This window comes from Leopardus geoffroyi, chromosome C1, assembly GCF_018350155.1.
Source record: "Leopardus geoffroyi isolate Oge1 chromosome C1, O.geoffroyi_Oge1_pat1.0, whole genome shotgun sequence".
Taxonomy (NCBI): domain Eukaryota; kingdom Metazoa; phylum Chordata; class Mammalia; order Carnivora; family Felidae; genus Leopardus; species Leopardus geoffroyi.
In genome coordinates, this window is record NC_059328.1 from 84669024 (window position 1) to 84813202 (window position 144179).

Below are 144179 nucleotides of genomic sequence, written 5' to 3' on the forward strand. Positions count from 1 at the left end.
AATTTAGCAGCTTAAAAATAGCAACAAATATTATCTCACAGTTTTTGTGAGTCAGAAATTCAGAAGCAGCTTAGCTGAATGGTTTTGGCTCAGTGGTGTCATAAAAGGTTGCAGTCATGATGTTAGTTGGGGATGCAGTCTTTGGAAGTCTTGACTGGGCCTCCCTAGGGGATCCACTTCCCAGATGGCTCATTCACTAGCTATTGGCAGGAGGCCTCCGCTATTTCCATGTGGCCCTATTCATAGGACTGCTGGAGTGGCCTTGTGACATATTTGAAACTGGATACCACTCCAGTCTTGAGATGCCTTGTTATTGTTAAAAAAAACCTTTGTAGCTTTAGAATATAATCAGAGAAAGGAAGGACAAATTCAGAGATAGAAATTTGAATGGCTTGACAATGACTCAATAATCCTAAATTTGGCCAATAAATCATTGTGTTTGTCTAAACTCACATGGAATAATCTGAACAAAGTTATTCAGAGAAGGTAATAGGGGGTCTCAGAGTCTGAAATCAAAACCAGTTCTAGAATAAACTTCTATGTTATAGAAGTGAGTCTTATTAGCTGTCATAATTGGTGAAATAGATGCATGGTACTAGGAAATTTGAGCTAGCTAAAGCTTATACTTGGTCCCAAAAAGATTCATAGGAGACTCAGTTTTAGCTTAAAGAATTATCCTAAAGCCAGCTGACTTCTAGATATAATATAATCTACTACTCATCTACTTGGGGAACCAAGAATGATCCAAAATGTTATAGTGATACCAATATGCATGAATTCCTAGAAACCCAAGTGAAAAAAACCCAAGGGAACCAAATAATAACCTGAGTCATTTACTTAAGATAGTTACCTAAATAATATATAAGGAAATTCCCAAGTGTATTATGATTCCTTACTTAAAGACAGAAAAATTAACAGACAATAAAACCTGTGTAGAAGAGTATAACTCACAATGAGATTCTGAGTTCAAAACTAATATCTACATTGGTAAATCATATGAAAGATTAATGATGAATTAATAATTTAACATTATAAATATGTTTAACCACCAGGATAATGCCCCCCCCCACAAATAAGCAGTTTACAGACAGATACCATATGTTTTCACTCTTATGTGGATCCTAAGAAACTTAACAGAAACCCATGGGGGAGGGGAAGGAAAAAAAAAAAAGAGGTTAGAGTGGGAGAGAGCCAAAGCATAAGAGACTCTTAAAAACTGAGAACAAACTGAGGGTTGATGGGGGTGGGAAGGAGGGGAGGGTGGGTGATGGGTATTGAGGAGGACACCTTTTGGGATGAGCACTGGGTATTGTATGGAAACCAATTTGACAATAAATTTCATATATTGAAAAAAAAAACAAAGCAACATAATTTATTAGCAAACAGGCATACTACTCAGCTAAAGAACCAATAAGGAGAGGACACAACCAACCATCTTTTGACTCAATGATCTGTTTGCTGTTGGGATACAGAGAACTGTCACTGGGGGTCAACAACCTTAGATACAAAATAGGGTTAATTTTTCCAGAAGACGGGGATGGCATCAAAGACTTAGCAATCTACTGGGCTGATAGAATTCCAGCACATCTCCTCCTACATGCTACCCTATGAGTGCAATTTACGAGCTCACAACACAGAGAAGAATCCCTAGGGAACCCCAGAAGATAACAAACCTCTGTCCACTTGATAGCTCTTGTGTAAACAGACTTCAGAAAACAGCAAAAGGACTTCACTTGGGAGCCAACACAAAATAAGAGGTTGTCAGAGAGATGCACCCTAATGCCTCTCCTCTTTAAAACAGTCTCTGGATGTCTATGACCTGGGGGAAATTCTCACAATGTAAGCTAAGTTTTAAAAAATCAGGACACAAAACTACTTACAGAGAATGATGCCCTATGTTCCATTAAAAAATGTTATCTGTTGCTATATTTAGCTATAGAGCCAGTCATATAGATATATTAGCAAAAAAAAAAAAAAAAAGAGGAATTGGACACTCAAAAAACAAAAAACAAAAAACAAAAAAACAAATAAGCAGCTTACAATGTAAGAAACTTAGAAGCATGAAAAAAAAAATTACCATTTCTCAAAAAAGCCACTCACATTAAGTATAATGGGATTGTACATCTTTTTTTGCACAAAACCCAGACAAAACAACATGTTAATATTTGTAAAATATACATTGACTTAGTTAAAAACTAAATGAAAAATAAAATACATGTAATAAAGTTTACAATTTCTCCCTGAAGACTACCTAAGGAATCACATAAACATTTAATTATGTTTTCTGCACCAACTGAAAAATACTATACTTTATGTCTTAAATTGCTGCTTTTTTCACCTTTTCAAAAATGCTTACCATGTAACTGAGGATATATTTATAATATCTGTTGAGGCAAAAATTGCACTGGACAAAGTTAAACAGTCAAAGAAGATTTTATTTGAGGCTATTGCAATAAAGGAGAGAGGCCAGAACTCAGTTTGGACTCAATCAATCCCACTAAAACAAAGAGCTGGAGAGTTTTCAAGAACTGGGAGGGGTAATGGCCATCTGTGTCTTCTAATTAACTTTACCTAAAGGACAAGCAAACCTTTTCTGTTCTTTGTAACAGGAGGTAGTTTTACAATTTTACAATTTGAAGCAATATGCTGACTGAAGTTGGGCTTCTACCCTCTTGAAGCAGTAGGAGATAGGGGCACTACCTCCCTTGATAATTAATTTCAAAGCAACAATATCCATGTCCTTGAGAAAGACAGTCTTGGGAATAAAACTGGCAAAAGCTTTTAAAAATTTGCATCTCAAAGGAGCAGAGAAAAAATTTATAAGTGTTCTAAAGTAATTTAGTAAAGCTCTTTAAAAAAGAAAGGTCAAGTCAGGAAGAAACTAGTCTAAATTTTAGTCAAGCTGTGGGGAAGGTTAAGGCTGTCTTGATCATACTGAATCTATATCTATACATGTGTATTTGAGCTAATCTGTTGGCCTTTCACAAATGGTAGATTCTACTTCTGCCCTAGAATTCCAGTCTTTTTTCTTTATTCCAACTAAGAGTTCAACTGAGTCAGTTGTAGGGATAAGGATCAAGTACCACACATGGAAGCTCTGGATAGGGTAAGCATCCTGACATTCATCAGAATAATCCAATAGGTGAGGGCCCCTTCTGTTCTAAGAACTTATAAAAAGGCACACCCCACCTCAATAATCTGATACAGTAATTACAGCCCTCACAGGCAAGACTGTCTTCCATAAATATAATTAAAATTCTTCATTTCCTACTTTAATGTTCCCTGGCCTGCCCTTAGAGATCTTCCCTTTAATATCCTCTGTGCTTCTATTCTTTGTCTAGCTGAAACATGAATTTCCCCAATGTATTCAATTTTGAGGGTTAAATTATCCCAGCCTTATCCATGACTATCCCTTGGTTGAATCATGTTAGTGCCATCATAAGCTGTTAGAAATACTTGAAAACCAAAGAAATCCAATTTCTAATCCTGGGTCCCTCACTCTTTTTCTGGCTAGAAAGTCTTAGACACAATTTGAGAGTCTCACCTTCCTCATTGTAAAATAGAGTCAATAAAACTTATTTTGAAAGAAAAGGATTAAATGAGACAATGGGTTGAGCACACAGATTTCTAATAAATGGTAGTGCCTTTCACCTTCCTTCTTTTCTTAATGGCCTATTCGTTTTTCACCAAGCACACTGGCCACTCATTCCTCTATACTGAGAACAGAGAAAATACAATTCATCAATGCGTATAGTTTTTGAGTTACCATATCACTGATGGTGATGAGCTTCACATTAAAATTATAGGATGTATCGTGAAGTATTGGAAATATTGATCCATCCTTTAATTTATTAGAGTAATGGAGCAATAATGCCAGAAACCAAATTAAGAGTTGGTATGATTGAGAGACGCTGCTGAGGACCAATCAGACCAGGACTGAAAACTGTCCTTTGTGTTTAACAGCAAGGACAAAACTGTCCTTTGTCATTGGTGATTTGACCTTGTTAAAGAGTTAAGTGGAGAGGAGAAGCAAAGATGGCAGAACAGCATGGAAGTTTTTTGTGTGTCTTGCGCCCATGAAATACAGCCAGACCAACACTAAACCATCCTACACACCTAGAAAACTGACTGGAGGATTAACACAAGAGTTGTTATGATTGATTTTAAAGGGGCATTAGAAAAAAAACATTTTTCATTTAATCTCTCTTAAAAACCAGTTAAATCAATTTCCTTAAGTTCATGGAAGCCAAAGGGCTTGCAGATTCATTTCCACTCTCTGATTAAGAAAAATGTTATATATAAATGTGAGGATATTTCTTTTCGTACAAGAATGTGGAAGAAGAAACTAGCTGATCTGCTATATTACATGCAGTAAAGACATCAGTTTTAAAAGTCCCAAGTGATCATTCAACTCTTTCCTAAATCTAAAACAAAAATAAAACAAATTCTCTCCTAAAAATTGAATGATTTCTGTCCTCAAAAAACACATGAGAATTTTTCAGTCAACTATTTAGTATTATATTAGCACCAGGTCAAAACACATAGCTGAGTAAAATTCAAATAAGCCTGGAGTAATTGAAGTTTATTCTTTTTCTTTCTCTGTCTTTCCTGGAAAGCCAGACGATAGAGGAGTATACTCATTCATTATGTCCATAATAGAACACATTGCCAAGTGCTCTAATAAGCTGATTTAATTCATCTTAATGAATTAATTATCTTAAAAATTCCCATCTCACTTTTTTGATATTCAGAGTCATGTCCTCCTTATAATGTAGGGTTAAGCTAGGGATGTTTCTGGCACATTTCTTCTGTCAACAGGGCATTTATTGGGCATCTACCTGTGCAGAGCAGTGCCTCAGGCACTTGAATGGTCAATGTGAGAGATGGATATGGAAAACTTGGACGCATTATTAGGACACTTAAAATCTATCTGATGATAAAAAATATACAGAGAGACCTAGAATAGCAGGCATCTTTCACATTTCATTTCTTGTCTAAAATTCCCAGATTATCGCTTCATTCCTTGATAATTAATTATTACTTTTTATTAGGTAGGTCAGTCAAATACAGAAAATGACTAAGGATGTGTATGAAAGTTATGAATTGCTAAAACTACTCTTCAATGACACAAGAAGTCAAGGGTACATTGATTAAAAGGCACAGTTGGTGTCTAGGAGAGAGAAGATCTGGAAAGGGAGCAAATGCAAATAAATTTCTGATGAACTTTATAAATGAATAAGAAGAAAGTGGTTCCCAGTGAGGAAATAATGTAAAGAACATAATTACATTTTCTAATGCCTAAACCTAAAATAGTTTGGAAATGTAATATTGTCTCTTAAGACTTGGTAATTAAATACCTGCTCACTGCTTGAAGCTTTTGCTAAATGAACTTGACACATGATAGCACAAAGTAGTTAAAGCCCTAACCAGTTTTACACTAACATATATTTGTTTCATACTATGAAATTCAAACCAATCCCGAGTGTAGACCTTCATAATGGCTGTCCCCTTAACCGCAGCTTTTCCCATTCAGTTGGGCTTTGCACATTGCAATTTACATTGTCATTCCAACACAGCTGTCATTCACCTTCGTTTGATCTGTAGGAAATCAAGAACCAATAGTGGTGATAGCTAAACAAAGTAAAGCAGAGTTTGATATGGGGGTGATGTTACTTGATCTTGTCTTATGATACACACACCTGCTATTATCACTTGGTCTGGGTTAAATGCTTTTAATGAGCAACCGATCCAGTACTGTAGTGTTGTATAACAGAGAAAGTTAGGATGGAGACAAGGCTGTTACCTACCCTCATCTCAAATGACAGCTAGATTTATTCTCACAAACTCACTGAAAAAAAAAAAAAAAAGAATCTGCTCCAGTAAGTGGTGATTTAAAAGCCTATGGCCTAGGATTCAGCTGTTTGATTAAATTGAGTTTAAAAAGAACTAGTTAGAAGAAGTATCACTTTTTGAAAAAAAAATCAAACTTCTTATAAAAACAGTTTCAGGTAGGATTCAAAACTAGTGTTTTTTTGAAATAAAAATCATATTAACTCACAATGCACATCCGTCAAAGTTTAAGTTATTAGAAAGAACCCTTCCCAAAGACCTAGGTTTATCTCCATAAAAATCTCTCTCTCTCTCTCCCTCTCTCTTTCACACACACACACACACACACACACACACACACACACACACACACACCACTATTAACAAAATCTCTTTGAGCACAGCTAGGCCTCAGCATCAGACACTGCATAAGATGCTGAAAGCCGTGTTGAAGAGATGTAGGCAGCTAAGAGCAAGAGGCCTCCCCACATCCTACCCCAGGACCCAGCTTGGTTCTTCCCATGGCTAGAGTGGGAATATGGTGTTGCCTAGACCCCTCCACCTTACCCCAGTGAGGCACGTGGGCCCTTCTGAATTCTGAGGCTCAGCATGATCCCCAAGAACCCTGCAATACATGGGGCTTCCTTTGAGAATTCCAAGTTGCCAGTTCTAATATAAGAATACACATTAAAAATAAGAAAAAAATAATTCTTCCTGTTGAGAACAGTGATGTGGGGGGGGGGGGCAGATTTCTATACCCTCAGTTTCCTTAGAGCATTTACCTTAGGAAGCTTATAATTGTGTTTTCTCATCTCTTTGAAATGTACAGAAATCCTTCTGAAGACTAGATAGGCCTCTTGCCAGCTTTATAACCCAGGATCATCTTTCTCAAGGACCTGGGAGGCATCCCTGAGATGTTAACATCAAGGGAGGTAGTACCTCTGTCTCCCAGTTTCTGTGGGGCAGTAGGAGTCTAACTGTAGCAGTGCCTTGCTCCAAGTTGCAAAACAAAACTACCTACAATCAGAGAACATAAAAAAGTTTGTTTTTCCTCTGGATAAAGCCAATTAGCTAACAAAGATGTTTGCCCCAATTTCCAGGAGAATTTAGGATGAACTACATGTGGCAAACAGTGATGTCAAGTCCTCTTGAGTACTGGTCATTGTTTAGCTTGAAAACATGTACCCACTGGGTTATATCTGCTTGGCTATATGAAAGGGGGAGATTTCTTTCTGTCTTTGCATGCTCTTAACATTTGCCTGTGACTGCACATCACATTCTGATTTAATGCTTATTCAAGAGAAAAGTGTTTTCTTTCTCTACTACCTTCAGGGAAAGGATTTCTGGGTTGGGAGAAGATTTTGTTTTTGATTATATTTCCCTAACACAGGTAGAGTCCAACTGACCACCTAGGGAGCCCAAGTTTCAGCGGGGATCCATTAGCCATGATTATAGAACTAAGATATTTATTTATTCCTGTCCTGAACCCACCCCACTCTTTCCCGGCCTCAGGGTGGGGGAGATTTGGAGTAGTTCCTTTTGTCCTAAAGATGTACGAATAGTCAGTGGCTTCCTTGTTGCCTTTAGACAATAGCTGTGTTAGTCTCTTTAACGTCAGCTTTTGCAGACTCATTTATGAACAAAAAAAAATATATTGTTTTTGAACTAAGACGTTGCTATTGTTAAAATTTTTGTGAAAATAGAATTTTTGTTCTTGGTAAATCATAGTACCTCAGATTTTAAAACAAAACAAGTCTAATAACAACTACCACCACAAACAGTTTTAGATCTATTTCTCCAATCAAATGTAGAGATGAATTTTCTTTCTTCTTCTTTTTTTTGTAATTGCAGTAAAAAAATCTCATGATATGAGATCTACTTTCAACAAATTTTAAGTATGCAAGGAAGTATTGTGCACATATTGTTATTCAGCAGATCTCTAGAACATTTTCATTCTACATAACTGAAACTCTATACTCCTTGAACAGTGACTCCCCATTTATCCCTTCCCCAGCCCCTGGTGACCACCATTCTACTCTGCTTTTATGACTATGATTACTTTAGATACCTCATGTAAGTGGAATAAGGCAGTATTTATCTTTCTATGACTAGCTCATTTCACTTAGCATTATGTCCTCAAGATTGATTAGATGACAGGATTTCCCTCTCTTTTAAGGCTGAATAATATTCCATGCTATTTGTATACCATATTTTCTTTAGCCAGTCATCCATCAATGGCTATTTCAGATTTTTTTGCACTTCTTGGCTATTAAGAACTATGCTGATGGGGCACCTGGGTGGCTCACTCGGGTAAGTGTCTGACTTCGGCTCAGGTCATGATCTCACAGTTCATGGATTCAAGCCCTGTGTCAGGTTCTGTGCTGACAGCTCAGAGCCTAGAGCCTGCTTCAGATTCTGTGTCTACCCCTCTCTCTCCCTTCCCCCACTCATGCTCTGTCTCTCCATCTCTCAAAAATAAATAAACATTAAAAAAAATTAAAAAAAGAACAATGCTGCAATGTACATGGGAGTGCAAATATCTCTTTGAGATCTTGTTTTCAATTCTGTTGGATAAGTACTCACAAGTAGGATTGCTGGATCATATGGCATTTTCATTTCTATTTTGTTGAGGAACCTCCAGACTGTTTTCCATAGTGGCTGCATCATTTTACATTTCTACCAACAGTGCATAAGGGTTCCAATTTTCCACATCCCTCCCAACACTTGTTATTTTCTGTAATGTTGATAATGCCCATCCTAAACAGGTAAGAAGCAATATCTTATTGTGGTTTAATGTGCATTTCCCTGATGATTAATGCTGTTGAGCATCTTTTCATGTGGTTATTTGTATGTCTTCTTTGACAAATGTCTATTCAGGTTCTTTGCCTATTTCCTTAAATTGAGTTATTTATTTATTTGTTTGCTTCTGAGTTATAGGTGTCCCTTATATATTTTGAATGCTAGCCTCTTATCAAATATATGATATACAGATATCTTTTTTCCCATTCCATAGGTTGTCTTTTCAGTCTGTGGTTTCTCTGCTATGCAGAAGATTTTCGGTTTGATGTAGTGCTACTTGTTTATTTTTGCTTTTATTACCTGTGCTTTAGGTGTCATATCCAAGAAATCATTGTCAAGACAAACGTCCTCAAACATTTCTCCTATGTCTTCTTCTAGGAGTTTTAGAACATCAGGTCTTACTTCTAAGTTTTTAATTCATTTTGAATCGATTTTTTTTATATACCTTAACGTAAGGATCTAGTCAAGGTTTATCCCTAAGATGCAAGGATGGTTCCAAAGTTTTTAATTCATTTTGAGATGATTTTTTTATATACTGTGACATAAGGATCCAATCAAGGTTTATCCCTAGGATGCAAGGATGGTTCCATGTGTGCAAATCAATCAATATGACATGCCACATTAGCAGAATATAGGATAAAAATCACATTATCATTTCAAGAGATGCAGGAAAAGTATTTGACAAAATTCAACACTCTTTTATGATAGAAACACTCAACAAAGTAGGAATAGAAAGAAATTACCTCGACATAATAAGGATCATAAATGAAAAACTCACAGCTAACATCACACTCAATGGAGAAAAACTGAGGCCTTTCCAAGGTATGAATACCCACTCTTGACATTTCTATTCAACATGGTATTCTGCTAGCTAGAGCAATTAGGCAAGATAAAGACATAAAAAGAATCCAAATAAGAAAAGAAGTAGGGATGCCTAGGTGGCTCAGTCTGTTAAGTGTCCAACTCTTGATTTCAGCTCAGGTCAAGATGTTGAAGTTTGTAAGCTCCAGCCCTGTATTAAGCTCTGTGCTGACTGTGGAGCCTGCTTGGGATTCTCTTTCTCCCTCTCTCTTTGCCCCTTTCCCACTCATGTGCTCTCTCTCTCAGAATAAATAAATTTTGAAAGAATACAAAAAAAGAAAATTAGAAGTGAAATTATCTGTTTGCAGATGACATTACATGTGGAAAACCTTACAGATGCCACACACACACACACACACACACACACACACACACACACCTCTTGGAACTAATGAATGAAATCAGTGAAGTAGCAAGATAAAAACCAACATACAAAAAATCAGTTGTGTTTACATATTTTAACAACTATCCTAAGAGGAAATTTTTAAAAATGAATCATCAAGAATAATAAAATACATGCAAATAAACTTTATCAAGGAGAAATAAGACATAGTACAATGAAAACTACAAAATGTTTCTGAAAGAAATTAAGGACACAAATCAATAGAAATAAATGTTCTCCCTTTTGAGTGATGCATGTTGGTATGCTACATGCTCATTAACCCCACTGCAAACACATCCTTAGCTTGTTCTGACCAGAGTCATTTACATGTTAATGGAATCACTTTGCAATTGACATTGGATAAAAGAACAACCTCTGGATGGATGCAGTAGGTTAGGTGAGTGGGCTTGAAGAGAACCTAAAAGGCACAGTGGAGAAGAGTAATAAAGAAGGGACTCGGAAACAGAGAATCCGGGGAAGGTATTGAATCTTAGGAAAAAATAGAATTAATAAAGTAATACGCCTGCAGAAAAGTAAGATTTTCAGAACAGCCTGAAACAAGGATTCAAAGATAAAAATAGCCAATTAGAGGTGTCAGGGATAGATTATGAGATTTACCAATTACTTGAATGAGGAGTTATCACAGTAACCAATTTAGAAATGGTCCTGGATGGGAGAAGTAGCAGTGATAGGCATTACCTATAAAAGTAAAGCCCAGGAGCACCTGGGTAGCTCTTGATTTCACTTTAGGTCATGATCTCAGGGTTCATGAGTTCTAGCCCTGCATTAGACTCTGTGGGGAGCCCACTGGGGAATCTCTCTCTCCCTGTGCCCATCCTCCCCACTTACACACTCTCTCTCTTTTTCTCAAAATAAATAAATAAATATTTTTTAAAAAGGGTCAAGCCCAAGAAAAGAAAATCAACCTTACATAATAACATTAACTCTGATAATACCATGGATCTAAATTGCCTGCTTCCATGTAGTTTGCACACAAAGAAACTCTACTCGATTGCAAAGTAATTACTATGCACTGTACAATTAACTGGATTGTGCTGACTTCAAAAAGCCATTCAAGAGGAAAGCTGGGGCCCGGTTCCTCAGATCTGTAGAAGCTAGGTGTTCTTAGCCCTTTGAATGATACTTTTAAAGGAAACCAGCAGCAAAGACAGATGCTCTCTGTTAAAGAAAAGTGTTTTCTGACACTTCTTTATCTATTATGCCATATTTGTATCCACAGTGTCCATGGTCTTAAACACAGATTTGATTGTTAACCACAGAACTCAGTGTGTCAGGAAGAGAGCATGAAAGTCAACCTCTCTTATTGCCATGTCTGATAAGGAAGGGACACTGTGTGAGGAAAGGTAACATAAGGAGACCACACCTCCAGTCAGAAACATGGTCTGTCCTTCTCCTACACCTCGCAGAACCCCTCAGTAGGAAAACAAAATGGATTCTCTTTAACTGCTCTTTCCAGCATGCTCAGAGCCAAGGAAGATAATGGAGGCATTACTTACAAAAACAGTATCACATACGTGCTTCTCAAAATTGGAGGTTAGTCTGACTTAGGAAACTATGAAGGTAAATACTGAATAATCAAACCAACATTTGTTGTTTGTTTGTGGAAAACTGAAGTCTATTCAAGAAAGGATTTTTTATCTCCCAAAGAATCACTGATATGCAACTGAATTTCTTAAGATATGTGTTTGTTATCAATATTGTCTGACTTCCTAATTCCTAAGAAAGGCCCTAGAGAAAACACAAACTGCCCTACTTGAAACTCTCCAACTGTGCTTTATTCATTGTTCTAGCTACTTTACTATTTTCAAAGTTCCAATTACAGTGACTTATGTTCTAAGGAGAGAGCTTTTGCAGTTAGCAACTCTTTAAAAAATGCAAGTGATGCTAAGAAAACAGGTACCTTATTTGACATGTGGGTTTTATAACTCTGACGGCATTTTTTAAAATATCATGTCCATTGGTTCACAGAGAATGGATCCTAAAGAAGCAGCTTACAGAACTCAATCAAGGAGTGTGTAATGGTGATAATTTGTCTGTGCTGGTACCATGGACCTCTCTAGAAAGAACTACCATCATTTTTAGTCGTGAGAAAAGATACTGATGTCCTTGACTAGGACATTTAAATAATAGTTTCATTCTGCAGTTGAAAAGTATCTTGTCCTCAAATATTTTCCCATATTATCTCATTTGACTCTCAAACCAACTTTTTAAGACAGATGAGTAATTGTGACCTCTATTTTATAGATAATAACTGAAATTGATTTTATGCTGCACTTTCTAGTTTATAAAGTGTTTTAGTGTCTCCTTCACAATGCCATCTGAGGTAGGCACTATACTTTTTATTTTCTCAGGCTTAGGTTTTATTTTCTCAGGTTCAGACACTAGGGCTCAAAAAGATTGCTCACAGAACAAGTCACCTGGTGTTTGTCCTCAACACTGCTCCTACAGGGGCACCATCATCTCCTCTGGGAATTCTTTGAAAGATGACAGACATGCTCATCAACAATAGTTTACATGACTTCAAACCTATTGGAACTCTTAAGCAAACATTATCAGAAACTCCATGCATTATCTCAGTAATCCATGGCAAGATTGATGAACCATTCCAAGTATAAATATATAAATGCCAAACTTGTATGATGTCAGTCCTAGGCAGAATTCTTCTTGGTATCCAACTATGGCTTCTCCAATCTTGATGCTCATAAATATATGAATAGTACAAAAAAAAAACCCTATCCTTCCAGCAACCTCTAGAGAAAGACCTATCAATAATAAAGTCCAAGATTGGCCTAGGATCATAGTTTACATATATTTAAGGCAAAATATATTATTTTAGGAGCGGATGATATTTGTTCCCTATAGAAGGTGGTGGTTTATCAGTTGATGGTCATGCTGTAGGTGTATGTTCTGAATTCACCTAGCAGATGTTAATACTTGCCCTACTCATCCCTCAGCCAACAAATATTTGTTAAATTTCTACTATTTACCAGTTGCAACACCAAGCACATAAAAGATTTAAGCATTAATAGGACAGAATCCTTGAATTGTTAAGAGGACCAAGACAGCATATGTTTGAAAAACATTTAGCATTCCTTAAACACTTATTAAGTAACGATTAAACATGACCCCTGCCTTCACAGAATTTATAATCCCTTGGGGTATCTGGGTGGCTCAGTTGGTTAAGCGTCTGACTTTGGCTCAGGTCATGATCTCACGGCTTGTGAGTTCAAGTCCTGCACTGGCCTCTGCACTAACAACTTGGAGCCCGGAGCCTGCTTCAGATTCTGTGTCTCCCTCTCTGTCTGCCCTTCCCCCGCTCATGCTCTGTCTCTCTCTCTCAAAAATGAATAAACATTAAAAAAAATTTTTTTAAGTAAATAAAAAAGATTTTATAATCCCTAAATAAATAAGATGGTACTATTATTAGTAGTAGCAATTCTTATTATTATATTATCATTTATTGCTAAGTCATATATGTGACAATAAATTAATTTAGAAACTAATATTTATATATATTTTTTATGTTTATTTATTTTTGACAGAGAGACAGAGCATGAGTGCGGAAAGGGCAGAGAGAGAGAGGGAGACACAGAATCCGAAGCAGGCTCCAGGCTCTGAGGGGTCAGCACAGAGCCCAACACGGGGCTGGAACTCACAGATCGCGAGATCACGACCTAAGCCAAAGTCGGACGCTCAACCCACTGAGCCACCCAGGCGCCCCTAGATACTAATATTTAAAATTTTTTTTTTCAACGTTTATTTATTTTTGGGACAGAGAGAGACAGAGCATGAACGGGGGAGGGGCAGAGAGAGAGGGAGACACAGAATCGGAAATAGGCTCCAGGCTCTGAGCCATCAGCCCAGAGCCCGACGCGGGGCTCAAACTCACAGACCGCAAGATCGTGACCTGGCTGAAGTCGGACGCTTAACCGACTGCGCCACCCAGGCGCCCCTAGATACTAATATTTAGATTAATACTCCTTTTCATCAGTATTTTTTTTTTAAAATAGTAAGGAAGTAACTAATTAATGTCACCCATAAGATTTAATTCAATCTTTTCAAAGCACCAACCAATGCCCTGAATCTGTATCCAAAGGTACTGACTTTTTTTTTTTTATTCAAAAGGAGGTATTTTGCTGTGGATCCTTGGATTAAATTCAATCTTTTCATTGCTATTTTCATAATGTATTGTATTAAAACTTGAAAATACATTTATTTAATCTCTTGGCTATTGTTTATCAGCAAAAGACTTTTTCCTTGCTATTGACATTATTTGCTTTGGCAAGCATGCGTGTGAGAGCACTGAGTGAAGAATAATGACACCAAGAGTAGGGACATGGGTGAGATGTAGGAGTTAAAGTTCACTCTTGGTTAGGAAATGCGCTTGTGCCCAAAAGCAGGTGTAAGGATTAAAGCTGATGGTAAATGCACAAGTGAGTAGGAAATAAGCATAAGGGAAAACAGCTAAGAAGAGATGAGAAATAGAGCAGCTATGTCTCCCCCAGTACAACACCACACCCAGAAAAATCGAAACATTCAATCAACTGATTATCATGAGACTGGTTTTATAGGTGACCCTTGACCACCACATCCCACACAGACCTAGTCTTCGGATCAACCAGTTATGTGGGTGGGTGCCAACTTTAAAGCTATGCATGATCTCTGTGTTTCTAGCTGAGTTGTGTAAGAGCTTGAGGTCAGTGTGTGGGCAGGGTATGGTCCACATGGGGACAGAGGAATGGAAAAGGAACCTGCTTTCCTTTATTTGTTGACGGGGGCTATAGTCACTGTTAGATGAGGCCAATGTACTTTTTAGGTGCCCCCAAATTAATTACAAACTTTCTTCACTTAGTGAAGGAGAAACAGGGGGATCATTTTTTAGTCATACTCTATACCACATACATATGCACATACACACACTTTGACCTGACTGGAGGAGATACACACACACACTTTGGCCTTACTGGAGGAGATCTCCCCTCTTCCCTGGCTGTTGTTTCCTAATTGACAACCCAGACAAGACTGCTCCTTCACTTAAGCGCTCTGAGCTTTATCCCTCCTGCCCTGCTCTCACACTTACATCTCATTTATGTCTTTCCCATTTGGAATTGCATCCTGAATATGCATTTAACTCAGTCTGACCTTGTTTGACATTTATATCAATTCTGACTTTCTGTTAGATGTCCTGAATTTCCTCTGACTTCTTGACCATCTTTGCTACTAATAAATAACTTCTTCTCCCCAAAACGTACACACACACACACACACACACTCACAATATCCACATAGACACACCCAATACATAGACCAAGGGAGTCTCAAATTTTTGAATTCTGAGTTTGTTTTTGTGCCATTAATGTCCTCCTTGCCATCTTGATCTGAATGTGACCCATTTGAAGTGCTAGCCAATTTTACAGCTCCGTTGAGTCACATTTTAAGCCTCATTACAGGGCCTAAAATGATTTGCATCGCCTCCCACTCCGAAATACAAGCTTTTTAAAAATAAAGTCTCACTATAAATAGAACTGCTCTGAAATTACATGTGGCACATAATTAAGTGGTGCACATTTAAGCACTCAGCTGTTTCATAATTCTCCAGGACCTGATGGCACTGCATTAGAATCCAGAAAATACACTGCCCTTCTTTTGGGCACTGTCAAACCAGAGAGCGAGGTAACCACAGATTTAGTTCATCAGGACGTGGTGTGAATTAGTAACATTTGAAAGCAGGGGGCCCCACACCAAATGCGCTCCTTTTTCCACCTCAGAAGCATGGAGACATCAATACCCAGAATCTTGGCTGCCCAGTTGCCCCTCCTGATGCACAGGGCCTGACCTTTCCTCCTGCTGCCAAGGTAGCCTATGCACCTGCTGATAAGCATCAGAAAAATTTACAGCTCACATGGGAAGTGGAGTTTCTCCCTAGACAGAAAATCTACTGAAACACACATGGGTTTTTCTGTCCTTGGCAAGCTTGAAGGGCACGGACTATAGAAGAGCAAGTAACAGATAGAAGGAAAAGATGTCTAAAGCCTCTTACCTATGACTGGATCTGCAGCTCTCCTTGCGTCTGCAGAGTGCCAGCCAAAGTTACATTAGTAGGCTGCTAGTGTGATACCATCAATATTTAAAGGGGGGAAGGGGATGGGAAGGGGGGAGGGAGGCTTGAGAAGTTATCTTTGTTTCTGAAAGAGGCCAGAGAGTATCTTCTTTCCTTCTCTAATGACTAAGAGCTTCTGAGCCTTGGGACTGAATGTCAAGTCCTAAAGCAAGCCTTCCCAGGCAAGTATAGGAATGCAGAAAGGAAGAAGAAAGAGTGGGGCAAGGAATAAAGGAAAAGAGATGAAAAAGAGAACAGAGCAAGAAGAGACAGGGAAGCAGAGGAGATGGGCCTGTGGCAAGAAAAGCGAATAAAGCAAAGGAAAGGAGAAAGTGCAGAATTGATGATAAAATGGAAAAGCAGAACAGAAAAGAAAATGGAACTAATGTGAGCCAAATCCAGTACTTGTTCAGTTGTCCTGGAGGAAGACTTTCCCACCTTCCCAAACAAGGGATGGGGTGGGGGATCCAGACATGAATGATCATTTACCGTTGTGAACACTGCTGAGTGGTAGGGCCTCATGGGAGGTTCCCTGACCTGTTCTGATCAAGGAATGGAATTAAGGAAATAATATTTTCATGCTGAAGGGAAATTTAGAGGCCACTTAACTCAATCTTCTATTTAATGTAAGATTTCTCTACAAATTTTCAGATAAGCAGTTTCATCCTCCTCTTCTGTATCTCTTAACGAGAGAGGGTCACTCCTAGAAAAGTTGTTCATGTCTATTTCAGTTAATGCTCCGATTTAGAAAGTTCTTCCCTCTTTTGAACAGAAAACTGTTTCCTTGGAGGCTTCCAATGGTCTTATTTCTACAGACACAAAGAGAAAGAATTGAAAAGAAACAAATAGGAGGATGAGAGAGGAGGAAGGAGGGAAAAGAACAGTGCAAGATCGCATGGTAACTAAAAAGAATGCATAAAGAAAAAATGAATGAATAATAAAAACGTATAGAAATTGTGACATTGAAGGAAAAGGAAAATTGGAAACAAAAGGAAGATATAAGAAGATCCTTATCGTAGAAGAGAGAAAGAAACAGAGACAGATGTGTTGTCATCTAATTAATTTTATTTTAATATTTCTCTGATGACTTTTGTGTCTTCTCCAAAGTGGAACTTTATTGTTCTGGAGAATAATGGTAGTAGCTTAATTGTCTTTTTGTGTTGTAATTCTGAAAGTGTTAGTTTTCTCTAATTTTCCAAACACAGCCATAATCTCTACAATCCAGCTTTTGATTTAAGAATGATGAAGCTAAATTTGTGATTCTTCTGTCTAACATGGTCATTACATGGTTGGAGATACAGTAATTGCTTTTTGTTTTTCAAGTGTTTGATTTCTGTACTATAAATAAGCTGAATGTTCTAGTTGTTCATAAACAACTTCCATCTGGGGTTCAAAATTATAATGGTTTTGGCCTGATATGTATTTATGTATTGCCAAGATCTGAAATCTATTAAAAAGAAAGGTTTTATATACTATTGACTTGTGCCTAGCCACATGTTCCTGAATTTCCAAATATGCCATTTTTTCATATTTTCAGAGAAAATATATACATTATAGGAACAATATTTTATTAGGGCACCTGGGTGGCTCAGTCAGTTGAACATCCAACTCTTGATTTCGGCTCAGGGCATGATCTTGTGGTCATGAGGTTGAGCCCTGTGTAGGGCTCCAGATTAAATGTGAAGCCTACTTATTCTCTCTCTCTCTCTCTCTCTCTCTCCCCCTCCCTCCCTCCCTCTGCCCTTCCCCCCTGCTCGTGCTTGCTCTCTCTCACTGACTCTCAAAAAAAAAAAGAAACAATATTTATTTTTTAATTCACTCCTTAGACCGCAAAAAGGAAGCCATAAGTATATATTATTACTGCGGAGGAAATTTCACATATATTAAAAGAATTATGAAGACAATGACTGCATTTAGAGGATTATTGCCCACTTGTGGGGTCAAAATAAGTTTGGTTTCCTATCTATTTGTCAGAAATCTTTGAACTAAAGAAACACTGAGAGACTAATACCGCCAATGAAAAAACAGAATGTTTTCAAAATCATGTTATTCAAAATAAATGTGTTGCTTTGAAAGTCTTCTAAATTTTATATAAAATCCTCTCTAATAGGCTTGAATAGACTCTTCAATGTGAAAATTATACAGAAAGTTCCATGTGATTGTATCACTTAGATGTTAATTGAGAAAATGCCTCCCGGTGGTCTTTAACACTTACGCATTTTTCACCATTAGTTTTAAATTTTCTACTTCTTTATGAATAATAGCAACATATTGAGAAATGCCCCCCAAAATTGCTTTCTTCTCCAGTGTTCTGAGGACAGATTTGAAATCCAGAAGGGCAAAACCTTTTTTCACCAAATCAATATAAAAAGCAATGAAATGTTCTTGTCTCAAGAGATGTAACTAACTTACATGAATGCGAAAGGTAAATGAGTATTGTTGTCAGATAAAGAGTTGTTCATACACTGTGATGCTTTTTGAGACAGTTCCTAAGATCTTATCCATTGTAGTTGCTGAAATTTTTCATGTTAAAGAATACCTATACTACTGAAAACTACCATTCTCGATAACAAGATGTGAAAGTAAGCAAAGTCATATTCTCCCACCCCAGGATTCAGTCTCTTTGCCCCTTTCTATGTTTCTGATACCCAAATTGGAGGTCTTATTTATGAAGTGGAGGAAGATTAGTACAGGAACTAAATTAATCCATATCAACATGGATGTTCTGGGAACTTTTTCTTCTTCTCATATATTCTTTTCTCTGAGAGTATGGTTGAGTAACATATAGGGAAAGATCTATCTTTATCTTATTCAATTTTTTTACCTCTGACACTTTTTCCAAATTTTACAAAATTTTTTTTGTTGCTTTAGCTTTATGGCCCTCATATACCTACCCTGTGACCTTAGCCAGGGTTCTAGTCTTCAAAGGAGACCTTGCTGGAGCCTGGAGCCTACTTCGGATTCTGTGTGTCTCTCCCTCTGGCCCTACCCTGCTTGTACTCTGTTGTTCTCTCTAAAAAATAAACATTAAAAAAATTTTTTTAACATTCTCCTTCATTCATTTAATCGTTAGTTCCACAAACATTTATTGATATCCTACTGTGATATCCTACTGTGAGTTGGGCACTATAGTTGACATTAGGAATAAAAGATTTCAAAGGACTCAGAAGAGAGGTGGAGAATTGAATAGATGTGGTAGAGATGATGGTTAGGCTGAGTCTTACAAGGTGATTGAGAAAGACATCATATTTCTACATTGCTTTTGTAGGAATGAAAATATCAAATGGCCGGCACCTGGTGACCAGAGATTCTGAGGCACCTAGACCACAATTGGAATTTGGGCCTGGAAGAGGAAGGGACTAGACACCAAAATCGGGACAAAATCCCTGAAAGTGTGGGTGCTGCTAATTTGTTCAGCAAAAGTCTTTTTTCAGTGAAAGCCATAACTGGGAGTGAAGTATTCAAAAAATGAAAACTTACCAGACTTTGTTTGGAAATATGCAAAGCCTTCCTCTATCAGATGGGCTGGTCTTTTGCTACCCACTCCCAGCTGCTGTTGCTTGATCCCTAACAGCCTTGACATAAGCAGAGCTCCAACCTACCAGTTCAATTGAAGACTGAAATGTCCTTCTTTAATCCTGGGTTTCTTCCAACCATCCAGGGGTTTGTCCCAGGGAGTAGCACCTCACAAGGACTTTGCCCACATGCTGCCTATCATTTAGCGAGTGGGCAGAATGGGGAAGAAGACCCTCTTGGTGTGTCCCAGGTGCCAGATGTCAGATGCCCTGAAGGAGATCTTGTGAAGTGGTAGCTCTTCATCCCAATCCCAATGATGGAGCAATAGGGTTGCATCCAGCAAAGAAGCAAATGATCTTTTAAAAATGGCTGGATGGGGGCTCCTGGGTGGCTCAGTCGCTTAATTAACCAACTCTTGATTTCAGCACAGGTCATGATCCCATGGTTCATGAGATGGAACCCCATGTCAGGCTCTGAGCTGACAGGGCAGAGCCTGCTTGGGATTCTCTCTCTCCCTCTCTCTCTGCCCCTCCCCTGCTCTCTCTCTCTCTCTCTCAAAATAAATAATAAAAACATTTTAAAAATAAACAGATAAGTAGAAAAATAAATGAAGATCAAGTTTATAACATCTAGTTATAAAATTAATTTCTAAACATATAGATATAAAAGTTATAATATTTATGGTCATGGGGAAATGCCCATACTATATATTAGTTAATGGAGAGAAGAGCCTATAAAGTAATATGTAAACAATCTTTTCGGGGGGAAATGTACCTGTAGTTTGAATGTGTACATATATGTGATACTAGGAGGACTCATCAAAATGTTTAAAGTGATGATCTTTTGGCAATAGGAGTAAAGGTACTTTGTGATTTTCTGTATTTTCAAGTGGTTTTTGTTGTTGCACTGAGCATTTTATGTCAAAATGTTACATATACAAATAATTCAATAAAATTAAACAATTCAGATTGGAATCATGAGCAGGAGAAGTATGTATCTTCATTTTGGTGATGGTTACAGAAAAGTGGTCACCTGACATCTTTAGAGTCATAATTTCATTTGGAATTGAAACTTTTTTAACATTAAGATATAAAATACATGTGGAAACAGCATGTTTGCCTTCATCAGGTGAGAAGAAAAGTATTTCTAAAATTTTTTGGACAAAATGAAATTATATCTTGTTCAGTCTGGTGTCCTTTGCTAATAGGTATTGTAATACAACAAAAATATGAATATGTATTATCTTCTGATTTTCTCATTCTCTAATGTGCCATCAAGCACATTTTGTGGACCTCTCTGGCTTTTCTTTTTTCAGAACACCAGATGGACATGGATCACACAGTGTGCTATGAAACGTTTACTCCTCCTACTCAAGATTTGTGCAGACAGATTCTACTCCATAATTTCCCTTCAACTGCATAATGTCCAATGCCATTATGGATTTAACCCACTTCCAGGAAATATCATGGTGGGTAACTTTTATCACAATGGAAACTAAGCTACCAACATTGAATCAGTGTTCTCAGAATGCCAGTTTGGGTCAGTTTGGACACTTCTTGTATTTTCTACGATTAAGAATCAAATGAAATAAATGATCATCATTTTGTGAAACTTAATTTGACTTGAAAACAAGGAGAGGTTAACAGGTTTCTTGCTCCAGGTACACTTGTTGAATCTTATTAGTGTATGCTGTTGGTATAAATACTCACACTGCACCAGAGGTTCTATTCAAAGTTATATTTTTCTGCAGCTCCCTTGGATGTTGTTAAAATTCCACTTTGTTTATATGGTACCTTCTGTCATATTTTTAATGCAAAATCATACATGAAATAATAATAAATTACTTTACTTTGTATTTTATTCATTCGCAAAGAATGCATTGTTCTTTGAAACCAGGTTTGAAAGGAATGTAGTATGTATCATCTTTTCCTAGGAAAGTGTAAAATTTTAATCTCGGTGTTAGATCTCAGCTATGGTTGATGCAAAATACTCTAATCATCCTTCCCTTCAACATTAAAAACAACAGCTACAAATGCAGGTAATAATTTAAAGAGTGGAACCATTATTATGTTTCTACTACAAATGTTACCTGAGTGATTATTGATGCTTTTTATGAACCATGTTGTAAGCACTTTTGCATACCTGGAATTATCATCTTTAAGTCTTCACATATCATATGTAATCCATGTGGCCTTTATATGCAATGTGAGCTGATCTGTGAGACATCAGGAAAACAGCTTCCTGATAAACTAATTACTCAACCCTTGGGGAAGAGAAGTTTTGGAGCAGCTTATAGTGGGCGCATTCTCAGAAGCTCAGCCCAGTGATAGAAATAAAAGAAAAAAAAATATCAAGTTTAGTTTTTAGGCAAAATGCCTCTGGCAACCTGTAGAATACAGGGTAGTACCCTCAGTGCTTCCAGATTGCTTGTTAGAGAGCTGGTATTACCAGGAGTCATCCAGGGAAGGACAATTGTGTTACAGTGTAAAGCACACATTTATGAAAGGCCAGTGATGGAGTCTCCTGAGTGTACACACACAGGAAATGAGTTAAGCTCAATCACATGCAACTTCCTGGAGGGGAATCTCAAGAAAAACGGCAACTTCAGTGAAATTTATTAGTGTGGACAGTCTTTTCAGAATGTCAACTTGAGGTCCTAAAAACCTAAGAAAGTCGAGTGACTCCCTAGGTTAAGATTTAACTGTAACTTATTGACTGAGTTTTACGTACTTTATTTATTTTTATTGACTGCATTATAGCCATCCCATGGGTCTCAAATCTGTTTTGACCTTGCCACCCTCAAGTGGCCATGATAACTGATAGAAGGAACCAGTCTGTGATGAATGAAAGAACTTCCTATCTGTAAAGATTCTTGAAATAAGCAAGAAACAAAGAACAGATCCATGGAGGAATACTGTGAAAAAAGAGCTTCTTTTAGAGGGTCTATCTCATATAATAACCCACAAATTGTGACACTTAATTGACTGTGTTACACAACAGAAAGTTTTTATATTCTTATGTGCATATATGTGTTTACACATATATTTTTTGTACATGTTTTATATATATATATGTTTTATATGATGTATATATGTTACATACATATATCATGTTGAACACAATATATGTATAACAGAATACATTGTCACAATTTATTTGTGGGTTATTATTTGAGACATGCCCTCTGAAAAATGCTCTTTTTTCACAATATTCCTCTATGGATCTGTTCTCTACTTTGTATATGTATCCCCTCCCTGCCCCCTCCCCACCACACACATATACAGCATTGCCATGTAACCCTTTAATTTCACTATTAATGCTGAGTCTTTTTTTGTTAATCACGACTTTTGGAGCAGGAAGGGACTCCTGGGGATAATGTGATCCAGTCCTCTTATTTTCAGATGCAGAAGTTGAGAACTGGAAATGTTAATGATTTGCCACAGCACACAACCAGTTAATGGCAGAGTCTGGTCTAGAAATCACAGAGCTTGACTCCTAGACAGAGAGCTGGTAGGTAAGTTCTACCCTGCCTGCAAGTGAAACACTCCTGGATCACCAAGTTATCATTTCTTAAGCTATTACTTTAAGTCATTAAGGCTCTTTATTCCTCAGCTTCCGAGAAGCAATTTCAGGAGCGGTGCCCTAACAGGCTTTAAGAGTTAGTGGTGCTTCCCAAAGTACCCCTTTTGGTCCCCGAGGGAAGTTTATCAGCAAGGATGCTCTAGTTCATTGTGTTCAGAGCAACACAAAATACCATATATCTTGAAAATAAGAAAATCATCCTACAAATGAAAGCTTCTGAAAAAAAATAAAAAACCTAAAACACAAACAGATGGTTGGTATATGTTAAAAACACAAAGAATGACAACCTGTTTTCTTTGTGGAATTATTAAAAAGCAATCCAACACTATAATCCTTTCTTCTCTTAGAGAGTATCTAAAGTTGTTGATGAGGGAAATGTCGCAGAAGTTCAAATGTTTGTAGGTTTCAGGAAAACATTGCATGGTCTTTTGTGATATGATGGAGAAAAATAAAAACAAGTAATAGTGGAGTTGTATGGAGATGTAGTTGATGAAATAATGCTAACCAAGTAAGTAGATCTACGTCACTTAAGGAAATCACTCATATCCACCAAGACTCTCTTTTTGGTCCAGGCTTGAACATGTGAAGACACTGTCAGACACTATGATTATTTTTACTCTTGTTCCAAAAAGAAATTTGACACAGCCTGTAATGATACCTATACTAAAACATGAAATCATTATTTAGAGCAAGAAAAGAGAATTGAGACAAAGTGAGAAAATTTAAGCCAGGAATGAAGTTAGTACTCAAAACACGTGCCACTATTGCCATTCATCCCCCACAGAGCACTGGAAATTTCACTTCATCTCCTTCAATTTCGTGATTAGGAGAGAGAGTTTTAGAGTCAGCCAAAAAGACTCAGTTTCCTCCTCTCTGCAAAGGGGATAGTGATAGCACCTACCTCAGAGGGCAAGATGAAGATTAAATTAAATAATACTTTCAAGAGATTTAACAGAGTTGTAGGTACAGAGTATGAGTTCAGTTAGTATCTGTTCTATCAATAACTCATTTACAACATTTATTGTATTTGTTTTAATTCTATCTTTCATGTCTGTTTTAGTACTTGACTCATAGAAGATGCTCCCTAAATGTGCACTGAAAGAAAGAAATCTGCAGATTCCATAATGGTTTCAGGAATAGCCAGTTTAGAAGATGATAGATCAATATCCATACACTTTTAAATATATGGCAAATATGGGCTTAACTGAAAAAAACAAAATGGAATCAGAAAACTTGTAAATCCATTTTTATAAATTAAAAACTCTATTTCAAAAGTGCAGGATGTAAGATAGCTTGAGAGCAATTCACATGAAAAACAAGGTTTAAATAGACATCAAGCCAATACACGCTGACAGTGTTAAACTGCTAAAAATGCAGTGGATTATTAATAATAACAGTACCTATTGTGATACATATATTAGGTCATTCAATCTTTAGGACGACAAAGATATATTGACAGTTTGTAGAGTAAGAGTGGATTAGAAAAGATCATTTGCTTTTTTTTTTTTTAAGGACGCAAAGCAAATATGTGGCTGAGCTGTCTTTCAAATTCTGAAGCTAACACCCACTAACTTAATCATGTACTATATCTGCTTTTGCTTGTGATGTGGTATTTGGACCAAGGTGAGAAAGGCTGATTGCTTGCTATAATGGAAGGTGCCATCTAAAAAAATATTAACATACTGAATGATCCCAGAGAAAGGGTTACATCACATGAGGACATTTAATGGGATGAAGAAAGTTAGCACTTAGAAGAGAAAATTTCAAATTGATCTACTCTAGCTGCCATCAACTATTGAAGATCTATCATTTAGGAAGCACTTTCAAATACCTGGTCCACCTCCCCACTTGATGGGGAGAAATTCAGTTCAATACAAGGGAGGTATTATTAAAATTAGGTACATCCAACAATGGGCAACATTTCTTCATAAAAAAATACATTTCTCATTATTGGAAATGTTTCTCCCCTGGGGACTTTATTTTTATGTAATATATAAAAAGCTATTTCCTACCAGAAAATGTTGCTTGCTTTACAACATTAAGGTTTTTTTTTTTTTTTTCTTGCTACCAGGTTTTACATGTGTTGTCCTCTCACATATCACTTTATGGAAAATACTTGAAAGCCAACCTTGGCTACAAATGCTTGATCCTGTTAAAACTTCAGATTTCTCTTATTCATAGCTCCCTGGTCCTTTCTATTTCCTGGTTCCATCCTATCTTTTGGTGAACAGTTCAGGCTTACTTTCTCTGATTTATGTTTTCAGTTCCCCAGTCACTCTAGCTCCAACTCACAATTATTTATTTAATATCAGCAAATCCCTTGCCTACAGGTAAAAGGCAAGCAATTTACTTAGGCACTTAGTCCCCTATTGTTCCACGAGATTCCCAAGAGCAGATTAGGCTTCCATTAACTTATCTCCAGAGCCCAATGGAAATTCATAGATGACACAGAACCTGGACACCGAGGGTCAAACAACTGTCAACTTATAAGTCTGAGATGGATAAATCTTTCTGGTAGCAGGTTAAAACAAAAAAACAAAACAAAACAAAAAGCTGTTTAACAAAACAGGATTGAAGTAGCAAGTAAACCAAGCGATTTATGTCATATTAAAGTGACCTTTTTTTGTTTAAAGGCCATATTCTCATCTCTGCTTCTGCTCAGGCAAATAGTTTGAATTTCCATTGGACAACCTGACTCCCCTGTTGCCTTCAGAGGAATGAATGAATAATCTACTCCAATAGTAGAAATTAATACCATAAATCAGCAAGACCATATTCCAGTCAGACCATACAAACATAAGCACTTATGTGAGAAGCCACAACTGATTTAGCTTTATAACATTTGTTTTCCATTGTTATCACCAGGAAATGCATTTGTAATGACTTATTTCAATTATTGACCAAAGAGAAGCTTTAGTCTCTAGGCCCCAAGGGTCACACAGCAGAAGGCAGTAAGGCATGGTTCTTATTTAATGTCTGACTCAATCTAAGCGTATCTGCCAGGAGAATTTTAAGAACCACACCTTCTAATCAGGTAGGATTTAGAATTAACCTAAGTACTAAACTTTGTTTGGTTTTACCTGAAATAGTTATTACTGACTTTGGACAAGTCAGCTAGACTTTCTGGAGCCTTTCTTCAAATGCACAATAGACATCATTGAAGCTCATAGACTTCCAGGGATAACTAAATGATATGACAGCCAATAAAAAGCACTTTAAACAAATGTAAAGGGTTAATCAAATACCAGACATTATATCTATTTGAATGTTTCTGTACATCTTTAAGTTAAACTATTTTCCCCTAAATAGACCCTCTTCTTGAATGTCCTCATTTTCGGTCTAAGGGCTTAGATTAAAGGAAGTCTAAATATTACCATGGGTCCCTGCAAGTTTGCTAATTTCCTTCTGTTTTTTAATTATTTCTTTGCTTTATACTTAGTCACAAAATTCTATGAATTGCTTACTTTGATCCATATTTTAGATTATTCTCCTGATCAGTTGTCTTTCATTTCTATACCTCAGATCCAGGTATCTGGTTCCCCTGCTGTCAGGCTCTCTCTTTTTCATCATGAACATAACAGGGGTTCCAAATTAACCTATCTAAACAATATTTTTTTCTTGTCATTATTGTACTACCCTCTCTTGTTCTGGGCTCCTGTTCATTTTTAGATAAAGTTCACATTCCTCAGACAAGCAAGAAGCCTTGTGCTGATGGACCCATTGAATCTATTTTACCTTTTCTGTAACTATTATTTCATGAACTCCAAAATATTTATCAAATACCTATTATAGGTAAGTTTTTGCTCTGTCTAAACATGTCCCATCAGTACCCACCAATGAATGCATGCTCTTTTCCTTCTTGTGTGTTGCTTTTTCAGAAATAAAGCTCTCCACCAACCCATTCTCTACTAATAACTATTGAGCCCAACTCAATTCCTATTTCCTTCATTAAACCTCCATAAGGCCACATAGGTCTACTTAAGGTCACATAAGTCTATATGGACTTAATATACATTCTATTCTTGTAAAATTTACATTTATATTTTTGACTAGTCTATCATACACTTGCTTGTAATCTTTTTTTATTGTTAATTGATCTCCAGTAAGCTGTAAGAAAAGCATAGACTCTGAAATGAGTAAATTCTTGGGTAGAACCCAAACTCTAACTTTGATTTGCTAAGGAGATGGTCACGGACCAAATTCAACTTCTCTGAGCTTAAATTTCTCCACATGTAAAATGGGAATATTATTCATACCTCATTGCTTTTAGAAAATAAATAGTGTCTATGAAATTCTTGTCCCACAGGATATCTATAATAAAAATTAGTTAACTCTGTCTCCCTTTTTCAAATATTTTATGAATATCTTTTGAATCATCAGCTGAATTGTTAAATATGTAGGTATACATGTAGCATCTTCTTCTTTCATTGTATAATCTTTATTAGTGAATGAATGGCAAAGGTAGTAATAGCAATCATGACAATAATAATAACAGCTATCTCTGATACCCTTTGTTGCATAACAAACACCCCCAAATTTAAAGGCTTAAAACAAACATTGATTGGGAACTACTAACAGAATGGAAGTAACAACATTTCCCTGGTGAAACAACCATAACTAGGGAAAATTATATTTTAAAACTCATTTAAAATTTCTAGAAACTGTCCTTAGGGAAGAATCAAGATGGTGGGCTGAAAACTTGCACTTGATTCTTCCTGTTGACAGGATTCCATTGAGATTGCAAAGGCTAAATAAGAAAATAATTCTATATTGGTGTTTAAAGAAGGTGCTAAAAGTTGGTAACAATTTTTCTAATGTCTGGAAATATTAAAGCAAATATGATTATATTTTTAGATTTATTTATTTTGAGAGTTAGAGAGAGAGAGCACAGGTACAAGTCAAGGAGGGGCAGAGAGGGGGAGAGACAGAGAATCCCAAGCAGGCTCTGCACTGGCAGCATGGAGCCCAATGTGGGGCTTGAACTCACAAACCATGAGATCATGATTTGAGCTGAAACCAAGAGTTGGACACTCAACCAACTAAGCCATGCAGGTGCCCCCAAACATGATTGTATTAAGAGAGAAAGTAGGACAGAGGAAACTGCAATGGCAACTGTCTCCAGGAGAAAGCTGAAGCACGAGTAAGAGTCATTATTTCCACCAGAATCCCAGAGTCACAGATCAAGGGGCACTGGGACAGAGAGCAGAAATGCAGAAATGGGCTAATGCAGGTAGCTCTTCCATCAAAATAGTCAGGGAAGACTTGCCACAAATTGGCTATGCCCGCTCCAGTTGAACCAGTGCTCTTCTGTAAATAAAGAGCAAAGGGCTATAGATTTAGCCCCAATAGAATCTCAAAAACTGAGACAATACTTCAGTTAGGAAACAGGAAAAGCAAAGATTTAAAAATGAAGTAAAGGGGAGGTACCTGAATGTTCTGAATTACTCTGAGTGAAGTCCTCTTTACTTTGGCTATTGTTGGAAAGCCTGGCCTCCTTACCTGTTTCCAGTTCCAACAATCTGTATTCCTTTCTGCCTCCAAAATCTTCTCTCTTATCAGAACTCTGAGTAAGCCCTCTCATTTAAGGAAAACGACATTTGAGTATTTGAGTATCTGGACCAAATCAACAGACCTCCTTATTACCAAGGAAGAAACATTTGAAAAAAATCTATAGATGAAAGAAAAAGATAAAGATAAACAGAAAAATTGACCTTAGAAGTAGCAGATTATGCAAGGTAAAAAAAGAATATATATTATATATAAAGATCTTCAGAAAAAAGTGAGGATATAGCATTCACAAAATAAAAAGGGGCATTGATGGTAAATGGGAAATTTGAGAAAAACAATTAACTGCTTAGGAACTAAAAATGTCATTGATGAAATTTAAAAAACTCAATAGAACTGTTAAATTATAAAAAAAAAACGACATGGCTGATGGCTAAGTTAGGATTGTGAGTATTAATACAGTTAAGGAACTCTCCCAGAATATTGAGCAAACACTGAAATATAAAACATGGGAGAAAAAGATTCAGGTCACCTTCTGTGTAATAGGAATTTCATAAAAAGAATAAAAACAAGAGAACGAAAGACATCATCAAACAGCCTGTAGAAGTAAAAGTGCCCAGATTTGAAAGCTTTTTTTTTCAGATGGAAAGAGTTGGGGAGATGAAAAGATATATTATATATATCATATATATATATATATATGATATATATATATAATATATTATTAATATATTATTGTGAGAAAGGGAGCCAAGATGGCCAAACAGCATGGAAGTTTTTTGTGTGTCTCGCGTCCATGAAATGCAGCCAGACCAACACTAAACCATCCTACACACCTAGAAAACTGATTGGAGGATTAACACAACAATCTGCACAACCTGAACCACAGAATTCAGCAGGTACGTGGCGTGGAGAGGTGAACTTGGGTAGAGAGAAGCCGGTGGCAGGCAGGGGGCCGCCTTTGCAGGTGGAGAGAGGACGGAGACTACAGCAGGGGAGAATACAGGAAAAGCACCTTTCCCCAAAAGCAGCTGAAGAGAAGGTGGAAAATTGGAAACAGCCGCAGGGACTAAACTACAAAGGGAGAAAGGAGAGGGTTTATATTCCAATAAGACTGTAAACAAGGGGAGCACAAAGGCTGCAACTCTGCAGCTCCATACCTGGTGGTGCTCTGGTGGGAAGGGCGAATCCCTAGGAACAGAGTGGGGTCCGGGAGGTTCTCAGGCCACACAGGGAAAAGCGGTTCCACTGCCGGAAGGACATTTGGTAGAGACTGTCGAAGCCACCTGGTCCCAGCAGACCCCAGAAAACAGCCACATTCGCTGGTGCTGGAACAAGGTCCTTAAGGGTGAAGCCTGGTGCCCGATGCGTGTTGTGATTTTCCATAGTCCCTGAAATACTGCTGCTACACTATCTCGCGAACTTTTTCTGGGGCGGGCTGGCACCTGGCCACAGTCTCGGGGTACCAGCAGCAGCAGGGTCCAGCAAGCGTTCCTGGGTGCAGCTGACATTCGGCCATTGCTCGGTGAGACCCTCCCACAGAGGGGCGGAACGGGTCAAAGCCGCAATCCTTCCGAAGTAAGGGGCCGGGGAAAACGGCCGCATCTGAGACAAAACTTGGGAGAGAGGTACTGCCTGGGGCTTGGTCACGGACAGTGAAGAAGCAGGAAGTGGACGAAAGCTGAAGACACAGACTGGGTGTGTGATTGCTGATAGGGGAGAACAGAATTCTGATATTAGAGACCTGGTACCTGAGTGACGCCATTTTCACCACTACCGCGCATGCGCACGCACCTACGAGCGCCGCAACACTCCACCCCCAGTAGGCTAGCAGCGCCATCTAGTGGAGAACAGAGACGTTACACTGAGTCCCGCTCAACTGGGCCAACTTTGCTCTTCAAAAACACAAATCTCACCGCCGGCTTAGTTTATGGACTATAAAGCGCTACATAGACTGACTTCTAGGGGAAAACGAAGTAATTTCAGTCCTACTTCAATCTGTTAGCAGGTCCACATATTCAATTTTCTTTCTATTTTTTTTTCTCGTTTACACTACTTTTATTTTTCTTGAACACAGAAAGAGAAAAATTCATTTTTATTTTCAATTTTTATTAAAAATATTTTTCTTTAAATTGTTTTACTGTATTTTTTACTTTTGTGTAAATTTTTTCAAATTCTATCTTACTTCCATCATTTTATTTTAGTCTACTTCAGTGTATTCACCTTTTCAAATTTTCAAACAATTTCCTTATTTTCTTTCTTCTTATTCTTTTTTCTCTTTTTCATTTCTTTTTCTTGAATGCAGAAAGGGGAAAACTTCATTTTTACTTTCGATTTCTATTAAAAATATTTTCCTTTAATTTTTTTACCACATTTTTTGCTTTTATGAAAATTTTTTCAAATTCTATTTTACTTCCATCATTTTATTTTAGTCTACTATAATGTATTCACTTTCAAATTTTCAAACGATTTCTTTTTTCTCTTTTTTCTCTATTTCATTTCTTTTATTTTTCTTGAATACAGAAAGAGAAAAAATTCATTTTTATTTTTAACTTTTATTAAAAATATTTTTCTTTAATTTTTTCTACTATATTCTTTACTTTTGTGTAATTTTATCAAATTCTATTTTACTCCCATCATCTCATTTTAGTCTACTTCAGTGTATTCAGTTTTTCAAATTCTCAAATGATTTCCCTTTTTTTTCCCACTTTTTTTTCTCTAATCTGTCAAACCACTTTCAACACCCAGACCAAAACACACCTAGGATCTAGCATCATTTATTAGATTTGTGTGTGTGTTTAATTTTTTAATTTTAGTATTTTTTTAATATTTTTTTAATTTTAATTTTTCTACCTCATTGATTCCTTTTCTCCCTTCAAAATGACAAAACGAAGGAATTTGCCCCAAAAGAAAGAGCACAAAGAAATGACAGCCAGGGATTTAACCATCACAGATACAAGCAAGATGTCTGAACCAGAATTTAGAATCACAATAATAAGAATACTAGCTGGAGTTGAAAATAGATTAGAATCCCTTTCTGCAGAGATAAAAGAAGTAAAAAATAGCCAGAATGAAATTAAAAATGCTATAACTGAGCTGCAATCATGGATGGATGCAGCGGTGGCAAGGATGGAGTAGGCAGAACAGAGAATCAGCAATATAGAGGACAAACTTATAGAGAATAACGAAGCAGAAAAAAAAGAGGGAGATTAAGGCAAAAGAGCGCAATTTAAGAATTAGAGAAATCAATGACTCATTAGAAAGGAACAACATCAGAATCCTAGAGGTCCCAGAAGAGGAAGAGACAGAAATAAGGGTAGAAGGGTTATGTGAGCAAGTCATAGTGGAAAACTTCCTAACCTGGGGAAAGACACAGACATCAAAATACAGGAAGCACAGAGGACCCCCATTTGATTAAAAAAAACACCTGACTATCAACAAGGAGTATCATAGTCAAATTCACAAAATACTCAGGCAAGGAGAGAATCATGAAAGCAGCAAGGGAAAAAAAGTCCCTAAGCTACAAGGGAAGGTTTGCAGCAGACCTATACACAGAAACTTGGTGGGCCAGAAAGGAGTGGCAGGATATATCCAATGTACTGAATCAGAAAAATATGCAGCCAGGAATTCTTTAGCCAGCAAGGCTGTCATTCAAAACAGAAGGAGAGATAAAAAGTTTCCCAGATAAACAAAAATTAAAGGAGTTTGTGACCACTAAACCAGCCCTGCAAGAAATTTTAAGGGGGACTCTCTGAGGGGAGAAAAGATGAAAAGCAGCAAAGATTAGAAAGGACCAGAGAACACCACCAGAAACTCCAAACCTACAAACATCATAATGGCAATAAATTAATATCTTTCAGTACTCACTCTAAACATGAATGGACTCAATGCTCCAATCAAAAGACATATGGTAACAGAATGGATAAAAACACAAGATCCATATATATGCTGTTTATAAGAGACACACTTTGGACCTAAATACACCTTCTTATTGAAAATAAGGGGATGGAGAACCATCTATCGTGCTAATGGTCAACAAAAGAAAGCCAGAGTAGCCGTACTTATATCAGACAATCTAGACTTTAAAAGAAAGACTGTATCAAGAGATGCAGAAGGGCATTATATCATAATTAAGGGGTCTATAGACCAAGAAGACCTACCAATTGTAAACATTTATGTACCAAATGTAGGAACACTCAAATATATATATCAATTAATCACAAACATAAGGAAACTCATCAATAGTAATATCATAATAGTAGGAGACTTCAACACCCCACTCACAGCAATGGACAGGTCATCTAATCAAAAAATCAACAAGGAAACAATGGCTTTGAATGACACACTGGACCAGATAGACTTAACAGATATTCAGAACATTTCATCCTAAAGCAGTGGAATATATATTCTTCTCCGGTGCACATGGAACATTCTCCATAATAGACTATATACTGGGACACAAATCAGCCCTAAGTAAGTACAAAAATATTGAGATCATACTGTGCATATTTTCAGACCACAACACTATGAAACTCGAAATCAACCATAAGAAAAACTTTGGAAAGGTAACAAATACTTGGAGACTGAAGAACATCCTACTAAAGGATGAATAGGCTAACCAAGCAGTTAAAGTGGAAATTTAAAAGTATATGGAAGGCAATGAAAATGATAACACCACAACCCAAAACCTCTGGGACACAGCAAAGGCGGTCATAAGAGGAAAGTATATAGCAACCCAGGCCTTCCTAAAGAAGCAAGAAAGATCTCAGATACACAACCTAACCTTACGCCTTAAGGATCTGGAAAAAGAACAGCAAATAAAACGCAAACCAGCAGAAGACGGGAAATAATAAAGATTAGAGCAGAAATTAATGCTATTGAAACCAAAAAAAAAAAAAAAAAAAACAAAACAAAAAAACAAACCAAAACAGTAGAACAGATCAATGAAACCAGGAGCTGGTTCTTTGACAGAATTAACAAAATTGGTAAACCATTAGAAAGTTTGATCAAAAAGAAAAAGGAAAGGACCCAAATAAGTAAAATCAAGAATGAAAGAGGAGAGATCACAACCAACATAGCAGAAATAAAAACAATAATAAGAGAATATTATGAGCAATTATATGCCAATAAAATGGGCAATCTGGAAGAAATGGACAAATTCCTAGAAACATATACACTACCAAAACTGAAACAGGAAGAAATAGAAAATTTGAACAGACCCATTACCAGTAATCAAATTAGTAATCAAAAATCTGCCAAAAAACAAGAGTCCAGGGCCAGATGGCTATACAGGGGAATTCTACCAAACATTTAAGGAAGAGTTAACACCTATTCTCTTGAAACTGTTCCAAAAAATAGAAATGGAAGGGAAACTTCCAAATTCTTTCTATGAAGCCCACATATCCTTGATTCCAAAACCAGACAGAGACCCCACTAAAAAGGAGAACTATAGACCAATTTCCCTGAAGAACATGGATGCAAAATCCTCAACAAGATATTAGCCAACCGGATCCAACAATACATTAAAAAAATTATTCACCACGGCCAAGTGGGATTTATACCTGGGATGCAGGGCTGGTTCAATATCTGCAAAACAATTAACATGATTCATCACATCAATAAAAGAAAGGACAAGAACCATATGATCCTCTCAATAGATGCAGAGAAAGCATTTGACAAAATACAGCATCCTTTCTTGATAAAAATCCTCAAGAAACTAGGGGTAGAAGGAGCATACCTCGAGATAATAAAAGCCACATATGAACGACCCAATGCTAATATCATCCTCAATGGGGAAAAACTGAGAGCTTTCCCCAAAGGTCAGGAACAAGACAGGGATGTCCACTCTCGCCACTGTTATTCAACATCGTATTGGAAGTCTTAGCCTCTGCAATCAGACAACACAAAGAAATAAAAGGCATCCAAATAGGCCAGAGGAGGTCAAACTTTCACTCTTTGCAGATGACATGATACTGTATATGGAAAATCCTAAAGATTCCACCAAAAAACTTCTAGAATTGATTCATGAATTCAGCAAAGTTGCAGTATATAAAATCAATGCATAGAAATTGGTTGCATTCCTATACACCTACAATGAAGCAGCAGAAAGAGAAAGCAAGGAATCGATCCCATTTACAGTTGCACCAAAAACCATGAGATACCTAAGAATAAATCTAACCAAAGAGATGAAAAATCTATACATTGAAAACTATAGAAAGCTTAAGAAAGAAACTGAAGAAGACACCAAAAAATGGAAAAAGATTCCATGCTCCTGGATAGGAAGAACAAATATTGTTAAAATGTCGATACTACCCAAAGCAATCTACACATTCAATGCAATCCCAATCAAAGTAACTTCTTCACAGAGCTAGAACAAATAAGCCTAAAATTTGTATGGAACAAGAAAAGACCCCAAATAGTCAAAGCAACTTGAAAAAGAAAACCAAAGCAGGAGGCATCACAATCCCAGACTTTAAGCTATACTACAAAGCTTTAATCATCAAGACAGTATGGTACCAGCACAAGAACAGACACTCAGATCAATGGAACAGACTAGGGAACCCAGAAACGGACCCACAAACGTATGGCCAACTAATCTTTGACAAAGCAGGAAAGAATATCCAATGGAATAAAGACAGTCTCTTCAGCAAGTGGTGCTGGGAAAACTGGACAGAGACATGCAGAAAAATGAACCTGGACCACTTTCTTACACCATACACAAAAATAAACTCAAAATGGATGAAAGACCTAAATGTAAGATAGGAAGCCATCAAAATCCTCGAGGAGAAAGCAGGCAAAAACCTCTTTGATCTTGGCCACAGCAATTTCTTACTCAACACGTCTCCAGAGGCAAGGCAAACAAAAGCGAAAATGAACTACTGGGACCTCATCAAAATAAAAATTTTCTGCACAGCGAAGGAAACAATCAGCAAAACTAAAAGGTAACTGAAAGAACGGGAGAAGATATTTGCAAATGACATATCAGATAAAGGGTTAGTATCCAAAATCTATAAAGAACTCATCAAACTCAACACCCAAAATACAAAGAATCCAGTGAAGAAATAGGCAAAAGACATGAATAGACACTTCTCCAAAGAAGACATCCAGATAGCCAACTGACACATGAAAAAATGCTCAACATCACTCATCATCAGGGAAATACAAATCAAAACCACAATGAGATACCACCTTACACCTGTCAGAATGGCTAACATTAACAACTCAAGCAACAACAGATATTGGCGAGGATGCAGAGAAAGAGGATCTCTTTTGCATTGTTGGTGGGTATGCAAGCTGGTGCAGCCACTCTGGAAAACAGCATGGAGATTACTCAAAAAACTAAAAATAGAACTACCCTATGACCCAGCAATTGCACTACTAGGCATTTATCCACAGGATACAGGTGTGTTGTTTCAAAGAGATACATGCACCCCCATGTTTATAGCAGCACAATCAATAATAGCCAAAGTATGGAAAGAGCCCAAATGTCCATCGATGGCTGAATGGATAAAGAAGATGTGGTACATATATATAATGGAGCATTACTTGGCAATCAAAAAGAGTGAAATCTTGCCATTTGCAACTATGTGGATGGAACTGGAGGGTATTATGCTAAGCAAAATTAGTCAGAGAAAGACAAAAATCATATGACTTCACTCCTATGAGGACTTTAAGAGACAAAATAGATGAACATAATGGAAGGGAAACAAAAATAATATAAAAACAGGGAGGGGTACAAAACATAAGAGACTCTTAAATATGGAGAACAAACTGCGGGTTACAGGAGGGATTCTGGGAGGGGGGTGGGCTAAATGGGTAAGGGGCACTAAGGAATCTACTCCTGAAATCGTTGTTGTACTATATGCTAACTAATTTGGATGTAAATTTTAAAAGAAATAAAAAATAAAACAAGTTAACATAAAAAAATACCATGGCTGGGGCGCCTGGGTGGCGCAGTCGGTTAAGCGTCCGACTTCAGCCAGGTCACGATCTCGCGCTCCGTGAGTTCGAGCCCCGCGTCAGGCTCTGGGCTGATGGCTTGGAGCCTGGAGCCTGTTTCCAATTCTGTGTCTCCCTCTCTCTCTGCACCTCCCCCGTTCATGCTCTGTCTCTCTCTGTCCCAAAAATAAATAAACGTTGAAAAAAAAATTAAAAAAAAAATACCATGGCATATAACAGGTGCTCAATAAATATTTTTCTGACCTAAAAAAAACCATACTGTTGCAAAAATTGAAAATGCTAAGGAAAATATTACCTATATTAGTCAGCTCAGACAGTCATAACAAAATACCTCAGACTGAGTGGCTTAAACAAAGGACATTTATTTTCTCATAGGTCAGGAATCTAGAAATTCAAGATCAAGGTGCCATCAGTTTTGATTTCTGGTGAAGTCTCTCTTCCTGGCTTGTACACACCATCTTCTCTCTGTGTCCTCACATAGCCTGTTCTCTGAGTGTACAAGAAGGAGAGATCTGTGGTGTCTGTCACTCTTCTTATAAAGATATCAGTCATATGAGATTAGGGTTCCAACCTTATGACTTACTTTTACCTTAATTATCTCCCTAAAGTTCCTATCTCCCAATACAGTCACACTGAGCTTTAGAGGTTCAACATATGAATATTGGAGGGATGTGACCCTGTTCACAACATCAACAAAAGAACCAGAACTATCATTGGTCATAAGCAACACTGCATGGAGCAGTGATTCCAAAGTTCCAATAAAACACCATTTCCACACTTCCAAAGGAAAATGATTTTAAAACAATATACATTGAATTATAAATCAAATATTTTAAAAAATTCATTGAAAAAGTTTACACAGAAGGTTTATCTCAGAACTCGTTTTGGGAAAAAAAATTACTTTGGGATATATTCCAGCAAAATAAGAACTATATTTAAGAAAATGCAGGATGTGTGCTATAAGAAACAATGTAATTAACTAAAAACGTGAGGAAAAGAAATTCCAGAAATGGTTCCGAATCCAGTCTAGAAATTAGCTTAAATTCAAAGAGAAAGTCAGAAAACCCTCAAAATGACTTAAAGAAAAAAGTGGATTTGAATAGCAAATTGTACGTTCAATTAAGAATCTGAAAGTATCTTAATGATAGGACAAAGGTGTATTTTTATTTAACATACTAAATAAATCTTGTCAGCTAATAAAATATGAAATTTAAAAAAATGCTGAGAAATATGACAACTGTTAAATAACTATTATTCAAAAACATAAACCAAAATAAAGATTTTGAACAAAATTTTGAATAAATAAATAATAGGGAGTGAGAAAAGATAATTCATATGAAATTGTTCTTCAGAATATTCTCCTTTGATTAGCAAAAATAAAATGGTATAACATAATGTTTTCTTCTTTATAAACACAATCATATTATTGATTCTTCAGTGAATAATTATTTATGTGGTGAGAATATTTAACAGTCTGTTTATTGCATCTCAACTTTTAGAATTAACCAATGAGCAAGTATTAACATTTCAATGTGGCAGAATAAAATATAAAAGTAGTGGCAGAATAAAATTTAAAAGCAAATATAGGGGCGCCTGGGTGGCTTGATCGGTTGGGCGTCCGACTTCAGCTCGGGTCATGATCTCACGGTCCGTGGGTTCGAGCCCCGCGTCGGGCTTTGTGCTGACAGCTCAGAGCCTGGAGCCTGTGTCCGATTCTGTGTCTCCCTCTCTCTCTGCCCTCCCCTGTTCATGCTCTGTCTCTCTCTGTCTCAAAAATAAATAAACGTTAAAAAAAATTTTTTTAAAGCAAATATAAATATCTGTCTATATAATCTATATCTTAACAAAGAATCCATCTGTATCCTTCTGGAGGAAGGCATCAGGAATTTATTAGAATGGATCAGCTTCAGGGGCACCTGGGTGGCGCAGTCGGTTAAGCGTCCGACTTCAGCCAGGTCACGATCTCGCGGTCTGTGAGTTCGAGCCGTGCATTGGGCTCTGGGCTGATGGCTCAGAGCCTGGAGCCTGTTTCCGATTCTGTGTCTCCCTCTCTCTCTGCCCCTCCCCTGTTCATGTTCTGTCTCTCTCTGTCCCAAAAAAATAAATAAACGTTGAAAAAAAAAAAAAAAGAATGGATCAGCTTCAACCCTCATAAACCCACTTCCTAAATACAAAAATTCTGTGTCCTTCTGGGAAAATGGAATGGATTTCAGAAAATCTAATTGGGTGAAAAATTAATAAGGTTAGTTCCAAAGGCATGCTACAATTATTATGAAAATTCACTCACTGTTTTATTCCCCACATAATATGTTGCACTGCCATGTTTTCCACCATAGGGAGATGATTGCTCAATCATTCTTATCCCTGATTCTATCCTTGTAGTTTTGAGGTTGTGCCTCCCAATAATTTCCTGTATCTGATTCCTCCTGAGAGTCATTTGCTTTCCAACACGTTGCCTTGTTTCTCTTAGGTTATGTCACACTTGGCTTTAGCCATCCTTTCTGATTTATTAATGAATATAATCTCCTCTTTTTTGAAATGTCATCTTTGGGAGCTATTTGATTTGGGTTTATCTTCTTTTCTCTTTCATTACTTATAACTTTGTCACTTCCAAAATTCTAACCTGGCCATTAAAATTTTTAACCCTTTCAGAAAGGAAACTACTTTATTGTTCGTTTATTCACCCACTTCCATCCTTGCTTTAATTTCAAATTTGCACTTTTTTTTCCCCAAAGCAATCTGGTTTCCCCTGGAAAATCTAAGCAAACTTGATTCCTAGAGACACTGTCCAAATTACAGCCTGTTTATATTCCTTTTCAGTCTATCAGGTATTATAATAATTGTATCGACTTCATTCTGTCTCTGAATCTAAAAAATATCTCTTTGGTCCCCCTTTTATGATGTTGTTAAATCCTGTTGTGATAGAACCCAAATTCTACAGACTGAATTGTGTCTCCCCAAAATTTACATATTGAAGCCCTAACTCATAATGTGACTATTTTGGAATAGGAAGTAATTTGGGTTTTGTGGGTTTTTTTAAGTTAATTTATTTATTTTGAGAGAGAGAGAGAGAACAGGGGAGGGACAGAGAGAGAGGAAAAGAGAGAATCCCAAGCAGGCTCCTCACTGTCAGCAAGAGCCCCATGCAGGGCTCAAACTTACAAGCCCTGAGGTCATGACCTGAGCCAAAATCAAGACTCAGCCACTTAACCAACTGAGCCATCCAGGTGACCAAGGAAGTAATTTGGAATGAGGAAGTAATTAAGGTTAAATGAAGTCATAAGGCAAGTTCCTGATCTTATGGGATTAGTGCCTTATAAGAAGAGACATCAGAGAGTTCTCTCTCTCTTTCTCTCTCTCTCTCTTTGTCTCTCTCTCTCTCCCTCCCCCTCTCTCTCCACCATGAGAGGGCACAGAAATAGGTAGCCTGTCCATATCTCAAACAGAGGGCTCTCACCAGATTTGAGTCTGCTGGACATTAATCTTGGACTTCTAAACTTCTGAACTATGAGAAAATTAATTTCTTCTGTTTAAACCAGCCAATCTATTTTATTTTGCTATTGCAGCCCAAGCTTACTAAAACATTAAACTTTGGGTCCCTGATATACAAAACATAAATGGAACATATGAACTTAAAAACCAACCCATAGCCAGCACGAGCCCACTACTGATGAAGTTAAAAGACTGAGAACAAGACCTTAAGGGTTTAGCCCTTCTGCAAAAAGGGTCCCTTCTTGGCCCTGAATGAAGTTCAAAACAGGGTAAAAAAGAATAGAATTTGGGTTTGCAATCCAAGTTGCAACTACTTATGCCTGGCCTTCCACATTTAAGTTAGAATCTCATGCAGTAGGGCTCTGAGAGCTATGTGACTCTTATCTGTCTTTATATTATAAAGTTTTGGCCTGAAGTTCTAGATAAGAATCAAATAAAGAGAGCAAATTTGATTCCACCTACCGGTACCAAAAAGATAATTAAAAAGCCCTTCATAATGATATAATTCCTGATGTTCAAACCCATCTCCACTGACCTTGCCTGCTATGCTCATTGTATAATTTTTGGTACAATAGAATGAATGGACTGTACTTGCTGAGATCCACTGGGTTTTGGCTTGTTAAAGCCAAAAGCTTGTTACAGCCACTGCCCTACAGACTCCAGTCACCACAGTGACTTTAGGAGGCTGGATAATTTCATATGGTATTTGTTCATCCAAAATTGTGAGCACATCAAACTTTCTAAGAACCATGTACTGTGTTTTCAATCTACTAGATAATCAAACCCCTCCTTATTCCTATAATTAATTCTAAAGAAATAATTGCAATAATAGTGTTTATGATAAAGAACATTTGATAACTCAAATATCTAACAAAGTATAAAGAGTATATATACTAATATGTTAATAATTGTAATATAGTGCACTGTTCTGTCTTTTCCTAGATTTGTTAAATTTTACGTACTAAAGGGGCGCCTGGGTGGCGCAGTCGGTTAAGCGTCCGACTTCAGCCAGGTCACGATCTCGCGGTCCGTGAGTTCGAGCCCCGCGTCAGGCTCTGGGCTGAGGGCTCAGAGCCTGGAGCCTGTTTCCGATTCTGTGTCTCCCTCTCTCTCTGCCCCTCCCCCGTTCATGCTCTCTCTCTGTCCCAAAAATAAATAAACGTTGAAAAAAAAAAATAAAAAAATAAAAAAATAAATTTTACGTACTAAATACTTATTAATTGAGCATATGTTTTTTGAATAAAGAATATAAGATGCCTAGAAAAGGAGCCATTAAAATTTTTGGTGCATTTTTTTTTTTTTTTTTGCCTCATACCTCTTGTTGCCAAAACTGAATTCAAACACTCTACTTCCAATGGTTTTAACAAACAACTTGAAAAGCTCTTTAGTTGGCCTTGGGAAAACAATGGACCGTCTGTGTCTGGCCAGATGTATGGTTTTACAATTACAATGTCATCTTCTTTTAAAAGAATGGCTACTTAACTCAGATGAAAGGCCATTCACAAGCATGCTTTGAATAAGTGGACACAACTGTTTTGAAGCTGTTTTGGCCATTGATGCTTAATTATATTCTGTCACATGTTTTAGACTCAGAAATATGCGGACCAAAAAAAAAAAAAAAAAGGAAATAAGGCTTAACTAAATTTTAAATTTATTGAGTAACTTATCAATGATTTATCTAAGACCGAGGAATGACCGAGGATGACTAATAGTCTATGCATGTCCTCAAGTAACCTTCGACCTAATGAGAAGTCCCAATATGCATATAAACAATTATACCACAGGTGCTAGAATGGATCATGAAAATAAATACCAAGTGCTACGGGGAAGAGAAGTGAGAGAGTGACAAATTGTAAATGTAGGACAAATTGTGTATGGCTTTTTCTGTCTTTGTTGTGTCATTGCATAATAATGCATGGGCAGAGAGCCGTCTTGCTGCACACTTCTGGTCAGGACATAGAATACACTATGAATAGTGTTCCCTGCGGTTATGCAGCATGGAAGCCCTACAAAAGGAAAACATTAGTGCCTTCAGAGGTTTACAAAGACCCGCAGGTGGTGGCTCTGAATACACCACTTCCTAGCCCTATCAGTTAGCAGTGCTTTGGGTTGCAAAAACTTAAGTTTATGATTTATGAAACAAAAACATCATTATCTCAGATTCCAAAAACTGAAGACATTCTCCATTTCTTCTTGAGAAACCTATTATCAGTGCTCTGATTCTTCTTTGTGTACAGATGATCTGCTTTCTCATCCTGAGAGCTAAAGACGCGGAGGGAGAAAACACGCAGGTAATTTAGAGAAGAAGAACAGGCCAGGTAGAGAGGGAATTGGCAAGTGCAAAGTGCTCTGGCTTCCTCTCAGCATACAAACTAACCTGGGCCACTGGGTGTCTTCCTGTAAACTGCCTACTCAAATGTACTTTCTCAATTCACCTTCCCTGGTACCCATATGTAAACGACTCTTCATTCAGCCCCGCCTTTCTTCTAGCATCTCTTTACTTTTTACTCCATCACCTTCAATACATGCTATATTTATTTTCGTATTTGCCCTTATCCCTCCATTAGAATGTAGCTTCTTGAAGGGCAAGGACTTAGTCTTTTTGTTTACAGCTGTATTTCCTATGCCTAGTCTGTTCTTGCTTGTGATAGATGTTCAGTAAATATTTGCTCAATGAATGAAGGAAGGGAGGGCTAGTATAAGTGCATGGCTACTATACTACTGTCATTGTGCAGGAGCTGTCTGATTCTCTCCCATAATAAGGTAATCAAATCCAGGAAAAAACTGCAGTCCTCAGCATGCACTTTTATCTAGGCTTTTTCAACTTCCTCTGTTTCTGCTCACAGTATTTTACTTTGGGGAATTGGTTTCCTAGGACGCAGTGCACCATTGCCAATCTCTCCCTGTTGCATTTTGGGAGTTGTAGTCTCTTAAGGAATATAAGAATATGGGGACAGTTATATAAAACGTAGCAATTCCAAAGAAATGGTATAGCCTCTCAGTTTCCTGGTTTGTAAAAACAAGACAAAACAAAACAAAACAAAAACTATTGCTTTAGCCAGGAGCCATGCAATTAAAGAAGAATTTAGTTTCTTTCCATCTTTCAAATGGGAAGAATTACTTGATTTCCTGAGACAAAGCAATACAGTGTAAGTAAAGTACTGATAACTTTTCTCCGTTAATGGTAATTTCACCCTGGTTCTAATGAAAACTTTCTAACATTTCCAATGTTATGTGTTTTCATGATTTCACCATTTATTTTTTGGTTCTCACAGGTATGTTTTCTTAAAAATATGCTAAGCTATGTTATAAGTCATTACCCAGATGCTTTTCTAGCCCTCATGTTAGAAATTATAAAGTAGAGGCTAGTAAACATGTCAGAGATGCTAAAGAAAAAAAATCCTGCATCCAGTTCCTAGATTGAATTGGGTAACATTTAATTTTTCTTCCAATTTTATATCCTGTTGGCAGTAAATACATCTGATATTGATTCAAAGAAAGCATATTTTACAAATATAAAAACTTTGTCTTACATTTATTTCTTGCTTAGAGTTCACAAATTGCCTGCACACTTGACAGAAACTGCTAATTGCTTACCCAAATATCAGAATTGTGATTTTGTTGGGAAATGCAATGTGCCCACCTTAAAAACTACATTACCCAGCCCCCCACACAGTTAGAGCTTTTGCCCTCCTTTTGGATAGAGAAGCCATGCTGGTTATGGCTGGGCTGTCCCTTGTATAAGAAGAACATGAGGCCTCTGGAGACCTGCTTGCTCTTCTGCCATGTCTGAGCTGTCCTGGACAAATGAAAGCCACTGATTTCTCCTGCAATTCATAGACTGAGAAACGGCAGTTTTGTGCCTTCCCCGATACACAAGTTTACCCTTGTGCCTCAGTAACATGAGGGATTGGCAATTTCTGGGTGACTGTATGAGACTGTCAGACTCATTTCTTTAGACCCATCTTATGCACACTTTTACTGCTCCTGGGTTGACTATTGAAATGCTGAAATGTTAATACCCCTCTGAGCTTTGCAGGTAAAGTGTGCTCCCAGATTGCCAACCCATGTGAGTTTTTATTAACCTATAACCTCATAAGTGTCAGTCTAGGTGCAAGGGGTCAGAGCTCAGCCTCTTCATTGAGATCCACCAATAAATAAGCTCACTTTGCTCCATTTCTAATTTTTTTTCTTTCTCCAACACCATAGAATCTTTCTCTGGGCTTGGTAGGAGTGCCAAGCAGGATAGAGAAGTCAGGGGAAATGAGACACTTTTTCTTACTCATTCTAAATTTCTTTTCTATACCAGGAACCTCCTTTTTGTTTCACTGCAATATATTATATCTGTTCTCCAAATAAGTTAGGATATAATAGATTAGCTATTCTGAATAAAAGAATGGGTCATGAGATTATATAAACTACTGGAAATGAAAAAATGCACTAGAATATCAAAAGCCTATCTTATTCCACGTGTATTAGTCAGAGTTCTTAGGTGCAAGCAACAGAGACCCTTCCTAGCTAATTTAAGCAGAAAGGAACTTATTTAAAAAGCTGCAAGCAGACTTGGGAAAGAAGAAAGATTTTGTATACAGAATCCCAGGCAAAATCATTCCAACTGAAATAGCTTTTGCTGTAAAATGAATCATTCCAAAATTTAGTGGCAACCATTTGTTTTGCTTACAATTTTGCGGTTTGACAACTTGAATTGGGTTCTCTCGTGGGTCTGTGATCAGATAGATGCCAATGACCTGGGTGGCTCTGTGTCTGTTTGGCTAGGGACTGACTGACTGACACAAGAGGTCTATGTGATTCTCATCAACCAGTACATTAAGCCAGGCTCATCTACATAGCTGCTCAACATGGTTCCAGAGAATGAGAAGTGTACCATTCTTTCAACCTTACAAAAGACAGATATAATTTTCACCCAACTTGACTCGTAACGTATCAGCTCCCATGATACAATCTAGAATTTAATATGATGAATCTAAACAGTTGGCTTCAATTAGTTAGGATCATTTTAACTTCATGGGGTGATGTGCTGTTCAAATTCATAACTGTAAATGTAATCACTTTTAACCATTAAAAACTATTAATCCATTTGTGTGTAATAATTCTCATGTCCATTTCTCTGTTCATTTGTTTTATATTTTAAATACTCTGAGTGGCATTGAAAATTGATTTGGCACAAACATATAAGTTTTTACTTGAAGTTAATGGGCAAACTCTAAAAATAAATAATTTCTAATTTTATAGAATTCCTTTTACTGTACTATATTATTTAAAATTCACTTGATAAGGACACCTGGGTGGCTCAGTTAGTTAAGCCTCTGACTCTTGATTTCGGCTCAGGTCATGATCTCAAGGTTTGTGAGCTCGAGCCCCGCATCATGTTCTGTGCTGACAGTGCAGAGCCTGCTTGGGATCCTCTCTCTACCTCTCTCTCTCTGCCCCTCCCCTGTTGTCTCACTCTCCCTCTCTCAAAATAAATAAACTAAAAAAATTTTTTTAAATAAAAAATAAAATTGTTTTGATAGACAAAGTGCTTCTAATTAAATGAATAAGGTATAGTTTGGTAATTTGCTATGTCTTGATAATTATATTTTGATAAACTCATAAGAAATTGAGAAAACAAGTAACTCTAATGTCTAGTTAACAAATAATTTTCAAGATAGGCAAAATTCTTTTCATATAAATTGTAGAATCAAATTGTCAAGTTCCTTTAAGAAATACTTTGCAATTGTTATTGGGACTGCCTTAAGTTTATAAGCAGCTTCAGAGAGAAGTGACAATTTTGTAATATTGAGTGTCCTGCTCCATAAACATTGCATAGCTCTCCATTTATTTAGGACTTTAATTTCTCTCATTAAAGCATTTTAGCTTTTAATGTAGAGATCTTGAAAAACTCTAGCTTAATTCCTATAAAAACTTGATAACTTTTTATTCCATTGTAAATTAATACAGCTACGTCAGTTTCTTTGGGCAAGTTTTTATATGGTGTTCTCTTTCTTGTCTTTACCTTTTCAAATTTTCAAAATCTTCTGTAAATAGGACATAATTAATTTTTAAATCTGATGTACCAGTCCTCATATTTAAAATAAATAACAGTCAACTTGAAGGCCTTCAATTATGTATAAATAATTATGTAGTATATACATTATACATTGTATGTTATGTACTTTTATCTTCAATTTTCATATGTTGTTTTTATTTGTTCTACCTCGTATACTTTTCTTCACCTGATACATTGTTCTTTCCTCTTTTTACCCTCCTTCAATACAATGAAAGAATGTTAGAACATGAGAGACATATTTGATGCTTTCTTGACTTTCATGCTATTTTAATCATGTTTCTTTTTCCATCCTTATACTTTCATAAGGGTCTAATCTGCTGTTAAACCTATCTGTATAATTTTTCAATTATATAACTTTCAGATAGTTCCTCTTCAAATCTGCACACTTAAAACCCTTGAAGAAAATTTAAGTTTGACTTTTATCTCCATAAGCAGAATAAGTGTCTTTACCCAAGGATGTGTCTGAGAAATCCAATATTTGGAGTTTTTTGGGGTCTATCTATTGCTTCTGATGATTCTGGCTCATGCAAACTTATTATATGTATTGACATTTCAAATTATTTGATGGTCAATTTTATTGGAAAAAAAACATCTTTTAGACAAAGTTTGCCACTTTGTGTGATATCATCTTCTTCAGAAAGGATTTTATCCCCTTCTTCAATTACCTATGGACACTTGAAATACAGGATCAATGTTTGAGGAATCTCTATGCTGTCTCTGGGGTCCCTAGAGCAATCTTTACATCCTGCTTCCAGAATTCAGCTCTCTGAGGTGTTTGCTCATAACAGGGATAGGTTACTGCCAACTTTGGCAGTTGCTGAGCTCAGGCTCAGTTTCCCATCTTTGAAAATCTGCCCCAAATCACAGCTTGCCTCCCAGATGTGTTATTGGGTGTTCCCACCCAGTCACCCTAGTCCTCTTCACTGAAGGCTGAGTTGCCTCCTCTCCGTGAGCCCCCAGTGTCAACAACTCTAGTTCACCTTTCTGTGGCGTTCACCCTCACTAGTCCAAGATTGGTCATTTTTCATTAACTTCTTGCATGTTCAATGCTATTAGGAGGATATTTTCTGTATTTTGTCTAGCTCTTTTGCTTATTCTCAGCAAGTGTTAGTCAAGTCACCTAAGTAACCATTACCAAAACCATCTTTTTTTCACTTATATTATAAATGAATGACGGTAGATATCAAATCACAATGGCATTTAGATTCCACTGGACACATGTTCTAACAGATTTATCTAATACTATCAATATTTACAATATGCCAAAGTTTTATCATTTGTACTAATTTAAAAATACCTTAAATTTTAAGATACTAATATAGAATGGACAACGAAAAGCATTTTTTCATATTATTTTAAGAAGCATGTGAGAAAAAATCGTGTAGACTAGTGTCTGTTTTCTAAGTATTTGATTTCACATAACTTCCCTTAATATAGTGTAAACTTGTTTAGAACAAAACTGTGCTCATTTATCTCTATGCCTTCAGTACCTGGCACAGTACCATATATAGAATAGCCCTTCAATAAGTATTTCTTGAATTGTTACATTTAAATTTTTTCCCAAATTTTAAAATTGAGTTGTGTATGATGTCAATGAGCAGCTGATCAGCAATAGAAAACAACATTATTTTCATTAAGTCTAGTAATTTTCCTTTCTAATCAATACAACAGTTGGTTTCAGTATTCAAATGGCATTAAGACCAAGGTTCCATCTGCTTTTTCTGAAATATTGGTTAATTTACTCTAATTTGCATGCCATTTTAAATAACCTTGAAAGAACTCAGCACAGATTGAACAAATTAAAGATATTTGTATAATGTGGCTTTTGCCATTTTATGACATTTGAAGGTTTAAAATTTCCTCTGAATAGTATTTACAAAGGCAAATGGATGTCTAAAATTTAAATATTACATTAAAATTCTCTCTACTGTATTTTATGGTATATTAAGGAATATTTTTATTTTCTGTCAAATCTTCTGTGAAAAATAAACTATACATCGTTCTGTCTGCATTATTCCTGTGTATATGAAGTCATGTCACAAATTCACTGTGCTCTGTGAATTCACATCCACAGATATGACATTAGAGAGTCAAGACTAGATATTTCAGTGGGATAGAGGATTGTTTAAGAACTCTGCCATGAGAGCAATTGGTGAGAAATGGTATATGCCGGAAAATGTCACTGTTTATTCTGGAGACAGTAAGATCAACCACGTGGGTTCAGAGTAAAGTCAAACTAAAATTTAGAATTAGTGGGAATTAGGATAGATGGGGTGAAGGGAAATTCTGAAAGCTGTTGAATATCAGGGGTCAGCCCTGCATTCCATTAAGAATCCAAGAGAATATTTTACATTTTGTGAGCTACATAGTCTTGTGTCACAGCTATTCGACTCTGCCACTGCAATATCAAAACAGGCATAGACAACACAGAAAGCTGTGTGTGGTTGTGTTTCAGTAACACTATTTATATTATTTTTTTTTAAGTTTATTTATTTATTTATTTAGAGACAGCATGAGTTGGGGAGGGGCAGAGAGACAAGGAGAGAGAATCCCAAGCAGGCTCCACACTGTCAGCACAGAGCCTGATACGGACCTCCAACCCACGAATCAAGTAACACTATTTACAAAACCAGGCTGTATTTGGCCTGTGAGATGGTGGCTCACCAACTCCTGCTGAAGAGGGTTCCAGGACCCCAGGAGCTAACTTGTTGTTTGAAGGAACAATGCTGGAAGACAGAGAACCAAAAGCCTTACCTTTCTCTGTGGCATCCTGGCTCCGTTTGCTGCCAGATCTTGGTCCTCCACAATCCCATGCAAGTTAGCCCCAGGCCTATGAGATTCTCATGGTGACTTGGAATCCTGCACAGTCTGCAGCATTGCCCACTTGGAGACCAAGCAAGAGTTTTCTCATTTCACAATCCTACACACATCCACTGTTCTCAAAGCACAGCACCATGCCAGGGCCAAGTCCAGAGGGACTTCCAAACTTAGTTACACATCCCTCCAGAACTAGCTCTTCCTTAACAATTCTTGGGTCCTATCATTCTAGATTCGGGTCATGAAACCAGAAATACTTTTCCTTCTGGTGAGTTCCTCTTGAGAGTCTTTATGTCTCCTCCTGCCAGAAGATCTCTTGTTTAGGGACACCATAGGTCACCTTGAGAGTTGCCCTTAATTTTGATTTTTTTCACCCTTAATTGTTAAATTGGGGTCGGAGTCTGGGTCTTTTCTTCCACAAAGACCCTAGCTTTTTATAAAACTGATTCATCTGTCAACATATCAAAGAAAACAGAAAAGTAGTCCCCTGGCAACAAAAGTATGATACCCTTCTCTAAGAATAGTGAGTCCTATTCAATTTACATTTCCCTATGCCAACCCTTTTCAAAGCAGAGATCTGCTCCAAGGTGACTTCTTTCTTCTCCTATAGAATAAATATACAGTTTCGCTTTACAAAAGGAAAATTTAGCCCTGTTTAAAAGAAGCTCTTATTCAGGTGTGAGATCATTTTCTTGGGATGCAAAAAGCTTTTCCTGGAAGAGCTAGACTTTCTAAATTGAATGGAAGCTAAGTTATCTAAAATGCAAATTAGACCAATACCGCATATCTCGATTCTTTTAAATTGTCAGTACCCCATACTTCATTCTATCATTATCTCACGTGTGCTGGTCCATCACATGATCTGAAGTTCACGAATCAATATTTGTCAATCCCAGTTAACCCCAGTGAGTCGTGTACATAGACAAGATGTGGATAGTTGCAAGTAGTGAAGCTCCACAATCACTGTATATGAGGGGTTCATGGACACCTTTGTCATCACTTCTTCCTGAAAATTGTGGGTGGCAGCAAATTATGCAGTGGTAAACAACTTGTGTTGAGGTTTAATTTGTAGTATATTAGGATACATTTCAGGATGATGGCATGGTAGGATTATGGCTGGAAATCAGTTAGACACTGAGTAGTAACACCTCATACTTTATTCCCAGAGAAATGCTCTTACAATATCATTAGTATCAATCTTACAGAGTGTGTATTACACAGAAACTTTGGGTTATAAGTGACAGGAACTCAAAGAAAAGCAACAGGCACAAGTGGCTTGGAAAGGAGGTGATTATCAACTCACATAGCTGAATCTCAGAGAAGCTTGTGTTGCAGCTGTCTTTGTGGCCATTGAATTCAAGAACTCAAAACTCTCAGGAATCTGTATCTTTTGTATCTTCTTCTCCCTTCATGTCAACTTTATTCTCTTCTACTACTAGGAGACTTTCTTCATTTGGCAGAAGGAACGGGACCATGGGCAGCTTGGGACTTACACTGTCACAGCCTTGCTACCAAAAAGGGGTGAAAGGGAACATTTCCCTCTGACTCTAGTTAGAAAGCCCCTGGGAGGGTACTCCGATAGGCTCCTGTTGGTTTTATGACCATCTCTGGGCAAATATCCACTGGCAGACCATAGGGTATCATACATGATATGACTCACTTCAGTCATGTGCTCACTCCATAACCAATATGTGGTGAATTCTGTGGCAGTAAATGCCTCCATGCCTCAGGACAACATATTGGCTTGTATTTGGAGAAGAGGTCCTACCTCAGAGGAAGGGATGGATGTAAACCAAAGAACCAGATGTTTCCAATGCCTGAGATCTACAAAAGACAATTGATGAAATAATAGTTTACTCAATTACAAATCAATAACTTATATAATTCAATCTAAAGGGTGAACCAATGAATCTAAGGATTCTAGAGTTTATGAGAACCATCTCCGCATTTGCAAAGATCTGTCACTTGTGATTCCATACCTGTGTGAAATCAACTTTGCATTAATTTTGTACACCAGAACAAAGTCCAGAATTAATATACCTATTTTCCAATTACTAATGAACAAATTTTTATCAAAGATGTAATTAACTAAAGGGGTAAAAATTATTTTAAGTATATAATTTTCATGTAGTTTATATATTACTTTGAAATTAAACTGTAATTCTATTTGTTTTAGTTTAAAGTTATGCAACATCTTAATTTTAAGAACTCTATTGCTTTCGCTCTTTTCATAAGTGTTCGAGAGCACACTGTAAGGATAAAAGGGGTGTGAGTGGCAGCAAAAGTTAAGAACCACTGCTTTACATCATCTTACATTGGTTCCCATGTCTTTTAATAATTTTTTCTAAAATCTTTTGAACTCCTGTCCTAATTTTTCTTATAGTTGTTTATAAAACATAAGTGTGGTGACTGTAGTTAATAATACTGGATGGAATATTTGAAATATTGCATATTTGAAAGTTGCTAAGGAGTAGATTTTAAGATTCTTCATCAAGAAAAAAATTAATTATGTATAGGGATGGATGTTAATTAGAATTATTGCAGTGATTGCTTTGGAACGCATATGAATATTGAATCATTACATTGTATACCTGAAACTAATCTAATGTTATATGTCAATTACACCTCAATAAAAAAAACCATAATGATTATATCATGACATTCAAATTAAGAGGGAACAGAGAAAACTTTTAGTTTCTTATGACAAATAAAATGAAATTCCCAGTCCACAGAGCAGTTGAATAGCCAAGGAAACCAAGATAGATGGAAAGATACATTCAAGAGGCACTTAAGTGCACAGGTGCTCAGAGAAAAAAAAGACCACTAACATTTGGATTCTAGAAAATTTTTGGAGCTGCTAAAGCCTAGAGACAGGGCTAGAAAACTTCACAGGGAAAGTGAGTCTTCAGTAGAATTTAGGAGAATTTCAGATGCAGTATTTACAAGAGCGCATGGTTGGCTACACACTGGGAAGAAATCAGAGGATGCAGATCTGCTTGATTGGAGCACATTTCTCCGTAGCTCCAGAGGGAGGCTCAAAATTCTCATGTTGGACTAATTATTATAAAAAATTTATGCAATCAAAGGGTAATTACAGAAGGATTGAGAAAACAGGAGTCATTCTGGACTAATTAAAATAGATTCTTATTTGTGTGTCAGACACTTTTCACACTTCTTGTGAAAATTGCCAATGTGCTGAAAGTGTTGAGAGAGAAGAGAAAGGAGAGAGAATGTGTGCTTATCCCAGCAGGATCATAAATCATAAAAGCCTAAATTAATGAAAGCACTTACTCAGAATCTTTATTGTTCCAGGGTTATACCAATCACTGTAGGGGAGAATAAAAATTATGGAATTCACTTATTCAAAAAGTATTCACTAAAGTCTTGAAATGTGCAAAACACTATACCAAGGATTGTATGTTGGGTCTACACAGGGGACAGTGGAGGCTTAGACAGAAAGATTGGTGGAGGCCAGACCAAAAAAGCCCTTAAATGCCAGCCAAGTGACTGGAGAACATTGGAGCGTTTTTAAGCAAATAAGTGACATGATCAAAATTGTACTTTGGGAGAAATAAAATTAAAATCAAAATTAAAGAGTTGATCATAGGGGCTCCTGGGTGGCTTAGCCAGTTAAGCATCCAACTCTTGGTTTCAGTTCAGATCATGATCTCATGGATCGTGGGTTCAAGTCTGGTATTGGGCTCAATGCTGACAGTGCAAAGCCTGCTTGGGATTCACCCTCTCACTCTCCCTCGGCACCCTCCCTGCTTGCTCTCTATCTCTATCTCTCTCTCAAAATAAATAAATAAATATTTTATTAATTTAAAAAAATGAATAGTTGATTATAAAATGAAGATACAAAGCCAAGGAAATTGACCCAGAAGCTATTATAACATCATAGAAATAATTCTTCATTAGGAATTGAACAAAATAGTGAGAGCAGAAATGTAATGGAGAGGATGGATAGAAGAAATATGACATATGTCATTCCCCCAATTCACTCCTACAGGTGGGAATACAATATTATATTAAAATATATCAAATAAAATAATCAAGGTCATAATCAAGTGCTACATTGTGCAGTACAAAATAAGGTCCACTGTTGTTCAGACAGAGGTCTAGAAAAGCATGTGAGATGTATGTGTATTCCAGGAGATGGGAACAGCATGTGAGAGGGTTCAGAGGCAGAGTGAACATGGTCCAAGTATGGCTCAAACAAGTTCATCAGAAGAGAGGACACAGTCTGCAGAGGGGGAAATGAGGCTGTTCAACAAAGATAAAGAGTGTCTGGTAGATCATTTATTTAGAGGGGGTGTTGTATGGCAAAAAGAGCTTGGGGGACACAGCAAACTTTTGCAGGAAACCAGGCATTAATTGATGCCAATGGAAATAGGGAAGACACAAATATGAAAAAACAAATTTTCACTGGAAATTCAAAAGGATTTGGAGACTAAATGTAAGGGATGAAAGGCATGAATAAATCCAAGATGATGGCAAGATTTTTATATTGAGTTGTTGGCTCTATCTTATACTTTAATTAGTTGTTGCTTGTTACTTACCAGTAAGATAGTAGAAAACCTTTTACCCAGTGTGGCACTGAAAGAAAAGGAATAGTCAATTTATGTTCATGTATTTCTCAACCTTTTCATACATAAAATAATGTATTAATACAGCACAGTATGGTAAAGTAAAAGAAAATTAAGGGCAGCTATAGAAAACTTAGTGGGAAAAATTAATTATATTTTTACAGTGTGTAATCATGAAGACAAATCAAATTTTAGGGGAATACATTAAATATAAAACTTCCAAATAAAATCTATTCAATTTTTTTAATGAGAAACTTGAGCTTACTTCCAAAAATATGATTTTTGTAACAGGGAATGGATACATACATTTTCTGATCAAAATTTTTAATTTTGATCTCTCTAACTTTGTGATAGTTACCACTGAAGAAAATCTTTACACAAGTAGCTGTTACAAATCTAAAATCATTGCTTTACAAGCATTGAAAATATAACAACCTTTGAAATTAGATTGGACAAATCCAACAACTCTGCTTTCATTGACCAAAGTAACGTCTAAACTACTTGTGGTCACTTTTTTAAAGCTTATTTATTTATTTTTGAGAGAGAGCATGAACACAAGTGGGGAAGGGGCAGAGAAAGGGGGAGAGATAGAATCCTAAGCAGGCTCTGTGCTGTCAGCACTGAGTCTGAAGAGTGGCTTGATCTCACGAACCATGAGATCACAACCTGAGCTGAAATCAAGGGTAGGATGCTTAACTAACTGAGCCACCCAGGCACCCTTCTTGTAATCGCTTGGATATTTTAAATCCAATTAAAATGTTTATATCAAATATGTCAAAACAAAAATGGTGCTCTTATTTCCAAAATGTGTATGTGTGTGTTTAGGGCATTTTCACCCCATGAAAGTTACGTTGGGGTGAGGAAGTCTGTGGCTCACATGCTCTGCCACTGATTGTCTGGATGGCATGTCCAGTTGGTTTCCAGTTCTTGGCCATGTTCAGTGCATTGGGGTGGAACATCGATTTCTGATGGCTTGCAGCTCTCTGGGCATGCTGTTGTATGATGCTCCACCCTAACCAGAATGCTTGCAAACAGAAGCAACGTGCACTGAAGGACTTGCACAGACCCTGCCATACCCCTAAAATATAAGTATTTTGGGGGGTAGTTGTAACCCATTCTCAACACATCAGTATGTCAATGCACACCCATAGCAAAGCTCCACAATGCAACTTTTTGTTTGGTTCCTGCTGTCACCACTATGGGATATCTTGGGATTACCACTACTCTCAGAGAAAATGTATATTCCTGTGGAATGGGACTCACTAGAACTGGGTAAGTCACCTTTTATCATGCCCTGGTAGGGAACCACGAGGGACCATGGTGGGCAAAAGTCATTGATAGTAGAAAATGTAAAACCCACTTACAAATTATCTCCTGCCAGAGAATACTGTTAGGTGTTATTTTTTAAGTTCTTAAGTTAATCCTTAAGTTAATAAGTGTCTTGTGATCCCTTTGTCTTATTTAGGGGTTTTTGGTTGCAGCCACAGGCGTGGACTCTGGCTAAATTTATGAAAGAAAGAGAGAGGGGATGAGGGAGAGAGACAGAGGCAAGAATTTATTTTAAAGGATATGGGAAATTTTCAAAGAAACAGAAGAAAGAAGAAAGTCATACTTCTCAAAGGAAAAGAACATGTCACTTCTGAGAATTGAAAGACCAAAAGAAATTGCTGTTCTCTCTGCAGTTGCCATGAATCAACATCAAGAGTTTTCCATCTTGCAATCACTCCCTTCAAAGTTCCAATTCTTGGGGAATTTATTCCATTTGTTTTCACTTGGCGCCCATCCCCACTCCCCTAGTTGACCTGGAGAGGACTGAATACCTAAATTACAGCTTTGACTGCAGGAGTGGACAGTTCTTCATGAAAATTCAAGATACTATCACAAGAAGGAACAATGGGTCTTGGACAAATAAGATGTTTGTTAGATGTTCATTTTACCATTCTGACTCTTTCTTTAGGTGAGGAAACCAAGTCCCTGAGGTAAGATGTTCTCTTCAATCAATGATGAGGCCAGAATTAGAACATCACTTTCCCATCTGTCAGAACTTTCCTCATTTTGCTTCTTTTTCTCCTTCATACATTCAGTTCTTTTAACCTTCTCTCTTTTAGAAAAATGAAATAATATCTTACATTGTCTCCTGAAAATGCTATGAAGTGGGCTGGTGTCTGAGAAATACATTACTAAATAAAATATACTTTTTTTCAACCTTAAAGATAAATGTCAGACAAATATCCCAAGGATGAATACTTGCCAAAGAGCTGAAAAAGAGTTTGTATTTGGCTGTGAGCACCCAAAACCAACACATAGGAAAACTACTTCTTTCTTATCTCAGGAGTCTGACAGTTTTAATAATCATGTCAAATGCATTTTCAGGCATATTTTTTTCCAGGTTATTTGTGCCGTGAAGTACTCTGTCTTGTGAAATGTCAGAGCGCTGCATGTTCAATGGGTGCCGTTTTTCATCTGAATGCACTGAAATAGGATTTCCAATGAAAAATATTCAAGTTCTGTGAGGCATGTTAAATTGTTTTTAATGCCGCCATTATCATGAAGACTTACAACTAGCAACATTCAACACACAAGTTCTGCACTTGGCCCAAATATGGACGTACATGGTGAATGTGGAATAGAGCATTCTTTAGTTCAGGATTGTCCTCTAGTAGCTGGAGGTCCGATCACCTCTAGTAGCCTCAATGCTGGAAGTGGCTCCAAGGTCCACTCTTCCCAAAGCCGTCCTTGGCCACCACACTTAAGAAGTTTCTCCATAGTAATTACAACTGCACCCTAATTGCTTCTTCAGTAGTGTACATCACAAGAGGTAATTATATGCTTGTTACCAGAGGCAGAGTGTGTGGCCCTTAAGATCACAGAGCTTGGGGCAATCTACTGGGTTCAAAAACTCAGCTAATTTCAGTCATTGCCCTTAAATATAATAGCTAACCTCTCTGAGTCTCAGGTCTTATAACCGAAAAATATGACACAATGGTATCCAGTTCTTAAAGATGTTGTAAGCTTTAAATGAGGTAAAAGGTGCAAAGCATTTTTAACAGTGACTTGTCTATAGTGAGCATCATGTAAGTGCTTTCTGTTGTTATGGCAAATTTGTTATCCTGTGTCTTCTTCCTTTTCACGTGCATTAGACTCTCGTTTCTGTGAGGGCAGGAACCGTATTCTATTATTTTATCCAGCGGGTATCCAGGAAGAAAAGTGCCTCTTGCATAGTGGTGGGGAGGGGTCAATCAATATTTGTAGGTTGAATGGATGGACAGATGAATGGATGGACCAGTTTGATAACATCCCAAGTGCTCTCACATATATTGTCACATTTGAGCTCCCAAGTGCTGCTGTCAGGTGGCACCAACACATCTCTCATTTTATGTATTAGGAAACTGAAACTTGGAGTGACTTGCTTGAGAGCAGACTTCAACTATAAATCCTGGACTTGAGCTCAGGTCTCTGACTCCAAATCTCATTTTCTTCTGGTTCGACCTTTTACTACTTAATGTTTTCCATCTCTGAATCCTCTCTACAAGATTATTCTATAAAAGAATTTGCCTTGTTCATTGCATTGTTTTCAACATCAAAAGTTAAAGTACGTAAAAGACATTTAAAAAAAATACATCACACTCTTACTTCAATGTAAAATTATTATTGTGTTTAGTATTTGAGGGATTGTATGAGGTAGCTGGATTGTTTTGTGAAATGATTTTGGAGGGGAAAGAAAATATTTTAAAACAAGTGGGATAGAAGAAAAGAGCATCTGGTCAAGGGAGGGATAAAAGATTTACAATAGGAATTGGCTTCGAATTCTGAAGCATTTCCTGATCCTATACCATGTGGTCAGATCAAGCTGGTCCGACCACCTAGAGGAGAAGGAAAGTGCCTTCCTAATGTTTCAATAATTTATTGAATTATTGAGGTGTGGTCAGCATGCATCTCTGATATTTTCTCACACGCTTTCAGTTCTTGGCTAATAAAAATAGGGGACTATCGTTTTAGCCTTATGTTTTACCTCCTCTTTATATAGAAGAGCTGAGTTTCCAGGATGATAAATTAAAAAATCTTCCAACTTATTTTTTACCGCCACCACAAATTGCAAATTCTGTTGAGGTACTAAGAAAGTTGAAAACAGAAAACACACGCAGGAGAATTTTGGTAGTAATGAGAAGTATAGTCACTGATTAATAGCAAGATGACTGGTAAACAGGATCAACTAACAATTATTGAACACTTAGTATGTGGATGAAACCATGTTAGATGGTTTTATATGCATTGTTTATTTCTTTTCACCATACCCCCACTCACCTCCATCATTTAATTTAATTGGCTCATGCATTCCTTCAACAAATATTTACTGAACAGTTATTTGCCAGGCACAATTCCAGTTACCAGACAGGACATATTAATCTTTTAGAGCTTACACTCTAGTGGGAGATAAAGCCAATAAAAATTGACGAATAAATACTTGCTAAACTATCAGATAGTGGTAAGTCCTATGAAGAAAAACAACATAATGAGTAAGGATAAAGAGTAATGGAGGCCTGAGGTGATTAGTGCTATATAGGTGGAGTGACTAGTCCTAAGGAGTTTAAATTTGGGCAAAGGTATGAATTAAGTAAGAGGTTAAACCACACAGTGTTGACAGAAGAGCATTCCTGGATGAAGAAACAGGAAGTGCAAAGTCCCTGAGGGAGTACAAAGCTAGACTGGGACTGTCAGACCATTAAGGCATAAAGCAACATCAGTAAGGTCCATGAATCAGGCAGGGCCCCTGGATAGGGCTTTAAGAAAAATGTGAGGAATTTAGATTTTTCTCCTGGGTGTGATGGAGAGTTCTTAGAGGGTTTGGGCAGAAGAATGACACAATTGGATTTACTTTTCAAAAGATCATTCCAGCTCCTGTAAAGGAAATGATTTGTAGGACATAGGGCTAGCAAGAGTAGAAGCTGGTAGAACAGTTAAGAGGCTGTTGTGCCAGTCCAGGAAAAAGATGGTTGTAGTTGTGGAGGGTGAGGGATGGGGCAATTCATCAGCTTCGGAAGATAACACAGCTCTCTTCTGATTACTTCTGCTTTCTGAGTGAAATGAGTTAAGTCGTGAGCTGAGAATGACAAGATTTGAATAAAGAGGAGAAGGTGTGAGTTGTTCCTCGGAGAGTAGAAAGTGAACAGACTATGGAAAAATACTAGGATTGTGGGATATTAGGGCCTGTTTGAAGTTTGTGGTCATCAGTCTAATGTGAGACAAGACCACATGGCTGTGTGTTCTTCCCTACCCACCTTCAGTTGTTCCGGTGAGGGCAGGTAATTGGGTTTAGTTTGGGCTGGGATTCTGCAAGTGAAGTGTGGTGCTTAGGGAGGTGGAAATGGAGTTTTGTACAGTGGGGCTCTGGAACCCAAGCCTGCCAGAAGAAAATGAAAAAAAGAAAAAGAAAATCAGACTGTCTCCACACTGTCAAAGATCTACTGGAGTGTGCTATAGACTGAATATCTGTGTCCCCTCGAAATTCCTATGCTGAAACCCTACCCCCCCCCAAATGTGATGGTATTTGGAGGGGACATTTGAGAAGTAACTGTTCAGATGAGGTCATGAGAGAATAGGAATTGGACTGAGAATGTTGGCATTGGTGGTCAGATGCTTCAAATAGAGACTTATAAGATATTGGAAATGACCAGAGGCACATCATCATGGAAGTGAGCTATCTTTCTTATTACATAATACAGTGTTTTTTATTTGCTGTGTGTTTCCCCCCTCTGTATTACTTGACCCTTCTAAGTTGTCAGAATCATCACAAAATTGAGACCAGCCAGGCACACTGCCAACAAGGTGAAGGACTTATTTTAGATTGTTGATGTCTGAAGAGGTGCCTCTGTGATGCTGGCTTTGTTGGGGAGGTGTGATGCTGAGGTCAGAACATGTCCTGGCCTCTGGGCTCAATGGGTATGCCCACACATCTGCCCCATTGTTGCAGGGAACTCTCACCATCCCCAGACAGGTGATGGTGTTCATCAGCAGGAAGAGTCGCTGTTGCAGGGAGCCAGGGAATCTCCTAAGCAGAGAATCCTCAAAAGGGGTCGTGCCGTCCTTCCTTGATAGCAGCCAGCCTTTAATAAGTTTCCACCACGGCCTACTTTTCAGTATGGGATCCAAGTTTTAATTTCACGCAGGTAGAGGTCTGTGTTGATGCCGTGGGCCAGTGCGCAAGAGCTGGGCTTCTGCTCTCCAGCAATCCTTAAGTAAGCGTTCCTCGAGTGGCCCAGGGGGCTTTCCAGGCGGGTGTGGGTGTCTGAGCTCCTCAGCCTCTCTGCTGCAATATCCAGGGGTGCGTCCCCCCTTTTCCGATTCTTGACGTCAAGCTCTGACAGCGCGAAGCCTCGCAAGGGCGGTGGAGAGCAGAGGGAGGGTGGCAGGGAGGGGAAGCCATTGCAGCAACAGCTTGTGGGAGGGAGCTGGACGTCTCTAGGTGGAGAAAAACCGGGAGCGAGGGCCAGAGTAGGGGAGGAAGGAGACCTGCCGGTTTAGGGAGCCTCTTGCTGCAAAGAGGGGAGGGGAGAGGCGGGGGCGCTGCATGCAACGCGCTGGCTCCAGCGGTGCCCGCGGGGAATGTGACATCAGCGGCGCCGGGCGCTTGAGGCTGGAGAAGGCAGCTCGCCTCGGCTGCGCGGTGCACACCTCGCCCGGGGGAGGACGCGGACTCCGGCAGGCGGCCGGGATGTCGGCGAAGGAGAGGCCAAAGGGCAAAGTGATCAAGGACAGCGTGACCCTCTTGCCCTGCTTCTATTTCGTGGAGGTGAGTTGGTGCAGAGCCTTGGCGTAATGCAGATCTCGCTGGCAGCTCCGGAGCGAATTCGGGTCCTGGACGGTGCTGGAGGCGCGGACACTGTGCCGGGGTGCGCGCCGCTGCCCTAAAATGCCCGACCCTCCCCCTTCCCCTAGGTTTCTCCGGAGCTCCCCCGAGTGTCCCTGTGAGTGTCTGCCAGCCAGGGGTGATTATCACTAGCGGTGTCGCTGCTAGGTGGCCTGCAGGGAAGAGATACCTGTGTGAGTGAATGTGGGGCTAGTTCCCTGGCCCTCCTGTAGCGCCTGTGTGCATAGCGTCCGCGGCCCACAGGGGCCATGATGCCGATATTTTGGGATGTGTGTTTTGCGTCTACAAGTACGTATCTAGAACTCTGTGAGCTTTTGCTAAGAATGCAAATGCACACAGCCATGCTCAGAATGTATGAGGTCTGGGGATGTTTATAGAGCATTAGAATCACTGATTGCTTTATTAAAAAACAAACAAACAAACGTTCCCCTGTTATGATTTCTATGGTGCTCACATCTGCTTCTAAAATTGGGTCTGCATCCCTAGGCATCAACCTATCGGCCCTTTTCCATGGTTAACAAAAATTACACATATACGTGTATATATGTATTATGTATATACATATGTGTGTATATATATCTGTAGTATTTTTAAAATCATCATCTGATTTTGCATGATTTGTACATGTGCACTTTTTCCGTGCTGAGCAGTATTACAGATAAGCGATTGACATGGAGCTGTAGTGATAATGAACCTCTAACTTACCCAAATGCAGTATTTAAGAAAGGAACAATTTATGGGAGGGTTATAAAGATTGACAGGTACAGTGATTCCATGCACGATGGTCCATTGCATTAGGAAGACATTTTTTAAACAAGAGGTTTATTAAGTCATAGGTAAAAAAAGAGATGCATTGGGTAGGTTTAGGGAAATTAGATGGTTTTAGGCACAAATGTATGTTCTGTAATTGAAGCCTGATTGCATAGAGAATTATAAGACTATTGCTGAATTAAAAAAATCCTTCATTGGCTGTCTTTTCAGCCAAATATGGAGGTTTAGCACTTCCAAGTACAGACAGTAGACTCTGTATTTGATGATTGTGAGGCTTATCTATATTGAGGGACAGCCACAGCCTTGAAACCTGGGGGAAGGGACACTGTCAGATTGTTTCTTGTACAGAACAGTATATTTGCAAATTTGTCTTGGGTGTCCTAAATTTTAAAAACGGTTTCAGTTATCAGAAAGATGTATGTGACTTGCATAAGTCTCAGAAAAAATGATGGGTGACTCCTTCATCCATGATCCATAGGGGGAAAAAAAAGATATCTTATTTATTTAAAGTAATTAGTTGAGTCATTTATTTTTGGCCTTTCTCTTTCACAAGGGATTTTGAGGCCATGGTTTAGACAATTTTGTTGAAATATAACAGAGAGTTTTCTCAAGAAAAATGTGGGCAGCAGAGGATTCCATGATGAAAAGGGAAAATAAATAGAAAATGGGATAACTGACTTTAAGCTAAATCATGTCAGGCCACTTGTCGCATTGCTAATCCACTGTGGTTTAAAGCACTTTCATTCACGTCTGGACCCCTTATGTGTTCTAGGAGAAATCAGTTCATTTCTGGGTTCTACCTCCAGGATGGAGCACACCTGAGGTCAGCTACAAGCTGACTACATACGGATTGCGGCTGTATGGCTTCAAGGAAAATACTTCTTTGAAAGAGGATGCAAACCAGAGAATTAAGAATATGCCTTTAAAGAGTCTGTGTGTGCACGAATGCATTTGAAATGTGTCTATTGGGACAGCTGGCTGGCTCAGTTGGTAGAGATCACTCTTGATCTCAGGGTCCTGAGTTCAGGCCCCACATTAGGTGCGAAGCCTACTAAAAAACAAACAAACAAAAAACCAAAACCTGAAAATGAAGTTTGTCTCTAGGAACAAACATCTCACAATTGTTACTTTTTTTCTATGAATGGAAATAGCCCCCAAATCATTACGTTCCCTTTGACCTATTCAGATACCCTCTACAAATTCCTTAGCAAGGCAAGCTATAAAACAATTACTTGAAGACTACGCATGGAGTTTGACTGAGCATTAATGACATTACATCTTGGGGGTAACAGATTTCAAAGGGAGAGCCACAAAATTGGATTGCAAATTATCTCCCTGAAACTTCAATGCATGATGAACCACTAAAGAGCCTCTAGAAAATGGGAGAAGACATTAGTACACCAATTATTTAAGGGGTTGACAGGATGCCCTACCAGGCTTCTTTGGAATGACTCATTTTGAAACCAGTGAGAATGAGCTTTATATCTCCTTTGGAGGATGAATAAATAGCACAAATTAATATGTCAGTAAAATGCTCTAGAATAATGACACTTTGTTTTACAACATAGTTTCCCAGGACCTTAGTAATTAAAATAGAAAAGTGAAACATGAGTGAATCTTCCCTCACAGATCAGCCCAAAGCACTTATTTCAAGCCTTTCTCTGTTACTTCAGACAAAAATTTAAGCCACCTCTTTGCCAATTTCCAGAGCTGGTTTGGATTCCAGAGCATTCCTGAAATTGACCTGTCTGAATGGAAAGAGTAACTAACTGAGTGCTATTTACAGTTTGTACAAGGATGATGGCAACCATTTATGAAGCACTTAATAGATACTAAGAATAAAGAAAGCTAAATGCTTTACGTGCACCATCTCATTCAATTTTTAAAGGTTCTCATTAAGAAAGATGCCATTATTATGTCTGTTTCAGAGAAGAAGAAACAGAAACTCAGGACATTCAACAACTTGCCAGGGTTTAAAAGCAAGGCCAAAGGTAGAGCTGAGTGTTGATTCAAAACACGTGCTCCTAACCACTGCACCACCTGTCTCTCTCAACATGTTGAAAGAATATTCACGTAGGTAAAGTTACGGCCTATGGTCTCCCACTAGTAAACATCGGAACATGTAGTTTAAAGTAACGACATGTTGATAAAGATGACAGTTTTTCCTGATAACAGACCAGCTTTCCCAGCTCAGGCTGCCTCTAGGTGCAAAGGCTTGATGGACAGTGTATACTCCCCACACTGACTCACTAATTAGTGGCTAGTGTCCCCACAACAGGGGAAAGAGTGGAGACCCTGGCAGACTATGTGCAGAGTGTCAGAGCATGGAGATTATATCCTGTGGGTGCTGGCTTGAGGTGTTCAACCTCTAACATCACCACCAAACTCAATGTTAAGCAAACATTAAATTACTGGAGAGCATTAATTTTTTGTACACCTTTGGTTTATACTGCCAATTGTCTGCTGATAAAGGAGTTTATGGTTGACGGTAACTAAATACATGAATATTACATGATGACTTTAAAAACACATGATGATTTCCAGCAGGATGCCTCACTTTATGAACAAGTTTGTTTATTCGGTTTGGCATTGTTCAACTTGAAAGGAACTCTCAAGCACATCCAAAGCCTTATCAGGTTCAACAGAAAAGCAGGTTAAAAGAGAATGTTCCACTGAAGAAAAGGTTTCCTTTACCTTTAAAGTTCCAAAGCACTCTCCAACTGGTGGTTGTATCACTTACGATGACAATTGCAGCCACAGCATACCTAGAATTAGTAAAAGGTCTTTCAGGCTTCATCACCCAGTAGTACATGTGATAAAGCTGAGTGTGTGCCTAATGCATTTTCTTTATGCAAGCCATCATAATGGCTGTACCTATGCTCAGACTCACTATTTTGTTCTCATTAGTCATCCTATTTAAAGAAATGGGTTCACATCCATTCAGCATGTAATGGCAACAAATGACAAATACTTCTAAGCCCACAAGGTATATTTCTTAATAAGTAAATGGGAAAGAGATTCTTTTCATTTAAATGTTCTGCTTTATGACATACATTTTTATTATTAATCTATTGTTTATTTTATGGAGATAGAAGAGCTATGTTTAACCAACATGCAAAGATATTTTTATAGGGCTACAGATACACATAGTTTCAAATTCTTGTTCTTTGTACACACACACACACACACACACACACACCTACACACATAGTCATGCACAAACATAGGTGGAGTGAAAATATCATCTCTCTCCATTAAGCATAAAGTAATAGTATCTGAAGCCTTACATATTCGAATATTTTAAACATTGCAAACTTGAAATTATATGGATAGTTTTCACTAGTTTGAATGTTGTACTTAACAATGGGTATGTTTCAGGATTTTGTTAATGCAGGCTAATTACTATAGGGCTGGTAACCAGACAATGTGTTCAGGAGTAAAAGCCATTGTTTCTCAGTGGCTGTCCTACCTGGAGAAGTTCCAAAAGCCTTTGTTTGAGCACAGATACCCTGTATCAGTCAGAACACCATGGTCAGTCTGAACACCATGTGCAGATATTCTCGTGCCCTGACAAAACATTAATCTGATTTTTTTCCTGCCCACTGGAGAGTGTCCACAGATTCTTAGTTGTAGCAAACCTTAATTCACAAGATTTCTGTTCTAGCTCATGATCTATGTGAAAATTATATAACTCATTTGATCCCCCTGCTGAGAAATATAGCTAGCTTATTTTCTTCTACATAAACTTTGGCATCCGTAAGAAGTACAAAATCACATTTGTGCATTGCACATACCAAAATAGTAGCTGTAGGTTTCTCCCTTTTCTAGATGGCATGGAGAAAGAGTCTGCTCAAAAAAGTACTGCAAACATTGCCAACAGAGATGAGCTGACAAATCGTTCCTCCTCTTTTAGAGTCACAACGTGCAAAGTCTTTTGATGAGAAACAAGAAGGAAATGGAGAACATAATAGATTCCTAAGTTTTAGAGAGATTAAATGAGGACATTCCCACAAATACCAAGTATTTGGAAATAGGCAGAACCTGCTATTAGGAAAATCTGTGCTATTCCTAAGCACCAATGCCATCCTACTGTGTCTCCATGGCCAAGTCACTCATAATGTTCTTTGCCCTACTTTTCTCTAACAAGAAAAAAAAATATTTGGCTTCTACAAACCTCAAAGGAGATTGAAAATAATGATAATAATAATAGTAATAAAACAGAATAATCAACTTCAAACCTCCTTTATGTGACAGACCCTGTCCATATGATACCTTTAATACTGAGAACTACCCTAGGGGTTCCTGGGTGGTTCAGTTGGTTAAGTGTTCGACTTTGGCTCAGGTCATGATCTCATGGTTCCTGGGTTTAGGCCCTGTGTCGGACTGTGTGCTGACAGCTCAGAGCCTAGAGCCTGTTTCTGATTCTGTGTCTCGCTCTCTCTCTGTCCCTCCCCCACTTGTGCTCTCTCTCTCTCTCAAAAATAAATAAACATTTAAAAAAATACTGAGAAGTACCCTAGAAGGTAGTATTAATATTGTATTAAGGTAGTACCAAGAAAGTATTATTATCCCTATTTTTAATTTTTTTAAAGCTTATTTATTTTGATAGAGAGAGAAAGAGCGAGTTAGGGAGGGGCAGAGAGAGAGAGAGAGAGAGAGGAAGAGAGACAGTCCCAAAAAGGCTGTGTTGTCAGCATAGAGCACAGCATGGGTCTCGAACTCATGAACAGTGAGATCATGACCTGAGCCAAAATCAAGAGTCAGACACCTAACCGACTAAGCCACCCAGGCACCCCTGTTATCCCTATTTTTCAAATCAGCAAACTATAGCTCAGAGAGCTAAATATTTCTGGAGACACACAGCAGTGAAGTGAAGCAGCCAGGATTTGAGTGCTGGTCCATCTCACTCTCACATTGCCATCACACCGCCCTCTATCACACCTGCTCTCATGATAAGGCTAAATGTGAAAATGCAATGGGATGGGGATACTGGGCTCTGTGATGCTGGGCTAGCTTCATGGTGTCTGAAGGCAGGTAGTTGGAAGATGTCTGGTTGGGGTTCCCTTTGAGTTGTAGAATAAAGTTGTTCTCTTTATTCATCTGCTATACTTGGCTCCGTTAGTGCTATCTCCTTCTCATAGTAAGTTATTTCATCCAGACATGGAGGTGTAGATGACACAGTATCTGTCCACCTATAAAGGTGCTTCCTTTGGGAAGGCACAGAGGACATCCATGAGTCTCCTGTGGAGACCGTACAAGCAGCTGTGGATGGAGCGACAGGGAGGAGTTGGAACTGAAATAAAGCTTAGAAAAGGAGAGTATGCAGTTCTTTGGAAGAAGGGATCTCCAAAAGAGAACAGAAACAGAGAGAAGCCAGGCCAAGGGGGATTAGGAGAAAATATAGACGGTAGGAGTGAAGTGCACGTGAGGGTAATGGAGATCCAGTCTGTGAGCAAATCATGGAGACTCCTTTAGGCATTTGGGTTGTCTAAACTGGCTTGTTAATAAAAAGCATTTAAGGCACAGTTGTTACTATTTATGTTGGGAATGTATTACAAATATTATGCACAGCACAGGCTTTCAGGCAACCTCTCTTTAAAAAACAAAGTTAAAGCAATGTTGTATTACAGAATTAAGTCTAATAATCATGCACTCCAAGAACATCTGGTTTGATTCCTCTATCACAGAGGAGAAAATTGCGGCTTGAAAAGGTTAACTGAGTTACCTAAAGACACGCTTTGGTTAATGTAAGGTCAGGAATAGAACGTGAGTCTCCTGACTCCTGTTCTAATGCTCAGTCCTAATTATTACTATTTCTAGAATTCCTCATATTAGAAAATTTCCCCCTGGATTATAACACTTAAAATACAGGTCATTCTAATTCTGCATGTGAGCAAATTGTGCTAGCTGTTTGAAAGTTGTACCTAAATACCTAGGGCACACATTTCATGATACTGCATTGCAATAATCAATATTTTAAAGCCATTATGGATGATGGATCTTCTGCTTTTTCAAATTGTTAGCCTCTTTGAGAAGCACGTTTATAGCTAGAGGCATCTGGGTGGCTCAGTTGGTTAAACATCCAACTCTTGGTTTTAGCTCAGGTGATGATCTCACAGTCCACGGGATCAAACCCAGAATTGGGTTCAGTGCTGATGGTGTGGAGCCTGCTTGGGAGTCTCTCTCTTCCTCTTTCTCTCTTTCTGCCCCTCCTCCACTCATGCTGTCTGTCTCTCTCAAAACAAATAAATAAAACTTAAAAGAAAAGAATACAGATATTTAAGAAAAATAAAAGCATGGTTACAGCTATAGATCATAAGATTGGAAGTGATATTTTTCCTTCTCATTGCCTAACTCCCCACTAATAATTTCACAATTACTTGCTTTACATGAGGTCTCTGACAGACAGAAAAGGAAAGAGGATACATTGAAGAGTAAGAACATAATCTATATCATCAATAACAAAGTAACTTTGAATTTTCTATTATAGCATAATGTAATTTTTCACATATATTGTCTCATTTGATCCTTTAAATCCAACTAAGGAGTAGATATTAACTCTGTTCTACAAATTAAGTAACTGAGACTCAAGAAGGTCCAAGAATGTGCCTGAAACCCAAGTAGTCCTATTCTCCTACGCTGGCCACAAGAAAAGAAAAGAAAGTTTGTATTTAAAGTGTGAAATGTCTGAGGTGCCTGGGTGGCTCAGTCGGTTAAGTGTCTGACTTCAGATCAGGTCACAATATCATGGTTCATGAGTTTGAGTCCTGCCTCGGACTGTGTGCTGACAACTCAGAGCCTGGAGCCTGCTTGAGATTCTGTGTCTCCCTCTCTCTGTCCCTTACCTGCTCATGCTGTCTCTCTCTCGCTCTCTCTCTCTCTCTCTCTCTCTCGCTCTGTCTCTCAAAGATAAACAATAAACACTGGAAAAAAATAAAGTGTGAAATGTCTAATTATGAGCATCTTAGCTTTCTATGGTTTCTTCTAGAATTAACTAGCCGAGAAATATACTTCCAGGTAACTATGCAATGGAATAATCTCCTCATGGTCATGGGTTTTGGAATGTGGAAGCCAAGGATAAAGATGCTAATTTTGACACAGTTAAGGTGGAGGTGTTTTTCCTGATCAGTAATTAGATACTGAATCAATTGCCCTATAGGTCCATTACTCTTTCGTGGTTTTTAAATCATAAAGCATTTATGTTCATTAACATGAAGGGGAATAATTGCTTTCTTATTTGCTGTAACAAGATGGCTTCTGTACATTTTTCTAGAACTGACATTAGACCCCTTAGGTATAGAATAAAGCGAAGAAGAAATCTAGGTAATTAAAATCAGTGTATTTTAAGGAAAAGGTAAATGAGGTATCAGTTCATTTAATAGAGTATTGTTTGGGAGTGGGAATAACAGAACTATGTGTGAATATGTTGTCTATGATATAATGTCCTCACCAAAAGCCTGGGCTGTTCAATTGCCTTAGCAGTAAAACTGCCATTTTATAAAGTCTTAATCATGCTTCAGAAACCAGGTCCACATACACAGAATCCAAAGAGACCGATCTTAGAACAACTACTCTCCAAAAAGGGGAGCTACAATGAAATACCAGGGTGTAATCTGTTTGTACCTTCATGACATTTATTCATTTAATAAATATTTATTGATTGCTTGTTATGTGCCTTTTAGTTAAATTAGGGGAAATAATATGGAACCATTATTGGCATACTTCCTAGGCCATAGTAGAATTTCAATAAATTTTCACTGAATAGATGGAATAAAACAGCATTAATATGAACATAAATTCATCTTTGACTTTCTCTTTCCTGCTAGGGGAGACATTTTTATTTGTAAAGTAAGTGCTGATGAATGTCGTATCAAATATGTCGCCCTGTCTCATGGATTATTGAACAGGGAAGGATTAAATCAGTCTCCAAGGTCTATGAGTCCTCATCTCTTAATTATACTCATTTTGTGATCTAAGGCATACCTATGGATTTTTTAATATTTGAGACTTCAAGGAGAGGTGATATTTAAACAAAGAATTCATTGTTTTAACACTTTTAGTTACATAAGGTACCCATGCTAGCAAAGATTGGGCCAGTAATTCACTTCCTCCAAGCCTCAGTTTCCACCTTTGTAAAATGGTGAAAATACCATGGACATGTTAGTTTTTGTGACTGTTTGGTTATGTACAAATTATATAATATGGCTAACAATTTCTAATGGAAATGCAATGCCTAGTAAATGAGCTTTCTCTTTCCCATTTGCCAACACCTATCAACTCATCATCTTATCTAAAGTAAACTTTCTATGTAGCTTCAGACATTACTAGATTCCTTGGAAGGAGTTTATTTTTCTGATTTTTCATACCACATATTTTGGTATATTTTATAATGTGCATACGGTAATAATTTGCTTCAATGCATAAATACATAAAACATGTGCTTATTGGATTGCACACTCATTTTTATTGATAGAGGCACACACACACACACGCAACACATACACACACAAAATGGAAAGCATTTGCTTACTTAACCTTGTCAGTGGAAGAAAATTCACATTTACTGAACAACTTCTATATACTAGTTTAACACTCTGTTGCAAGTCCTTTCTCTAAGGATGTTGGTCAGTCCACACTCTCTGAGACCCTGCCATTCTTGACTTTTCGGAATTCTATGGTACCATATATGAACTCAGCAGCAGCAGCTATCGGGTGCAAATTATACATCTTCCCATGTTTCAATTAGGCCATCTATGAAATTTAAAAAAATCATGTCCTACAAGAAAAGATGAATCAAAGGATAATCCAATCTTTGGAAATAAGTGACCTCATTTAGACTATTAGGGTGAAATTCATTGGAATTTTTATTGAGACAGTTGGGTATGCCTTAAAGTATGAATAAGTGTTTTTGCCTCCTGTACAATGATCCAGAGACACTTGCATTGTAGCAACTGAGATTTGCATGCTTCAAATATAAAGAGCTTCCAACTGTAAAGATTTGGGGTTCTCAGGAAAACATAGAAAGATAAGTAGTTACCTATTGGGTAATGTATACTAGAGAGACAAACACTTGAAGCTTTTCCACCCTAGGTTCTCATTAGGTGTCTAGCCTCCAGTTGAAGTTCATACATGTAGGAAAAAAATTTATTCACTGATGCTAGATTCAATGATGTTTAAGTCTCATGGACAATATTGGTTCTAGTGACACTTTAGATAGTTAAACCAGGAGATAATTAAGATAATTTTTTTTCATTTTTTTTTAACTCCACCATCTAGAGCAATAGAAATAGCAAGGAGCAGATAATAGGCTCTTAATAAATTTGTGCTGTATTAATGTTACATTGGTCAAGAGGTCTGTCAACTTAATTAATGGAGATAGAGAAATAGAGATTGTACGGAGCCTCAGCTTTGATCTTAGCCTTGGCCTCAGGCTTCTCTGGCTGATTTGGAAGGCTAATGGTCCTTTAGGTCTAGTTCGAAACAGGGAAGAAATTGCTAAGACTTCATTGCTCAAATATGTGTTCCAACATGTCTAAGAAGGACCCAGGGCAGCACCTCCCAGAAGACGCCCGCTTTGTGGGGCTATAAGACCACAGAGTGCTCATTCCAAAACCCCCAGCCCACCTGACTCAACGGGCTGTGTCCCTTCCTCCACCACCACCCTTACACTGTAAGATTGCAGAGGTCAACACAGCAGAGGAGAGGAAAGATGGGTAATAGGAGATGACCCCAACAAGCACAAATACCTTAGTGAGCTGTGCTGCAGTTTCACATTCTTTTCTGTGTTGTTTCTTCATTTTCCGGGCCACATGAAAAATCATAGTAAGGACAGCAATTTCTAATCTAAGCAGAGGCTGTTAAGCATAACAGAGAGGCAGAGACTGAGTTTGGGCAGTGAGGCAACAGCATGATAGGGCTGCTTAGCTACACATCCCAGATGCCTGGGTTGCCATAATCAGAGGCTGCTCAAATCGGCATATGAGTAGGGTTAAACAAATCTCTAATGGATGGCTACTTCTCAAAATGGGTGGGGAGGTTGCTTAAAAATGTCATTAGCCACAACACTGCTTCAAGATCCCTCCAGCTCAGAGACATTTCCATCCTCCTGGGCCACCTTCAAAAGATCTGTGCATGGTTATCAGGTGAAACTCTATAAGTCTGCAAAAGGGCACACAAACATGTACACACACACACACACACACACACACACACACACAAATGATCTCATTTGCTTTTTGACTTTTGGTGCAAACCACTTACCTTCCTAGGTGTTCGTGTTGGTCAAGCAATTCAGCAGTAATTAGATTAATTCATTTCCAAGTTTAGTAATAAAACGTGCCTCTTTGTCAGATGTACTTGTATCCCATGTTACAGTGTATTTGACTTTCGATGCATCTAAAAAGAAGCACATGATACAATTACATTTAATTTAATCACAGCCTTAGAATGTTGGAAGATAAAACTTATCAGTGTTCTGTCTCACATTAACAAAACACCTTCAGTATTTCTTTTATATTCATTGGTGTCTTTCACAGGTACATTAAAGTAAATAAAATCTTTAGCAGCTTTGGAAAATCTTTAATCTTGAAGGTTGACTCATAATGTGCAACTAAGTATGCATCTAAGTATGTAAGAGACAAGCTTGAAGGAGAGAGAGTCTCATGAGACATTGTTAAATTCGAATGTAAAAAAATAGATTGGAAATCCCTTTGCTGGATAATTGATAACATCAAATAAAACATATCAAGCACATAGTATACACTCAATAAATGTTTGTTAAATACATCAAATAATTATTACATAATAGAGAATATAAACTTTTATAGTGCTTAAATAAAATGGTTTAATGATAAATTGATACCTCAATTTAGTAAGCAACTAAAAATTTTTTTCAAAATACTGATATCTCTAATTCAATAATGTCTATGTATATAACATAAAATTGTATGTCAGTAAAATTATATGTCAATTTAGATCTCAAAATCAGAATTTTGGTTTTATTATTCCATATCTCAAATGTGTCATTTTTAGTTACATTTCATTTCCCTGACATTATTGCATGACAATATTTATATATTTTTCTTTTACCCTGTGTTGTTTCATATTAGGAAGTATTTATTGGACCCTAAATGTACTATGTACTTCCTTTGTAAGACTGTTCAGGTGAAAATAGGTATGCTTTTCTATATGAATAAAATAAGTAATAGTGAAAATGTCATTTAATGTAAGTATATTAAGATTTTAATTTTTCAAGGAGACATCAAAAAATACATGCACAATTCCCAGCAGAAATTGTAAGGTGGCATCCATAGTATATAAAGATAAGATGTACTTTATATTAATGTATTTTTTTTTTTTGATTTCTAAACATCTTTGTGAAGGCAAAGGTCAGAGGTGGTAGTTTTAGCAAAAGGCAGTGGGTATAATTAGGTTGCAAACATGAACTAAGGTGCTATGTTTCTTGAGTTTATAATCTATCTAAACAGCTGTATAATCTTGCACAAATCTTGTAATCTGTGCCTCAGTTCTCTCATCTGTATGGTGGGGTCAGTAATAGTGCCTAACAGGTTTTGTGAAGATTGCATGAGTTCAGAAATTTAAACTACTTTAAATGGTACCTGGAAAATATTAGTAGCATTAAATTGCTACTTGTATCCATATTTCTAAAAGTCAGGTATATGTTCTAAGGGAAAAGAAATTACAACTGTAGAAAGATTTAAAAGCAATTACTTTTAACAATTGAAATACAGGTCTCCAGCCTCAGGTCTTAGTCTAATTTGGTTTAAAAGACAAAATGCTTTCCAAGACAATGCACATACTTCACTGTCTAATTATGTAAGGGGAACAAATCTTCAAAACCTAAGGTTAAAATCGGTGATTACAAAGCTTACTGCCCCAAGCCTAATGCTGAATCAATATTCAGGTGATGAAACAGACATGTATTATTATTTTAAACTTTACTAATTGATCACTGAATATTGTAATTAGTGCTTTTAGAGCTATAAAGATGTAATTTATATTTGGATATAAAGACATAAGACAGAGTTTTCCCATTAAACCTAACATATATATTGGGTCTGGTTGCTCTTCCCTATTAACTGCGGTTGCTAGTTGAAGGACTTAGTTTAATTTTCTTGTGCTCTTTAATGTTTAAAAAAATCATTAGAATGCTAGAAATTTGCAGTAGGAGCATGTTCTGTGGTAGAGGTAGGCAAGGATCTTTTAACATGGGGATTTTTCTTTTATTGTATTGGCCACATGACAAGATCTATGTAAACACTAACATCTCTTTCAAACCACCCATACATGTATGTATTTATTCTACATTGAGGCTACTGAATATGTCCTTTGCTATGCTAGGCCCTGGGGATAAAGAAGTGAATAAGAACATTTCTCTGTGCTCAAGGGTCTTATCTTTGAATAAAAGAGAAAAGTGAAGGAACAACTGCTATCCCATAAGATAATCACTGTGACAGAAGCAGTTAGCAAAAGAGATCCAAAGGAAACATTAAAGACAGGAAAGCATCTGGAGCTTTAAAGGTGCCCAATTCCTGGAATTTTATACTAGAAGTTACTTACAAGGGAAAACAAAAGTGAAGATAAAAGCAGGCAACACCCAAGATACAATTAAAGGTTCTTAAGATACTGCCAAAAAAAAAAAAAATTAAAATTATATCAGAGAAACTGCACAGGGAAGAACATTTAAGACCCTGGAATATCATATGATTAAGAGCGTGATTTGAAAAGTGCCTCCCACCTTTCACTCTTGGTGCCATTTAAACCCCTTGTACACATGGCCATCTCTGGCCTCTGTCCTTAAGTGGCATTTCCACTGAAGCCTGGGGCTATTCTTTCCTGAAAAGCACTAGACTAATGCCAGATGGTGACATGTGCCAGGATGGCAGCAGGGTGTAGTGGGGCGTGTGCATCTAGGAATTTAACAGATTAGGTTCCCCACTCTGGCTTTGTACTTAGAAGCCAGGCATGCTGTTTAGCTTATCTAGGGCGGGGTCTTTTCTTAAAACTTATCTTAAAATTCTCAAAAGGTTATGAGTATTAAATTAGATAATTTATGGGGAATTGCCTAAATAGAAACCCAAGAAATGTTCTTGTCTTCTTAGATATGTGTTGCTACTCCATAAATTCTATTTTTAGTAACTGAAAGCGAACTGAGTTCTAGAAAGGATGAGTAGTAGATTTGAGCATAAGAGGCAATTTTCGTGTTTGAGTGGTAAAGAAACTGGTAGAGAAACTGCTTAAGAGGTAAGGGTTAAGAACTGGGTGACTTTTTTTTCAAAAGGCACCTATTTCCTGCAACACCCTCCTCCCGTTTGCCAATTGCAGCCATGGTAGCAATGTTGAGCGGGAAAGCAATTTGTGATGCATTAGCAAAGAAGTTGTATATATAGCATGTTTCCTGGACTTAGGCACCTGGGAAGGAATGTGGGTACTCCCATTACCAGCTTTGTGACCCCTGGACAGTTTATGTAACCTACTCTGTCTCAGTTTTCTCATCCGTAAATTAGGAATACCAATAGATACTTTACAAGGTGTGGACTGAATGGAGCAATCTATAAAAGAACTTAGCACAATATCTGGCACCTACATCCTCAACATATATGCTATGTGATTGTTAATAAATTGGCCATGCTTCGTGTTCATTTAATACTAATGTCCTGATTTCTTTTGATTAAATTCAGCGAACATTTACTGGACACCTAAAACACTGAAAGCACTGTGTGAATACAGAGATCTCACTTTTAAGTACCTAATCTTAAAATTAAGGCTGGTAACATACAAGCATTGTAATTCAAGGCAGACACGCAGGTCCTAAAATGAACTAGATATGGAGTACATAAGTCAGAGTCTTCAGTTCTGAATGAAGAGCATGGAGACGTTTATGAGGAAGGTCATCTCGACCTTTATGAGGAAAATTTTTATGGGACACAAATGTAAGATAAAGCAGAGACTGGAACATGTCCTTTGAGATAAAAGTGTAATGGAAACAAAGGTTTTTTGTGGGTTGGGAGAGTGAAGAGTAGGTATGGAGCAAAATTAAACAAGAAAGAAGATTAGGCTATAAGATAAAAGGTCATAAGTGCCATTCTAAAAAAAATTTTGCACTTTATTCTGTTATTAGTGGGACACTCTTAAAGGCATGATCAGACATGAACTCTAGAAAATCAGCCTAGAAGCATTGTGCAGGATGAAATGAATAGTGCAGGATGAAATGAATCGTGCAGAGACCAGAGGCAGAAGACATAATACTTTATAGAGGGTAGTGACCATGTAAAAGAAATGGTTGGAATGTTTCTGAAATCATGCCAGGATGTAGAGAGTTCTAGAACTAGATGGCAATGTAAACAGACCCTCACTTCACTGAGAACAGAAGAGATCCAGAGAGGTTAAGTGACTTGCCCCAAATCCCAGAAGCTAGTGGAATAAATGCAGAGAGGCTGGCTTCTCCTGTGGTGAGACTGGCCTTGGTTTCCCTCTGTCACGCTGCCCTGTTTGAATTTGTACCTATGCATGCCATTTAAGCCACAGCCATTTTATCTGTGAAAACTAGCTTAGATACCTAGACCTTGAATGACACTGTAGACTCATTCTTGACCTATTCCTTCCTTTAACAACACAATGTGTTAGTGTGTTTTTTCATAATCCATGTTTTGGAGATTCATTGTAGTTCATCTGAATATGCTACAATTAAGATAGTTTTATAAACTATGAAGCCCTATACTATATTATAGTATATATTATTAGTTATTATTATTGTCAGTATTTGAAGGAGACATTTATCTGTATTACCTACAAGGCAAAAATTACTAAGGAATATCATTATACATATATATATATATATATATATACGTATATATACATATATATACGTATATATATGTATACATATGCTGTAGGAAGTGAAAAATTCCACTATCACCATGTTGACCTATGACAACCTCCTTTGTGGCACAAGCTTTAGTAAACTTCCTTTGATCTGCTAGTATTTCTTCAGTTTTAACTTGATTTCAATATATTTATTAATGTTTTAATTTTCACATTTTATATGATTTTGAGATACTTTACCAGAAATGGTTCCCAGCCTCCCACTTAAAATTTGTTATTCACACAAGAAAATGTTTCTTTTCTTGTGGATTATGTCCTGCATATGAGTGGTAGGAATACACACAATACATTCTTTGACTTCTTGTGCCATCGTTCATATTAAAACCAAAGTAATTTAGCACTGAAATTTCTTGTGCAAGTGTTCAAAAGTGAGTGTGATGTTTAAAGCATCCTGTATCAATGACATGCACCTTTCTACCTGCAGCCTTGGTCTAGATTGGCATCTTATTCTTTTCTGACAGCCACATTTTGATAACTAAGAGGGATCTCAACTCTCATATTCCCCAAACAGAACTTTATCTTTCTCCTACTTAAGCTTCTTCCACCTTTCCCTCTTCTAGTAAATGATGCTACTGACCCTATTGCTCAAGCCTTGAATCCTTGAAATCGGCCTTTATTGTTTTTTCTTCAGTGACCAGACCATCAACAAGTCTTGTGTGTCTCCAGAATCATATCCAAATCTGGCAACTTCTGTGTATCTCCACCACTACACCTGAGTAAATGTGCCATCGTTTCTTGCCTGGGTTACTGCAAGTGCCACGCGTCCACTAGCATATGGAAGCTTCATGAGTGCAGGGAGTTTTCTGTTTTGTTGACTGCTATTTTCCTTACATTCAGAGCAGTGTCTAGCATGTACTAGGTATTCAATAAGTATTTGCTGAGTTTTGGTGAGCCTTCTAAATTTTCACCCTGCTTCTACTTTTGACCCACCTCAATCCATCCTCAACCCAATAGCCAGAGTGATGTTCATAAAATAATATTTTAAGGCATATTACACTTTTGCTTAAATTCTCTAAAGCATTTCCAAATGTACTTTGGATAAAGTAAGTATTAACTCTACCCACAGCCTTCAATTCTCTGCAAAGTGTGGCCCCAAATGCACCTCTCTGACTTCTTATATCACTTTTCCCTGTTGACTCTGCTTTTACCTGGTTTTTATACGATTAGTTCTTTCTTGCCCCGTCAAGCCTCTGCTTAAATGGCACCTACGTAGGTAGATCTTCTCTGATCTAAAATTGCAATCCAGGGGGCGCCTGGGTGGCGCAGTCGGTTAAGCATCCGACTTCAGCCAGGTCACGATCTTGCAGTCCGTGAGTTCGAGCCCCATGTCAGGCTCTGGGCTGATGGCTCAGAGCCTGGAGCCTGTTTCCGATTCTGTGTCTCCCTCTCTCTCTGCCCCTCCCCCGTTCATGCTCTGTCTCTCTCTGTCCCAAAAATAAATAAACGTTGAAAAAAAAAAATTTTTTTTTTAAATAGCAACCCAGGCACTGAGTTACCACAGCCTTCTCTTTCATCTTCTTTATAGTATATGTTCTTTCTCATATTGTAATTTTTAAATTCTTATCTGCCTTCCTCAGCTAGAATGAAATCTCCATCAGAACAAGGACTTTGGGGGTACCTGGGTGGCTCTGTCGTTAAGTGTCAGATTTTGGCTCAGGTCATGATCTCACAATTCGTGAGTTCAAACCCTGCGTCCAGCTCTGTGCTGACAGCTCAGAGCCTGGAGCCTGCTACAGATTCTGTGTCTCCCTCTCTCTCTGCCCCTCCCTCACTCGCACTCTATCTCTCTCTCTCTCTCTCTCAAAAATAAATAAACATTAAAAAAAAAAGAAAAAAAAAACCAAGGACTTTGTTTCATTCCATCCATATTCCAGGACACAGGACAAGGGCTAAGCGCTAGGAGGCTCTCAGTAGCTGTTTGTTGAATAAATAAATAAATAAATAAATAAACAAACATATTTAAAATATAAATAAAATAAATAAACATACAGTACCATATTGTATGTTAATTGGCCCTTTGTGACTATAATTCCACTAGTTAAGAGGAGACTCTTGAGACTCTGCACTCACAATGGCCATGAAAAAAGGAAAAGAATGGAACTGACCTGTATTACTCTAGGCCAAGAGCAAAGTAAATTTTCCCAAATAAGAAGGAAAGTTGTTGGTTCTTATGATCAACATGCTAAAAGCAAGTAAGTTATCTGACCTAGATAAAATGTCATGATAGATTCCATAAAGTGTTTTACTAAAATTGATAGACTGTCAATTTGTATTTTTTAAATTGACCTGAAAAAATCAATATTATCTAGCAACTGTAATCTTTTGAAACACAGTTCTTTTGTTTGCCTTGTCTTCTAAAACTGTTATAATTTACTCTTAAAAATTGCTTCTATTATTACTACAAGTTCCTTAGCAGATGGCAATTATAAGAATGAATCTCTTATTTTTTAAAAACCATTTTGCTAATCGTCAGGTAATTTCCCTTCTCTGTATTGCTGCATAAAAATAGCAAGTTCATGTTTTTTTTTCTTCGCTACATAGTAACTAGTGAATAAAATTCCTAATGCCTGCTTATACAGATCTTTTAAAATATCTTTTTAAATCTCATTTTAAATGCAATCAGAAGATGCCTATGCTTTTATATATCAACTCTGCATCTATGCCCAAATTAGTACATACCATCTGCTAAAGTTCTTCCATTCAAAAAGAAGTTTTGTTGATGAGTATTTCAAGAGATGAAGGATACCTCTGAAGACAAGTATTTAAAAGTGAGCATTATAAAAAAAGAAGTAATGATTTTAAGTTAATTCATTACATTGTCTGGCAGTAAAATACCATATGGGACAACAATGCATAAAATTACTATTTCCTCAAATACAAATATTTTGTTCAAATCACTTTTTCTTAAAAACAAATTTGAAGTAGAATACAAAGAATAAATAAATACAAAGAATACAAAATTGAAGTAGAATACAAAGAGAAAGAAACACCAAAAAGAAGGAAAATATGACTATCAATATTTTGAAAACAGATGAGGGTCTTGAAACATGTTTCTATAGAACTGTAAACAATATTAATACATGGGGAGAAAAATGGTGTCACTGGAAAAATTGGTAGTTTCAAGAAGGCTAATGTCTGAAATGACTAAGGTACATAACATTACTGAAGGAAATTATTTTCACTCAAAAAATGAATTTATTATATTCATATATATACATATATATTTGGAACTCACTCTGATATATATTATTAGTGGAAATACAGAGGTGAGTAAGATTAGACCCCCACTTTTAGATTTTCATTTGGGGGGCACCTGGGTGGCTCGGTCAGTTAAGCGTCTGACTTCAGCTCAGGTCATGATCTTACAGTTCATGGGCCCCATGTCGGGCTCTGTGTTGACAGCTCAGAGCCTGGAGCCTGCTTCAGATTCTGTGTCTCCCTCTCTCTCTGCCCCTCCCCCACGCATGTTCTGTCTCTCTCTGTCTCTCAAAAATAAATAAATGTTAAAAAAAAAATTAAAAACAAAAAGCTTTTCATTGGGGAAGCAGAGCAAAGGCTCCAATTAACCTATAGCAGATAACTGTAATAAAGAAGAACACATACAAATTTCCTAAAAAGAAGTACTGGGGAATTAAGAATGAGGAAATTACTCTCAAAAATATTACCATGTAAGGCATTATGGAAAAGGTGACATTTGATAAGTATAACAACAACAACAACAATAATAATACTAACATTTATAAAATGTTCTTCATTCCATATATTATTGAAAATTACTTTCAATACTTCATTTAATTGTTACAACTTCCTGTGATGATGGCTACTATCAGTGTACCTATTTCATAGAAAAAAATACTGAGATTTAAGAAAAACATTTCCAAGGTCCTATTGGTAGTAATGAGTGGAAGAATGGATATTAGAACCTCCTAGGTGCCTTGAAAACCGTATGACCCCATTGAGTTTGACCACAGTATGTTGAATTCAGAGTGTCCACACTATTTACACACACACAGGTACACACACAGACACACACACACTATAGGAATAGTACTTTCATTTCATGGTTATGTCTTCACTGGTACAGTTAAGCAGACTCTAAAGTAATCATCCACAAAATTCAATGGCAAATAATATCTGTAGTAGAGAAGATTTACTTAATTTTCAGATTGGACATGTTAAGTTTTGTTCACCTTTCTGCAGAAGACATCAAATTCACTTTACTGGGGCATTAGTATATTAAACTGAGAAGATCAAATGTTATTTAGGTAAGTGTCAAAGGCTTCAGACCTGATTCCCATTTACAAAATATCTGTATGAGACCTAAAATTTCATTATCCTAAAACTTTATTACCATTTTTGGGAAAAAAAAGCATAGAATAGTGGTTAAGAAATAAGACAGGAGCTATGATTCCTGGGCTCAGAATCAACCTCTGCCACTTACCAAAGGAGACTGGACTTCTTCACCTGAAAAACAAAGATAATAATAGCACCCATGTTATATCATAATAAAAAGTCTTAAGTTAAATGAGTTAAAATTAATTAATAAAATTACTTAAGATTAAAAAAGTGACTGGCACATAGTAAGCACTATATGAAATATTGTTAAGTTAAAACTAAAATATATTTAAGTGGATTTAAGTGGAAAATCTCAATCACACATATGCACATGAAGCACTGCTTTATTGGTCAAGACCGAAGCTACCATTCATGCATTATGGGAGAGGGGAGTGGTGAGGAGAAATGATCACATATTTGGAGTGATCAAATGATCATGTGTTCTAATGCAAGAAATAGAAGTGATTTGATGTACTTTTTGTTCTCTCTACTGAAAAGCATCAATCTGAAAAACAGGAGGACAATGCCAGATAAATCTCTATACATAATTAGTTGTTCCAATAAACCTAATTCTCACCTCATTACAAAAAGACCCTTGGGAAAAGAAGGCATAATGCTGTTTTCTACACTTATATTTTTAACTGGACAACCAGAAATAATGGATGATCAATAATGTCTTCATCAAAAATCTGCCCTGTTTAGTCAAATAAGTATTGTGTCTTCTACAAGTAACAAAGCCTTAAGCTAAACAGTTCTTTTTAAAAAATGTTTATTTATTTTTGAGAGAGAGAGAGGTGGGGGGGGGGGCAGTGTGGGAGACAAAGGATCCAAAGCAGGGCTCAAATTCATGAACTGGGAGATGATGACCTGAGCTGAAGTGGATGCTTACCCGACTGAGCCACCCGTGTGCTCTAAACAGTTCTTAATAATAATGTGACATAAACTGAATTTTCAGATTCTGAAAGGCCTAGCATCAATATACATGCAGTATTTTCTCTTAATCTTTGATCCTTGCTGGCCAAGCCCATGTCCTGTTCACCATATTGTAGTTAGCATCGACATAGTACTTGGCATATTGTAGGTTGAGTGAATTAATAGTTGAATCCCTAACACAAAGTCTAGAAAGTAAATTGTGTGTAATTTAGGTTTACCAGACAAACTAAAGGGTATCCAGTGAAATTAGAATTTCAGGTAAACAACAATTTTTAGTATAAGTATCTTCCACATATTGCATGGGACATACTTACACTAAAAATCGCTCAATGATTATCTGAAATTATAATCTCACTGGGTGACCTGTAATTTCATTTGCTAAATCTGGTAACTCTAGTCTAGTTATTATAATAAATTAAGATTTATTAATTTATTCAATTAGTCATTCATTAACAAGTATTTATTGCTGTATTAAATTATTAAATGATGTACTACATGCCCACCCTGTGCCAGGAACAATTCTGTGCCCTGACTCAGCAATAAATAAATAATACTGGCAGACTCTCACTTCATGGAGCGTGTATTTCAGCACAAATGGAGGGAGGGGTGATGAAAAATACATAAGTGAAGTATTAAATTGACAAGGTAATTTCAGTTAATGATTGGTGCCATGAAGAAAATCAAGCAAGATGATAAGGGTCAAGAGAGAAGGATGGATCAAGGGCTACCTTAGTAAGAAAGTACAGGAAGTCATCATTAAATGAGGAGAAGAGGCCAGTTGTACAAAGAGCCAGAGGAAGAGCAAATGTAAAGGACCCTAAGTAGAAATGAATTGGACTGTTTCAGGAAAAGTGTGAAAACCAATTAGACTGTGGTGGGCAGGGGCTTGGGGAGTTTTATAAACATTGTACAAGAAGATGTAAGAAACTGAAGCAAGAGCCAGTTCATGCAGAAACTTATATTCCATGATGTGACATTCAGATGGTATTTGAGTAGAATGGAAAGCACCAGAGTGGTTGAAATAGGGAGTGATATGATCAAAAGTATTTTCAAAAGACCTGTTGGTTTGCTGGGGGGAAAATGGATAGATGGGGTGTGGAGGGGAAGAGTGAGAGTACAAGACCAGGAGGCAGTCCAAGAGCAAAAGTGAGGGACAACACAGGCTCATAGGCTGGTGACAGAGGTAGGTGAATTGGAGATATGTTTTGAAGGAGGAAGCAAGAACACTCATGAAGGGCTTTGACTCTGAGACCAGTAAAGAGTGGTGAGAGAAGATAGCCATTTGTTTCCACTTAAATATGCACTGATCCTGTGTATGACCCATGCACAATAATAAACTACTCTTCTATATCCTTCTTTCTCAGTTGCCTATATTGGCATCATCGGTGGTTAGCCTGTATTTCCTTGAACTCACAGATGTCTTCAAACCTGTGCACTCTGGATTTAGCTGCTATGATCGGAGTCTTAGCATGCCATATATTGAACCAACCCAAGAAGCAATTCCATTCCTCATGTTGCTTAGCTTGGCTTTCGCCGGACCTGCAATTACGGTAAGAACTGCCCCCCAAATTATGTTTGTCAGTCCCCAAAACTAAGAATGGCCACATTTGTGTAATAAATGTGTTAAAAATAAACAAAAGGTGAACTCTAAATCTTGGAACAGAGAGATCATGTCTTTGAGATATTTGGAAAATATCATGGGACTTAATAGTTGAAAATTACTGGCATTCAAAGTTATAGAAGATTATATGATTGCAAAATTGATGGGTCTCTAATGTTTAATTTTATAAATGATTCTAAAAATGTTAATAACTGTATAATTCCTCTTGAATGGCTAATATGATGTTTCTGATATACCTCCTAATTAATGTGTTCTTTTGGTATCTGAAGTCTGGAAAACTGGAGGGGAAAACCAAATAATTATACAGCCAAGAGACTTTCTTCTCAAAATGCATGTAGATTTCGCTTACAGTTCCATGTTTACTGGGTTAGCACTTTCTATTGATTACGAGCATTGAGCACTAGCAATTGTAAAGTAAAAAGGTCACAACTCACACTTCTGGCATACTGGCTCATGCACACATGCACACACACACATGCATACACAGAGACAAATAAAATACTTTAGATTCAAAACAGGCATTTGCATTTTTAAACATGTAATATAAAATAATGCCCTAACCTACTGGAATTGAATTAAAAACATAGTTATTTTTAGTTTGCTAACTTACACATTATGAATAAACACACTTTTTCTTTTTAAAAAACCTTTTTTTTTAAGTTTATTTATTTTTGAGAGAGAGAAAGACAGAAAGAGCGTGAGCAGGAGAGGGCAGAGAGAGAGGGAGACACAGAATCCAAAGCAGGATCCAGGCTCTGAGCTATCAACACAGAGTCCGACACAGGGCCTGAACCCATGAGCTGTGAGATCATGACCTGAGCTGAAGTCGGAGGCTTAACCGACTGAGCCACCCAGGTGCCCCAACACACTTTTTCTTAATTCATTAATACATAAGACTAGACAGAGAAAGACAAATATATGATTTCACCCACATGAGGAATTTAAGGTACAAAACAAATGAACATAAGGGAAGGGAAGCAAAATAACATAAAAACAGGGAGGGAGACAAAACAGAACAGACTCTTAAATATAGAGAACAGAGGGTTGCTGGAGGGGTTTTGGGAGGGGGGGATAGGTTAAATGGGTAAGGAGCATTAAGGAGGACACTTGTTGGGGTGAGCACTGGGTATTATACATAGGGGATGAATCGCTGGAATCTATTCCTGAAATTATTGTTGCACTATATGCTAACTAACTTGGATGTAAATTAAAAAATTAATTAATTTATAAATAAATAAATAAATAAATAAATAAATAAATAAATAAATAAGACTAGCTTCTTCTGGAAGAAGATTCTGCCCCTAGAATCCTACATAAAGAACAAAAAACAGGTTTCAAGGTTAATAATATTTATTTCTACCAGTAGGAGCTTTTAATTTGCCTTTATCATGCCCATGAATATCAGAGGAAGTGGTTTTTGAATGACAAGCTTTATTTGAATGGAGTTTTTATAGGATTCCCTAATGAACTGACCTATTCTGGTTCAGCACATCAGCAATTTTAGAAAAAGAATCTATGCATAAACCTTCCAAAGTCTATACTTTTATGTAGCCATGAATTTGCTTTTAAAATTTTCCCCTATATTAAAAATCATAGCATATGTTTACACTCTAAATAAATTATACAAAATATTCTCAGAAGGTAAGGTAGAATCCGAAATTAATACTCCATAGAACTTTGTCATGCTCAAAATACTTTGTAAGTTAATGAATTATTTGAACTCTAGTAACGCCAGGGTAATTGGAACTATTCATGATGTGCTTAGAAATAGCTGAGTCTCAAACTAATAAAACATATTTAAAGTGCAGTATTACTCAGAATAATAGCATTTTCCTGTCATTTCTCTAACGACTTATTAAAAAATTCATATCATCAGTCATTTGATAAGAGCAAAATGGATATATGCTTTACACTATTACACCAGGAAGCATTTCTCTAGTTAGGGTATAATCCCCAAGTTTATTATAATAGAATATTTGAAATTAAATTCTGTACAAATGTTCAGGACTCTGCTGAAAAGATTGTGTTGATATTCAGTCATTGAAATAATTTGTTTTTTATATATCCAGAAGCTTTCCTTCCTCAGGGTATTTTATTAAGTTGCTAAGAGAGCAAGTCTAACTGTGGCACTTGCTGCTGGCACCGTTTAGCCCACATTGATCCCTTTGTTGACACTGTTACATGTCCTAAGGACAATGACCTTGGCCTCATCACGGTGTCCCTGCATGTGTGACTCCTTCATTTCCCATAATAAATTCTCTATATGCAATTTAGAGATGCTTTCTGGGGATTCTAAGCCAAAGCTTGCTTTCTTGAGCCCTGAGAAATGACAGGGCAAATCTGTCATGGCTGCCTCCCACCAAAGTTGACCTGGGGAACCCAGTGCCAGTTCCTCCCACAAAGAACCCACTGGATCTGGGGGTCTTCACAGGGCCTCTCTAGTGGCTGCATGCCTCTTAATGGAACAAGAGGCAAACTAGGGCAATATTTATACCCTGGGGTCCCTAAATACCCCCATATCACTTGGAGTTCCATGATATTCCAGGGTGTCAGTGATTCTTACACATGGTTTCATAGCTTTGTGTAAACACTCAAAGGTAAAACAATCTCGACTTTGCTGACATCAAATATTGTTTTCACACCTTTCTTTCCAAATATCATGCTTCTTCTAGATTTCTTTCCAAGTTCATTTTCCCTTCTCTATTTTTAGGGCCTTCTCCCAAATCATTCATTTTCTCAACATTGGTCTTATGTCTACAGTCATCTTGTTCTAGACTCATAATTCTGCCTCTAATCTTCCTACATAGTTACAATTGTAACCTCCTTCCCCTCTTTTCCTGAAGGTGAAAAATAACAAGTAGACTCTAACCTCCAACTCTCAAGGATGCTGTTCTCCTTTTACCTCTATGGTAGCATAAACCTGTTGCAAATGCAGTAGTGAGCACAGGAGGGGAGGCAAGAGCAATCTTTCATTTGAAAATGGCTTTTACAAAAGGCCATATTTCATTTTTTCTCATTGCCACGTAGTATTCCATTGTGTATATAAACCACAATTTCTTTATCCATTCATCAGTTGTAGCAACGTGGATGGAACTGGAGAGTGTGATGCTAAGTGAAATAAGCCATACAGAGAAAGACAGATACCATATGGTTTCACTCTTATGTGGATCCTGAGAAACTTAACAGGAACCCATGGGGGAGGGGGAGGAAAAAAGAAAAAAAAAAAGAAAAAAAAAAAAGAGGTTAGAGTGGGAGAGAGCCAAAGCATGAGAGACTGTTAAAAACTGAGAACAAACTGAGGGTTGATGGGGGTGGGAGGGAGGGGAGGGTGGGTGATGGGTATTGAGGAGGGCACCTTTTGGGATGAGCACTGGGTGTTGTATGGAAACCAATTTGACAATAAATTTCATATAATAAAAACAAAAACAAAAACAAAAACAAAAACAAAAACAAAAAAAGAAAATGGCTTTTAAAGCCCACTTCTGTGAAGAGAAGCACTTCTTGTTTTCACCCATTCACCTGGAGAGAAGATCAAGAAAAACAAAGACCTCATGTCCTTGATATTCTTCGAAAGAATCTTTATATGAACAAAAGAAGATTGACTGATTTTTTTATACAGGGGCGCCTTGGGTGGCTCAGTCAGTTAAGCGTCTAACTTTTGATTTCAGCTCAGGTCATGATCTCGGGGGTCGTGGGATCAAGACACAAGTAGGGCTGCCCTGATAGCACAGATCCTGCTTGGGATTCTCTTTCTCCCTCTCTCTCTGCCCTCTCCTGCTCTTGCACACGCACATTCTCTCTCTCTTTAAAAAAACAAAAAACAAACAAAAACAAAAAACAAAAAACAAACCCAAAACTCATGTCCACAATATTCTTTTTTTTTAATTTCTTAATCTTTATTTATTTTTGACAGAGAGAGAGAGAGAGAGTGCAAGTGGGGGAGTAACAGAAAGAGAGGGAGACACAGAATCCAAAGCAATCTCCAGGCTCTGAGCTGTCAGCACAGAGCACGACACGGGGCTCAAACTCACCAATTGCAAGTTCATGACCTGAGCTGAAGTCGGACCTTCAACCGACTGAGCCACTCCAGGCACCCCCACAATATTCTTTAAAAGAATCTTTATATAAACAAAAGAAGATCGACAGATGTTCTTATATAGGCATTCAACTATAAATCTTTTAGTGTTTGCTTTTCAGATTTTTAAAAATGCTTTGAGAGGTTTTAAAAATAACTTGGCTTCGTGATGTTGAATGAGAAACTGTAAAAGTTCCTTTCATGTCTGTGAAGTACATTTTATGTCTCTGAAATTGCCCTTAAATTGGAAAATTTCACCCTTAATATTCACTTTTCGTTTACTTTAAAGTGATAATGAAACCAGCATTTTGTTCAGTCCTTTGGAGACTGTGTCCCAGGGAAAACAACAGAGAGTACCATAAATCTTCATGAAATCTATATGAAAAGAAAAGGATGTATATTTTCACTTCCCTGGAAGTAAAATTTTATTACATATTCTTAAAGGATAAGTATATCTAACTTTATAGAAGAATTCTATTGGAGTTGGATTATGTTCCTAGAGGGTAACCTTAGCTTTGGGAGACTATACAATCAAAAGGTAGAATATTAAATGTATTAGGGTTTCCAAAAGACATTCACTGCAAATTTAAACACTGAAGATACTATGATAAATATTATATTTTTGTCATTGTGCTTTGTTTTTTTCACAAGGAAGACTTCTTTGATTGGAGTGCTTCCTCTGGTGGCTATTCTTAGGGCACTGCCCATATGATTAATAAAAAGCAATATATTTCTCACTATGCCTTTTCTGAAGTAGAGTCACTTCAGAATCTTTTCCAAACACCTGCCCTTGATATTGGACAAGCCAAAAAAATTATCATTTCTTTTTTGGCTTGTGCACAGGCTAAACAGAATATTGCGAAAAGACGCTTGTCACAAATTGTTTTCTATTTACAAATGACAAAAGCAACAAATAATTTTACTGTCAAAGGCTAAACTCTGAAACCATATTTTAGCACAACAGCATGCCATTCAGAATGAGGAAACAAGTAGGTGCATTTAGAAATAAATCAAGAAGCATCTCCCCTCCCCTGAGGAGAATTCCATCTTTAAACAGAATTGAACCACTTTGAAAATTCATGCAATGACATACAGCTCAAGGTTAAATGAATAGAAGTATGAGGAGAAAATTGATGTGTTTCTTAGAGAGGACCAGTGGGTGATGTCAAAATAATGACAAGAAACCTCTATCCATAATCAAGCCAAAGAGTATTAAAGTACTCTCTTGACATACGAGTTTTGAGCATATTACACAACTAAAATAAAACCCCTGAAATCTCAAGGTCATTTGAGATAATGACTATTGTGTTGTATGATAAGATACATTTCCCTAATAGCACTATACAAATAAATGTGTATATAATTTAGCTTTCATGGGAAAAATGTGAATCATTACATATAATTGAAAATAGGGGAAAATTATTCACAGAATTATTGTTGAGAAAGTGAAGATGAAATCAGTATTTTTTAACCATACAATAATGCACTTCAGGAATGAGTGGTTAATGTTCTTGAAATGATGAATTTGAGATACCCATTATCTTATGCTTTGTGTGTGGAATATCATGTCACATCTATCTGTGCAGAATATAGAACTTATTGTGTTTCTGTGTCTAACTTACAGTGATAATGTAGGATGACATTTTTCAAGAAGTATAATTAACTCACTGTTCAATTATTTGAGGAAAAAAAAAACCCCTCCTTTTGATGATTTCTGTAAGATTGATTTTAAAGATGTTTATCATGTATGCCACATGATCTTCACACACGTGTGATTATTGGTAGAGTTCCATTAAGAAAATTATTTTTATACAAATTAAGATTCTTTGTAATTGTACACATACCATAATACCTGAAGAATTAAATATAGCAGATTGAACATTCAAAGCAGAAGGTCATAGGCTTACTGTCATTAGTTTTAAAAAAAACTATAGTTTTAAAAACTTCATGAAATAAATGTTACACTAGTAATGAAAACTGAGAAGTTTCCCTTGGGAAATCTGTTTGAGCCCCTAATCATGACCATGACTTTTAAAGCGACACCATCACTTGTATCTAAGAGACTTCTGGTGTCTCATGTAACTCAACTTTCCTCAGGTCCACACATATCTACAAATCAATGTCGCATTTCATAATAGGCACAATAATCTTAAATATTTGAAAATTTTTTTCATAAATAAAACTCATAATTTCAAGTCTTACATCTCTCTCTTTTTTTTAAATTTATTTAATGCTTTTATTTATTTTTGAGAGAGACAGAGACAGAATGCAAGTGGGTTAGGGGCAGAGAGAGACACACACACAGAATCCAAAGCGGGCTCCAGGCTCCGAGCTGTCAGCACAGGGCCCGATGCGGGGCTTGAACTCACGAGCTGGGAGATCATGACCTGAGCTGAAGTCGGATGCTCAACTGACTGAGCCACCCAGGCGCCCCTCAAATCTTACTTCTCTTGTATAGAATAACCAATGACCTGAATGCCCAGGGTAATTAGCCAACAAGAATCCCACAATGAGGGTAACAAATGCAAATCCCACAATGCCAGGCATTGTGCTAGACAATGAGAATTAAAGGTAAATAAGAAATGTCTCATCCCTCAGAGACTTGTAGTCAGGTAAAAGACAAAAAAATGAACTGTTCAAGTGCATTTTAACCAAGCTTTGCTAAGAGGGAAGGATGAGGTGCTGAGGAAGCCACAAAGAAGGGGACCTAATTCAGTTTAGGATGCTGTGGGGTATTTCAAGGAAAGCTTCTTAAAGGAAATGATGACTAAATGCATTGGGTACCTTCCCTGATGTCCTATGTCTTGGAATCCTACAGCAAGTATACTTTTCTTTATCTTAACCTAATCCTTTGATACTACAGCATGGCTCACTGTCCATTGTAAACACATTTTGCAATCTTATACCTAGGGAATAACACCCTGTTCACCTAAATTCTCTTGTAATCTGCATTCTCCAATAAAGTAGCTACCAGCCACATCTGGCCATTTTATGTTAAATCTAAATCGACTTAAATTTTAAATACTGAATTAAATACAGGGTAATGAAACTAAAAATTTGGTTCCTCAGCTGTGGTAGCTAAATTTCAAGGCCCAGTAGCCACATGTGGGTAGTGGCTACCCTACTGAACAGGATGGAAAATATTTCCATCATCACAGACATTTTTATTACGCTGCTCGGCTTTAGATAGCACCTTTCTAACCCTGTGCATACTTTCCAGGGATTGAACCTTCTGCTCAATCCCAAATTGGTTTATTGAAATAATATGCCAGTAAAATTTCCTAATCCTAACTTTGGTACTTATTTTGTTCCTCGTCATCCCCACCAGTCATCTTGTTTTTGTGCTTTTAGCAATGAAATGCCAAGACTCAAAGGGTTAGGGCAGGATCAGTCATCATGCAATTAATCAATTAGGTATCGTCCCTGGGTGTCATTGAGCAAAAAGGCCAAAGACTGAGTGCTCCAACTGCATGAAAATGCCAGGATGCTACCACAGCCTTGACTGGTACATAGGCACCCAGAAGATCCAACCAGAGCTCTTTACAGTGCCGTGATTGCTTCTTCTCACTGCTCCCTCAACTACTCAAGAGAACTTGCTCACATCTCTAAAGCTTTTAATAAAACTACATCTTTACCTTGTTGAACTGATGATGTGTTAAGAGATAAGGTAGAATTCATTTGTACCCACTGAGTCCATTCCGAACACTGCCCTGTCTTTACAGATTATGGTAGGGGAAGGAATTCTCTACTGTTGCCTGTCCAAAAGAAGAAATGGGGTTGGACTGGAGCCCAACATTAATGCCGGAGGCTGCAACTTCAACTCCTTCCTTAGAAGAGCCGTCAGATTTGTTGGTGCGTGTGGGGAACCACAAAGAAAGGAATTTTTTTCAAATAGAAATGTTATATTTAATTACAGATATTAAGTCTTTAAAGCTATAATTTAGATGTATAATTTCGGGTCCATGATGAGTTTTACATTATACGAAAAAACTGTTAAAACACTAAGATTTGGGCTTTGTATCTGTAATGGGTTATTTACAGTTATAGTGCTTGTTCTGAGAGCTAACATGCCATACATTTCAGTATATTTTTGTCTTAGCTGTGGCTGAAGCATAAATTTACCTTAAAATGGTTTTTCTGGATCTGTGTTCGTTTTTTAAAGTGGAGAATAAATGTCAGCAGGCCATTATGAATAGATAACTCTTCAGAAATTAGTTTAGCCACATCAGTGATTCCATTTCAATTCTCCTGGAGTGTTTTCATCCAGAAGTTACTGCACATGGAAATGTCACCATAGAGAGAGCTGAATCATGGCTATTTATCCTTGGTTATATCCTCTAACTTTGCCTCTTATTTTTTATAAGGCCTATAGAAAATCAACATCTGAATCTAACCAGTATCTAAACCTTCATCTCTTCTGATTAGCATGAGACTATCCTAATGTTTGAGTCACAGGCCTTTTTGTTCTCCAATAGGTCAGTAAAAAATTTACCTGTAACCTCTCAGCTCAAAGGAATAGGTCATTTCATTTAATAGCTAGAAGATAATGAAGTACAACCTTCTTCCCCACTAGAAGAAAAGTCCAGTCTAAGTCATGCCCTAGACTTGCTCCACTAAGCAAGGCACTTGGAGATGGTAAGACAAAAAAAGGCCCTTTAGCAGGGTCACAAACTGAGGCAAGGACAGAAATCTTAAGGACACATAGCTGATCTGAGGAAAATAAATTTTTGTAATGTAACAAAATTCTGTGGACAAGGGGGCATATGATCTGTGAAAAGCCTCATGCCTTTGAGGATGGTCCATCCTTCCCTAGAGAACAGTGCCCAGAGTCAGCAACCTCATCCTCCATGGGTCAGGAGATTCTTATTCTCCTAAGGCAGACATGGATGGGCTTCCCCACTGAAGCGAACTCCTCTCTAAGACCTTGCATACTTCTGGGAATTAGAATGCAGAAATTAAGGTTGTGTCACGAACCCCAGTCGAGAGGGTGGAGAAGGAATTGGGAGAGTAGTTGCTAGATGGGGATAAGCAGAAAAGGAAAGTGGAAAACAAGGTAATGTGCAGGCCAGTGACCGTGGTCTGGAGGAGTCTACTGATGAATTGCCCAGCTGCCTCTTGCAATGATTTCTATGAGAAAATCACGAATAAGAATCCAGGATGTCAATTCAGAGTGAATCCAGGGTGTCAAGACCATGTAGAGGAAGCAGGTGAGTGAGCAGAGCTAGACTCCCAGGCAAGGGACCTGCATCAGAATTTGTGAGTTTATGGTTTGAGACTGGCCACAGGACACAAAAGAAAGATAGGATTTGGGTGGGGAGATACAAGAACATCATTTCTGAATTCCAAACACGCAGGAAGGCTCCCACAGCCCCGGACCCAAGATATGACTGTTTCTGCGACAGGACCCACCCGCCCTCTTCTCTGTTTTAATTAGCATTCCTGATATGACTACAGCGTGTAGGGAGTTGGAACCAGTTCTGTAGGGTTTAGGAACTACTGGAGAGAGCGAGCCCTGAAAGCTCAAACATGTGAAGCAATTTTAAATCATTTTGAATTCTGCTTCATCCCCTGTATTTAATCCTTCTCAAATCACACAGTTGGCCACCTTAATATGTCCTGGGGGTCTTAGAAGACACCAATGGCAATGATATTGAGAATAGGTCCTGCTTAACCCAAATGACAAAAATACCTCAAATGACTAACTTGGAGATCCTAATTGCCCTTATTTTAGCAGCAAGTATCTGGTTTAAAGGTTTAGGAATTTTCTATACTGTTTTCTCCAAATTAACTCAGAGAAAATAATCACAACAGATTTGAAGGTTGCCACACTAATGTGTGATAAACATGGTTGATGATAGCACAATGTCAGCATTAGGCGCTAACTTGGTAACAATTTCTTTCCCTCTGCTTGTAGGCGTTCATGTGTTTGGACTGTGCTCTACAGCTCTCATTACAGATATCATACAGCTCTCCACAGGCTATCAGGCGCCATACTTTCTAACCGTGTGCAAGCCAAACTACACCTCCCTGAATGTGTCTTGCAAAGAAAATTCCTACATTGTGGAAGATATTTGCTCAGGATCTGACCTTACAGTGATCAACAGTGGCAGGTTAGAAATTGATTGAGACTTAAAAACTTTCCATGTCAGTGTTTTCATTGTTCATTAATAGTGTGGGGTATCATTTTAGGCCCACATTTTTCAGTCATAATGACTTTGGTTTTATTTATTTATTTTTTTCAATTCAGTGATTTCTTTAGTGGTTATACCATAGAAAACCCATTGGTGGCTCTTTCCAAATCTTCCGTCTGTCTCCAAATTTCAGCCTCACATTGTTGCCACTAATATTCATATCACCAAATTCTACTCACATTTTGTGATCTACTCTTTACTCATTATGGTTTTAGGTTATCACAGTTGGTTTATTTGAGGATATTATAGTTAGTCATGATTTACAGTTAATACGTGTCCTGTATTGACTTATGTGGTAGACTAAATATCTATATTTACATCTCCCTTATATGTTTTAGTTTTTAAAAACTATGTGAATTTTCTGTTTGGTAGAGTTTTATACATACATCTTCTTTGAATAAACCCAAAAGATCACTATAGCTCCTAACCTTGCATTTTAGAAAATAAAAGACAGGAAACCTCAAGAAAATACCAATGCATTAAGGTTTTTTTTTTTTTTTTTTTTTTTTTTCAGTGAATAAAGTAAAAATTAAGCTTTTTGGCAAGAGGTAATGTTTTGGAAGTTCAAAAGAAATAAATTGCAGAAGGACAAAGGGCAATGAATGATTTTGCTCTAAGAATTTCATGTCATTTAGTGAGTTCCTAAGATCAATTTAAGAGTCAAAAATAAGCTAGTGAGTACTCTTGAAGAACACAGCCTGATATTATGTAATTATATACATTCAAGTTCTCATGGCCCATTCAATAATTTTGAATTCTATTCTTTCTCAATCCTTTTTTACATATCTCGTCTGTATTAAATGGTAATCCTTTTTATTGGGTACCAAATAATTAGGAGGATTTTAATATAACTGAATTTTATCTTTAATTTTTTTTTATCCATTAAAATAAATCTCTTTTTTTTCTCCACCTGTCCTTTTCAGTGTCTCTCATATCCTGTGTTCCTCCTCTCTCACCTTGCTTCTTAAATTTAACTAGATTCTCAGCAATTCTTGAGATGATAATTATTTTAAAGTGGAAAATGCAGGGAAACGTTTTGTTCAGATTGGACTTCTTGTGTTTTCTAGAGTATAAAAAATACACTTAGATTCACTGCTGTGAGAAAATAATTTTGCCTTTTTAAGTTTTATGTAAATTAAACCACATATTTAGGAGCATAGAAAAAGTTTAAAAGCTTTAAAGTCCTAGGTTTTATGGACCTTTACTTTAAACTGACATAATTCTAATACCAAAGAACAAATATAATGTTTTCCAATCCATTTCAACTCTCGACCATCATTCCAGTGGTGTCACAAAGTGATCATCTCCAAAGCTGGCACTTGATATTGAAAAGTGTATTACTACTATTCTTTCATTCTAATGGTGATTAGCAGTGTTTAGCACTCAGATCTTTCTCCAGAAAACTAAACAGAAATTAAAGTTATCACTTATTGCCTTGAGGCTTTTAAGTTGAATGCTTTAACCACCCAGTGTTCTCAAGATGATTGTTAGCAGTGGATCTGAGATAGAAGACATAATTTGACTGTCTTCCTTTGGCAGAAAATCATTCCCTTCTCAACATGCGACCCTCGCTGCCTTTGCTGCTGTGTACGTTTCGGTAAGTCACTGGCTCTTTTTCATCACTCTGTGTCCTAGAGAAAATTAGAGAAATGAGTGTGGTGTCCAAGTGAATAATTAGATTATATAGCCATGTAATAAAAGAACAGTAAACTTTAGTACAGCAGTCCTGCAACACAATTGCATCGAGAGCAGAAACTGGGTGATACTGGAAACAATATTACAGTAAAAGAACTTTCCTACACAGTCATAATATTTATTCATCCCAGTATTCCTTCAATGTAATATTGTACCTCATGGCAGGGTACCGTGAGCTACATGAATGTTATAAATCTGAAACTGAAAGAATTGTGTTAAGCACAACACACACACACACACACACACACACACACGCTTTACTTTCAGCATTTATGTAACAGTTCGAAGTCAGTGTAAATTTGATAAATGATATGCAATGAATCATCATCATATCTGATTAATACAATAATCCATCAGGTCTTATGTGAGAAAAGTAGACTGAAATTATGTGACAAGTAACGTGGAAACTAAACAGTTATCTGGCTAATTTTACGGCTTCAATTTATTTTTCAAAGTTTCACATAAGTCTGTTTTTTACTAGATGAATTTGCTATGTATTTCCTTTTTTTCAGGTATAGAACATAACCATTACAGGGCAAATGGAACAGTAAAATTGATGTTGAGTGTACCAGTTAGGCTTTGAGTTTAAGTTTTTATTTGATTACAATTTAATAGTAAAATGACCTTTCTAACGTACTTAACACATCTCTTTCATTTTTAAGATGTACTTCAATTCCACATTAACGGATTCCTCTAAGCTTCTGAAACCTCTCTTGGTCTTCACGTTTATCATCTGTGGGATCATCTGTGGGCTAACACGGATAACTCAGTATAAGAACCACCCAGTTGATGTCTATTGTGGCTTTTTAATAGGAGGAGGAATTGCTCTGTACTTGGTAAATAATTTATTATTCTTACTTGATTAACCACAGTTTAAATGGAAAACTTGCACTGAACATTTTGTACTGTAATAATTTACTTGCAGTATAGTTTATATTCATGAGAAAATGTTTGGGTGCCTCTCCATTCTAAGCCAAAACACACATCCTACTTTCAGCAAAATAATTTTTTTAACTTTTCCCATGGACTAGAAACTCCACTTTTAGGATTATTGCATTTTATCTTCATCCACACACACCCCGAAAAGAATCAAGGATTACTTTTGCTAATATAATTTTATAGATGAGGAAAGTAAATATTAGTGAAAGTAAGGTTCATGACAGTGAAGGTTTAGTAGAAGTTTATATAATTTGCCCAACAACACAAATGTAGCATCTGGATACATAGGCACCAACTAATACTGAATTTTTTAGCAGTATTCTATTTTCAAGCCTGATCTTCTTTCAAAGGAAATATTCTCAGCATAAGGAAACTGAGATTATCCATTTCATGCATTAATTCTTTCACTCATTTATTTTACATTTATTCAGTATATGATCTGTGCTAGGTACTATACTGAGCATCAGAACAGTGAGAATATATAGTCTTAAGAAGTCTTCAGTGTAAAGACTAATAAAAATACAGATGGTTACAATATGTTAAATGATATAATAGGGTGTGAACAAAATGCTTTGGAATAGCAGACTGAAGAAGGAAGTTAGGGAAGCCTTCAGAGACATGATGTGGTTTTTAAGAAATAAGAAATTTTTTTCTTAGGGTAAGAAAAGGAGGAAGGACTTTCAAGCAGAAGAAACTACACAGGCAAAAAGATGGACGCATGAAAAAGCAAGTATAAATGGAAGGTGAGGGAACAGGAAGTATGAGAGATAATGGCCAGTTTCCAGCTTGGAAGACTGGGCAGATGGTGACTTCTGGTCTAGCAGACCAGGTAAACAATGGAGGGAGCAGGTTGGTCAAAGCAGCTCAATTTAAGGATCCACAGGCATTTGAAGAGTTGGGTCTGGAGCTCAAAAGAGCAATTGATAGTGGAGAAACAGACTTGGAAGTCATGGATATTACTGGAGGAAGCACCATTATAGTTATAGGGGTATATAAAATTGTTAGGTAATAAGAATAAAAGCCAAGAGACACCAACATGCAAGCAGCACAGAGAGGAAGAGGCAATAACCAAGGAAACTGAGAGAGGCTGGTAGAGAAATGAAAATCATCCATAGCAGCAGTTCAATCACATGATCTTGGTGCACTGTGGAAGGTGTTACAAGAAAATGATTACAAAAAAATAGTAAAAGTGCTGAGGCAAGCAGTGATTAATTTTCATTTTTATAAACTAGCATGGTCAGGATTGTTACTTCAAATCTCATGCTTACTCACATGCTTTCTTCTGTGGCAGAGAATATGATCCAGGTAAAGATAGTATTCCAGGAATTGGGCATAAGCTTGGGTTTCTCATGCGAATGTTGATTGGTGATGTGTGTTACAGAATAAGAAGACTGAGAACTGCATCCCCGTAGTTCAAGAATTGCCTTCACACGTGTGTGATTTCATGGTGTCCTGGAATTAGCATGGGCTCCATAGTCTGAAGAATTTGGGCTTGAATCTCAAATATCCTTGACATTTGGCCAAGTTACATAGTCTCTAAGAAGCTTGTTTCTTCACCTATGAAATGAGAATAATAACTACTTACTTCATGTTATAACAAGGATGAAGCAACTATATTTATTAAGCACAATGCTAGGCACTGAATGTTGAACAATATGGGCAGAGGTTATTTGCAGTCTAGTGGATGATTTTCCTAAACTTACAACAATTATTACAATTATTAATACAACATTAGGTAGGCCTGCTCATCCTGGGAAATCTGGCAGCGAGAGCATAGATAGATATTATTTAGAAGAAAATTTCAACCGGGAATTAAAGTGGTTAGATAGGCAGAAGCTGGACTTTATTTAATTTCTGTTTGCATGCTATGCCCTGAGGTTGCATATTCATCAATTCTAAGCCAATGCTGTTTTAAATTGTTAAGCGTTCTATAAAATGTTGATTCCATGGGATTCTTTTGGCTTGATTTGAAATGGTAGACAGTGGCTACCATTCATGGAAATTAATACCCAAATAGGTATCTGTTCCTTGCTCATATCTCCAAACTAAGCATCTTAGAAATTGAAAATCCATCAGGGATTTGGTCTTCTACGTGTAAAAAGTAAAAATTCTGAATCTGAATTTTTACTTTATCCAAATTTGTATCCCCCAAATCTAAAATAACAAAAAATTGGTAGGTTAAGTATGAAAGCAAGATTAAATAAAATTTAGCTCAAATTTAGTGTCCTAGCACTAAATTGACCAAATATACACTTCCAAACTTGAGACCAAGTTAAAAAAAAGAATGTGGGTGCCCCAAACTAGTGACAATTTCTGCCCTGTCTTCTGAGAATTCTGCACAATACTGAACACACAAGGCTGTGCTCGATCTGAGTCATAACAACATTTGTATCTGACCTCACTGCAAAACCTGATGACATGTTTTATGAATGATTTGGTGTTTCATATTTTTCACACCTCTCCTGCTTTCCATCATAGGGTGTGATTAAAAAGGAAGGTAAAATAAATCAGTTAAGCTATTCAAGGTGTCGCTCAACAAGAGGTTCCTAAATCCAGAAAAATGAAATGCTTTGAAAAGCAGAAGAATGTCTTATTTCTCTCATTGTCTGTCTTTTTGTTTTCTCTCAAAACATACAGAGGATAGATAAGATTCACAAAAACATCCAGTGGGATGGAGAAAGGAGAGGAAATTCAACTAATAAAAAATAACGGGCTCCTTATTTCTGAACAGTTAGTTCAGCGATTTATGATATAACTTACAAACTACTTCCTGAGTAATTGTACTTTTGGTTTTTTGTTATTTGTATTAGTCAGCGGTGTATAGACAGCATATACGTTATTTATATGCGTCAGTGGGTCCTCTAAGACAAACTCTTAGTAACCATGTCTTCTAGTGCATGATGTTCTTGTTTCTTTCCAATACCAGGGCCTGTATGCTGTGGGAAATTTTCTGCCTAGTGAAGAGAGTATGTTCCAGCACAGAGAAGCCCTCAGGTCTCTGACAGACCTCAACCAAGACCCCAGCAGAGTATTATCGGCTAAAAATGGCAGCAGCAGTGATGGAATTGCTCACACAGAAGGCATCCTCAACCGAAATCACAGAGATGCCAGCTCACTGACAAACCTCAAAAGGGCAAACGCTGATGTAGAAATCATCACTCCACGGAGTCCCATGGGGAAGGAGAACATGGTTACCTTTAGCAATACCCTACCTAGAGCCAACACCCCATCCGTAGAAGACCCTGTCAGACGAAATGCCACCATTCATGCCTCTATGGATTCTGCTCGATCAAAGCAGCTTCTCACCCAGTGGAAGAATAAGAATGAAAGCCGCAAGCTGTCCCTGCAAGTTATAGAGACTGAGCCTGGACAGTCACCACCCAGATCCATAGAAATGAGGTCAAGCTCAGAGCCCTCCAGAGTAGGGGTGAATGGAGACCACCATCCTCCCAGCAATCAGTACCTCAAGATCCAGCCTGGCACTGTCCCCGGATGTAACAATAGCATGCCTGGAGGACCAAGAGTGTCCATCCAGTCCCGCCCTGGGTCCTCGCAGTTAGTGCACATCCCCGAGGAGACGCAGGAAAACATAAGCACCTCTCCCAAAAGCAGCTCTGCTCGGGCCAAGTGGTTGAAAGCTGCAGAGAAGACCGTGGCCTGTAATAGAAGCAACAGCCAGCCCCGAATAATGCAAGTAATAGCAATGTCCAAGCAGCAGGGTGTCCTGCAAAGCAGCCCCAAGAACACCGAAGGCAGCACTGTCTCCTGCACTGGCTCCATCCGCTACAAAACCTTGACAGACCACGAACCCAGTGGGATCGTAAGAGTTGAGGCTCACCCGGAGAACAACAGGCCCATCATACAGATCCCATCTACCGAAGGCGAAGGTAGTGGCTCCTGGAAATGGAAAGCCCCTGAAAAGGGCAGCCTTCGCCAAACTTACGAGCTCAACGATCTCAACAGGGACTCAGAAAGCTGTGAGTCCCTGAAAGACAGTTTTGGCTCTGGAGATCGCAAGAGAAGCAACATAGATAACAATGAGCATCACCACCATGGAATCACCACTATCCGTGTCACCCCAGTAGAGGGCAGCGAAATTGGTTCAGAGACGCTGTCTGTTTCTTCTTCCCGCGACTCTACCCTGCGGAGAAAGGGCAACATCATCTTAATCCCTGAAAGAAGTAACAGCCCGGAAAACACTAGAAATATCTTCTACAAGGGAACCTCCCCAACACGGGCTTATAAGGATTGAGTTATGGGATTCAATCCCTTGAGCGACCCCCCAGAAGACCATGTCTTGATTCTCCCTCTGTGCTCTGTTTTCAGTGGATTGGGAAGCCTTCTCATCAAACTGGGTCATCTTACCATCAGCCCGAGCTCAATGACTCTTGAGAACTACTACAGCAAAGCTTGTAGATTTCACATCAAGGGGAGGGAAAAGCACAATGCAAGAACCTAATTAATATGATAAGGTGAAGAATCTTAAGACCTATCTTCAAACTCAAAAGGTTTGCAGAAGGCAGTATCAGAAGAAAGTGGTTTCCTTCAGTGTATACTATTTTACTTCCTGAATGTGCCAACTTTAGGGATTTTTCTTTATAATTAGCTGTGGGAATCCAGAACTCGGTTCCCTACAGCAGAGGCCATGCAGTATTATATATTCATTTTGCAGAATCTGCGCCTACAGCCCAGTAAGGGTGGTGCTGATTATTATAGTACACATACCATGTAAACTCTCAAATTCTATTTAGCTGTGAAATAGTGGCGTGCAATTCCTTGTCAAAGAAATGCTACTGTATTAAGAAGACGCTGGCTGCTTTGTGTTAGAATAGGACACCCCGCAGCTTCTCTGTAGTGGCTCTGTCACAGTCAAAAAATGAAAAAGTTTTGTGCATTTCCTCAAAATTATGCTTTCTTCAACAACAAAAAATGTGTAGGAATATTTTCAGTGAAAGGGAATAACTAGTACTTTTCTACATAGTTTTTTTTTCTTGCTGCTTACTTTTTATTTAAGTGTAGGTACTACTAATGATTCTGTTTTTTAGTGAGTAAATTTGCATAACTTAAAAAATACATTGTTTTAGAGTTTTTCAAAATTGTTGTGATCATATTTTGCATTTTATGGCTCCTCCTTTATTTATTAATTATTTTTTTGATGTCATAGATATGTTTTTCTATTTTTAAAGCAAGAATAACAGTTGACATTCCTTGAGCAAAATATACTGCTGTGAATTTATAAACAAGAAATCTGAACCAACACTTGACATTGTGGGTTACATTGCCAGCAATGTTGGTTGAGTCTACCCTTGGACATCTCCAACCAGCTGGCTTAGGTTGCTATCTTAATCAGTAATCCAAAAACTCTGTTTTGTTCCAGATTAGTAATTTTTTGTATTCTAATAACCAGTAAATCAGAGCAACAGTAGTTAGGTTTTACCTTCTTCCCTAAGATATTTTTGTCAATTGGACATCAACAGGAAGAATCTGGAAAAAAAAATGCAAATTGATAAGTGAAAGTATCTCACAATATAAATTAAGAATGTATTTCTTCAAAATATCTAAATAGACACAGTTTTTGTGCTTAATATGCAAACAACAATTTTGCTACCTATCCTGAATAAAGCCTTCAGCCTAAATCAAAGGAAACAAATATTAATAAGAAGAAGATAAAACCAAAACATTTGGAGGTGTTTTCCAACTTAAAAATTTAACTGTGGAGAAATATTTGGTTCTTGGAATTTAGTATCAAACCTTTTTTACACCATTTCTTAAGAATTCTAATATACACTTGATGATTGCCAAGGGGATAAAAGGTAACAACAAAGCTGGTTGATCTGATCTGTTTTCAGTGAGAACAGAAGGAAGGGGTTGTTAAGAGATAAAGACTATCACATCATTATCAACTTCTACAGGAAAAGGGCAAAGCTTTCTAGAGTTAACCAACCTCCTAAGAGCATTAGGGATTTAGCTGAAACCAGCAGAATTGAAAACTCTGGCAATAAAATATGATTCAACTATATCCCTTCTGGCAATTTCCTTCTCAGAGAGGGGAGTGGGAGTAAAATGTTGCCTTCCCCACTTCTCACCACCGCCACCATCACGGCACTCCTACTGGCTTTTGCCATTTCATAGAGAGGAAGGTGGACTGGTTTTAGTACTCTGAAGAAAAAATAATAAAGCTGCAGCATTTCAGGTGCAGTATGATATTTCCTAATCTTTCCTATTTCTTAACAAAAGATTTTAAAGTACTTCTCTAGTCATTGAAGGTTTTTTTTTCTTTACATAAATATTGATATATTCTTTTTCTACTCAAAGTGCCAAAGGCTACAGTTTTTAATGACTGAACAAATTGTACCACATTGTTAAGGAAATATAATGATAGTCGCTAGAACTCAGACCTCTGCATGTATATTTGATAATACATCTTTTGTAAAAAAAATTACAAAAATATTTGTTTACATTCCACTGGTACCTTAATTTAAAATAAATGAGACTAACAGGTGGTATCTCTTCTTAGTGTTCTATTTATCTGATTTGCTAATGAGAGCACTTCTTCCTTTGTTAGGCTGTGCTTTAACTGATAAAACCAAGTATTGAATAAAGAGAGTAATTATCTTTTTAAAGTAAATAAAATTATGAAAATATATATAATATATATAAAGTATTGTGTTTAATAAAATGTTATGCAATGTTTTCCAAACTGATAAAGTTTGTAAAGTGCTATAATGTATTTTGTTAAGTACAGATTAAAGCTATTGTGTGAGTATATTGTGCTAACATCATAGAAATAAAGATTAAATTTCTTCATCAAAATTGGAACATTTTGATTTTTTACTTCAGAGTATGAATGGATAATAACTTGGCTTATAGGAAAACATCTGAAGAAATAAGAATGAATCAGAACTGATTGTATTCATAACTGTTTAGAAGAAAGAGAGTTGACTAACAAAAGTTGGTCAAACTATGCCATAATTTTCCCTCATCACTTAGAATTTTTATTTTATGCTTATTAAAGGAGCTCTTTTAGATTTACTTAGGCATAGATATTTTACATATCAATGTTATAAAGTATGAAAACAAAAATACGTCAGGGCCAATTGCTCTGAATCAATTTTTGACTAAGAGTAGTTGATGTGCCTCTTTTCTTCCATATTATTACCCCCCGTGCCAGATTTTCTCTGTAAGAATGCTCTACTATTAATTCCAGGATTGTTTTTCCAAGCTATTAGCATCTGTTTTATGAGTTTTACTGCTGATACTTTATATGTTTCACTAGAAGGTATTAACACAAGTTTTTAGGCCACAATAGGACTCATGCTTTAGTCAAATGATCTTGAAGTGGCCCACTTACTGAAGTGAAGTTACAGTTGTTCAGTAATGCCTACAAGTTCATGCATAAACAAGCAACTACATCATGATTTCCACCTGGCAAACAACATGGTAAGACACTATTCATTATAGAAAACACACTGATTTTAGAGATGATCATATGAATTACAATGTGCATCTTATAATAGTTGAAATGCAATGTTAATATTCTCTAAGTCTTGATTTTTTACCTCTAATATGGGGATGTTCAGCTCTATTATCCCTTCTAAAAGATATCCTAAAGTCTTTTCTAAATTTCTATGGATTATTATTAAGTATTTTATCTAGAGCAAAAACTAATGACAAGAGAATAGGAAATAACTTGCTGGTTTAACATAACTAACTAATGAGAATTGTCATCTTTAATCATAAAGCTAAAATAAGCAATACAATGGGGTTGCTAACAGTCTACATCAACATTTCATAATATGTTAACAATATATAATATGTCAAAATAGGTGATTTGTACCCCTGATCCTAGTACCTTTCTCATCAGGTATCAGGTGAGTGCATTCTGGATTATATACATAAGAAGCTATCAATAGGGGGTATATCATTTCTGTCTTTTACAGATACTTACTTGATATCTATGGGTCATTCCATGTTACAGTTCAAAGGAAATATAAAAAATACATGCATGGTTCAGATAGTAATTTAATTATAAGGAAATCAAAAGGAATTAAAATGGTTTACTCTAAAAGGAAAATATAACCTGGAAAATGGATAATAGTCTATTTCTGACTGTACATTTCATTTCCTCTGTTTATTAAATGTGTCTCCTGACTTTAATCTGTAGAAAGCTTCTAAAATGTTCTCAGATCAAATGCTCCAGTTGGATGAAAATATAGCTTTCAGTAACAGTATGATATTTCAGATAAGATCCAGTTACAGGAAATCCCCAGTGACCATGCTTTCTAATTGCAAAAGAATATCTAACTAAGTCCCTTGATCTAGAAATGACTTTTATTTCACTGTCCATACAGTTGTTAGTCAATGAAAGCTCTTAATTGTGTGTGATTGTGTGCTGTAGTCCATGATAATGAGGGAGAACTGAGTAAAATTCCATTTAACGAATTTGTTGAATGCCCATTTTATCTCCTTTACTCCCCCTACCTTAAGATTCTCAGCCATTGACTTTGAGAAAACCCTATCTAAACTTTAATGTTAGCTTTACAAAATAGTACAATTGACAAATGGGAAATGAATTTGAAAAAGACAAAGTATGAGAATTGTATTCCCATAAAATCTCCTTTTTCCCTTAATCACTTCAGGACATTTTGCACCCAGGTACTGCCTTTTAGGAAGAAAGCTAGATATTTATTTTCTGTACTAGCAACTCTCTCTCCCCCCTTCCCTCCATGTTGTGGTTTATACCTTCTAGCTTGAGATGCCCCTCTGAGAAAAGATGCTCCATCTTTGAGTAGTAGGAAAATCTAATTCACTCCACTCTCAGCTCAATCTTTCCCAATCTGCATCTAAAGTTAATAATGGCAGATATTTCCACAGATACTTCTGGAAGTATAAAAAGTCTTTTATTTTATTTTTTTTTTAATTTTTTTTTCAACGTTTATTTATTTCTGGGACAGAGAGAGACAGAGCATGAACGGGAGAGGGGCAGAGAGAGAGGGAGACACAGAATCGGAAACAGGCTCCAGGCTCTGAGCCATCAGCCCAGAGCCCGACGTGGGGCTCGAACTCACGGACCGCGAGATCGTGACCTGGCTGAAGTCGGACGCTTAACCGACTGCGCCACCCAGGCGCCCCAAAAAGTCTTTTAAAAAATTAACTCAAAATCGGTCAAAGACTTAAGTGTAAATGTAAAACTGTAAAACTTTTAGCAAAAAATATAGGAGAAAATCTTCAGGACCTAGGACTAGGACCAGGCTACCGGTCCTTGGTTAGGTATGTGGCTTGCAAATATCTCTTTCAGCCTATAGTTTATCTTTTCATCCTCTTTTTTTTTTTTTTTGATTTTTTTTTTCAACGTTTATTTATTTTTGGGACAGAGAGAGACAGAGCATGAACGGGGGAGGGGCAGAGAGAGAGGGAGACACAGAATCGGAAACAGGCTCCAGGCTCTGAGCCATCAGCCCAGAGCCTGATGCGGGGCTCGAACTCACGGACTGCGAGATCGTGACCTGGCTGAAGTCGACGCTTAACCGACTGCTCCACCCAGGCGCCCTCTTTTCATCCTCTTAATAGGATCTTTCAAGGACCAAATGTTTCACATTTTAATGAGGTCCAATGTATCCTCTCCCTTTATGGGCCATGTTTTTAGAGTCAAATCTAGGATATATAATAAATCCTCAGAACTCAACAAATAATAATAAACACAGTAAAAATTAAACAACAGTAAAATAACAACAGTAAATATTAAAGACCAAAAGAGTAAAACCGTAAGATAAAAAAAAAAATGAACAAAGATACGAAGAGAGGGGCTCCTGAGTGGCGGTTAAGAGTCAAACTCTTGATTTAGGCTCAGGTCATGATCTCACAGTTTGTGAATTCGAGCCCCATGTGAGGCTTTGTGCTTACAGCATGCAGCCTGCTTAGGATTCTCTCTCTCCCTCTCTCTTTGCCCCTCCACCACTCTCATTCTCTCTCAAAGATAAATAAATAAACTTTAACAAAAAGGATATGAAGAGACATTTTACCACAGTGGATATAGAGATAACAAATAAGTAATGAATAGGTGATCAACATCATTAGTCATTTAGGAAATAGAAATTAAAACTGCAATGAGATATTACTATACACATATAAGAATGACTAAAATAAAAAATGGTAAGAATACCAAATGCTGGCAAGAATGTGGAAGAATTGGATCACTTATCCATTGGTAGTGCAAATGTAAAATGGTATAACCACTCTGGAAACAATTTGTCAATTTCTTTTAAAAAAAACAAAACTTTTTTTGTATACATTTATACGACCCAGGAACTACACTCTTGGGCATTTTCCCACAGAAATGAAAACTTATGTCCACATGCACACACAAAATGGTACCTACATATTCATCTTCATTTTATTACTAATAGCCCAAAACTGGAAACAACTCCGATATTTTACCATGGGTAAATGGTTAAACAAATCATGGACTACTACTCAGCAATAAAACTAAACGAACTACTGACAGCACACTACTTGAATAAATCTCCAGGGAATTATGCTGAGTGAAAAAGCCACTACCAAAAGCTTGCACACTGTACCATTCCACCTCACAAGACAATACAGAGTTGAGTAGCCCATAAATGGAGACATGGTTTTGCCATCTGTAACACACAATTTCCATAGTGTCTCCATTTGCCATAATTCCTAGCAGGGGTGGGGTGGGATGGAGGAATTAAAAGATAAGCAGCTTTAAGAAGAAGACATAGAAGTTTCATATGTCATGTGTAATCTACCCAAATGGTGCAAATTAGATCTCCTTGGTGGGAGGAGAGGCGGGGGATATAGTCTCTAGCTGAGAGGCCCCGGCCCAGCTAAAAATTTGTGTCTTCTCTAATTAGACGAAAAAGGATGAGAATGGCTCCTTGGGGGCTAAGGATCAGTTCTGTCATACCAGCTTCAAGACCCTTTACAATAGGACCTATAGATCCTTATATATCACTGCTTCTCCATACAAACCTATCTGCTGCATGAGGCCTGGCTTCCTCATTTGTGTGTGTGTGGTGGGGGGGGGGGGATGGGGGTGGAGGGCTGGGCACCTGAGTGTGAGTGTGTGTGTGTGTGTGTGTGTGGTTTATTTTTAACTCTCTGGAAAGTCTTTGTGCCCCGTTTTAAAATCCCCTTCATCAGGGCTAGTATCCAAAATCTATAAAGAGCTCACCAAACTCCACATCCAAAAAACAAATAACCCAGTGAAGAAATGGGCAGAAAACATGAATAGACACTTCTCTAAAGAAGACATCCGGAGGGCCAACAGGCACATGAAAAGATGCTCAACATCGCTCCTCATCAGGGAAATACAATTCAAAACCACACTCAGATATCACCTCACGCCAGTCAGAGTGGCCAAAATGAACAAATCAGGAGACTATAGATGCTGGAGAGGATGTGGAGAAACGGGAACCCTCTTGCACTTTTGGTGGGAATGCAAATTGGTGCAGCCGCTCTGGAAAGCAGTGTGGAGGTTCCTCAAAAAATTAAAAATAGACCTACCCTATGACCCAGCAGTAGCACTGCTAGGAATTTACCCAAGGGATACAGGAGTACTGATGCATAGGGGCACTTGTACCCCAATGTTTATAGCAGCACTCTCAACAATAGCCAAATTGTGGAAAAAGCCTAAATGTCCATCAACTGATGAATGGATAAAGAAATTGTGGTTTATATACACAATGGAGTACTATGTGGCAATGAGAAAGAATGAAATATGGCCCTTTGTAGCAACGTGGATGGAACTGGAGAGTGTGATGCTAAGTGAAATAAGCCATACAGAGAAAGACAGATACCATATGTTTTCACTCTTATGTGGATCCTGAGAAACTTAACAGAAACCCATGGGGGAGGGGAAGGAAAAAAAAAAGAAAAAAAAAGAGGTTAGAGTGGGAGAGAGCCAAAGCATAAGAGACTGTTAAAAACTGAGAACAAACTGAGGGTTGATGGGGGGTGGGAGGGAAGGTAGGGTAGGTGATGGGCATTGAGGAGGGCACCTTTTGGGATGAGCACTGGGTGTTGTATGGAAACTAATTTGACAATAAATTTCATATAATAGATAGATAGATAGATAGATAGATGATAGATAAAATCCCCTTTGTCCTTCAAGGCTAAATGTCAATATTTTTTTATTTTCAATTTTTCCTTTATTCTAATTTAGGGCTGGAAGGGACTTGACATATCACTCATCCTTCTAGGTATAATAACTGTGGTTACTATGTTTCACACATGAGAAATGCAGAATGCACGAGAAAGACTTTACTCAAAATCACACAAGTTGTAGATGTAAGGATGCTGAGGGCAGAGAAGAATACCTCCTGCTCATTTTTTATTCCCTAATCTTTAGCACATCACCTACCATGTAGGTTGGACACTCAGTAAACATTTGAAATGAATGAATGAATGAATGAATGAATGAAATATTTATACTTATAAATGCTTGTTATGCATGACCAATGTATTCATTAATCATACAGTTTGTATTATTAATCAATTTGACTGATGAGGCATTGAATATTTACTACACATTAAATTGTAAGCTTTTATAAGCAGCTCTTAGCACAACAGGTGCTTGATAAATATAAGGTTCATTGAATGAGTACAGTATGTTCCATTTATTATAAGTGAAAAATTATGAAAATAAGTAAATAACAGAATTCATCATGTGAAGGAAAGTATGAGAGGATTTGGAAGAGAAAGAAATGGTTGTCCATTTGATTGTGCCCCGAAATCTTACAGTTCTCAGAAATTGCCTCCAAGACTCTGAAGCCAAATATATGTTATTTATATTTTTCTCCTTTTTCTTATTTGAAGCATCTTTTTCAAATGTTGACATTGTATAAGCCAGATCTCTTGGAACAAACTGTCTCCTCACAATAGATATGATTTTGCAACAGTTGTTTGTTCAAATGTTTCCCACCTCCACAGAAATCTCAGTGCAGGAAAGTGCCAATAAGGAATACTTACTTCTTCCATCATTTAGAAAGAAAGCAAGAAAGCAAGAAAGAAAGAAAGAAAGGAAGGAAGAAAATAAAGAAAGAAAAGAAAGAAAGAAAGAAAGAAAGAAAGAAAGAAAGAAAGAAAGGAAGAAAGAAAGAAAGAAAGAAAAAATAAAGAAAGCCCACTTTATCGTCAGCATTCTAAATTATTTTTCAAATTCAAAATCAGACATTAGAGTCCAGGGACTTTAGTAATTTCTTTATTTCATGCATATCCACTGGTCTCTTATTCCCACCTAATCCACCACTTAGGGTATCACAATTATTTCCAGAATTATGGAGTAATGAGTCTTTGGGATCAGGCTGACAAGTGTTCAGATTCCAGCTCCAACTACTGTGTGCCCCAGTTTTCTTGCCTGTATAATAAGCATAATAGTTTAAGGTTGTTATGGAGATGAATAAATAAATATAGGCAAATCATTTGAAACACTGTATGGCAGTATATATGTATTGGTTCCTATTCTTGGAAAATGTTGTATGACTTCCTTATCTCTATTCTTCACTCCTCTCTAGAAATCTAGAACTAAATACACAACTGCCTGTCTGATTGATATCTATCTTTAAATATCTATAATTATCTCAAATTTAACATTTTAAAAATACATTTCCAGGTTTCTATTCCCAGATGTATTTTTCCATCTTAGTAAACCATTGACCTCACTACAGTTGCATCTCTACCTCAATGGCATTATCCATGACCTCTAAGAATGTCTAGTGACCTTAATTAATCCAAATAAAGTCATCTCTAATATTATTGGTACACCAAAATAATTCCTTTATTTATTCAGTTGGCAAATATTTGTCAATTACATTCAGCATGTCTATCTTCCAGAAACAGATTTTAGAAATGCAGAACACTTGAGTGCAATCCCAGCTGGATCACTCACCAATTCTGTGACCTTGAGCAACATCCCTACCCTTCCTGAAAAGCTGGGCAGGTTGCTAACTCAGATCCTATCTTGAGTTTTCCACCCACCAGCTGCTTCTCAGCATGTTGTACTGATATCTGCTTCTTCTAGTCTCACAGTGGCCCACCACTGACTTCTTTGCTTGTCACCATCAAGAACTATTAGGCATGGTAGCTTAATAGGATGCTGTTCCTTTCACATGGATTTAATGAGGAGGAAGATGAAGAAAAGTCAAAAGTTCTTGTTACTATCCCTTTCTTTTGTTCTCCATACTACCACATATATGCATCTATATAGATGTATTCAAGTAACCACAGGAGATGATAAACATAGGAGGTGAAAACATTAAAACTTTGTGCTAAAAATTAATTTCCTGCAATTAAACAAAAAAGCTATCAAGCATGAAAAGACATGGAATAAACTTAAATGCATATTACTAAGTGAAAGAAGTCAGTCTGAAAGGTTTCACTGTATAATTCCAATTATATGACATTCTGGAAAAGGCACAACTATGGAGAGAGTACAAAGATCAGTGGGCAACCATTTTATAATATATTTCCGTAGATTTTCAGTACTTCTTTTTACCATTGATCATTCATCTTCCAGATCAAGAGAGAAAAATACTAACAAAAATGTAGTAGAGATCTCTCTGCTAAGATCTTAAAGTGTGTCCTTCCAATTAACTTTCCAATCCAAATGCAGTTATTGAAATAAGACATATTATTAAAGGGTGCTTTTATTCTCTTGCCTCTCTAATTAATCCTTCCTCCCCTGTCAATTTTTTTTGCTTTGCTTATATGAGTCAGTGTATATTACCAAATGTCTTGAATCTTCCAGTCTTAAATTTAAATTTTTACCTGTGTCCAAAATATATACTGTTACTGATGAAACTTTGTTTGAAAGTAGTCAAACTTTTCTCTTTTTTTAAATGTGTGTTTATTTGAGAGAGAGACAGACAAAGAGAGAGAGAAAGAGAGAGAGAATGAGAGGGGGAGGGGCAGAGAGAAAGGGAGAGAGAATCCCAAGCAGGTTCAGTGCTGTCAGTTCAGAGCCAGACGTGGGGCTTTATCTTATAAACCCTGTGATCTTGAGACCATGACCTGAGCCAAAATCAAGAGTCAGATGCTTAACTGACTGAGCCACCCAGACGCCCCAAAAGTAGTCAAGCTCCTCTTGATCAATTTTTTAAAAATACATGTGCTTAAGTTAAAGGGCTTTAAATAATTTCATATAAAACAGTGATCATTTCATAAGAAATGAAATGTGGTCCATACTTTAACAATTACACCTTTTAGTAAATACCTCAGGTGATGATTATTCTCACTAACATTTTGGAAACCATTTGGAAACCATTGTGATAGGCCATACTCACCAAGTGGACAGGAACTGTGTTTTACTCACCATTGTATTTCTAGTGCTTACTACAGGGCCTTGGCATTGAAAAAAACTATCTGTCTACATGATTTTATTAAATCCTCCCAACTTACTAGATATTACTATTTCAATTTGAAAAATGACAGGCAAAAACTCCAAGAAGTTCAAGGACTTTGTCAAGCTCACTAACTAGCTCTTGACAGACCTGATTTTAATATCCAGGGTTCCTGGATTGCAGCTGTATCTTTGATGGTGAGCCACACAAAAAAAATTGGAATTTTCCCCCCTTCATGGAGAATTATCAGGCTCAAAAATGTGCACTCATTCAGCTTGGAGGAGGCACCCAGATTTGGAGGGAAGTGGAACAATGCATTAAATTCACCAAAATTCCATCATGGGAATTTAGCCTGGAAAACTCTTTATCAGCAGCAAAAAAAGTACTGATTTTTTTTCAATAATACATTTGATCAGAAGCCTTGTTCTTTTTTTTTTTTTTTTTTTTTTCAACGTTTATTCTATTTTTTTTTGGGATAGAGAGAGACAGAGCATGAACGGGGGAGGGGCAGAGAGAGAGGGAGACACAGAATCGGAAACAGGCTCCAGGCTCTGAGCCATCAGCCCAGAGCCTGACGCGGGGCTCGAACTCACGGGCCGCGAGATCGTGACCTGGCTGAAGTCGGACGCTTAACCGACTGCGCCACCCAGGTGCCCCCAGAAGCCTTGTTCTAATATGAGTTCACTTTATCTTTTAAGATAAAGGTAAATCAAATTACTAATTCTGTTTTTTTTAAATTATTTTTTAAGAAACACTATAGTTTATTTAGAAACTTTAGATATATCTTAGAGAAAAAAAATAAGGGCCTCTCCCAAAATCCATGACCAGCTAGGTCATGACTACTGTCTCTAAACTGAGCTTTTAATGTATTTTAAAATTTTTATTAATCAATAGACACCAGGACCGGGGCAGGAGCCTACATACTCATTTTGTCCCCAATCTAAAAGGTTCCCAGTAAGCAACCATCCTCCTTCAGCTCTGTTAACCCTGCTCTGTCAACTTCACACATGGCTTGCAAGACCTTGGAGCATCATCATTAAGTGGCCTCATTACCAAGTCGGAGAAATTCTTTCAGTTCCTGTGTTCTAGGTTGTTAGGCATATATAATGGGTGACATGTGGGTTTATGTACACTGACTATAAGAGAGAACATACACCTGTATGTTAGTCAAAGCTTCCAAGTAGTGGCTATATGAATATTTCATGTTTCCTCCTGGCCAATGCTTCTGTAACCTGTTTTTAAGTGATACAAAGAGAGAGAGAAGAGTACAGGAGAGGTAAGTTTCCATAGGAACAAGTGTCACAACAGAAAAACCTGTTAGAGCTAGAGCTTTGCCTCCAGCTCAACTGAACTCACACCACCAGTGTGTTATGAGCAGCACAATTCCCTAATTTAATTGCATTCTCCAAAGCCATCTCTAAAATCCTTCCATAAGCAATAAGTATTTACAACTTTCCTTTTCACTAGGCATTTTGCTTTATTTTTTTACAAACTGGACTTTTGAATGTCTTTAGCCATGAAGTGCAATAAACTCACCAAAGTCTGAATCCTGTCCTATGTCCATATTGACAAGTTCTTAGGGAATAAACCCAGAACGCAGCCTTACCAGTAAGAGAACAACCACTAAAAATACTCCCCCATATCATAATATACAACATTGCATTATTATATTTAACATAAAATATGTAAAATAAGTGTTATAAACATGGACTCTCTGGCCTCTGAAATAGAAATGTTTTAAATCAGAAAATTAGCTATATTTTTTGTTTGGATTGGTATTATTTGAATATAAGAGGAAAAAAGCCAGCTAAAGCATGAATATCCTAGGAGAAAATTAAGGCAATACAAAATAATTACTTTTTCTTAAATACTAGTTGTAGTAAATATAACTGTTAAAACACACTGGCTACTTGACAGAAGGCATTAAGAATCAAAAATAATAATAATAAAGTAATAAGTAACTTATAAAACTTTTCTAAGTTTGCAAGATGAATTAATATGAAATAATTCAACTTAGAAGAAAAATTGGTAATTTACAAATTACTTCTCATGATCAATATAAGAAAGCAGTATTATTCTGCACTATATTTTAAGGAATCAAAGGAAAAATTCCATTTTATAAAGTCCATAATTATCATGTAAACTCTAAGACTTCTGTTTATAGCTTTTGAAAAGGGGTTTAAGTATTAAAATAGCAACAACAGGTAAGTTCTAGAAATCTATTATCTCTGAATTCTTATTTCTTCTCTCTCCACATACACTTTATCATAGAACTCTGTGTTCTGTCACTTCTTGTCCTTTACCCATGACCTCACTCTAGCACTTCTTTGGCCCCCAAAGCTCTAGGTGCCCACTTCCAGTGGGCAAGCTTCCTGCAAGCTTCCAGTGCTCCAATGCAGAATCACTCTTCCTTTTTGTATTTACCTGTCCACATTCCCATTCCCAATGGGCAAGTTTCTCAGAGGTTTGCCAGAAAGGTCTGATTAAATTATTTTGCAATATGATGTACGTGACTGATGGAAATGTCACTGTGTTGTACTTCCCAGAGTGATATGCATTCAAAAGGGAAATTGATAATCCCCCACAATTAATTTATTGATTCAAATCCTTTGGAAATGAAAAGAAACATTTTTTAATTTAAGTAAACAAATGAATACTCAAAGGAAGAATGAATCTATAATGTTAGAACATCAGCAGTAACACAGCTGTAGACACCAACAGTCTCTTAATTTGCATAGTTTTTAAAACATTTTTTAAGGTTATTTATTTATTTTGAGAGAGACAGAGACAGTGTGACTGGTGGAGGGGGAGAGAGAAAGGGGAAGAGAGAGAGAATCTCAAGCAGACTCCACACTGTCAGTGCAGAGCCTGATGTGGAGCTGAAACTCACAAAACATGAAATCATGACCTGAGCTGAAGCCAAGAGTCCGATGCTTAACCAACTGAGACACCCAGGCACCCCTTAATTTGCATAGTTTTGACAACTAACTCCTTCACATACAACTATTAGCTCTGCAATAAAATTTTGGAAACTTAGAAGCTACCTGATTTATTCTGCACCACCCTGTCCCACAATTCTGAATTTGCAGCACCAGTTACCTTTAAAATGGAAATAAGGATGAGGTTAAAAACAAGAGGCTGTTTGAGTCACAAGAGCCTTCAGATTTTCTTCCTCATTTTCCGTTCCCTACCTCTTCAGAAAACTGAAGATATGTCCTTGAAATGATGAGACAGAGATTTATTTGAGAGGGTAAGAGGTCTGTCCCTTAGAAACATACACCAGAATGGGGCAGAAATCCATATTAAAACTTTCAAGTTCAGTGCGAGTGTATCAGTCACATACTGAATTTTGAAAACCCAATCTTTTTGTTCATTGGGATCTCAGAATGATGACAGGTAGGCTACTAATCTCAGGTCAATGGTAGAAAACTTCATTTCAGAGAATTTGACTGGCTCAAGGAGAAAAGAACTAAAGATACTGCTATTAGCCCAACTGGATTAACCAGCCCAGAGATCAATGAATCAGGAAGATATAATAGTCCTAAACGTAAATGCACCTATTAACAGACCTTCAAAATATGTAAAGCCAAAATTAACAGGACTGAAAGGAGAAATTAAATCCACAATCATAGGTGGTGATTTTAACAGTATTTTCTTTGTAGTTGATAGAACAGGCAGAAAAAAGTATTAAAAACATGGACCTTTTGATAAACACTATCAAAACTCAACCTGATATTTATACTTTACACACAACTGAAGAGTATACATTTTTCTTAAGTGCACTGGGCAACACTCCCTATGCAGATGATATGCTGTGCCATAAAACAAGTCTCAGTAAGTTTAAAAGGATTTGAAATCATATGCTTTGATACCTTAAGTGCATTTAATTAAAAAATCAATAAGATATCCAGAAAATCTCCAAATAGTTGGAATTTAATCAGCTTATTTCTGAATAACTGATGGAGTAAGGAAGAAATCACAAGGGAAATTAGAAAATATTGCTTATTAAATGATAACTAAAACACAACATACCAAAACTATCAGGATGTAGCCAAAGTAGTGCTGATGCAGTACTTAGAAGGAAATTTATAGTTTTAAATGTTCATATATATATATGGCAAAACCAATGATTTAAAACAAGGGACTGGGCTAGACACCAGAAATTCAATGGTAACTAAAACACTGTCCATCTCCTGATGGTGAATACGGCCTAGTGCAATGGTTGCCCTATATTAGCATGAAAAATCACCACCAGGAGTATTTACTAAAATGTAGAATCATTAGAATGTAGACCCAATTACAGTTTCCCTTATGAAGCAATCACTGTTTCAATATGTCCTTCACAATGAGGATTTCCATGTCACTAACAAACATATGAAGAAATCCAATTTCATTACATATTAGGAGAGTGTTAATTGGAAACAATGAGAATTCACTACACACCCAACAGAATTACTAAATGAAAAGGACAGAAAATGCCAAATGCTGCAAGGATGTGGAACAACCAGAACTCTCACACACTGTTCGTGAGAATTTAAATCAGTAAAACTACTTCGGACAACCGTTTGGCAGTAATGGCTAAAGCTGAATGTGTATAAATTCCAGGACTCATCCAAATTTCTTTCCTTAGTATATACCCAACAAAAATGCTTACATATGTTGACCAAAAGCCATGTACAATCATATTCAGAGCAGCGCTATTTGTAAATAAAAACTAATAAACACTACCTAAATGTCTGTCAAGGTAGAACAGATTTTTAAAATGGGGACATAGCCACATAATTAGATACTACATAACAAAAAATAGGAAAAACTACAAATATATGCCAAATTTGGATGAATATCTTTAAGGAAACATGGAATAAAAGGAGCAGCATCGATAAAATAGTATATACAGAATGATTCTATTCATATAAATTTCAAAAACAGACAGAACTATTGCATGGGGGTTGAAGTCAGAATCATGTTTAGCTGTGGGGGATGAGGAGTGGGGGTGACTGGTAAGAGACATGAAGCTAACTTTTGGAATGCTGGCAATGTTCTACTCTTTGATTCGTGTCGGCTGCTGACATTTGAAGGTTCACATGGTAAAAACTCACTGGGTTGTAGACATAGAATTTGTTCACAGAAAGTTCCTGTTTGTTTTAATTAAAAGTTCAAATAAAAATAGAAGAAATATTTCCCATGGTTTTTAGTTTGATTCATGAAAGTCATCACCAAAGTATCTTCACTATCAGGATTTCTTAAGCCTACAATTGCCAGCCACAGTTCTTTTTCTCCTTACATTTAGTTAAAATGGCTTGGACTCTTCATACACACTTACTATGTACTCTTTGTGTGTTCAAATGAATGGGATATCATTAACATTTTCAGAGTCAAATAATAAGTTTAATGTTTCATTAAGAGGATAATTTTTGAGGTTAATAATTGACCATGTAATCCCCGTGTATTCCTATGTAATCCTTTTTGAATCAGGCTAGTGAGGCTTACAACTCCCTGAGAGTGGTGGTAGCTACTTGAGTTATGTCCTTTTGGGAATGGAAAGCATTGCTTTCCGAAGCTGAACAAATCTATATTGAATCATAATCCTCCTACTCTGGACCATTGGAGATATCTGGTATAATTTAAAATCTACTTCTTGCACTCTAATCATTTTCTTTTTCTTTTAATAGACATACAGGAAAACAAGTAAACTTTTTTCAAGTTTTGCAAGTAAACTTTTGAGAAGCCTTTAAACAAATATTCATAGAAATATGAATTATCTTGTGTTCCATAGTAAGTTATAAATGGTTTTTGTTGTTTAGGAAAATATCCATTTACTCACATTGGTTTATGTTAAGTTAAATTGCAATTTGTCTTGGAATTTAGTGCATAACTGATATGAACTTAGTGAATGAAGGATCTTAAATTTCTGACATTCGTTATTATACAACTTCATTGTAAAGCACTGGATATCAACAGATTTTCGAGAAAAGTCCATTCATTAAAACATTTAACAATGGAATATTTGCTTTCTTTTGTTTTATCTTTGATAAATTAAAACATATTTTTTAAAAAAAGATTAAAAAGAAAACTAAATTCCATTCCCACCAGCATTAGCTGTAATTCTTACTGTAATCTTATCAGTGAGCCACAATCATGAGTTCAGGAATGACTGCATTAGTGCGCCAAATGTGTCAGCTGAAAATAACTACACAATTAATTGTCAAGGGATTTTATCACTTTGATGGTCATATAATATGATTCCTGGACTCTTCCAAAGGTGTACAAAGTTTGTGCAGTGGTAGTCGTGGAAGACATGGGTCTAGGTCAAGATATCTACCAAATCAAAATGATTTGGACATTGCATTTGAAATAGGTTTAATATTGTTTGCCTTATTATACAGGCTTCTCAAAGTACATGAGTTTTATATTTATCTAGTTTTCTTAAAATAACTGATTTCTTCACAGCATCTTTTAAAATGAGAGCATGCCTAGCTTCATTACAGCTACACAAATTTAAATAAAGTATAATTGTAGATTGTTTTTCCCTCTGTTACCACCTTTTGAAAAATATCCTATTCTTCATTTTTCCCTAATAATTATGAGATATTTTGTGTTTTATTGCTTTCTATTCATAATACTCACATCTTTACTTACACTTTCATGGTTTCTGAATTGATTGCTGTTTCAGTTTCTATGGTAACTCTGCCAGTTGCCTACCTATAAATAGTCATTTTATAATAGGCTCATGAAAGTTCAATTTTTGAATACCCTTCTGCAATAAGGAGAATTTCTAGAATAATAACATATAAATCAAGATTTAGGAAAACAGACATCTTATACTTGTCAGGGTGTAAAAATAGATGACTAAAATTGAAAGTTCAGTTAAATACATGCTGGCAAGCACATGGCAAAAGGAGAGAATACTCGAATATTTAAATGGAAAAATGTACAGTTGGGACATACTTTTCATTTCAGGCTCCAGTGAAAATTCATGATACCTTTTAAATAACATTTATTAACCACATACAAACTCCCCAGACTGCTTTCCTTTTCTTATACTACTCTTCGACATGATTTTGTAGAAATTATTATTATACCTATGGATATTATTCCTTGGTTTTATTTATATATATAATAGATTTTTATATTTATATATATTTAAGATATATACAGGGTCCATGTGTAAAATAGATCCATGTATATTTGAAATTTAATATATGATATGATGTATATATACATCTCATATATCTTCCAATCTATTTTTTTATCTTTTAATGTTTTTTATTTTATGGTTTCATTTGCCAAACAGGTATTTTAATTTATGTAGTCAAATATGTCAGTTTTCAAACAAGAATTTATAAAACGGGGTGCCTGGCTGGCTCAGTCAAGACAGCATGCAACTCTTGATCTCAGGGCCACGAGTTTGAACCCCACATTAGGCCTAAAGTTTACCTCCCCTCCAAAAATTTAAAATAGGTCAGTGGTTTCTGTGGATTCTGAGTCTGTGTCTCACTTAGGAAGCCTGTCCTATTACAAGATTATAAAAACATTCCCTTGTATTTCTTTTTTATTCTTAAATAATCTTAAAAGTATATTATGCTATTAATCTATTTGGAAGTTATTTTTGTGTTTATTGTGGGGTGAGTTTCTATTTTTTATAGACTGTCAATTGAATTATAGGTAGTTATCATTTCCTTGATAATTTTAATGCCCTATTTATCAAATATTAAATTTCAAATATACATGGATATATTTTACACATGGACCCTGTATTATGGTCCTTCATTTATTTGTTTTATTCCTACACTGATATCTGCTTGTTTTAACATATGGTAGTATATTTCAGGTGTGTGCTAGTATTCTGTTTATTTACCCCTCTGTTTGAACTTTAGAATCAGCCTGAAGTTCCATAAAATCCCCATTACTGTTTCCACTTAGTTTATTATTTAATTCAGGAACAAGGTACATCTATATAACATTTAGTCTTTCCATTCAGAAACACAGGAAATGTCTATATTTACTCTGCTCGGTTTTATGTTTAACAGTAAAGTCACATTTTATTCCCTGCTCAGAAAAATTGCAGAATTTTATAGTTTTTGTGCTATTGTATGTGGAATATTTTTTCAGTTTTTTTCTGTTTCCTTCTTGTAATTAATGCTGTTAATGCTAGCATATTTATCTAGCATTTAACCCCCTACCTGCACTATTGTATTAGTTCTATTGGCTTTTTGGTTCTTTAATATATATTTAAAGACTTACTAATATATGCTTTCATTTTCTACCCACATATCTTATAAATCTCATAAATACAGTTTTGTACACTTTGGGGAATAATCTAAATATGTACCAAATCTTTGGGAGAGACAATAAATGTATATGAGTCTGTACATTTCTGTCCCAGTTAATGCATTAATACCTAGAGACAGAGTGCAGACTCTAAGTCCACAAAATAACATATTAGTATTTTTAAACAAAAATTATCAACTTCAACTTTTCCTTGATTTAAGATGTATTATAAATGTTCACATGATATAATCTTCATTGAATTATGAGCTCCTTAAATTCTGTAGGTCCACCTTATTCAAAATATCTTTCAGTCACCAGGCCCACCCAGTGAACTCATTCTGTGTTGTTGTATCAATCAATCAATCCTTAACACCCTAATTACTTTTAGTCAACAAAGAAAAGCCTACAGCTTGATTGAAACCTATGAAATTTTCTCTGCTTTGAAAATATTGTAATTTTATACCATATTTGGTCTCATTCCTAAATGCTTTTTATTTGTAAAAATGATTGTGCATTCAAAAGAAAAAGGGGCTCTTTTCAGTTTAATCAGAATCTGCAGGTATCTTGCACATAAAGGCACAGAAAGATAAAAAAAAGAAACATTATGCTCAAAAATGTCTATTTTTCCAAAAAGAATATTTGAAATGAAATACTAATATCGTCTGAATACTTGTCAAGTTTTCCTTTTCTTCTAGAATTTGATTGTGACTATCATTAGCATTGTACTTTCTGGGTGGTTTTCATGACACAAATCAGTAAGTTGTATTGTCTGTGCCCTTTTAATATAGCAAATGTAAGTTAGATATTCCTGACAGTGTGTTAGGATAGACACATATAAATTACTCCTAAAAGTTCAGATTCACATGAATCACTTCTTTTGAGGTTTCTTCAGAGAATGATTGCAATCACATAAAGAAGATTCAAGAAATAACTTCATTTTATTGCATTCAGGACAATGTTCCATTGATGAATGGATTTTGCATTCATTGCAGGGGAGATTGTGTAATGAAATGTATGTCAGACATTTAATGTCTGTCAGACTATTCATTTCCTTCGTATTTAAAAGCATAAGCTGACCTTATCAGATGCCTAATAAGTGAAGTAATTATACCTTGTACTAAACAAAGTATCTTTCATTATAACAAAAATGAGATTTGGTTACATCATAAAGATATTATTTTTGATGTTCAGTAGTTTATGCTTAAATATATATTTCTGGTGCTAAAGAAACTCATCCATTTATTCAAACAATAATATTTGGAATGCCTACAGCAGTGTTTTTAAAATATATAGTTGTTGGAAGTATGGCAAAGAAAACACAGTATCAATAATCAAATATTAGCAATGCTGTCCATTTCTTGATCTGTTCAGACAAGTGGTAGATAGCTACAGCAGAATATATTCCATTTATTTCCATACAAATAGTATTTCATTTGAAAATTATCAGAAGAGCAATGACTAAAAGAATGGGTTGTGGTTGTGCTGCAAAGCAGACCTTCATATCTGTGAGGAAATAAGTAGTTCTAGAAACTAGAAATCACAAGACTTATCCCTACCGTAAATTAGATTATTTCCCTAGTGCTCTAGTTATGTAAATGTTATCTCTGATGCCATATTTGCAATGTTGTCAACTTCTAGGTAGATCAAAAGGCTCCCATTTACTTTCTCTCCAGTTAGCTTTTTGACTGGCTGCACCCTGCTCCTTGGTCTGTGCATATGCCAGTAAGAGTGGCCTTTTGGTAACTATGCATTGCTAGGACTTCTTTTAATGATTGACATACTCTTCTCTGTACATGGTCCAGCCCTTTATCTCTCTGAGCATTTTAGAGTACAGAAATATTACCTTCTCAGTGAAAACAACAGCATTTTCACTGGCCCAAAAGTATGTCGTGTACTATGGGAACCCTCTTTAAAGTGAGGTTTTATTTAATATTAAACTATTTGCTTCCCATAAGGCTTAGAAGTCATAGAAAGCTTAGGACATCTTTCTTGAATAGACTTTATATGCCTTATCCTATTTGTGTCTGTCCTAAGGCCAAACTTCTGTTCCACGATTTGTATTCCACTCATAGTCTTGGTTCTCTTCACCCTCCTCAGGTAGTGTTCCCCTACAGGATAGCTTTCCCATCTTGACCATCAGAATCCATCGTATTATACAGATGCCTTTGACCTCTTAGATGTCTGAGTAGAAAGTACAGAAGAGAAGTTACAATGCCAGTCTCCGCGCTTCACTCTGACACATACAATTTGCCATCATGTTTCTCCCTGCTCTGCATTATTTATTTCCATGACAGTACCGCCTTCTCAATCACCCAGGCTCTTTGTAGTTTGGGTCCCCTGACCACTATTTTCTCTCAAGATGTTCCCAGTTTCTCTAAAAGAGAAGTCTCCTGGCTCTGTCTTGGAACCCTGGATTCTGCTTCTGCCAACGTGTGGACCCAACTAGGTTTGCTGAGCATATATTCCAGATCCCAATTTCCCTATAGAATAGAACATTGATTAAATAATCTGAACTTTGATGCATTCTAAGTTCTATTTTGAATCTCATCACATGGCTCATACATCTCTGCTTTTTAAGATTTACTTTCAGACCTATGAATTACTTTTATTCTCCCACCCTCAATTTCCAAAGTATTTTCCCATTTCTTTTTCTATTTACTTTATATCATCAAGAATTTACTGGGCAGCTCACGTACCTGGAATGTACTTAATACAAAGACATGGGCTCTGGCCCAAGAAGCTAACTTTTCAAAAATTGTCTTTCCTTCAAAGCACTCTGAAGTCCAATTTATGCAGGTTTAAAGAATCGGAATGACAGAAAAGGAAATGGAGAGAGTGAACCAATAATTTTTGTTTCGTTTTTTAATGTTTATCTTTATTTTTGAGACAGAGAGAGACAAAGCATGATGGGGGAGAGTCAGAAAGAGGGAGACACAGAATCAGACACAGGCTTCAGGCTCTGAGCTGTCAGCACAGAGCCCGATGCAGGGCTCGAACTCATCAACTGCGAGATCATGACCTGAGCTGAAGTTGGACGCTCAACCGACTGAGCCACCCAGGTGCCCCGAATTTTTAGTTTTTTAAGTATGACTATCATGTACTTGAGACTGGTAAACATTCAAGTTCCTAGAAGAGTTTTTGAATATGCTATTCTTAGATTCCATGAAAGAAGCAGAACTTAAATACAAACTTTATCTATAGATATAATATCTAAAATGGTATCTGATTTTACTTAAATTTGACCACTGCTAATCTGAGTCAGCATATTGTATAAGCTTCTGAGAGCACAGAGATAAATTATATATAAGGGAAAATTAGAAACCGCTTACATCAGAAAGTTCCAGTAATAATAACAATTTGTAAAAACCATGGGAGAATCTAAAACAATACAAATTACAACACAAAGAAAATATGGGAATCTTACCAGGAAAGAGGTATAAGCAAACAAAATAAAGGAAATCTGTTCCCAACCCTTATCAGATTGGAGGTAGGAGACAATCTTAAATTACAGTGTGGCACTATTGATTGTGGCTGCTTGAGAAATTTTCATCTGCACAATGAGAGAATTTAAAATAAAGGATAATTGCATACCTTCCAAAACTGAAGCACTTTTTAAAAAAAGAGCTTCACGTGTCTCATGATATTTTTATAAGAATTTTAACAGAAAGTTCGGGGTCCTGAGTTTTATATTCATTTTCTACTGAAAAGGAAAACTTTCCTAACAAACGGCTTGAGGGAGAATGGAGACAAACTTCTCTGACCCCACAATTGTAACCAGGGGTCCCCAAGTTGTAATATAATTATAGGGAAGCCTTTGGTAGGAGTCCACTAAGAAGCAAGGAAAAAGCATTAGCAGATGCTTTGAACTAAGGGAACTTCTCCATAGCCTTTATAGACCCTTAAGCATAATGAATGCCTGATATTTGCTTAGCTAGTTTATTATACACTTTCCTAGTTTTCCTAGTGTGTTTTTATGCACAGATCTATTTCATTGATCCTCTCAATAGGTTTGTGGGAAGGAAAATATTCACTACTTTTTTTGTCCATCCACTTTTTTCTTTTAATTTTGTAAAATTCCTGTGTAATTAACATACAGTGTTTGTATTAGTTTCAGGTATACAATATAGTGATTCAAGAATTCTACACATTACTCAGTGCTCATCATTAGCGGATTCTTAATGCACTTCACCTATTTCACCCATCCCCCATCCACATCCCCTCTGGTAACCATCAGTTTGTTCTCAATAATTAAGAGTCTGGTTTTTTGTTTGTCTCTTTTTTTTCCTTGTTAATTTGTTCTGTTTCTTAAATTCCACAAATGAGTGAAATCATATATTTATCTTTATTTGACTTAGCATTACGCCCTCTAAACTTCTATGTCATTATAAATGGCAAGATTTCACTTTTTTTATGGATGAGTAATGTACACACAGTGTGTGTGTGTGTGTGTGTGTGTGTGTGTGTGTGTGTGTGTGTGTACCATCACATCTTCTTTATCCATTCATCAGTCGATGGACATTGGGCTGCCTCCATAATTTGGCTATTGTAAATAATGCTGCAATAAAGATAGGGGTGCATATATCTTTTTGAATTAGTATTGTCATATTCTCTGGGTAAACACCCAGCAGTAGAATTACTGGATTATACGGTATTCTATTTTTAATTTTTTGAAGAACCTCCATACTCTTTTCCACAGTGGCTGCAGTTTGCATTCCAACAGTGCACAAGACTTCCTTTTTTTCCACATCCTCACCAACACTTGTTGTTTCTAGTGTTTGTCATTTTAGACATTTTGATAGGTGTGTGCTGATATCTCATTGTGGTTTCGATTTGCGTTTCCCTAATGATGAGTGATGTTGATCATTTTTTCATGTGTCTGTTGGCCATCTGTTTTTCTTCTTTGGAGAAATGTCTGTTCATGCCTTCTGCCCATTTCTTAATTAAATTATTTTTTTGTATGTTGTTTTGTATAAATTCCTTATATATTTTGGATACTAACCCCTTATCAGATATATCATTTGCAAATATCTTCTCCCAGTCATTAGGTTGTATTTTTTGTTTTGTTGATTATTTCCTTCGCTGTGCAGAAACTTTTTATTTTTATGTAGTCCCAATAGTTTATTTTTTCTTTGTTTCCCTTGCCTGAGGAGATACATCTAGAAAAATGTTGGTACAGCCAATGTCAGAGAAATTACTCCCTTGCTCTTTTGTAGGATTTTCACAGTCTCAGGTCTCACATTTAAATCTTTAATCCATTTTGAGTTTATTTTTGTGTGTGGTGTAAGAAAGTGGTCCAGTTTCATTCTTTTTGCACATAGCTGTGTAGTTTTCCTAACACCTTTTATTGAGGAGACGGTATTTTCCCCATTGGATATTCTTTCCTGCTTTGTCATAGATTAATTGACCATATAATTGTGGATTTATTTCTGGGCTCTCTATTCTATTGATCTATGTGTCTATTTTTGTGCCAGTACCATACTGCTTTGATTGCTACAGATTTGTAGTATATCTTGAAATCTGGGATTGTGATACTTCTATTTTTGTTCTTCCTTTTCAAGATTGCTTTGGCTATTCGGGGTCTTTTGTGGTTACAGACAAATTTCAAGTATGTTTGTTCTAGTTCTGTGAAAATGAGATTGCTATTTTGGTAGGGAGTTCATTGAACCTGTGGATTGCTTTTGGTAATTTGGACATTTTAACAATATTTGTTCTTCCAATCCATAAGCCTATTCTCTCATCTTTTCTATTTGTGTCATCTTTAGTTTCTTTCAACAATATCTTATAGTTTTCAGAGTATAGGTCTTTCACCTCCTTGGTTAAGTTTTTTCCTAGGTATTATATTATATTTGGGGCATTTGTAAATGAGACTGTTTTCATAATTTCTCTCACTACTACTTCATTATTAATGTATAGAAATACAACATACTTCTGTATATTGATTTTGTATCCTACAACCTTACTGAATTCATTTATCATTTCTATTAGTTTTTTGGTGGTGTCTTTAGAGTTTTCTATATGTAGTATAATGTCATTTGCAAATAGTGAATGTTTTACCTCTTCCTTACAAATTTGGATGCCTTTTATTTCTTTTTCTTGTCTAATTGCTGTGGCTAAGACTTCCAATATTATGTTGAAAAGAGTGGTGAGAGTGGTCATTCTTGTCTTTTTCCTGATCTTAGGGGGAAAACTCTTGGGTGTTTACTATTGAGTATGACATTAGCTGAAGGTTTTTCTTATATGGTCTTTATTATGTTGAGGTATCTTCCCTCTAAACCTACTTTGTTGAGGGTTTTTATCATGAATGGATGTTTTACTTTGTCAAATGCTTTTTCTGCATCTATTGGAATGATCCTATGGTTTTTATTCTTCTCTTGTTGATGCAATGCATCACATTGATTTGTGAATATAGAATCACCCTTGCATCCCAGGAATAAATCCCACTTGCTCATGGTGAATGATTTTTTTAACATATTGTTAGATCTCGAGTGCTAATATTTATTGAGGGTTTTTGCATCTATGTTCATCAGAGATACTGGACTGTAGTTCTCTTTTTATGTCATGTATTTACCAGGTTTTGGTATCAGAGTAATGCTGGCCTCACAGAATGAATTTGGAAGCTTTCCTTTGTCTTTTATTTTTATTTTTTTGGAATAGTTTGAGAAGAATAGGCATTAACTCTCCTTTTTTTGTTTTTGTTTTTGTTTTATTTAGAGAGACAGAGACAGAGTGAATGAACAGGTAGAGAGGCAAAGGCAGAGAGAGAGAGAGAGAGAGAGAGAGAGAGAGAATCTCAAGCAGGTTCCACACTCAGTGGAGCCTGATGAGGAGCTCAATCCCACAACCCTGGGATCATAACCTGAGTCAGAATCAAGACTGAGACGCTTAACTGACGGAGTCACCCAGGCACCCTAACTTTTCATTTTTTTTTATTTTTATTTATTTTTTTTTTATTATATGAAATTTATTATCAAATTGGTTTCCATACAACACCCAGTGCTCATCCCAAAAGGTGCCCTCCTCAATACCCATCACCCACCCTCTCCTCCCTCCCACCCCCCATCAACCCTCAGTTTGTTCTCAGTTTTTAACAGTCTCTTATGCTTTGGCTCTCTCCCACTCTAACCTTTTTTTTTTTTTTTCTTTTTTCCTCCCCCTCCCCTATGTGTTCCTGTTAAGTTTCTCAGGATCCACATAAGAGTGAAACCATATGGTATCTGTCTTTCTCTGTATGGCTTATTTCACTTAGCATCACACTCTCCAGTTCCATCCACGTTGCTACAAAAGGCCATATTTCATTTTTTCTCATTGCCACGAAGTATTCCATTGTGTATATAAACCACAATTTCTTTATCCATTCATCAATTGATGGACATTTAGGCTCTTTCCATAATTTGGCTATTGTTGAGAGTGCTGCTTTGAACATTGGGGTACAAGTGCCCCTATGCATCAGTACTCCTGTATCCCTTGGATAAATTCCTAGCAGTGCTATCGCTGGGTCATAGGGTAGGTCTATTTTTAATTTTCTGAGGAACCTCCACACTGCTTTCCAGAGCGGCTGCACCAATTTGCATTCCCACCAACAGTGCAAGAGGGTTCCCGTTTCTCCACATCCTCTCCAGCATCTAGAGACTCCTGATTTGTTCATTTTAGCCACTCTGACTGGCATGAGGTGATACCTGAGTGTGGTTTTGATTTGTGTTTCCCTGATAAGGAGCGATGCTGAACATCTTTTCATGTGCCTGTTGGCCATCCGGATGTCTTCTTTAGAGAAGTGTCTATTCGTGTTTTCTGCCCATTTCTTCACTGGGTTATTTGTTTTTCGGGTGTGGAGTTTGGTGAGCTCTTTATAGATTTTGGATACTAGCCCTTTGTCCGATATGTCATTTGCAAATATCTTTTCCCATTCCGTTGGTTGCCTTTTAGTTTTGTTGGTTGTTTCCTTTGCTGTGCAGAAGCTTTTTATCTTCATAAGGTCCCAGTAATTCACTTTTGCTTTTAATTCCCTTGCCTTTGGGGATGTGTCGAGTAAGAGATTGCTACGGCTGACGTCAGAGAGGTCTTTTCCTACTTTGTCCTCTAAGGTTTTGATGGTTTCCTGTCTCACATTCAGGTCCTTTATCCATTTTCAGTTTATTTTTGTGAATGGTGTCAGAAAGTGGTCTAGTTTCAACCTTCTGCATGTTGCTGTCCAGTTCTCCCAGCACCATTTGTTAAAGAGGCTGTCTTTTTTCCATTGGATGTTCTTTCCTGCTTTGTCAAAGATGAGTTGGCCATACGTTTGTGGGTCTAGTTCTGGGGTTTCTATTCTATTCCATTGGTCTATGTGTCTGTTTTTGTGCCAATACCATGCTGTCTTGATGATGACAGCTTTGTAGTAGAGGCTAAAGTCTGGGATTGTGATGCCTGCCGCTTTGGTCTTCTTCTTCAAAATTCCTTTGGCTATTCGGGGCCTTTTGTGGTTCCATATGAATTTTAGGATTGCTTGTTCTAGCTTTGAGAAGAATGCTGGTGCAATTTTGATTGGGATTGCATTGAATGTGTAGATAGCTTTGGGTAGTATTGACATTTTGACAATATTTATTTTTCCAATCCATGAGCAGGGAATGTCTTTCCATTTCTTTAAATCTTCTTCAATTTCCTTCATAAGCTTTCTATAGTTTTCAGCATACAGATCCTTTACATCTTTGGTTAGATTTATTCCTAGGTATTTTATGCTTCTTGGTGCAATTGTGAGTGGGATCAGTTTCTTTATTTGTCTTTCTGTTGCTTCATTGTTAGTGTATAAGAGTGCAACTGATTTCTGTACATTGATTTTGTATCCTGCAACTTTGCTGAATTCATGCATCAATTCTAGCAGACTTTTGGTGGAGTCTATCGGATTTTCCATGTATAATATCATGTCATCTGCAAAAAGTGAAAGCTTGACTTCATCTTTGCCAATTTTGATGCCTTTGATTTCCTTTTGTTGTCTGATTGCTGATGCTAGAACTTCCAGCACTATGTTAAACAACAGCGGTGAGAGTGGGCATCCCTGCCGTGTTCCTGATCTCAGGGAAAAAGCTCTCAGTTTTTCCCCGTTGAGGATGATGTTAGCTGTGGGCTTTTCATAAATGGCTTTTATGATCTTTAAGTATGTTCCTTCTATCCCGACTTTCTCAAGGGTTTTTATTAAGAAAGGGTGCTGGATTTTGTCAAAGGCCTTTTCTGCATCGATTGACAGGATCATATGGTTCTTCTCTTTTTTTTGTTAATGTGATGTATCACGTTGATTGATTTGCGATGTTGAACCAGCCCTGCATCCCAGGAATGAATCCCACTTGATCATGGTGAATAATTCTTTTTATATGCCATTGAATTCGATTTGCTAGTATCTTATTGAGAATTTTTGCATCCATATTCATCAGGGATATTGGCCGGTAGTTCTCTTTTTTTACTGGGTCTCTGTCTGGTTTAGGAATCAAAGTAATACTGGCTTCATAGAATGAGTCTGGAAGTTTTCCTTCCCTTTCTATTTCTTGGAATAGCTTGAGAAGAATAGGTATTATCTCTGCTTTAAACGTCTGGTAGAACTCCCCTGGGAAGCCATCTGGTCCTGGACTCTTATTTGTTGGGAGATTTTTGATAACCGATTCAATTTTTTCGCTGGTTATGGGTCTGTTCAAGCTTTCTATTTCCTCCTGATTGAGTTTTGGAAGAGTGTGGGTGTTCAGGAATTTGTCCATTTCTTCCAGGTTGTCCAATTTGTTGGCATATAATTTTTCATAGTATTCCCTGATAATTGTTTGTATCTCTGAGGGATTGGTTGTAATAATTCCATTTTCATTCATGATTTTATCTATTTGGGTCATCTCCCTTTTCTTTTTGAGAAGCCTGGCTAGAGGTTTGTCAATTTTGTTTATTTTTTCAAAAAACCAACTCTTGGTTCCGTTGATCTGCTCTACAGTTTTTTTGGACTCTATATTGTTTATTTCTGCTCTGATCTTTATTATTTCTCTTCTTCTGCTGGGTTTGGGGTGTCTTTGCTGTTCTGCTTCTATTTCCTTTAGGTGTGCTGTTAGATTTTGTATTTGGGATTTTTCTTGTTTCTTGAGATAGGCCTGGATTGCGATGTATTTTGCTCTCAGGACTGCCTTCGCTGCGTCCCAAAGCGTTTGGATTGTTGTATTTTCATTTTCGTTTGTTTCCATATATTTTTTTAATTTCTTCTCTAACTGCCTGGTTGACCCACTCATTCGTTAGTAGGGTGTTCTTTAACCTCCATGCTTTTGGAGGTTTTCCAGACTTTTTCCTGTGGTTGATTTCAAGCTTCATAGCATTGTGGTCTGAAAGTATGCATGGTATAATTTCAATTCTGGTAAACTTATGAAGGGCTGTTTTGTGACCCAGTATATGATCTATCTTGGAGAATGTTCCATGTGCACTCGAGAAGAAAGTATATTCTGTTGCTTTGGGATGCAGAGTTCTAAATATATCTGTCAAGTCCATCTGATCCAATGTCTCATTCAGGGCCCTTGTTTCTTTACTGACCGTGTGTCTAGATGATCTATCCATTTCTGTAAGTGGGGTGTTAAAGTCCCCTGCAATTACCACATTCTTATCAATAAGGTTGCTTATGTTTATGAGTAGTTGTTTTATATATTTGGGGGCTCCGGTATTCGGCACATAGACATTTATAATTGTTAGCTCTTCCTGATGGATAGACCCTGTAACTATTATATAATGTCCTTCTTCATCTCTTGTTACAGCCTTTAATTAAAGTCTAGTTTGTCTGATATAAGTATGGTTACTCCAGCTTTCTTTTGGCTTCCAGTAGCATGATAAATAGTTCTCCATCCCCTCACTCTCAATCTAAAGGTGTCCTCAGGTCTAAAATGAGTCTCTTGTAGACAGCAAATAGATGGGTCTTGTTTTTTTATCCATTCTGATACCCTATGTCTTTTGGTTGGCGCATTTAATCCATTTACATTCAGTGTTATTATAGAAAGATACGGGTTTAGGGTCATTGTGATGTCTGTATGTTTTATGCTTGTAGTGTTGTCTCTGGTACTTTGTCTCACAGGGTCCCCCTTCGGATCTCTTGTAGGGCTGGTTTAGTGGTGACAAATTCCTTCAGTTTTTGTTTGTTTGGGAAGATCTTTATCTCTCCTTCTATTCTAAATGACAGACTTGCTGGATAAAGGATTCTCGGCTGCATATTTTTTCTGTCTAGCACACTGAAAATCTCGTGCCAATCTTTCTGGCCTGCCAAGTTTCAAAAGAGAGATCAGTCCCGAGTCTTATAGGTCTCCCTTTATATGTGAAGGCACGTTTACCCCTTGCTGCTTTCAGAATTTTCTCTTTATCCTTGTATTTTGCCAGTTTCACTATGATATGTCGTGCAGAAGATCGATTCAAGTTACGTCTGAAGGGAGTTCTCTGTGCCTCTTGGATATCAATGCCTTTTTCCTTCCCCAGTTCAGGGAAGTTCTCAGCTATGATTTCTTCAAGTACCCCTTCAGCACCTTTCCCTCTCTCTTCCTCCTCTGGGATACCAATTATGCGTATATTATTTCTTTTTAGCGTATCACTTAGTTCTCTAATTTTCCCCTCATACTCCTGGATTTTTTTATCTCTCTTTTTCTCAGCTTCCTCTTTTTCCATAACTTTATCTTCTAGTTCACCTATTCTCTCCTCTGCCTCTTCAATCCGAGCTGTGGTGGTTTCCATTTTGTTTTGCCTTTCATTTAAAGCGTTTTTCAGCTCCTCGTGACTGTTCCTTAGTCCCTTGATCTCTGTAGCAAGAGATTCTCTGCTGTCCTCTATACTGTTTTCAAGCCCAGCGATTAATTTTATGACTATTATTCTAAATTCACTTTCTGGGGGCGCCTGGGTGGCGCAGTCGGTTAAGCGTCCGACTTCAGCCAGGTCACGATCTCGCGGTCCGTGAGTTCGAGCCCGGCATCAGGCTCTGGGCTGATGGCTCAGAGCCTGGAGCCTGTTTCCTATTCTGTGTCTCCCCCTTTCTCTGCCCCTCCCCCCCGTTCACGCTCTGTCTCTCTCTGTCCCAAAAATAAATAAACGTTGAAAAAAAATTAAATAAATAAATAAATAAATAAATAAATAAATTCACTTTCTGTTATATTATTTAAATCCTTTTTGATCAGCTCATTAGCTGTTGTTATTTCCTGGAGATTCTTCTGAGGGGAATTCTTCCGCTTGGTCATTTTGGATAGTCCCTGGCGTGGTGAGGACCTGCACGGCACTTCCCCTGTGCTGTAGTGTATAACTGGAGTTGGTGGGTGGAGTCGCAATCAGACCTGATGTCTGCCCCCGGCCCACCGCTGGGGCCACAGTCAGACTGGTGTGTGCCTTCTCTTCCCCTCTCCTAGGGGCGGGATTCACTGTGGGGTGGCGTGGCCCGTCTGGGCTACTTGCACACTGCCAGGCTTGTGATGCTGGGGATCTGGCGTATTAGCTGGGGTGGCTAGGCAAGGTGCACAGGGGCAGGAGGGGCAGGCTTAGCTCGCTTCTCCTTAGGTGACCCACTTCAAGAGGGGCCCTGTGGCAGCGGGAGGGAGTCAGATCCGCTGCCGGAGGTTTGGCTCCTCCGCAGAAGCACAGAGTTGGGTGTTTGCGCGGAGCGAGGAAGTTCCCTGGCAGGAACTGGTTCACTTTGGGATTTTGGCTGGGGGATGGGGGGGGGAGATGGCGCTGGCGAGCGCCTTTGTTCCCCACCAAACTGAGCTCTGTTGTCCGGGGGCTCAGCAGCTCTCCCTCCCTTTGTCCTCCAGACTTCCCGCTTTCCGAGCAGAGCTGTTAACTTATGACCTCCCAGACGCTAAGTCGTGCTTGCTGTCGGAACACAGTCCGTCAGGCCCCTCCGCTTTTGCCCGCCAGACTCGGGGGCTCTGCTTGGCCGGCGAGCCGCCCCTCCGCCCCGGCTCCCTCCCGCCAGTCCGTGGAGCGCGCACCGCCTTGCCGCCCTTCCTACCCTCTTCCGTGGGCCTCTCTTCTGTGCTTGGCTTCGGCGACTCGTTCTGCTATTCCTCTGGCGGTTTTCTGGGTTATTTAGGCAGGTGTAGGTGGAATCTAAGTGATCAGCAGGACGCGCGGTGAGCCCAGCGTCCTCCTACGCCGCCATCTTCCCTCCTCTCTCGCACCCTAACTTTTTAAATGTTTGGCGGAATTCACCTGTCAAGGCATCTGGTCCTGGACTTTTGTTTGTTGGAAGTTTATTGATTACTAATTAAATTTCATTGTTAGTAATCAGTCTGTTCAAATTTTCTATTTCTTCCTGCTTCAGTTTTGGTAAGTTATATGTTTCTAATAATTTATACATTTCTTCTAGGTTGTCCAATTTGTTAGCATATAATTTTTCATTATATTTTCTTATAATCCTTTGTATTTCCGTAGTGTCGATTTTTATGTCTCCTCTTTCATTTATGATTTTGTTTATTTGAGTCTTCTCCTTTTTTAAATAAGTCTGGCTAAAGGTTTATCAATTTTGTTAATCTTTTCAAAGAACCAGCTCCTGGTTGCTTTGATCTGTTCTATTGTGGTTTTGTTTTGTTTTGTTTTAGTTTCTATGTCATTTATTTCTGTTCTAATCTTGATTATTTCCTTCCTTCTACTAGTTTTGAGTTTTGTTTGTTATTCTTTTTCTGGCTTCTTTAGGTGTAAGTTTAGATTGTTTATTTGAGATGTTTCCTGCTTATTGAGGTAGACCTGTATCACTATAAATTTCCCTCTTAGAATAGCTTTTGCTGCATCCCAAAGACTTTTTTTTAATGAAATTTATTGCCAAATTGGTTTCCATACAACACCCAGTGCTCATCCCAAAAGGTGCCCTCCTCAATGCCCATCACCCACTTTCCCCTCCCTCCCACCTCCATCAACCCTCAGTTTATTCTCAGTTTTTAAGAGTCTCTTATGGTTTGCCTCCCTCCCTCTCTAACTTTTTTTTTCCTTCCCCTCCCCCATGGTCTTCTGTTAAGTTTCTCAGGATTCACATAAGAGTGAAAACATACGATATCTGTCTTTCTCTGTAGGACTTATTTCACTTAGCATCACACTCTCCAGTTCCATCCATATTGCTACAAAAGGCCATATTTCATTCTTTCTCATTGCCACGTAGTATTCCATTGTGTATATAAACCACAATTTCTTTATCCATTCATCAGTTGATGGACATTTAGGCTCTTTCCATAGTTTGGCTATTGTTGAAAGTGCTGCTATAAACATTCGGGGTAGAAGTGTCCCTATGCATCAGCACTCCTGTATCCCTTGGGTAAATTCCTAGCAGTGCTATTTCTGGGTCATAGGTTAGATCTATTTGTAATTTTTTGAGGAACCTCCACACTGTTTTCCAGAGTGGCTTCACCAGTTTGCATTCCCACCAACAGTGCAAGAGGGTTCCCACTTCTCCACATCCTCACCAGCATCTATAGTCTCCTGATTTGTTCATTTTAGCCACTCTGACTGGCGTGACATTATATCTCAGTGTGGTTTCGATTTGTATTTCCCTGATGAGGAGTAACATTAGCATCTTTTCATGTGCCTGTTGGCCATCTGAATGTCTTCTTTAGAGTAGTGTCTATTCATGTCTTCTGCCCATTTCTTCACTGGTCATTTGTTTTTCAGGTGTGGAGTCTGGTGAGTTCTTTATAGATTTTGGATACTAGCCCTTTGTCTGATATGTCATTTGCAAATATTTTTTCTCATTCTGTTGGTTGCCTTTTAGTTTTGTTGATTGTCTCCTTTGCAGTGCAGAAGCTCTTTATCTTCATGAGGTCCCAATAGTTCATTTTTGCTTTTAATTCCTTTGCATTTGGAGATGTGTCAAGTAAGAAATTGCTGCGGCTGAGGTCAGAGAGGTTTTTTCCTGCTTTCCCCTCTAGGTTTTTGATGGTTTCCTGTCTCACATTCAGGCCCTTTATCCATTTTGAGTTTATTTTTGTGAATGGTGTAAGAAAGTGGTCTAGTTTCATTCTTCTGCATGTTGCTGTCCAGTTCTCCCAGCACCATTTGTTAAAGAGACTGTCTTTTTTTCCACTGGGTATTCTTTCCTGCTTTGTCAAAGATTAGTTGGCCATACTTTTGTGGGTCCAATTCTGGAGTCTCTATTCTATTCCATTGGTCTATGTGTCTGTTTTTGTGCCTATATCATGCTGTCTTGTTGATTACAGCTTTATAGTAGAGGCTAAAGTCTGGGATTGTGGATGCCTGCCGCTTTGGTCTTCTTCTTCAATATTACTTTGGCTACTCAGGGTCTTTTGTGGTTCCATACAAATTTTAGGATTGCTTGTTCTAGCTTTGAGAAGAATGCTGGTGCAATTTTGATTGGGATTGCATTGAATGTGTAGATAGCTTTGGGTAGTATTGACATTTTGACAATATTTATTTTTCCAATCCATGAGCAGGGAATGTCTTTCCATTTCTTTAAATCTTCTTCAATTTCCTTCATAAGCTTTCTATAGTTTTCAGCATACAGATCCTTTACATCTTTGGTTAGATTTATTCCTAGGTATTTTATGCTTCTTGGTGCAATTGTGAATGGGATCAGTTTCTTTATTTATCTTTCTGTTGCTTCATTGTTAGTGTATAAGAATGCAACTGATTTCTGTACATTGATTTTGTATCCTGCGACTTTGCTGAATTCATGTATCAGTTCTAGAAGACTTCTGGTGGAGTCTATTGGATTTTCCATGTATAATATCATGTCATCTGCAAAAAGTGAAAGCCTGACTTCATCTTTGCCAATTTTGATGCCTTTGATTTCCTTTTGTTGTCTGATTGCTGATGCTAGCACTTCCAGCACTATGTTAACCAACAGTGGTGAGAGTGGACATCCCTGTCATGTTCCTGATCTCAGGGGGAAAGCTTTCAGTTTTTTCCCACTAAGGATGACCAAAGATTTTGTACCATAGTGTTTTCATTTTCACTTGTCTTCATGTATTTTTTATTATTTCTAATTTCTTGGTTGAGCCATTCATTGTTTAATAGCATGTTATTTAACCTCCATGTATTTGGTTTTCTTTCCAGAATTTTTCTTGTGGTTGATTTCTAGTTTCACAGCACTGTGGTCAGAAAAGATACATGGTATGACTTCAGTCTTTTTAATTTGTTAAGATTTGTTTTGTGGCCTAATGAAATCTATTCTGGAGAATGTTCCATGTGCACTTGAAAAAAAATATGCATCCTGTTGTTTTAGGATGGAATATCTGTTAGATCCCTCTAGTCAAAATGTATCCTTCAAAGCCATTGTTTTCTTGTTGATTTTCTGTTTGAATGATCTATCCATCAATGTAAGTGGGGTATTAAATTTTCCTACTATTGTATTAATATTGATCACTTCCTTTGTTATTAGCTGCTTTATGTGTTTGGATGCTTCCATGGTGGGTGCGTAAATATTTACATGGTGGGTTGTTCCCTTCATGATTATATAGTGTCCTTCTTTGTGTCTTGTTTTAAAGTCTTTTTTGTCCAATACATGTATTGCTAGCCCAGCTTTCTTTTCACTTCCATTTGCACTATAAATGATTTTCCATCCTTTCACTTTCAATCTGTATATGTCTTTAGGTCTAAAATGAGTCTCTTGTAGGTAGCGTACACAGGGGTCTTGCTTTTCATCCATTCCATCACCCTATGTCTTTCGATAGGAGCATTTAGTCCATTTATATTCCAAGTAATTATTGATAGGTATGTACATATTGCCATTTCGTTACTTATTTTGTGGTTATTTTTGTATTTCTTCTCTGTTCTCTGCTCTCTTCTCATGGTTTTCTGGCTTTCTTTAGTGATATGCTTGGATTCCCTTCTCTTTATTTTTTGCATATCTATTACTACTCGTTTTTGAATTGTGGTTACCATTAGGTTTATATATAACATCTTATGCATATTGCAATTTATATTAAGTTGATGGTTGCTTAAGTTTGAACCCATTCTAAAAGCACTTAATTTTCCTGGAAGTAAATAGTTGCCACTTTTTAAGCAGTGGAGAGCAGCAGGTAAATCCAGGGACTTGAACTTCAAAGTCTTGCTTTTTGCTACTTTGCTAGGGGCTAGTAGGAAAACACAGAAAAAAAATGTGTTCGTTTATAGCCCTGTGGACACAAGATTTATTGCGTTGTTTCTTAAGTCAAATAGTCATGAGATTAATTTTCTTAGTGTCACAATTGAATTGAGTCTCCTCTTTTTTCATAACTAAATTGTCATCTTGTTATTTTAAGCCACAGTGACACTCATTCCCCCTTACCAGAAGGACTCAGCAGTCAGTGGAAACCCCACTGTTGTTCTTTTATCATCTTCTTTTTTCTTGACAGCCAGTAAGAAGACCTGAGCTTTAAGTCTCAGCTCTACTATTAACTAATTGCCTGATTGAAGACAGAAGATTTTACCTTTACAAGCATTCATTTTCTGATTATTGAAATGAGGGAACTAAACTAAAAGATTTTCAATGACTTTTATGTTTATCATTTTATAATAATATCACTTTAGGGCCTACGTTGCATAAACAAAGGACTTTGTCAATTTTGTTCATTGTTGTATCCTCCTTGGTTAGAATAGCATGCTCAATAAATGAATAAATGAATAGTATCTCACTTCAGGTATAGAGAGGACACATTCAGTAAACAGATGGTTTACCACTCAAGGAAGGCCTCAGCACAGAGCAGCATGGTCTAATAAAGAGCCCACCACTTTGAAAGTTCAGAAAATTAAGTTAATTTGTTCATTAAAGGTGACCAGGATTAGTGGAATTGATGCAAAACAAATTTCACAAGTGACTGATTGATAAATTGCAACTATTAACTCATAACTTACCACAAAGCACGTTTACTCAGTGTGCACTAGGATTTATGTTCTTTCTGATGAATGGGTTCTAGGAATGAGTCTAAATCAACTCAAGTACCACAAGATTGCAGTGGCAACCCTGCTTAGCTCACATTTAGAATTCTGAATTTGCAAGAAACTTTCCAAACTCAAACAGTTTTTATATTTAAGAAGCTACCCCCAGTGCTGCTCATTCAATTATCCTGTTAATGCATAATCAGCCAGCCAAAGTTTGTTACTGAAGTCAAACCCTTTTACCCCATACTCCGAAATGCCCATAGAGAAGTATTTCTTTTCTTTGAAAATGTGGATTCCTCCAATGGGTAAGTGAATACCAAAAATACTTGAACTCAAATATTTGAGTGAATATGCTCATAGATGAAAGTCTTTACACTATACTTATAATTCTGTATCCTATAGATACTTAGAAAATTCCAAACAGTGACATTTCATAATCATTTTTCATTTGAAATGAGGGAATGTGGTTACATTAAGCACAATCAACTAGTATGAGCTGTCTCCAAATGAAACATATTATTAAGTGTCTAAAGGTATCAAGTACAGTGATGGTAATATTTCTTATAAATTGGTCACTGAGGTAGGAGTTCATAACAATAAATGTACAGACTTGTAAGATACTTATCCATCTTTTTACATTTCTCTTTATAGCAGTGTTAGGAAGTTATTTAGGCTGTAACTGAAGTTTTAATATGAGTCTGAGCTCCCAGATAAAGAAGATCAAGAGATTTCTCAGGCCAATAATTAGCTAGAAGATGAAAGAGATTATATATCCGCTATTTCCTCCTGCACTGGACTCTGTCTAATTCTAATTATTGGATAATATACTTGATTCCCTAATAAGTTTAATATGACAAGTCTGAAAATATTTTCTTAGTTTAATTTCTTGGAAAGGCTTTGATGAGTCATTATTTTCTCCAAATCTATATGAACACTCAGTTAAGAAAAATGTATTTGTAACTAGGACTAAGAAAGTATATCCTTGTCATATTCTACCTTTAATCAGTATTTGAAATAAAATCTGATGATGAATTTTTTAAAGTTTCAATAATATCTAATAGCAATGCTGAGCACTATGGGGTTAAGATGATTTAAATGGCAGTAGTATAAACCCCAATGTTAACAGCAGCATTATCTACAATAACCAAATTATGGAAAGAGCCCAAATATCAATCAACTGGTGAATGGATAAAGAAGATGGATAAAGATATAGATAGACATAGATATAGATGATATAGATATAGATATATAGATAGATATAATGGACTATTATTTAGCCATAAAAAAGAATGAAATATTGCCATTTGCAATGACATGGATGGAGCTAGAGTGTATTATGCTAAGCTAAGTAAGTAGTCAAAGACAAATACCATATGATTTCACTCATATGTGGAATTTAAGAAATGAAACAAATGATCAAAGGGGGGAAAAAGAGAGAGGAAAGCCAAGAAACAGTCTTAAGTATTGAGAACAAATGCTTCTCTGGTAATGGTTACCAGAGGGGAGATGGGTGGGGGAATGGGTTAAATAGGAGATGGGATTAAGGAGTGCATTTATTGTAGTGAGCACTGGGTGTTGTATGTGGGTATTGAATCACCGAATTGTACAACTAAAGCTAATATTACACTGTGTGTTAACCAACTGGAATTTAAATAAAAACTTAAAAAAATTAAATAAATGTTAGTAGCATACATCAACATATGCAAATAAAATAGATTTTCACTCTACCCCTAAACACTAAATCAGTTTAAGGTTTGAACAATATTTTGAAACAATTTGGTTTTCAAAAAGTAATTTTTATTACTAGGAAATAAATTCCCCTTAAAAATCTTCCCATTTAAAGAAATATATACAGCAATAGCTAGATGACATCTTACAAAATATGAGCAAGACTAAGCAAGACCAAAGAAAATGAAGTTTATCAATGCCATACGTATCACATTTGGATTTCCAAGTGCTTACAAAGTGCTCTTTCTAGTTAGGCTTCGAACATGATTATGAATCAATAACCTAGGGGCGACTGGGTGGCTCAGTCTGTTAGGCATCCCACTTTGGCTCAGGTCATGATCTCATGGTTTGTGGGTTCGAGTCCCGCATCAGGCTCTGTGCTGACAGCTCAGAGCCTGGAGCCTGCTTCAGATTCTGTGTCTCCCTCTCTCTCTGCCCATCCCCTGCTCATCTCTGTCTCTCAAAAAAGATAAATAAATGTTAAAAAAATTTTTACAAAGAATAAATAACCTAGACTTTAGCAAAAGACGTTAGCAGCAGAAAGAGTAAGACCCACTTTCCTTTTCCCCAAGCCCAGCCTACAGGGACCTTTGCTTTTCTCAACCTACTACTCATAATCTAACTCGTACTGTCTATAATGCCTGATGAATTATAATGACCAATGACGTATTCACTTGTAGTCATTGTTTCTTTGAATAACAATATCAAGCATATCAAATTTATTTCTTTATCACAGTAATTCCAAAAGGATATAGAATATAAAGACCAAACAGTTCTATGATGACTAACAAGAAAGAAATCTTATAAGAATGCAAGAGGGGAAATGTTATTACTCATTAATTAGTTCACTTAAGCATTTATTCTAATGTGCATTTCAGAAACACTTAGAAGTAAGTTGCTCTTTATCCTGACCTAAATCCAAATGGTTTTATAAAGAGATTACAGTCAATAAAAAATAAAAATAAAATTACTTTTCTCCCAACAATGAGAAATGACTTAACTGCCTAACAGGGTAGTTGTCTCTAGGGTTATTTGGCTTCTGCCCCTACTCTCCTTAGGTTTATCTCCTTTTCTGCCTTTTTCAGGGCATCTTTTCACAATATTCTTATTAACATAATAGACCTTTTTAGTAAAAGTTTAAAATTATTTTAATTTTGATTACTTCATGCTGTGTATTCTGCTGTGTTGCAGATATTTACCTAAATTTTAAAGCCATCAATAAAATGGGGCCCCTGGGTGGCTCAGTTGGTTGAGTGCCCTACTCTTGATTTCAGCTCAGTCATACTTTCACAGCTCATGCAATCAAGCCCTACATCACATGAGCGCATTCTCTCTCTCCCTCTCTCAAAATAAATAAATATTTTAAAAAATAAAAAATAAAATCGTCAATAAAACATTTGAAAACAATGTTTTCTCAGTTACTTAACATGTCTAAATCATGTTTTCTTTAAAGGTATATGACAACAATCAAAAGGAAGAATGGGGGTTTCTTTAAACCCTTAACCAAAAAGGGCTACAGGGGGTTCTAGATCACTATATCTTTCTGTAAACACAGCTATCTACAAATGCAGAAGTCATGACCTGCTAGCTTCTCCCCTAGGAGGAGTCTCATAAAATGGGTTTACTGTAATCCAAAAATTTTAAGATGAAATGCAGCAAAAGAGAATAAAGAAGCCAATTTCTCTTATCATCAAATACATTACTTTTTTAGTCTGCCAAAGGCAACTCAGATTTTAAAGAAAAAAATTCAATAAATGTCAATTTAACTCCTACTCTATGCCAGGATCCTTTCTGGGAAACATGGTATTTAGTTTGCTAATATTAACATGCAAGTGGCAGGCAGTGTAAAGTCAAAAGGAAGTAGAAACTAAAACCTTATGGTATTGATTCAGGAAGAGATAAATGGATTATTGTAACAATAGATTTCAGAAAGAGGCCCACGTATAGATAATTGCACAATAATTGATAGTGGTAATAAAATAACTCAGTGGGGAGAGGATAGTCATGAATAGATTTTTTTCTCAGTAAATTGAGAGAAAAAATTAAGTTGAACATTTTATACCTTTGCAAAAGTAAATCCACTTGGATTAAAAATATAAAGGTAAAAGTCAAAGCCTCAAACACATTATAAGAAACATAGGAATCCATGTTTATAACTTTGGAATAAAAGATGCTTTTAAAAATAATACGTAAAACACAGAAGCCATAAAGAGAAAGTTCATAATTTTGACTACAATTTAAAATTTTAAATAAAATAAGCCTGTCAAAGAAGGACAAATACCATATGATTTCACTCATATGTGGAATTTAAGAAACACAACAAATGAGCAAGGGAAAGAGAGAGAGAGAGAGAAAGGGAAAGAGAGAGGCAAGCCAAGAAACAGATTATTAACTATAGAGAACAAAATGATGGTTACCAGAGGAGAGGTGGATGGGGGATGGGTGAAATGGGTGATGGGGATTAAGGAATGTGCATGTGGTGATGAGCACTGGGTGAGCAAAATAAAAAGTTTTAAAAATAAAAATATGGGGCACCTGGGTGGCTCAGTCAGTTAAGCGTCCGACTTCGGTTCACATCATGATCTCACCGTCCGTGGGTTGGAGCCCAGTATCGGGCTCTGTGCTGACAGCTCAGAGCCTGGAGCCTGCTTCGAATTCTGTGTCTCCCTCTCTCTCTCTGCCCCTCGCCCACTCACATTCTGTCTCTCTCTCTCTCTTAAAAATAAATAAACATTAAAAAATTCTGTAAAAAAAAATAAAATAAAAAGTAAATTAAAATAATTTTTAAAGAATATTTTAAAATTTAAAAGAATCAATAACCTAGACTTTAGCAAAAAACTTTAGCAGCAGGAAGAGTAAGACCCGCTTTTCTTTGCCCAAGCCCCAGCTTACTTTTTCATTTAACTTCATATCCTTCTTTTTCACTTAACTTCATTCATATCATAAACTTTTTAAATCACATGAACTACATTCATATCATAAAGTTTTTAAATTATATGTATAATATTTTATATTTTGTTATTTGTAAACATTAAATGATTGCATAACTCTGAAAAAAATTAAAAATTAGGAAACAAAGCTACAGACTGAGGAAAATGTATTATCAACTTATATAACAAACAGAGAGGAATTAATATCCAGAATAGATAAGCTACAGATGAAAAGAGCATATTTTTCAGTCTTTATAATGGGACAAAGATTATTTCCCACATTAGATACAAAGCTCATACAAATCAATTTAAAAACCATAGTAGTTAGAAAATCATTTTAAAGTTTGATACTATTATATGTTGGGTTTTGGGGGCATTTGATACTGTCATACACTATTGATAGGAATGTAAATTGGCACAGTCCTTTTAGAGAATAATTCATCAGTGCCACTAGAAGTTCAAATATGAACACCCTATCACCCAGCAATTGTACTGTTTAATATCTTCCCTAAAGAAATAACTATCTGTGTGTGGAAGAAGTCATATACAATGACATTCTTTGTGACATTGTGACACTGAAAATTGAAAACAGTTTAAATCCCCATCAACAACAACAACAAAAAGATTATGAAAAGTCATACATGCAACTCCTGAACAGAATAAGATATATTCATACTTAGACAATGTGGAAGGATCTCCAAGGTATAACTATAAGGTAAAAATGCAAATTATAGACCAATACTCACAGTGTAATACCATTTATTTTACAAACTAGTTACCCAAACTATATATTCTTTATGTACACGTATATGTAACAGATATATAGAAAACTAAACTAATTGTGGCAACTGAAACTATTATTTTATTTGAATATTCTGAAAGTATATGAGAATACATTTATTAAATGTTTCTACAATTACAATATTTACCTTTAAAGAGATTATAATGATTATAAACACAGGAATTTGAAAATGGTATATTAATATGAAGCTGTCAGGGCCATCTTAAAAATGACACTAAATGAAATAAAACTGTTTCTACTCAAAGATGGCTTTTATTGTACCAATAATTAGAATTATTCTTACTATTAATACTATTTAGATGATATTTCAACTGCTAAGCCCTCTTATTTTCCATTTAAGCTTTATTTTTATAATACTTCTCACACTCTGAAATTAAATTTTCTATGGAAGTCTATACTGGCTCATCACTTTTACCATTAAACTAAAGGTCTTCTGCACACACTATATAAAAAAGTATATGCTTTTATATACTCCTCAAGGGTTCCACTTCTTAAGGGATCATTTGTATTTTTGTTTTAATGTCAAATGAAATTTTCAAACATTTTCCTTAAATAGTAGCACCAAATGAAATCTCTAGAACATAACCCCTAATTAATCCTTTTATTCATTTCTCAACCTAGAACATGAACACCTCTATAACTGTTTCAGCACTTATTCAAAATTCCTGGTATATGATACATAATCAATAATTTGGAATGGATGGATAGATGGATGGATGGATACCTTGATATTTGGATGCTTTGGAAAACTAGTATAGAGATAAATGTATCTGACCTCAGTCTTCCACTCTAAACCTTTCCTTAAATCCTTTACAAGCACTATGAGAACACTCACTTCCAACGAAATAGTTTTATCACTTCATTGGAAGATCAGGGACCAGGGTGCAGAGATGCTTGGTGAGTATACAATGCTCAGCTAGGCTGTTCTGTCCCTTTGTAATTACAAAATTACATGTTCCCACCCTGAAAAACAGATGCCTATATTGTGATTCTCCCAACTGATTAAAACAAGTAGACTTTGTGTGATGTTTTGCTATGTGCAAAGTAATTTTGCTTTATACATATATTACCTGGACAAAAACCAGGTATAATTGCAAACCATTTCTCTACATAGCATTAATCTCCCAGCTTTACTTTAATTTCCCCCCATAATATATATCACCTTCTGGCATATTATATAATTTACTTACATGTTTTGTTTATTGTCTGTCTCTTTGTCTCCTTACTGCCAACAAGCCCTACCCATATACACTAAATATAAGCTTTATGAGAGAAAGGAATTTTGCTTAATTTTTTTCACTACTAAAACCTCAGTATTTAAAACAGAGCCTGGTACATACTAAGCATTCAATAAAATTTTGTTGAATAAATGAATGAATGTAATGTTTACAATATTTTGACATTGCTTG

At 37.0% G+C, this 144179-nt stretch overlaps 1 protein-coding gene and 1 long non-coding RNA gene across 3 annotated transcripts; one reads left to right on the forward strand and one right to left on the reverse strand.

Annotated features, from left to right (window-relative positions):
• Positions 1-50072: 50072 nt before the first annotated feature.
• On the reverse strand, positions 50073-101339 carry LOC123598305. The gene is made up of 8 exons (XR_006712533.1): positions 101289-101339; positions 97124-97408; positions 80504-80526; positions 71419-71553; positions 63853-63923; positions 53493-53529; positions 52225-52259; positions 50073-50757 (listed from the first exon to the last, which is right to left on the reverse strand). It is a non-coding gene; the product is annotated as an uncharacterized LOC123598305 (long non-coding RNA).
• Positions 59928-102664, forward strand: PLPPR4 (phospholipid phosphatase related 4). 2 transcript variants are annotated; one of them, XM_045478391.1, is made up of 7 exons: positions 59928-60309; positions 82695-82880; positions 90749-90878; positions 92941-93136; positions 94757-94814; positions 95575-95748; positions 98778-102664. In XM_045478391.1, exons 1-7 carry the CDS (start codon positions 60088-60090, stop codon positions 100101-100103), a joined length of 2292 nt encoding a protein of 763 aa, XP_045334347.1. In that variant the 5' UTR covers positions 59928-60087; the 3' UTR covers positions 100104-102664. The 2 variants fall into 2 exon arrangements, with proteins under 2 accessions (XP_045334347.1, XP_045334348.1); XM_045478392.1 differs by lacking the exons at positions 59928-60309; positions 82695-82880; positions 90749-90878 and adding an exon at positions 90952-92233.
• The last annotated feature ends 41515 nt before the right edge of the window (positions 102665-144179 follow it).

Bases quoted from the DNA above. Each gene is read 5' to 3' on its own strand.
- PLPPR4 (XM_045478391.1), top strand. From the start codon at position 60,088: ATGCAACGCGCTGGCTCCAGCGGTGCCCGCGGGGAATGTGACATCAGC. The intron at 82,881-90,748 runs GTAAGAACTGCC...CTGTCTTTACAG, and splicing joins TCGCCGGACCTGCAATTACG to ATTATGGTAGGGGAAGGAAT. The intron at 93,137-94,756 runs GTTAGAAATTGA...TTCCTTTGGCAG, and splicing joins ACAGTGATCAACAGTGGCAG to AAAATCATTCCCTTCTCAAC.